The sequence below is a fragment of the Moschus berezovskii genome, chromosome 27 (genome assembly GCF_049115385.1).
Source record: "Moschus berezovskii isolate FMDL1 chromosome 27, NW_MosBer_1.0, whole genome shotgun sequence".
Taxonomy (NCBI): Eukaryota; Metazoa; Chordata; class Mammalia; order Artiodactyla; family Moschidae; genus Moschus; species Moschus berezovskii.
Window position 1 is genome coordinate 26,039,650 of NC_142486.1, and position 144,179 is coordinate 26,183,828.

The window sequence follows — 144,179 nt, forward strand, 5'->3', positions numbered from 1 at the left end:
TCATGGATCATCTGCCAGAGACACGGACCAAGAATTCTTACTCTTAACAGATTTTCTTTCCTTAATGGTCCTGTTCTGTGCTGTCACCCAGACACCCTCCCTCCCCTTCAGCCCTCAGCAGCTGGCAGGAAACGTTTATAGAAGAAGCTTTTCTTTCTCTTTTTAATAGCCTCCTAGGCTGCAACCTCCCAAATGAGAACCTTGTTAACCAGAAGGACTCTAGGCTCCTGATTTATATTCCAGTCATATTGAGAGGAAAAAAAAATTACAAAGGGAGAAAGAAAATGCCAGCGGATCCATGGACTAGCTCCAACACCCTCTCTGATGAGGAGTGTATATTTCTATTTATGCCCTGGGTGCTCAGGAATTCCTTCCAGATTTTAGTGTTTGACCTGTTATCCTTGAATCATGTAGATTCTTTGTACTTCTTGTGGGTTTGCTGGAAACTAGAGTAAAAGTTCCATTCTCCTGCTGTTTAAACCTGAGATTTGTTACTTTCAAATTGCAAAGTCACTCGTTTCAATAGAAATGTCAGTATCTTAGTAAAGATGGACCCAAGGCTCATGGAGGCTTCAGAGGATGGCTAAGGGCTTCATCCTGTACAGAGAAGGATGGACCAGCATCCCTCTAGGTAATTAGTTATGCAGGGGCCATAAAACATACAAGTAAAAGTCTTTTGTGGTCAGAATGACAGTTTGATGATTCCAGGAAGGGCTTCTAGGAGGAGAAAGTACGTTTGGAACTGAGCTCAAAAAATTGGTGTCATAGAAAATGCAGGCTGTCTCCCAATTTTATTCCCATCTACCTCTATAGTAATAGAATCCCTAATTTTTAGCTTCACCCCCTGCCACACACATAGAATAAAGACTACAGTTCTTTGGAAAATTGCTTGCAGCGATGGTCACAACTATCCCTCTTCTATATGTAGGTCCTTTTGCATATAACTAAGTTTCATTGAATGACACATAAATGAAATGGTGTGTGTGTGTGATTTTCGGAGAGTTTCCATGCAAGTAGGAGACATGCTCTTCTTCCAGGTTCCTTCTTTCCTAATGACTAGAATGAGAATGTAATAGCTGGAGCTTCAGCAGCCATCCTGGACGATGAAGTAAAGTTAGTAATGGAAGAAACCCATGTCAGAACAATAAACTAGGAAGGTCTCATTTCTACGAAGCCATAGATTACCTTTGCAATCTTATTCTGACTACTTCTAAATGTATTAAACGAAAAAGTTAAATAAACTTATCTTGTTTAGGCCCCTGTTGTTTTGAGTTTTACACAGCTGAACCTGATTCAAAACAATACAGATGGTCAGAATTTAGCTGAGCAGAGATGGCCGAGAAGAACATTTGTGTCAGAGGGAACATCATGGATAATGTCACAGAATAGCAAAAAGAGTGGGTAGTGGGTGGGAAGCAGTAATGAATTCCATGGTATTGCCGAAGCAGAGCAATGACTGACGGACTAAGAATGGTTTGGGGCCAGCTTTTGAAAGGCCTTGAAGGGCAAGCTAATAGCATTTGGTAAAACAGATGTCTGAATTTGTGCAAATCAGAGTAAGAAAGTCATATATTCTTTCTCTTTTTTTTTTTAATCCCTTGAGTACTTTCTTTTGGGAAGTTTATATTCTGGTGAGGAAGACAAGATTACAATCTCGTAGAACAACTACAGGTTGTGTTTAATGGTCTGAAGTAAACAAACTGTATGATGTGGTAGAGATTAACTTTTGGGTAAAGGTGGCTACTTTAGATAGGGTGGTCAGAAAAGGAGTTTTTGAGTTTTTAAATTCTGTTCCAGGCATGGTGCCGAAGTCTAAGGACACAGGGATAGATAACAAGAGATCACAGTCTATAGTGGTGTGAAGTTAATCAGGAATGATTTCCTAGAAGGGGTGAGAAAGAGCCAAAGGAAGTAATTTAGTTTTCCCATATGTATCAGGCAGATACAGCTGCAGTAAAACTGTGTAACATGCATCCCTCCAAATCTTTTTCAGGCAAGAATGATTTTTATTACCTCTCACTCACCGATTTGCTTGTGGGATCTGGTTCAGCTGGGCTCTGTTGGATTAGCTGGGCTGGATTCAAGGCTATGGGTTGGTCCAGGTCTGCTTTATATATCTCCTTGTTTTAGGGCCAGTGGCTAGTCAGGATTTAATCTTTTCATGGTGGATGGCAGATGTGCAAGAGATCAAGCTAAATCCTAGAGGCAGTTAAAGCCTTTGCTTATGTCATATCCACTAATGCTACTCAGAGCAAGTCACATGGCCAAGACTAACATCAGTGCTTCAGGAAGAACACTCCACCCACAGTGGGAAGATTGCAAAGACACAAGGATGTTTCATTCCATTAACAGAGGGAGCAAAGAGTTGGGGACGATAATTCAACCTATCATACTGCCCAAAGAAGCAATGTATGTCTTCATAAATGTCGGATAGTTTTACTATTTTTTCCAAGAAATCTTTTATATTTCTTATTAGAATTCTTGCAAGTCACCATACTTCTTTTTGTTTAAAATTTTACTTAAAAAATCACAAGACTTTCGTGGTGGCTCAGTGTTAAAGAATCCACCTGCCAATGCAGGAGACATGCGTTTGATCCTTGATGTGGGAAGCTCCCCCATGCTGCAGAGAAACTAAGCCCCATGCACCACAGCTATTGAGCCTGGGCTTAAGAGCCCAGGAACTGCAATTATTAAGCCCACATGCTGCAGCTACTGAAGCCCACATGCCCTAGAGACTGTGCTCCACAAGAGAAGCCAATGCAATGAGAAACATGCTCACTGCAATGAAGAGCAGCCCTTGCTCCATGCAAACAGAGAAAAAAGAACTCAATATGTAAAAGAAAAAGTAGTGCTAAAGAGCAGTAGCAGAAGATATAATAGTGAAAATAGGGCTGGTTTACTATTTCCTTCTACAGAGGCAAATACTACCCACCCCCCTATGCTGGAGGTATTCTCTGTGTGTGTATAACCAAATATTTGCATACATTAAAAAAATACAAAATGACATTCCACTATACATGTTCCTCTGCGCTTTCTTTTTTTCTTCCTGTTTAACAGCATATCTTAGAGGTAGTTCCATTTCAGTTTAACTAAACCCATTTCATTCTGTTAAATGGTTGCAATGTTTTCTACTGTGAGGCTGTGACATAATTTATTTAATCAGAGTCATATTGAAAGACATTTGGATTGTTTCCAACCTTTTGCTACTATAACCAAGGCTGCATTAAAAATCTTGGAACATCTAGCTTTATGCACATGTGTGAATGTATCAGTAGGTTAAATCTCTAAACAGAGTATTTGCTAGATCAAGGGATATTCATCTAAAAGTTTGGTGGATATCGACCCTCTGTTTCTAAAAAGAAGGATTCCTTCCAGCATGGCTACATATCTTTGTTTCCCCTTTCTTCTTCTGGTTCTTGTCCCATGGTATCATTTGGGGCTGGAGCAATGGAATGAAGTAACTCAAAACATTCCTACAGGCTCTCTGGGAAAACTTTGAGGAGTATGCTTTGAATTTTGGCATGTGGTCCCTAATTTGAAGATGAGAAGAACTCAGCATTACTCTTGTAACCCAAAGCATCCCATTAATAAGGGCATTGGAGGAACTCAGATGATGGTTTCACAAATATGTTTACTGAAGAGCTCTGTGGTGCAAGTGGAGTGATTAACACCCCTGGGAGATCTTGGTAAAAAATGTGCACAATACTCTTTAATTTGATCTGCTTTCCTTGTAGCACCTAAATATTTAGGGCAGATAGAAAATAGTTCTGATTTATAATCTCTATAAAAAATTTAAACAACATAATAGGACATTTGATCATGAAATTGCCTGAAATAATGTTGGCACTAGTCAGCTATATTTCTTCGAAATGGCCTGTAACTTCAGAGCAAACCCCCAAACATGGATTTTTTTCCCTGCTAATAACAGTCTTATTAATAAAAGAATGATTTTCTTTACTTATCCTTGGCAGCTGTGTTCCAGTGCCTTTGTTTATTAAAGGTAGAGATAATAACTGTCAGTGGAAGGAAAATGTGCAGAGGTTCCCATGAGAAGTGGTAGGAACAAATCTTTTATTAAATCATATCAAATTGTGTTTCTTGTTTCCTTTTTTTATTTTGTAAGTCACAGTCATATCTGCTAGTCTTTATAAACCTTGCCTCCCATTTGTCAAAAAAGACTTGGAGTCTTGGTGTTCTTGAGGTTGAATGCTGCATGATCAATCAGGGCGATACATTTCATATAATTAACTCCATAATGGCATTCCTGAGTCTGTTTTGCTTTTTACCCCTGCTGCCACCATCTGAGATTGGTTAACTTCTGAATGCATTCTCAGATGTTTTATGGATGCCGAGAGAAAGAGCAGTGGAAAGGTGTAGTGGATATCTGGGGTTTTTAACCTGTCTACAGATTAATACCCCTCTTTGAGCTGGGGAAACAGTGGAAACAGTGTCAGACTTTATATTTTTGGGCTCCAAAATCACTGCAGATGCTGATTGCAGCCATGAAATTAAAAGACGCTTACTCCTTGGAAGGAAAGTTATGATCAACCTTGATAATATATTAAAAAGCAGAGACATTACTTTGCCAACCAAGGTCCATCTAGTCAAGGCTATGGTTTTTCCAGTGGTCATGTAGGGATGTGAGAGTTGGACTGTGAAGAAAGCTGATTGCCGAAGAATCGATGCTTTTGAACTATGGTGCTGGAGAAGACTCTTGAGAGTCCCTTGGACTGCAAGGAGATCCAACCAGTCCATTCTAAAGGAGATCAATCCTGGGTGTTCATTGGAAGGACTGATGCTAAAGCTGAAACTCCAATACTTGGCCACCTCATGCAAAGAGTTGACTCACTGGAAAAGACTCTGATGCTGGGAGGGATTGGGGGTGGGAGGAGACGGGGACGACAGAGAATGAGATGGCTGGATGGCATCACCGACTCTATGGACATGAGTTTGAGTGAACTCTGGGAGTTGGTGATGGACAGGGAGGCCTGGCGTGCTGTGATTCATGGGGTCGCAAAGAGTCGGACACGACTGAGTGACTGAACTGAACTTGAGCAATACCACCTCTGTTTCCCTTTGAGGGTAGGTGGCTCAGATGGGCCTATCTATTTCTAGTGCTATAGGTGGGCATATGACCCAGCCCTGGCGAATCAAAACATCATCACTCAAGTTGGCCCAATAAAAGCCAGAGCAAATCCTGGGACTTCTACTACAACTATTGGGAAAGAAAACTTTTTTCATTGGAATTCTTTAAAGAACAAGACACAGACCAAGTCTATTTTCAGTTATCTTTCCTTTCTGTGGGAAGAACATTCTTGGAAAAAGGACAAAACAGAGAAAAACAGCCAAGAAATGAAGGAAGACAGATTCTTGATGCAGAAAATAGTTGATGCTGTCACTCTAATGCTTGAATCTAACTATACCTAAAGTCTCATCCATCAATTAGGCAAGCTAATACTTTTTTTTTTTATTAAATCAATTTGAGTTGGGTTTCTGCCTCTTGCCTCCAACAGAGTTCTAAACACTTGTGTCTCCCAACTTTCAGTAGAGTCTCATGCCCAGGAGAGTGTGTTTAGCACCAGCATTGCTCATGTCCATAATAGAAATATGAAATCAGCTCTCATTTCTTCTGTTGTCTGTGGTTACCACTGGATGATGGACTGTCTTCAGACTGGAGCAACTCTTCCACTTCATCAGAGTGTCTTGGCTTAGCCTATATCCTGTCTTCCCAAGAATTCTCATTCCTTGAATGAGTGATGGCTGTCCTACATCCATGCTCAGAGATATGGTATCAGCCTGTGCTATGCCCTGTCTTTCCCTACCTTGGCCCAGCAGCTCAGTGGCTCCTTCTGAATACAACTGTACTGCTTTCTGCCCCAGGGAGCATTCAACCTGAGAACCCCAGGCAGCCAGCTATTGGGATCTTCTCCAAGCTTGGCACCTCTAAGATCTTCAGTCCATGTCTAGTTCTTCTCTTGCCTTGCTCAAATCAGTCAATGACCTTATTTGTGGGAGAAGAGGTGAGATAGACAGGAGTATGGATGGACATTTACAGTGAGCCTTCTGCATATCAAACGCTGTGCTTCACTTATGTGTATGCATATCAACTTGTGTTTCCAGTTGTACTTAATGAATGTCATTGTATACTTAATACTTTTTATAGTCTGGACACTGTTCCAAGTGTCATCAAGTAGTAGAAAATCAGGAGAGAGGCATTGTTCTCTCCGTGGATAAGCTGGGGCTCAGGAAGGTTAAGTAGTTTTCCCCGTGTTCTACAATGAGGACCTGGTGGAAACAAGATTTCAGCTCGGCCTGAATGACTCTGAATTTAGTTTTCTTCCTTCCTACACTGACACTTGTATTATTAATGTGAGTCTGTGCATCTCGCTCACCTGTGAACTTTCTGACCTCATCACTCTGTATTTTCTTTCATCTCCAGTACCCATTCCAGAGCCTTTCACAGAGTAGGCTCTCAAAAACTGTTTCCTGAATAAAGGAATCTTTACAACTTGTAAGACAACTATTTTCTTTCCATTTACAAAGGAGCAAATTTAAGCTGAGTGTGGTTAAGGAAATTTCCTGAAGCCAGGAACAGGCATTCATAAAATATAATCCTATAATTCTGAAATTTCCTCCATCCATTGAGAATTGAGAAAGATATATATGTTAAAGAGAGGAGTCTACAGTCTTTTTGTCCTTGTCAATATAGGTAAATGAGGGCTCTATTCAGCTGAGTTAACATGAAAAAAACAGCACAGCCATTTTTGCAGAAGAAAGCTGCTTCTGTGTTACTGAATCCGTACTTGAACCTCTTATAACTTGTGAGCAGGCAAAACATTGTTTGATGGTGCTGGATAAAGCTCAAGTGAAAAATGAATCCGGTGGGTAAATATTTTATAGAAAGGGAAGTGATTTTTCAGGAATCTGAATTGTAATTTTTTACTTCTAAGTCTATTGTCTCTTAAACCCTGATCTACAACCTGGACACATCTGACCTGGAATTCTGGTGACTTTAGCTGTGTAAGGAGCTCTGTAAAGAACAGCACTCAAGCTCAGAGTGTGGATGGAAGCACGAGTTTGGTATATTGCAGCAGAAGCTGGGACTCTTTTTAGATGGAACAAACAGCTCTGAAGGACAGCTCAAGGAAAATATATCTCCCAGGGCGTTTAAGAACACAAGACCTGAGCCCAGGGTCTGATGTGGCTCTCTCTGAAAGCTCTGCTGTTCTGTTAAGCTAATGATGAGTTTCCTCTTCATCTTTCCCCCCTACACCAAGACTAGGCAGAAACGCAAGGGGAGAAAAAACAAGAAGCAATTTCCAAAGTCTTCAGGGCCCCTAGGATGGTTTTTGAACTAAGTCACACTGCTGTCATCCTCCAGGCTGCTTGTACTTTTGGAGTAGTCATTGGCAGATTAATGAGTTTTCTGAAAGTTAAGAGAAAATATCAGCTTAAAATAGCACTAAGATTTTCAAGGACATTTTTTTTTGTTTGTTTCAGAAGAGAGTGAAATATTATAATCACTGTGATGTACTCATGAATGCATCTAGGTTCTGTCATTAGTTAAAATTTCCAGCCATGGAGTCAAGATGCATATAACTTACTCACTCACTCACCCTCCATCCATTCATCATCCACCCAGCCATCCAGCCATCCATCCAGCCATCTTCCACCCATCTAGCCACTCGTTTTACCCACTACTCAACATTCATCAAGCATAGACAATGTGACACATATCATCTAAGGCTATTAATACTTGGTTCTCAGGGAGTTCCAAGATTTCATTTTCTGCTCTACTATAATTTTGCAAGGTAAATTTGCTCTTGGGGTTTCTGTTAAAGTGAAGTAAAATGTTGTATTGAGTTCATATAGGTTTAGACTCTTCTATAACTGTACACGTGGTATTGAAAATCATATGCAACTTATTTGCGAAATGATGGTCTATGGTACAAGTTGCTGCATCATGGAAAAAGATGGGCCACAAAAACCAGTTTTTGCTTCAGTTCAGTTCAGTTCAGTTCATTCGCTCAGTCATGTCGGACTCTTTGCGACCCCATGAATCACAGCACGCCAGGCCTCCCTGTCTATCACCAACTCTCGGAGTTCAGTCAGACTCATGTCCATCGAGTTGGTGATGCCATCCAGCCATCTCATTCTCTGTCGTTCCCTTCTCCTCCTGCCCCCAATCCTTCCCAGCATCAGAGTCTTTTCCAGTGAGTCAACTCGTCGCATGAGGTGGCCAAAGTTTTGGAGTTTCAGCTTTAGCACCAGTCCTTCCAATGAACACCCAGGATTGATCTCCTTTAGAATGGACTGGTTGGATCTCCTTGCAGTCCAAGGGACTCTCAAGAGTCTTCTCCAGCACCACAGTTCAAAAGATCAATTCTTTGGTGATCAGCTTTCTTCACAGTCCAACTCTCACATCCATACATGACCACGGGAAAAACCATAGCCTTGACTAGACGGACCTTTGTTGGCAAAGTAATATCTCTGCTTTTTAATATACTATCTATGTTGGTCATAACTTCCCTTCCAAGGAGTAAGCGTCTTTTAATTTCATGGCTGCAATCAGCATCCGCAGTGATTTTGGAGCCCCAAAAAATAAAGTCTGACACTATTTCCACTGTTTCCCCATCTATTTCCCATGAAGTGATGGGACCAGATGACATGATCTTTGTTTTCTGAATGTTGAGCTTCAAGCCAACCTTTTCACTCTCCTCTTTCACTTTCATCAAGAGGCTTTTGAGTTCCTCTTCACGTTCTGCCATAAGGGTGGTGTCATCTGCATATCTGCTGCTGCTGCTGCTGCTGCTAAATCACTTCAGTCGTGTCCGACTCTGTGTGACCCCACAGATGGAAGCCCACCAGGCTCCCCCGTCCCTGGGATTCTCCAGGCAAGAACACTGGAGTGGGTTGTCATTTCCTTCTCCAATCTGCATATCTGAGGTTATTGATATTTCTCTCGGCAATCTTGACTCCAGCTTGTTTTTCTTCCAGCCCAGCGTTCCTCATGATGTACTCTGCATATAAGTTAAATAAGCAGGGTGACAATATACAACCTTGACGTACACCTTTTTCTATTTGCTTAGGCTTTTTTATTAGAAACTGTGAAGTTGTTGAGCTCAAGTTGTTGTTTGGCTTGGTCAGGTGTTGCTACTCCACCAAAAATAAGCCTGTATCAGGGAATGTCTTAGATTCAGATGTGAGTGAAATAATTTAGTACACTTGCATTTTATTGTTATGCTGTGTTGAAACTCTAGCAGAGGGCGTTTCTGAACACAGGTAGTAGAATGTGATGCTAAGAGTGTGGGATCTGGAGGCTCGCAGCCCTATTTCAGACCCATTTCCTACCATTGACCTGCTCCCTGGCTTTGGGAAACTCCATAACCTCACTGAGACTCATTATTCTTCCTTCCTTCCTTTTTTTTTTTTTTGAGGCTTATTTTTCAAAACAAAAATGGGACAAACAGTGATACTTACCTCCTAGCATTTTTGGTGAGGGTTAAATGAAATAATGCACACAAAGCAGTTTCCCCACCACCTTGGTGAGCAGTGCTGGTACTGCAGGGGCATGGAGTAGATTTATTTACATTTACTGGTTCAGAGTAAATCCCTCAAGTTTTTATTTCCTTCTATTACTAAGTCTCCTTAAACTCCCCTCCCAAGCCACAGGCACTCATTCTGGTATCCAGAATACCTACTTTCCCAGTTCCCCATTTATATGTTACTGTATAATAAATATATGTACATAACTGATAAAATATATAGAGTTGCCTTTGTATGTTTTGGTTAGTTTACATAAATGGTTTGGGGTTCTAAACTTCACTCTCCTCCACCCAACTCTATATTTTTGACGTCTCTTCATTTGTTCTATGTAAAGCTAATTCATTAAATTCTGCCTGGGAGTCAACTCTTGCACAGACCACAGTGCATACACCTAGAGAAGAAGATAAGAGACATCCAAGTCTTTGCTGTCACAAAGAAATCTACACTGAACAGCCTTATGCCTGCATCTTTATGGCTTTGTGGGTGTTTCTCTAGGGCACTTGCCCAGGCAGGGGATGGTTGGGCAGATGAATAGTTAATTGCACTGAGTACTGAGAGATTGCTATTTGCAATAGTTGCTTAGTTTATACTTCTCCCTGGCACTTGATGTTTTCCAACTTTGTAATTTTTGCTGATCTGATTGGGTGTAAAATGATATATCATTGTTGGTTTACTATGCTTCTCTCTGATTACTAACAAGGTTGAGTATTTCTTCATATACTTATTATCCATTAGTGTTTCCTCTTCTTTTCATAGACATTGCCCATTTTTCTATTGAGTTTCCTAAAATTTTCTTGCCTTTTTTTTTTTTTTGGAATAAGAGTTTCTCTAGATATCAATGTCAGCCCAGTTTTAAATATCCTTTCACAGTCTACAAGCTGTGAAATCTGTGGGTGATGTCCTTTTCTGAGCAGAAATCTTAATTTTCACATAGACAAACACTTTATGTTTTCCCCTTATGGATGACCCTTTTTAGAAATTGCTTAGCAACCTCCCACTTCTAAAGTTGCAAAGACACTTCCTCCATTTTCTTTGAAAACTTTAATAATTTGTCTTTCACTTTCAGATGTGAAGTTCCAATTTTATTTTTTCCATACAGAGAACCAATTTTCCTATGAAAATCTACCGAATCATTCATTCTTTCCTAATCGAGCTATGAGACCAAATCTCTTACATATGTAAGAATGTTTCTGGAATCTCTACCACACTTAAACAATTACTGTGATTTAGTAATATGTCTTATATTTAGTAAAATAAATCTTTACTCTCATTTTCTAAAATTAGCTTTGCTATTCACGCCTTTTAAATTTCCATATGCACTTTAGAATCAGCTTTTCAGGTTCCTCAAAAAATTCTGCTGGAATTTTTGTTAGAATGGCATTAAATCCATGGATTAATGTTGGGGAAAAATTCATATCTTTACAATATTAAATCATTATTTGATATCATATTCACAAACATGGTATTCATCTAGAATCATTCAGGTTTCTTTTGGTCTTTATAAGCATTTTACTTTTTTCTATGAAGCTCTAGAATGAAAAATGAAGTGCGTTCATTTTGGGGGGGCTGGAGGGATTAAATACATGTGTTGACCTAAAATAATAAAATAGCCAGCTGTTTTATCAGAAAAACTGGTTTCTTCAAGAATAGCAAAGAACTGTAATTTAATGCATGCAAAGTATGGCTACCACAGGCAAGTCCAGAGACCAAAGGAGAGACCATTCTTTTATACAGTAGAAGGGATAGCTGGGAGGGGCTGTCAGGAACAAAGTCCATTGAAAGAAAGTGGGAGTTTGAGTTATGGGGGCTTTCCTTTCTTTTTAAATATAATTGTATTTATTTTTGGCTGTGCTGGATCTTCGTGGCTATACAGGATTTTTCTCCAGTTGCCGTGCACGGGCTTCTCCTTGTGGTGGCTTCTCTTGTTGTGGAGCATGGGCTCTAGGGCTCGTGGGCTTCAGAAGTTGTAGTGCACAGGCTTCGTTTCCCCGATGGCATGTGGGATCTTCCCGCATCAGGGACTGAATCCTTGTCTCCTGTATTGGCAGGAAGAGTCTTTATCGCCGAGCCACCAGCAAAGCCCTCTAAAGGGACTTTTCATTAGCTGCATTGTGACAGTCTCTCATTGGCTGGGCTGTTACTAGGCAAGGAGAAATTCTTCCTTCCCTCTGCCGGGTAGTAAAGTGGAAACCTTTTCATATTGCAGATGCCAGATTTGTCTCTTCCTATTGGGTGCTTACTCCTTAGAAGGAAAGTTATGACCAACCTAGACAGCATATTAAAAAGCAGAGACATTACTTTGTCAACAAAGGTCCGTCTAGTCAAGGCTATGGTTTTTCCCGTGGTCATGTATGGATGTGAGAGTGGGACTGTGAAGAAAGCTGATCACCGAAGAATTGATGCTTTTGAACTGTGGTGCTGGAGAAGACTCTTGAGAGTCCCTTGGACTGCAAGGAGATCCAACCAGTCCATTCTAAAGGAGATCAATCCTGGGTGTTCATTGGAAGGACTGATGCTGAAGCTGAAACTCCAGTACTTTGGCCACCTCATGTGTCGAGTTGACTCACTGGAAAAGAGTCTGATGCTAGGAAGAATTGGGGTTGGGAGGAGATGGGGATGACAGAGAATGAGATGGCTGGATGGCATCACCGACTTGATGGACATGAGTTTGAGTGAACTCCAGGAGTTGGTGATGGACAGGGAGGCCTGGCGTGCTGTGATTCATGGGGTCGCAAAGAGTCGGACACAACTGAGCGACTGAACTGACTGAACTGACTGAACTGATTGGGTCACCTATTGAGGTTGAGTTGCAGGGTATGAGAGCTCCCCCCCTAGTCCCCTGACACCATTTTAAAATGAGGTTTCTGTTTACTAATATTCACAAATTATAGTTTTGGTTGCTATCATGTTTTAAATATTCTGTACAGTACCTGGAACATGGTGAGTGCTCAACAAATTGTATTTATTGCTGTAGGTATTATAAAATGGGGGGGGGAGTTGAGGAGGGAAGGTCTCCAACTGTCTTCAGGAATCATCATGATGTGATGGAAATAACATGGATGTGGAGTCAGACATACTGGGGCTGTGTGACCTTGAACACACTTGACCCTCTGGGCCTCTGTTTCTTCTACAGTGGGAATAATGTGCACCTTACCAATATCCTCGGTAGAGTGTGAGGATAAAACGAGATTGCAAACTAGAGACACAGCCACTGGAACATGAAAACCCAGAAAGGGTTCTTTCTCTTCTGTGCTGCTGCTAAGTCGCTTATGTCATGTCTGACTCTGTGCGACCCCATAGACGGAAGCCCACCAGGCTCCCCTGTCCCTGGGATTCTCCAGGCAATAACACTGGGGTGGATTGCCATTTCCTTCTCCAATGCATGAAAGTGAAAAGTGAAAGTGAAGTCATTCAGTCATGTCTGACTCTTAGCAACCCCATGGACTGCAGCCTACCAGGCTCCTCCATCCATGGGATTTTCAGGCAAGAGTACTGGAGTGGGGTGCCATTGCCTTCTCCCCTTTTCTTCTCTAGGGAAGTGATAAAACTTTGTCACAGCTGCACCATTTTCCCATCAAACAAATGTCTTTTCTTCATCTGAAGTCAGCTTCCAGACTTTGTCTTTTCTAACCTACAAAATGAAGCAGAGCAAAGGCTAACAGAGTTCTGCCAAGAGAACACATTAGTCACAGAAAACACCCTCTTCCAACAACACAAGAGAAGATTATACACATGGACACAACCAGACGGTCAATACCGAAATCAGATTGATTATATTCTTTGCAGCCAAAGATGGAGAAGCTCTATACAGTTAGCATAAACAAGACCAGGAGCTGACTGTGGCTCAGATCATGAACTCCTTATTGCCAAATTCAGACTTAAATTGAAGAAGGTAGAGAAAACCACTAGACCATTGAGGTATAACCTAAATCAAATCCCTGGTGATGGTACAGTGGAAGTGACAAATAGATTCAAGGGATTAGATCTGATAGACAGAGTTCCTGAAGAACTGTGGACAGAGGTTCATGACATTGTACAGGAGGCAGTGATCAAGACCATCCCCAAGAAAAAGAAATCAAAAAGGCAAAATGGTTGTCTGAAGAGACCTTACAAATAGCTGAGAAAAAAAGAGAAGCTAAAGGCAAAGCAGAAAAGGATACCCATTTGAATGCAGAGTTCCAAAGAATAGCAAGGAGAGATAAGAAAGCCTTTCTCAATGATCAATGCAAAGAAATAGAGGGAAACAATAGAATGGGAAAGGCTAGAGATCTCTTCAAGAAAATTAGAGATACCAAGGGAATATTTCATGCAAAGATGGGCACAATAAAGGACAGAAATGATATTGACTTAACAGAAGCAGAAGATATTAAGATCAGGTGGCAAGAATACACACAAGAACTACACAAAAAAGATCTTCATGACCCAGATAACCATGATGGTGTGATCACTCACCTAGAGCCAGACATCCTGGAATAAGAAGTCAAGTGGGCCTTAGGAAGCATCACTATGAACAAAGCTAGTGGAGGTGATGGAATTCCAGTTGAGCTATTTCAAATCCTAAAAGATGATGCTGTGAAAGTGCTACACTCAATATGCCAGCAAATTTGGAAAACCCAGGAGTGGCCTCAGGACTGGAAAATGTCAGTCTTCATTCCAATCCCAAAGAAAGGCAATGCCAAAGAATGCTCAAACTACTGCACAATTGCACTCATCTCACACGCTGTCAAAGTATTTCTCAAAATTTTCCAAGCCAGGTTTCAACACTATGTGGACTGTAAACTTCCAGATGTTCAAGCTGGATTTAGAAAAGCCAGAGGAACCAGAAATCAAATTGCCAACATCCATTGGATCATCAAAAAGGCAAAAAATTCCAGAAAAACATCTACTTTTGCTTTATTGACTATGCCAAAGCATTTGACTGTGTGGATCACAATAAACTGTGGAAAATTCTTCAAGAGATGGGAATACCAGACCACCTGACCTGTCTCCTGGGAAACCTGTGTGTAGGTCAAGAAACAAGAGTTAGAACTGGACATGGAACAACAGACTGGTTCCAAATCAGGAAAGGAGTATGTCAAGGCTGTATACTGTCACCCTGCTTATTTAACTTATATGCAGAGTACATCATGCAAAATGCCTTGATGAAGCACAAGCTGGAATCAAAATTGCTGGGAGAAATATCAATAATCTCAGATACGCAGATGACACCACCCTTATGACAGAAAGTGAAGAAGAACTAAAGAGGCTCTTGATGAAAGTAAAAAAGCAGAGTGAAAAAGTTGGCTTAAAAGTCAACATTCAGAAAATGAAGATCATGGTATCTGGTCCCATCACTTCTTGGCAAATAAATGGGGAAACAATGGAAAGAGTGACAGACTTTAGTTGGTGATGGACAGGGAGGCCTGGCATGCTGTGATTCATGGGGTCGCAGAGAGTCGGACACGACTGAGTGACTGAAATGAACTGAACTGAACTGAAAAGCACTACAGATGGTGACTGCAGCCATGAAATTAAAAGACGCTTGCTCCTTGGAAGAAAAGCTATGACCAATTTAGACAGCATATTAAAAAGCAAGATATTACTTTGCCGACAAAGGTCTGTCTAGTCAAAGGTATGGTTTTTCCAGTAAAGTCATGTATGGATGTGAGAATTGGACTATAAAGAAGGCTGAGCTCCAAAGAATTGATGCTTTTGAACTGTGGTGTTGGAGAAGACTCCTGAGAGTCCCCTTGGACTGCAAGGAAATCAAACCACTCAATCCTAAAGGAAATAAGTCCTGAATTTTCACCAGAACGACTGATGCTGAAGTTGAAACTCCAATCCTTTGGCCACCTGATGTGAAGAATGGACTCATTGGAAAAGACTCTGATGCTGGCCAAGACTGAAGGCAGGAGGAGTAGGCGACGACAGAGGACAAGATGGCTGGATGGCATCACTGACTCGATGGACATGAATTTGAGCAAGCTCTGGGAGTTGTTGATGGACAGGGAAGCCTGCAGTGCTGCAGTCCATGGGGTTGCAAAGAGTCAGATACGACTGAGCGACTAAACTGAAATGAACGGATCCAGATGGTTACCAAGAGTATATATACATGAAAGAAAAGGGAAAAATTAAAAGGAAAAACCTACCCTCCCAGCCTCTCCTTTTCCAAGGTATCTTTGTCTTTTCATCTTTACAATACACACTCCTTAACGACAGGAAACACAGTGAGCACTATGGTGGACCCCACACTCAGTGGTTTATCCAACCACAGTGAGTCTATTTCCCTTCCCAGGGTCTGACTTGGGGATGGGCAGGTCCATGCCAATCTGGGCCAATGAGATGCTAGGTGGGGCTTTCTGAGGGCTTCTGGGAAAGGAAAGCCCATTTTCCTCCTTCAGTTTACTTGAATTAAAGAAGCCCAGTGCCCAGTTTCTGCAGGCAACCCTGTCAGTGAGGGAAGCCACGCTGCGGATGAGCTCAGGCTGTGGAGTGGGACGGGGCACAATGTGCAGAGAAGGTGTGGGTTCCTAATGTCAGAGTTGACCTCCTGCATCAGCGAACTTTGACAGTCCCTTCTCTTGTCCATTTCCTCTTATGTCATGAAAAGTAACACCCCAATTGATTTAGTCAGTTTGAAGAGTGCTATGCACTGAATTGTCTTCCCTTTCTGTTTTTGGAAATGGGGCCTTTGAAGAGGCAATTAAAGTTGAAAGATCATGAGGTGGTGGTGGTGAGGGGGCTCGTCTAATAGACTGTTGTCCTTGTAACCAGGAAGAGGCACCAAGCATGCTTGTACACAGAGAAAAGGCCACGGGAGGACACAGCAAGATGTCATCTACAACCCAAGCAGAGCGGTCTCACTGGAAACCAACCTGGATCTTGAACTTCCAGGCTCCAGAGTGGTGAGAAAATAAATTTCTTTTGTTCAAGCCACCCAGCCTGTGGTATTTTGTTATATGGCCTTAGCGGAGCAAAACAAATGGGAATCTCTTTGTTTGAGGTCTAAAACACTATAGTGGAGTCAAATCTTACGTCTTCAGCATGAGCCTGTGAGTAATCAATGCTTGAGAAATGTATGGTAATCATCATGAATGTGAGAATCATACTGAATTTATGGATTACACAATTCTATGTGCTTTAGGTAGTTTGAACTTCCTAATGGCCATTGGTGTAAGTGTAAATTTACTATTATCTGCATCTTTTAGATGAGAAAACTGGGAATCAGAGAGTAAGTGGTATGCTTGTGTTTGAATAGATAAGCTGTCCAGATAGGTAAGAACCTTTCACATAGGTAAGGTCTTTTCACTCCTATTTTAGTACATTTTCTAACATGCTCAATTTCCACTAGTCTGTGAGAAACACTGAAGGTAGAAGTTACAGCTTTTATGTTTTTGTTACCAAACACAGAAATAAATGGCTTTGTTATAACTTGAAACCAACTCTTAGGGAAACAAGGGGGAAGTGATATCTCTTTCCGAAGTATTTTTTTACGAAGTATGTCCAGCACTGGCTGTGTCCACTTCATGGGTGTGCTTCCGCCTCTGATATAACTTTACGTCCAGCTGTCAGCACAGATGTAACAAGCAATGATGACATTGCAAAGGTCATACTGCCTAGAGAATTGTTTCAAACACCAACGAAGGATTCAAGAAGCAAAGACACAAGAGGTAGTTTAGACCTGTCATTGTGGGTGCCCCTGGGAGCAATTTAGACTCAACATATAAATCAGGTTCAGGGTCGCTCTAGTTAAGACAAAGCCTTTAGTGCCATTAGATTTTTCAGAGTATTAAATTATGACACATGGACATTGGGTTTATCAATAACGTGCCCCATAAATCCAGTTAGCATTTTCTTCTGGGTATTGCACATTGGGAAGCTGCTTAAGTACCCTGAAGGTCCTACCCAGCTCTGGCCTTAAAACTCAAGGAGGGTCTGAGACATGTCAGCCTCTTAACTGGTGTAACATTATCGGTGTTTTTTTTTTTTTTTTTTTTATTATAGCCCTTTGTGCCTGTCTGGAAGCTCTTCTAATGAGACATCTTAAAGATTAGATGAGGACCTCCCCTCTGACGAGGTTCTGTCACTTTTAGAAGGAGCCCTGTTGCTACGGGAGTGGCTCTGTATGTCACTGTCTTAGTTTCTGTTTGCTCCATGTCACTTTCCTTGGGGAACTCCCCTGTGTGTGTTGCAGGGCTCTGATGTGACTGTCAATCATGGAACTCCCCCATCCTTCCTCTGCTTGCCTAGAGGGCTGGGTCTGTGACCCTCACTGGTCCATCCAAGCTCTCTTTTCTGGGAACTTGAGTCTTGAGTCAAGACACACAGGGGTGGGAGATGATAGAAACAAAATTATTTAATTTTGAGGTTGTTGATGAGTTTCTGCTCCCTCTCACTTCTTTTAAAAAAATTTCAGATTTATTGAGATATAATTAACAAGTAAAATTGTAAGATATTTAAAGTGTACAATGTGGTGATTTGATTCACATATACAATGTAAAAGGAGTCCTTTATCTGGTTAACACATCCATCAACATCTCTATCTCTATACCTGTACCTGTCTTAGCTACGTGCTCAGTTGCTTAGTCGTGTCCGAGTCTTTGCAACCCCACAGACTGTAGCTGATCAGGCTCCTCTGTCCATGGGATTTTCCAGGCAAGAATACTGGAGTGGTTGCCACTTCCTCCTCCAGGGGATCTTCTGGACCCAGGGATTGAACCTGAGTCTCCTGAATTGGCAGGCAGATTCTTTATCATCAAACCACCTGGGAAGCCCAAGTATCTGTCTTACTGACTAAATTATTATTGTTTCGTCCTGTTGTTCTTTGTGTCTGCATTTTCCTCACTTATTCTTTGGCTAAATTTTTTCCATAGACAAAAGACAGACTGAGGATATGGTTGGTGGGGGGAAGACCATGGGGTCATGCTCCATTTCAAATCTGTATATTTCTATCATCCCTTCATTTCTGTGGTCTTCCAAATATCTTTTCAATGAATATTAATTCTTCTCTGAGTGTGTTTGGGTAAGTGTCTATTAACTTGCTTTTAAATACCTGTAGGTGATACAGATGTAAATAACACAAGATCGTTCATTTTGTTATTTTTATTTTCCAAAATGAAAATGTCTTTGTTGAATCTTCTAATAATGATAATGATGATAAAAATATGCTGGTGGTGCTAGTGGTAAAAAAACCCACCTGCCAATGCAGGAGATACAGGAGATGCAGATTTGATCCCTGAGTTGGGAAGACCCACTGGAGGAGGAAATGGCCACAAACTCCAGTATTCTTGCCTGGAGAATCCCATGGACAGAGGAGCCTAGTGGGCTACGGTCTGTGAGGTTGCAAAGAGTCAGACACGACTGTGTGACTTAGCATGGGTACACTATTAATATCATGAGGAACGCTGGGCTGGAAGAAGCACAAGCTGGAATCAAGATTGCTGGGAGAAATATCAATAACCTCAGATATGCAGATGACACCACCCTTATGGCATAAAGTGAAGAGGAACTCAAAAGCCTCTTGATGAAAGTGAAAGAGGAGAGTGAAAAGGTTGGCTTGAAGCTCAACATTCAGAAAACAAAGGTCATGGCATCTGGTCCCATCACTTCATGGGAAATAGATGGGGAAACAGTGTCAGACTTTATTTCTTTGGGCTCCAAAATCATTGCGGATGCTGACTGCAGCCATGAAATTAAAAGACGCTTACTCCTTGGAAGGAAAGTTATGACCAACCTAGACAGCATATTAAAAAGCAGAGACATTACTTTGCCAACAAAGGTCTGTCTAGTCAAGGCTATGGTTTTTCCCATGGTCATGTATGGATGTGAGAGTTGGACTCTGAAGAAAGCTGATCGCCGAAGAATTGATGCTTTTGAACTGTGGTGTTGGAGAAGACTCTTGAGAGTCCCTTGGACTGCAAGGAGATCCAACCAGTCCATTCTAAAGGAGATCAATCCTGGGTGTTCATTGGAAGGACTGATGCTAAAGCTGAAACTGCAATACTTTGGCCACCTCATGTGATGAGTTGACTCGCTGTAAAAGACTCTGATGCTGGGAGGGATTGGGGGCAGGAGGAGAAGGGGACGACAGAGAATGAGATGGCTGGATGGCATCACTGACTCGATGGATATGAGTCTGAGTGAACTCCGGGAGTTGGTGATGGACAGGGAGGCCTGGCGTGCTGTGATTCATGGGGTCTCAAAGAGTCGGACACGACTGAGTGACTGAACTGAACTGAACTATTAATATCTTCCTCTTAACACAGAGAAATAGCAATGACAGCTGATGTGTTTGAAAGTTTCCTGCTTGCTGAACTCAGAGTTAGGAGGCAATATAGGGGCCAAGAGCATGGACTTTGCTTGGGTTCAAATTTAGGCTCTGTCAGTTCCTGTCTGTGTGGCCTTGGTGTTCTTGTTCATTCACTAAGTCGTGTCTGACTTTCTGTGACCCCATGGACTGCAGCATGACAAGCTTTCCTGTCCTTCACCATATCCCAGAGTTTGTTCAAACTCATGTCCATTACACTGGTGATGCCATCAAACCACCTCATTCTCTGTCACCCCCTTCTCCTCATGCCCTCAATCTTTCCCAGCATCAGGGTCTTTTCCAGTGAGTCAGCTCTTCTCATCAGGTGACCAAGGTATTGGAGCTTCAGCTTCAGCGTCAGTCCTTCCAATGAATATTCAGGGTTGATTTCCTTTAGGATTGACTGGTTTGATCTCCCTGCAGTCCACTTCATGGCAAATAGGGAAAAAGTGGAGACAGTGTGACCTTGGGCAAGTTAGTTAACCTTTCTGAATCTTAGTAATTTCATTCATAAAATAGAAATAATGATTGTACTTCATATAGATATTATGAAGCTTAAATGAGTTAATACATGTTTAAAATGCTTGGTATATGGTAAACAATTCACATTACCCCCTTATTATTGTTAGATGTTTTGGCTGAGAACAAGGGGGTCTCATCGAGCTGCTGTAAGATGCCCAAGGCCACACAGGAAGGCACAGTGTGATCTGGGGTTAAATAAAGTCTTGCTCCTGAGTGCCTAGCATGGAGAGAGGGAATGCTTTCTAAACTGTAGCTGCTATTATTCTTTTAAATGGTTCATCAACCTAGATTTGAAAGAGAAGTGTGTGAAAACTGTGCCCCAGGAAAAACTGAAAGCAGAAATTAGGCACCTTCTCCTCTCTCTGCTGTTACGTGATATGCCTTTCTTTCCTTTCTCCCTCCAGAGTCCCTATCAAGCCCCATTTCAGATAATCCCTGCTGCTGTGCTAAGTGACAGCTCAGTACCTATTAGCTGGTGTTTAAGATAAAGCCCTTCCTATTCCATCTGCATTTCAGAGGGGAATTCCTGAGACCTTGGTGGCTTCCACATCCAAAGCATTTAGGGCGCATTGGTCTCTTCCTCTGGGACGAATTTGGAGATGTCTATTTGGAAGAGTTACTCATCTCTGCTAGGGTCTCATTAATTAACATCTTGCTTCAGGAGGGCTGGTATGCCTGAACAATGCTTTCTACTGATCATTTGTAGTGTGGTTTACATAGGAGATGTATGATTGCCACAGAAGGGGAAAGCAAGGGCAGGGCCTTATGAAATTAGAATATTGGAATTCAGGTGTGTGTGTATGTGTACATGCATACTGTAAATATTTAGTAGCACTTGTGCTGTTAGTGTTATGCAATATTATAGTAACACAAATTTAATTCTGTTCTCAGAAATCCTGAGAGTTTGGTATATTTTTCCCATGGATGGAAGAGCCTGGTAGGCTGCAGTCCATGGGGTCGCTAAGGGTCGGACATGACTGAGCGACTTCTCTTTCACTTTTCACTTTCACACATTGGAGAAGGAAATGGCAACCCACTCCAGTGTTCTTGCCTGGAGAATCCCAGGGATGGGGAAGCCTGGTGGGCTTCCGTCTGTGGGGTCACACAGAGTCGGACACGACTGAAGTGACTTGGCAGCAGCAGTAGACTAGGAGATTGGGGCTGTGCAGTGGTCCTCTGCTGTCTCTTCTTATCCAGCATTTACCCCCTCATTTGCTCTTAGTCCTCAGCTCAAGTAGAACTGACCCTCTCTTGGCTCCTTGTGCCTGAGAACTGGCCAGTCTGAATGTCCTACCCCTTTGGCCCCTGTGATTGGTTCAGGAGTGGATGTGTGAGACCAGTGAGAGCTGATGTGGGATTTTAGTTGGAGGCTTAGAGAACTTGCTGTTATGTTTCTTGGCTTGAGTGGCTCGGGTTGCAGAATGTGAGCACAGAGGAGATGGGGCATCTTGGTCTACTGGAGGATAAAGCCAACATAAAGAATTGGGAGAATGGTCCTGGTTGTTATCATCTGAGTCCTGACATGCCTCAAGCCAGAATGTCTCAGGACTTATCTATTTGTGAATCAACAAAATCACTTCTGTACCTAATCTAGTTTTGCTCTCGGTTTTCTTGTTACTTGCAATGGAAGAAATTTTGATGAAGACAGGCTCGGAGTTATGCACTGAATGTTCATGTCCCTGTGTCATATGTTGAAGCCTCAACCCCCATGGTGTTTGGAGGTAGAGCCATTGGGAGATGATCTGGTTTAAGTGAGGTCATGAGGGTGGGGCCCCCCTGATGGGATTAGTGTCCTTATAAGAAGATGAAGAGGCCAGAGCTCTCTCTCTCTCTGTTTACCATCTGAGGACATAGAGAGAAGCTGCTGCTGCTGCTGCTAAGTCGCTTCAGTCATGTCTGACTCTGTGTGACCCCATGGACAGCAGCCCACCAGGCTCCTCTGTCCATGGAATTCTCTAGGCAAGGGTACTGGAGTGGGTTGCCATTTCCTTTCCAAGAGAGAAGGCAGCTGTCTGAAAACTAGGAGGGAGTCTCCCCAGGAACTAAGTGGGCTGATCTTGATCTTGGACTTCCCAGTCTCCAGAACCATGAGAAACAGATGTCTCCCAGTCTGTGGTGTTTTGTTATGGCAACCTGAGCCTTGCGTCATGCCACAAAGCTAACGAGTGGCAGAGTTTGCATGTGAACTCACGTTTCACTGACTCCAAAGGCCATGATACCCGGTGAAAATACGAGCTCTGACCATGGAGAACAGATGGAGCAGATCCTGACTTTAGTTTCAGCCTGGAGAAGAAAGGTTGAATCCTTGGGAGTTCTGTGATGGGACCAGGGGCTGTGAGGAAACACGGGGCCCTCAAAATATATCCAAATTCATGTCATTGCTTCACTAAGTTGATTGTTGCTTGAAGTTCAGTTGCCAAGCTAAATAAAAATGCTAATTAAAAAAAATGCTTACTATGTGAGAAGTGCTGTGCTAATCCCTTTACAAGCATCACCTCATTCAATCATGAAAGCCACATTACAAATTAGTACTCTTATCTCCACTTGACAGGATGAGGAACATGATGCCCAGAGAGGTTGATTCACTCTCCCAGAGTCACAGAGTCAGTTGGAGCTGGGATGGAACTTGTTATAAACAGAACTGTGTCCTCCCACTCTTCCCCAATTCATGTGTTAATACCCTAATGCTCAGTGTGACTCAGCTGTGTTTGGAGCCAGAGAGGTAATTAAGGTAGTTGTTGTTCAGTCACTCAGTCCTGTCCGAATCTTTGCGACCCCATGGACTGCAGGATGCCAGGCTTCCCTGGCCTTCACCATCTCCTGGACTTTGCTCAAACTCATGTCCACTGAGTCAGTGATGCCATTCAACCATCTCATCCTCTGTCCTCCCCTTCTCCTCCTGCCCTCAATCTTTCCCAGCATCAGGATCTTTTCCAATGAGTTGGCACTTCACATCAGGTGGCCCAAATATTGGAGCTTCAGCTTCAGCATCAGTCCTTCAATGAATATTCAAGACTCATTTCCTTTAGGATTGACTGTTTTGATCTTCTTGCTGTCCAAGGGACTCTCAAGAGTCTTCTCCAGCACCAGTTTGAAGACATCAATTCTTTGGTGCTCAGCTTTTTTTATTTCCAGCTGTACATGACTGTACATGACTACTGGAAAAACCATAGCTCTGACTAGGTGGTTAAATGAGGTCTGAAGGGTGGGTACCTAGTCTGATAGGACTGGTGTCCTTACAGGAAAAGAGACATTGGAGATCTCTCTCTTTCCTTACCATGTGAGGATACAGAGAGAAGGTATCGCTCTGTAAGCAAGGAGAAGAAGTCTCACCAGAAACTGAATTTTTCCAGCACCTTGATCTTGGACTCCTTGCCTTCCAGAACTATGAGGAAAAAAATGAATTTCTCTTGTTTAAGCCATGAGGGTTGTGGTATTTTATTATGGCAGCCAGAGAAAACTAGTACAGAACCCAAGCTTGCCTGGGTCCAGGTCTCATCTTTTTAACTCCCATGCCATCTGGCTTCTAACTATACATCCCATCCACCAGAGAGTACAGATTTAACATTATGAAAAAAATTATCTTTATGGGTGTGGGGCTATCTCCTCTACAGGGGCTGGAGTCCTAAAGCTGGAAGGATAGTGTAAGGTCATGACTACTTGGCAGGATGAATCCAAATCCTTCCAGCAGATACAGACTAATGCTTTCTGTCCCAGGGGCCAGAATCCCACATAGCTCAGCTTCATCAAGAGAATATAATAAAACTCATTACTGAGAAAGGGACAGCTTTATTTCTGTCTACAAGGCCAAATTGAGAACAGCAGTAGCAACTCTCCTTGCAGGAGAAGGGAAGAATAAGGGAGTGATGAATTAGTTCCTTACGGCCCGCTGATAGACTGATGGATAAACACAGTGACAGATCCCAAGTTTTATCTGTCTGCAAGTCTACCCCAAAGAAAAAGGCTTTGTCCTTTTAGACAGTCCCTGAAAATGGGATGAAAATATGGCAGAAAGCCCCTCTGTCGGGGTGACACATGTTATTATTATTGCTATTATGTAAGAAGCAGGATTCAGGAGTTAAAACCCAAATGTGGAATAATTATGGTGTCACTGAGGCTCAGATAATATTATTCCTTCATCTTTCCTGTTTTGATGGCTGTATTGGCAAAAGCCCTGCATCACTGGAAACTTAGTAATGTTTAGGGTTTTACTGTTCTAATGACCTCCCTTTGAGGCCCAAGTAAACAATACGATAAAAATCAGCTATATGTTGATACTCTATATGTTTTTTCCTAAAAGTCCCTGCATAGAAGTCTTATTTTTCTCCCTTGAAAATATTTTTAACTGAGATCCTAATCTAATTATAGAATTTCTGGAAATCTGAATTTATAGATTCTGACTCATTCTGTGGAAGAGCAAGCATATTTCTCTTTTTATTGCAGTGCAGGGCAGGGGATGAAGGGGCGCCTTTGGTGAGAAAGACAAATCTAAACCTTGAGACAGGGGTCTCAACCTGGGCCATGTGTTGCAATCACTGAGGAGCTCTGAAAATTTATTGACATTTGGGTTCTAACAGAGAGATTTTGATTTAGCTGGTCTCGAGATGTGGCCTGGTCAATGGAATTGTTTTGTGTTCCAGGTGATTCTAATGTGCAGCTACACTGAAGACCACGGCTGTAAATCAGTTGTTGTTCAATTGCTAAGTTGTGTCCGACTCTTTGCAACCCCATGAACTGCAGCATGCCTGGCCTCCCTGTCCTTCACCATCTTCTGGAGTTTGCTCAAACTCATGTCCATTGACTGGGTGATGCTATCCAACTATCTCATTCTCTATCACCCCCTTCCCCTCCTGACTTCAATCTTTCCCAGCATCAGGGTCTTTTCCAATGAGTCTGCTCTCGCATCAGGTGACCAAAGTTTTGGAACTTCAGCTTCAGCATCAGTCTATCCAGTGAATATTCAGGGTTGATTGCCTTTAGGATTGACTGGTTTAGACTCCTTGTTTTAGACTTTAGAGTTTCCCTCTTAAATAGTTTAAAGGATAGAAAAATCAATGGTGCCGATGCCATATGGATACTCACTATACTCCTGCAATTACTGTGAGACCTTGGATGAATGACTTCATCTCTGAGCTTCCTCAGTTTGCTCCTCTATAAAATTTGGATAAAAAGAGTGCCTAACTCACAGATTTTGGGGGAGGGCTGAATGTGGTAGGTGGGTAAAATGTGGCTGTCAGAGGGCAGGCAGTTAATCAATGTTGGCTTCATTGTTACTGTTACTATGGGTTTTCAGAATCCTTGGTAGTAGGTGATAGAAACTCTTTTTATTTAAACAGGGGTAATATTGACTGATTCTTGTAACCAAACCTAGGAAAAGGCAGGAGTGGCTTTGGTCTCAGGACAACAGAGTCCAGGGACTCACATCCTTTCTCTCTTGTTTCTGCTTCTCCCCTTCATGTCTGTTTCAGGCTCTGGACCAGCTTCTCTGCTGGAAGAAGGTATTGCTTCAAGCTGATCTGGCACCTTGTTTATGGCCAGGCAGGAAAAGAGCTCCTTTTATCACTAGTTTCAGTTGGGGAAAAAAGTCCAAGAAAAGTCGCTAACTGGCCAAATCTTTGTCACACGCTCACGATGGGAGGCCAGATTGTTGAGGCCAGGGAGGTGGCACCATAACCGGGGTGGGGCTGGGGGGTGTTGTAAGTGCTGAGCTGACAAAAACAGCAGTCGCAGCAAAGACAGTCAGTTTAATGACAATGCCTGAATACATATTTATTAAGCTTCTATTATGGGCCAGACATGGTTCTAGATACTTCGTTGTTGTTTAGTCGCTAAGTTGTGCCCGACTCTTTGAGACCCCATGGATTTGCACCATTTCCCTGTCCTTCACTATCTCCGGAATTTGCTCAAACTCATGTCTACTGATGCCATCTCATTCTCTGTCACCCTCTTCTCCTCTTGCCCTCAATAAGATGAGAAATAGACATCACGTTTAAAAAATATTGAGACGTAGTTTGATGTTGTTTAGTTGATAAGTTATGTCTGACTCTTTGTGATCCCATGGACTGTAGTCTGCCAGGCTCCTCTGTCTATGGGATTTCCCAGGCAAGAATACTAGAGTGGGTTGTCATTTCCTACTCTAGGGGATCTTCCCAAACCAGGGATCGAACCCACATCTTCTGCATTGGCAGGTGTGTTCTTTACCGCTGAGCCACCAGGGAAGGCTGAGGTATAGTTTACAAACAGGAAAATTCACTCTTTTTTATTAAAATATAATTCACATAGAGTAAAACCCAACTTTTAAAAGATTTGTAACATTTCATGTCTTTTGGTCCTATTATAAATGGTAGTAAGTTTTGAAATCAAAAAGTGTTGGTCCTATGACTTTTTTCTTTTGTGAATTTTGACAAACATACGTATCGCCACCTCAATCAAGGTGATTTTAATCACCCCCCAAAATCATCTCCTGTGTCTCTGTAGTCAGCCGTCCTTCTACCCCCTGCCTCTAGCAACCACCGATCTGTTTTCTGTCTCTATAGTTTTGTCTTTTCAAGAACATCATTTTAATGGAATTGTGGCCTTCTTTCACTTAGCATGTTAGATGCATAAAGCTGGCATATGTGTCAATAGTTCATTCCTTTTCATTACTGAGTTCATTGTATACATAGCACAGTCTATCCATTCACCAGCTGCAGGATGTTTAGATTGTTTCCCACTTTGAATGACTATGAAAAAGTTGCCAGAATATTTACATACAGGATTTTGTGTAAACATACATTTTTATTTCATTTACTAAATCCTAGGAGTGGGGTTGCTGAATCATATGGTAAGTAAGTGCTCAAATCTACAAGAAACTTCCAGAATACTTTCCAAAGTGTCTGTACCATTTTGCATTCCGCTTGATGTACAAGTGCTCTATCTAATTGCTTCACATCCTTGCCAACATATGGTACTGTCAGTTAAAAAAAAAACAAAAACGGCCTTTCTAATAGAGTGGGTAGCAGTATATCACGGTGGTTTTAGTTAATGGCTAATGATGTTGATCTTCTTTGGGGGTTCTAATTTGTCATTCACATATTCTCATTGGTGGAAGGTCTGCTCCTATCTTTTGCCCATATTTTATTGAGTTGCTTGTTTATTACTGAGTTTTAAGTGTTTTTTATATATTCTGGATAAGTACAGATATCAGATATGTATTTTGCATGCCCCAGTTTGTGACTTGCAGTTTCATTCTCTTAGCATTGGCTATTGGAGAGACATTTTAATTTTTGGTCATGTCAAATGTGTCTTTTTTTCTTTCTTGGATTATACTTTTCAGTCAGTTCAGTCACTCAGTCGTGTCTGACTCTTTGCAACCCCATGGACTGCAGCACGCCAGGCCTCCCTGTCCATCACCAACTCCCGGAGCTTGCTCAAACTCATGTCCTTTGAGTCGGTGATGCCATCCAACCATCTCACCCTCTGTCGTCCCCTTCTCCTCCCGCCTTCGATCTTTCCCAGAATCAAAGTCTTTTCCAATGAGTCAGTTCTTTTATGCTTTCGGTATCATATTAAATATCTTTGCTTAACTCAACACTATTGAGATTTTCTGCCATGTTTTCCTTCAGATGTTTTAGGTTTTATATTTAAGTCTATGATCTTCTATTTAATTCCATGATCCATTTTGAGTGAATTATTGCAGATAATGCAGCATCGGGATCAAGGTTTCTTATTTTGCATATAAATGTGCAATTATTTCAGTACCACTGAATTGCTCTTGCACCTTTATGAAAAACAATTTAACCATATTTGCATAGATCTGTCTCTGGGTTCCCTATTCAGTTCTATTGAACTACGTGTTTATTTTATAAATAATACCACACCCTCTTGAATTATTGTAGCTTTATAGTAAGTCTTGAAATCAGATAATGTGAGATCTCCAATGTTGTTCATCTTTTTAAGAGTTGTTTTTGCTATTCTTATGCTTTTTTATATAAATTGTAGAATCAGGTGTTCATTTATACCAAAAAAATCCTACTGGGAGTTTGATTGAAATTGCACTGAATTTATACCTGGGAAGAATTGGCAACTTAACAGTGAGTCTCTCAGCCCATGAACCAAGTGTGTATTTCTATTTTTTCAGGTTATCATTGATTTCTTTCATTAGTGTTTGTAGTTTTAAGCATATAGATCTTGTGCATATTTTTTTCTGTTTCATGTCTTTTAATGTTCTTGTAAATATTCATATAAGTTTTGAAATTGAAACATGCAAGTCATCTAACATGGTTCTTTTTCAAAATTACTTGGAGACTCTAGGTCCTTTGCTTTTATATACATATTTTAGTAACATCTTTTGGGAAACAGCACCCAGGATTTTGATAGGAATGACGTTGAGTCTACAGACCAATTTGGAGAGAACTGCCATCTTAATCACATTGGGTTTTCCGATACTTGGACATGGAATTTCTTTATTTCTTTCATTTTTTAAAGAGAATCCAGTGTTTTTATTTTATTTTATGTATGTTCTGGGTCTTTGCTGTTGTGCACAGGCTTTCTCTAGTTGTTCTGAGAGAGGGCTACTCTTCCTTGCAGCACTCAGGTTTTTCATCACGGGGGCTTTTCTTGTTGTACAGCACGAGCTCTAGGCTCATGGGCTTCAGTAGTTGCGGCTCATAGGGTCTAGACTGTGGGCTCAATAGTTGTGGCACCTGGATTTAGTTTCTCCTTGGCTTGTGGAATCATCCTGACCAGGGGTTGAACCCATGTCCCCTGCACTGGCAGGAGGATTCTTATCCACTGGGCCACCAAGGGAGTCCTTTAATTCTTGATATTGATAAATTATGTCTACTCTCTTTTTTTCTTCTTGATCAGTATGGCTCAGTTCAGTTCAGCCGCTCAGTCGTGTCCGACTCTTTGCGACCCCATGAATCACAGCACGCCAGGCCTCCCTGTCCATCACCAACTCCCGGAGTTCACTCAGACTCATGTCCATCGAGTCGGTGATGCCATCCAGCCATCTCATTCTCTGTCGTCCCCTTCTCCTCCTGCCCCCAATCCCTCCCAGCATCAGAGTCTTTTCCAGTGAGTCAACTCGTCGCATGAGGTGGCCAAAGTATTGGAGTTTCAGCTTTAGCATCAGTCCTTCCAATGAACACCCAGGACTGATCTCCTTTAGAATGGACTGGTTGGATCTCCTTGCAGTCCAAGGGACTCTCAAGAGTCTTCTCCAGCACCACAGTTCAAAAGCATCAATTCTTCAGCAATCAACTTTCTTCACAGTCCAACTCTCACATCCATACATGACCACTGGAAAAACCATAACCTTGACTAGATGGACCTTTGTTGGCAAAGTAATGTCTCTGTTTTTTAATATACTATCTAGGTTGGTCATAACTTTCCTTCCAAGGAGTAAGCGTCTTTAAATTTCATGGCTGCAATCAGCATCCACAGTGATCAGTATGGCTGCTGCTGCTGCTAAGTCACTTCAGTCGTGTCCGACTCTGTGCGACCCCATGGACGGCAGCCCACTAGGCTCCCCCATCCCTGGGATTCTCCAGGCAAGAACACTGGAGTGGGTTGCCATTTCCTTTTCCAATGCATGAAAGTGAAAAGAGAAAGTGAAGTCTCTCAGTCATGCTCGACTCTTAGCGACCCCATGGACTGCAGCCTACCAGGCTCCTCCGTCTATGGGATTTTCCAGGCGAGAGCACTGGAGTGGGTTGCCATTGCCTTCTCCCATCAGTATGGCTAGGGTTTATTAAAATTGATTTTCTAGAAGAATCACTTTTGGTTCCATTGATTCTTCCCTACTGCTTTCCTGTTTTCAATTTTATTGTTCTGCATTCATCTTTGTTTTTTCCTTCTTTCTGCTTGTATTTGGTCTAATTTATTTCCTCCCCACCCCCCCTTTTTTTTTTCTAGCTTCTTAAGGTGCTAGCTTAAGCCATGATTTGAAACTTTTCTTATTTTCTGACAAGTATAGTGCATGCATGCTTAGTTGCTCAATAGTATCTGACTCTTTACAACCCCTTGGACTATTGCCCACCAAGCTCCTCTTTCCATGGAATTTCCCAGGTAAGGATACTGGAATGGGTTGTGATTTCCTACTCTAGGGGATCTTCCTGACCTAGGACTTGAACCTGCATCTCCTGCATTGGTAAGTGGATTCAATACCACTGTTCCACCTGGGAAGCCCATTTAATGGTATAGATTTCCCTCTAAACGTTATTATCTATGTTTCACACATTTTAATGTGATTGCACTCCTTCTACTGTCTCATTGCTGCTTCTCCTTTGTCTTTGGATGTGGGATATTTTTTTTGGTGTGTGTGGGTTCCAACATTATCCTGTTGATAGTTGTTCAGCAGCTACTTGCAATTTTGGTATTTTTGCAGGAGAAGATGAGCACACGTCCACCTAATCTCCCAAGTATAACTATACTTACCTGATCAGTCCCCATTTGTGTAGCTATTGCTGCTCAGCCTCTTTCCACTCGCGATGCCCTCCTCACCCTCCTCGGCTCTCCATACCTTATTTAGACTCTGGCTGCTCTGGCCAGGCCACCCTTCTGAGTGGACACTCTTTTTTCCTTGCCTAGGTTCCCACATCCAGGCCAGGCTGCCATTCCTGTGGCCACTTCCCCTCCCGACTCAGTCTCCAGCTTGGAGCCACTGAGCCCCGCTTCTCCGCCCACACCCTAGGCTTCAGATTGACTGTATTCTTTGCAGCCAAAGATGGACAAGCTCTTTACAGTCAGCAAAAACAAGACGTGGAGCTGACTGTGACTCAGATCGTGAGCTTCTTATTGCCAAATTCAGACTTAAACTGAAGAAAGTAGGGAAAACCACTGGGCAATTCAGGTATGACCTAAATCAAATCCCTTATGATTCTACCTTGGAAGTGACAAATAGATTCAATGGATTATATCTGATAGATTTAGCAACTGAACAACAGCAACAACATACATTTTGATGTGTCAGCTTTTTTAAAAAAATAAAATTTGATATATTTCCCAATTTCCATTACACATTTTCTTTGGATCCCTGGGTTATTTGGAATGGTGTTGTTTAATTTCCAAGTATTTGGAGAAATTTCAGATGGATTTATGTTATGGATTTCTAATTTAATTCCACCATACTGAAAGAATGTACTTAGTATCATTTCAACTTGATAAAGTTAGTTTTATGGTCCAGAATATATTGTTAAATGATTCATGTGAACTTGAAAAAAATGTGTATTCTGTTGTTGTTGAGTAGAAAATTCTGTGTCAATTAGGCCAACTTGGTTGATAGTTTCACATATCTTTACTGATTTTCTTCTTGTTCTATCAATTGTTTTGTTACTGTTGTTTAGTTGCTAAGTTATGTCCAACTCTTTGTGACCCCATAGACTATAGCCCTCCAGGCTCCTCTGTCCAGGGAATTTCCCAGGCAAGAGTACTGGAGTGGGTTGTCATTTCCTTCTCCAGGAGATATTCCTGACCCAGGGATCGAACCCCCATCTCCTGCACTGGCAGGTGGATTCTTTACCACTGGGCCACCAGGGAAACCTTTTGTTCTTCAGTTACTGGGAGAAAAACTAAAGTCTCCAGATGAACTTGTGGATTTGTCGATTTCTCCTTTCAGTTTGAGTGGTTTTGCCTCATGTGTTTTGAAGCTGTTCTGTTCATCATATATACATAAATAGATAGTCAATGGGAATTTGCTGTATGTCTCAGGAAACTCAAACAGGCTCTGCATGAACCTAGAGGGGTGAGATGGGAAGGGAGATGGGAGGGAGGTTCAAAAGGGAGGGGATATATGTACACCTATGGCTGATTCATGTTGAGGTTTGACAGAAAACAGCAAAATTCTGTAAAGCAGTTATCCGTCAATTAAAAAGTAAATACGTTTTTAAAAAGATGGAAAAATATATAGTTTGAATAGTGTTTGCATGGTATACATTTTTTCATTTTTAGCTTATCTAAGTGTTTATATTTAAAGTGAATTCCTTGTAAATAGCGTAGAGCAGGGTCTTGCTATTTTAAATCCAGCCTGTCAATTTCTTTCCCTTAAGGTGAATACTTAGACCATTTACATTTAATATAATTATTGATGTGGCTGGATTAAAATAGAACTTGCTGGTTTATTCTTTGTATTGTGCTTTCTTTCCATCACATTCAAATCTTCTGAAAATTCTCAGAATGGTCTCTGCTGAGCTGTAGCGAACAAAAGAAGGCCTGCTACATTCTGGACAGTGGGGTCTTCCGCAGAGGCCAGCAGTGTCCCACTCACTACACTGTTGTCTGGGCTCCAAAAGCAACAGAAGCGGCCATATGGCAGAATGGCAAGGTGACAGGTTCAACTGTCTTGGGGAGTATTATCTCAAAGTGGTAGATGTAATTGTTACAGCTCTAGAGTACAGATGAGAAAACTGAAGCTTAGAGAGACTGTCAAGTGACCTGACCAAGATTGTGCAGTGGCGAAGGGCCAAGATTCGAGCCCAGGTTTATCTGAATCCAGAGTTGAAAATCTTAATCACTATGTGGGAAGGTTGTACATAAATAATTTGAAGGCGTGCACTATTGATCTCAATTAATTGATGACAATGAATTGTTATCAATATATAGGTTGAAGGATGTACTTAAGATTTCATCCTTGTGAGTGTCTATCCCTTCAAGGTGAGACAGTAAAAATTTGATATTATTTTGTTTGCCTTCTTTAGAAATCCAGCAATTAATGGGAGACAAAAATGCAGGAGAGCTGAATGCTATCAACCTGTACTGATGAATCAGCCAAGGGACACACCTGCTAATTTGCCCATTTCTTAGGTTTGTACTGAAACAGGATACAGATGAGTGCTTCAGTGGAGAAAGAAATCTATAAATGAAGATAGCTAGTGGTAAAGCAGAGTGATTTTGACATTTGCTAACTGGATAAGTACACCAACTCCACCAGCTCATCACTGTGTTCTCGTTCTACCCTGTGAAATCCCCTTTTAGCCAATTCTTGATCAAATAATGAACCCATTGCAGAAATAATTTATGGGGAAGTACGTCCGTTGCTACCTCCTTAACTCAGAAAAATCAGGCTTTTCTTTTCTGTGCTGTTTCCTGTCATGCATAATATAGCAAATTAATTAGTGAATCTGGCGGCATTTTGCTAATACAATTTCTCTCTCTTGCTTGAGGTGAATTATGTTCATGCTTCAGTCACTTGAATATTACTCTTCCATGTTTGACGGAATTATGTTATCAGGTGATGATTATATTGCACACTATCTGATTCTAATTAAACCAGAAAATAGCGACATTGTAAAAGAGGAGAATGTTTCACAGCCTACAACTCTCCACCCCCTTCCTGCTACATCACATTTTAAAGCTCTCTGGTCTGTGCTTGGGCTGTTTCCTGCCGCTTTCACCGTCTTTCTCTTCTCCAGACACGACGCCTTTCTTCGGCCTGCTTCATCTCATATGTAATTTGTGTAAATTGAGTCTTGGAAAGACATAATGTTTACACTTGCCTTTTTTATTGGAAGCACGATGCACAGTAGCGACTGTGATTATTTCAGATGATATCAAAGAAACAAATGTGTTGTTTTGTCAAAACCATCCACATAACTTGAAAGAAAAGATTCCTTGTTTGAGAGAAGAGAAACTACAATTTTAGAGGGAGAGAACTGGATTATCAAGACGGATGAGGGAGGTGATCCAAGTTAGGAGTTAAGGTCACAGGCTTAGAGAACTGGGTTTGAATTCTGGCTCTGCCTTCAACTGACATTACTTCCTTCTTTTTAGCATAATAATAAGTGCTCAGTGAAACTGAGGTCCAGAGAGGTTAACTGGCTTGCCAAAGGTCTAATGATGAAGTGAAAAAGGCAGTGTTGGGACTCCCACCTCTCCTTCTTTCGCACCAGATGGGACTCTGCACCCTGATTCCGCCAGGATGGAGAGTGAAGGAGGGTACCTGGAGTAGGTCACTGGATGGCAGTCTCTTTTCTCATGAAGATAAAGATGTCCCTTGAGTTAGACTGTGTTCACCCTCCATGAACCTTGGAGACACTGATGGCGAGGAGAGGTTTCTAAAGCCTTAGACAACTCTGAGGTGAAATAGGCACCACGCTGCAAATGAAAGGCACTTTAATAGTTGACAGGAAAAGATATATAGCACACTGCTCTCAACTTAGAAAGCCTGAGTGCAAGGTACAGTGCGGTGTGGTCTGCAGGCTTTGGTCTTTTGTCCTGTTCAACAGGTGGTGAAGCAGGGAGAGTTCACTGCTGAATGGGACTTATTCCTGTTGGGATAATGCTCCTGGGACCACAGGGCTGCTCATTTTTCAGACTGTGTTTCCTTTGGAGAAACAGACTCATACTTTGCAGTAACAAATTGTGTAATTCAGGTTGAGCCTGGCTGGTTTTTCCACTGATTTTTATCCTCCTTGGTGAAGGCCACTTGGCCTCAACTGCCTTATTAGACTTTATCCTGGCCTATATGCACAGCTGAAAGCCTGAGTTTGCCCAGTGGGGAAGATGGACTTCTCAGTAACTTCTGGACTGGAGGGAAAAAACAGCTACTCCTTAGGCGGCTTGTAAGACCCAGCAAGTGGAAGTGAAGCTCTTTTTTTTTGCGGAGTTTCTACTGTGGGAGGAGGCAAGGCCAAGGAGGAAGTGGGGATAATTAAAAGATATTTTAAAACACCTATTATATTGCAAGTCATATTCTGAATGCTTCGGAGAGAGCAGCCAACAGAACTGGCAGAAGTCTCTGTTCTGAGGATATCAGAAATAGGAATTTAATACGATGTCATAGAAAGAGCACTAGGGTTTGGGTCCCAGTCTTTTTTTTTTTTTTTAACTAGTTTATATTCTAGTGGGGAGAAAGAGGTGTTCAACAAAACAAAAAAGGAAAATGTACAGTGTATTGGAAGGTCATCAGTTCCATGGAGAAAATTAAGCAAGGCAGTGAGATAGAGGAAGCAGAGATGGAGTGAAGGAGGTTACAATTTAATTTTTAAAAATTTAGAATATAATTGACAAATTGTAAAATATTTGAAATTTACAGCATGATTTGATGTATGTATACTTTGTGAAAAAGGATTCTGCCACTGAGTTAATTAACACCATCCATCACCTCACATATTTATCCCCTCTCTTTAAAAAAATAAAAGCCTTTAAGTCCTATTCTTAGCAAATTTCAGTTATGTAATACAGTGTTGTCAACTACAGTCACCCTGTTTCACTGGATTCTCAGACTTTATAACCAAAAGGTCGTACCATTTCACTAACCTTTCCTTATTTTCCCCACCTCTTGCTTTCTGTTTCTGTGAGTTTGACTTATTTGTTTAGATTCCACATGTAAGTGAAACCATGCAGTATTTTCTTTCTCTGTCTGGCTTTTTTCACTTAGCATAATGCCTTTCAGATTCATTCATATTGCTGCAAATGGCCAAATTTCCTTCTTTTTAGAAACTGAATAATACTTCACTGTAAGTATATGCCATTTTTTCTTTATCCACTCATCCATCAACAAATACCTGGGTTGTTGCTATACCTTGGCTGTTGTGAATAGTGCTGCAATGAACATGGAAATATAGATATGTCTTCAAGATAATGGTTTCATTAGGAGATTGGGATTGACATATACACACTACTATATATAAAATGCATAACTAATAAGGACCTACTGTATAGCACAGGTAATTCTACTCAATACTCTGTAATGGTCAAATGGGAAAAGAATCTAAAAAAGAGTGGGGAGTGGAGATATATAAATATATATATATATTACATATGTGTGTGTGTGTATCCCTGGAGGAGGAAATGGCAACCTGCTCCAGTATTCTTGCCAGGACAATCCCATGGACAGAGGAGCCTGGTGGGTTACAGTCCATGGGGTTGCAAAGAGTTGGACATGACTGAAATGATGGAGCATGCATTTAGTATATATATATATATATATAAAACTTATTCACTTTGCTGTCCACCTGAAACTAACACAGCACTGTGAATCAACTATACTCCAATAAGCATTTTAAAGAAGATAATAGTTTCATTTCCTTTGGATATATACCCAGAAGTGGGGATTCTGGATCATATGGTAATTCCATTTTAAATAACTTGAGGAAATGAGGAGGTTTTAATTTTAAACAAGGAGTCGAGGAAAGTCCTGGAGAAGGGAACTTTGAGCCAAGTCTAGAAGAGGCAAGAGAGTAAGCCCCATGGATATTTGTGGGAAGAACATTCCAGGAAACAAAACCAGCAAATGCAAATTTCTCAAAGTGGATGTGTGCCTGGTGTATTTAAGGAAGAACAAGGAGGGCAGTGAGCCTCAACCAGAGCGAGTGAGAGGGAGAGTGTTAGGAGAGGAGGTCATTTGAAACAATCGTAGTTGCTCTATATGATGACTGTTGGAATGAGGGAGATATTCAACTAGCAACGACTCACTAGGTATAGGCATCAGATTAGGTGTTCTGCTGGACCCAAGGATAGGAGGATGACCCTGATGTCAAGGACTGGGGAGTCTAATTCAAGATTTAATGTTAAGTCACATGGAAAGTTAGAGGACAGTGAAACCCAGGTGGGCTACCTAAGGATTTCTGAAAGGGGAGAGAACATTTCAGAGCACTGAATGAAACTCTGGATACAGACTAGCTGAATATGAATCATAGCCTCATCACTTATTATCTGGGTGATCTTGGGAATGCCCCTTCATTCTCCAAGGTTCAGTTTTCACTTTTAGAAAATGAATTTCACAATGAAATCTACATTGTGAGATTATATAAGTACTTAAGGTAGCACATATAACATGCTTGGCAGATGCTACATACAGAGTAGGCCCTTAGTAAATATTAGCTGACATTATTATTGTTATTTGGAGTGTTTAGAGAAAAGGTTTTTCAAGGCTTGTAACTGTGGAGTTAGTAAGTTTCTAGGGGGAGGATGGTCCTCACTGTAACACAGAAAATGTGATAAATGTGTCAGTGTGGAGATGTTCCAATGGCAGTGAGGACAGAAGGCCCTTTCTGGAGTAGTTAGCAATACAAATGACAACTTACTGGGAATACCCTGCTGGTCTAGTGGTTGGGGCTCCACGCTTCCACTGCAGGGGGCACAGGTTTGATTCCTGGCTGGGGAACAAAGATCATGCATGCTGCCTAGGGTGGCCAAAAACAAACCAACAAGCAACAACGACAAAAACAAATGAAAAGGTTATTGAGCATTTGCACACAGTATCTCATTTAAGACACATTGTGGTACTATGACATAGGTACTTGTATTATCCTCATTTTGCTGCTAGGTGAAAACAGAGAAGTGAAGTGATTTGCCAAAGATCACATAGCTAGGAAGAAGCAGATCTCGGACTCAGTCTTAGGGAACTGCCACCATACAGCCTACTGCCTAATTAACTTCTCTTAGATGGTGTTTGTAGGGTGGATGAGGCTGAGATAGATTTCTGCCCATAGGGGTATCATAATGAAGAGAGGTTCTGTGGGTAAGAAATAAAGAGTCGATGATTATGCCTTTATGAACAGCATGTTGAGCTGCGATCATTTATGCTCTTATGATCTTTTAGAAACAGAGACTGAGTTCTTTTCTGGCTTTAGAAGGGAGCCAGAGAATGGAATGTTTAAACAATACATCTAATTCCATTTTCTTCTCCTCATGCCTAGGTGACAACAAGGCCCTTCCCACACAAAGAGAATGGATTTTCTTTGATAAAAGCTATTTTTTTTTAAACCTGAGGACAAGAAATTTCTTAAGAGCTTCAGCTGTGACATGGGATTTATTGGGAAGGTGGGCTGAGCCTAAGAACACCCCCACAGGGAGGAAAAGCTGCTTGAGTTCTTGGAGTGAGTTTGTGAGTATGTGTTCTGAGCAGATGTCCTGAGCCAGGCTTAAATCTCCAGAGCCCAGGGTTTAGAGCAACCTGACATTAACTTTAAGGTGGATTTTAGTGTCTTACATTCCATTCTTTTCACTAATACTTTTCATATATGGAGTATCTTCTAAGAATTTTTTTCATGATACTTTGAATTCTTACCTCCTCAATGATTGAATTCATTGAGTAGTTCCTGGGTGGTAGGCGCTGTCCTTGGTATGAAGATGGAAATCAAGATAAGGTTTCTGTATTTCAGAAATTTCATATTTTAGGGAACATCATGGTAGCAGGTGTGTTTTAAAGTGTTTGCTCTGTATTTCAATGAATTTTTTTAAGTGATAAAGACAAGTAATAGGTTTTAAATAAGATAGGTTCAAATTTGGCATTATACTGTTATTCAAAACATTTCCTTCAATGGTTCTCGGATAATGAAGTAAGTTGGTTAACATGTTACATAAAACTTTAGGCATTAGAAAAACCTTGTTTTTTTCCTGAAGATAGGAGATTTTAAATTCACAGCTAGAAGATCCTGGACCAAATTCTAGAGGAAATCTTGGGAGAGATGAAAGGAATTTACTAGTGTCTGTGTGTATGGTCTCGGGTAGCTCTCTCTGCCTCAGTGTCATTTGGAAATGATGGCGTTGGTCTGGATATTTCTAATAAATTCCCTTTCAGCTCTAAAATTCTATGACTTTCTAAAATTCTAGAACTGAAATCACTCTGACAAGAAATGTTAATAGGAATTTTAAAATTTTAATTTTAATGCCTAATTGCTAACCAAGGAAATATTTTCTATAAATACACTCATACACCAACAGTATTTTGGTATTTCATCTTTGTTAAGTAAAAAATGGCTTGTGTTGTTCGTATTTTATTCCTTTAATTAACTGAAGTGGTTGGCAGCTTTTCATGTGTATTAAATTTGAATGGTTACTCTTCTTCTTTAGAAAGTCCTGTGATTTTGTGATCCAGATAAGAAACTGTAAAGTTACCCTGCCATCAACTAACTGGCTGATTTATTAAAGGCCTTATTTTTATTATTTTTCAGTGAGGTAGAGTCCACTGTTAAAAAAGAAGGAAGCTTCATGGAAGGGGAAAGACTTAACTTTTCAAAATAACTTGAACTTGTCAAAAAGAAATAAAAACATAACTCAAGTAAAACTGGTAAAATGAATGGAAATGGAAGCAATGTAGACATAAGACAAAGCTGAATCTATTTGTGATTCCCATACCAAGATGACTATTTGATCAAGAATCTGAATTTCACCAATGTCATTAACTGTATCATTTTCCTTTCAAAATTTTAATGCCAACTACTTTTTTAATGCTCTCAAGAATGAGTATGTCCACTTTATATATGTATTTGTAAATGAAAATATATTTTTTTGGATAAATTATTCCTTTATTGAAAAAATTAGTTTATTCTATTTCTGCTTCATTGACTATGCCAAAGCCTTTGACTTGTGTGGATCACAGTAAACTGTGGAGAATTCTTCAAGAGATGGGAATACCAGACCACCTGACCTGCCTCTTGAGAAACCTGTATGCAGGTCAGGAAGCAACAGTCAGAACTGTACATGGAACAACAGACTGGTTCCAAATAAGAAAAGGAGTGAGTCAAGGCTGTATATTGTCACCTTGCTTATTTAATTTATATGCAGAGTACATCATGAGGAACGCTGGGCTGGAAGAAGCACAAGCTGGAATCAAGATTGCTGGGAGAAATATCAATAACCTCAGATATGCTGATGACACTACCCTTATGGCAGAACGTGAAGAGGAACTCAAAAGCCTCTTGATGAAAGTGAAAGAGGAGAGTGAAAAGGTTGGCTTGAAGCTCAACATTCAGAAAACAAAGATCATGGCATCTGGTCCCATCACTTCATGGGAAATAGATGGAAAAACAGTGGAAACAGTGTCAGACTTTATTTTTTTGGGGCTCCAAAATCACTGCAGATGCTGATTGCAGCCATGAAATTAAAAGACGCTTACTCCTTGGAAGGAAAGTTATGACCAACCTTGATAATATATTAAAAAGCAGAGACATTATTTTGCCAACCAAGGTCCGTCTAGTCAAGGCTATGGTTTTTCCCGTGGTCATGTATGGATGTGAGAGTTGGACTGTGAAGAAGGCTGATCGCCGAAGAATTGATGCTTTTGAACGGTGGTGCTGGAGAAGACTCTTGAGAGTCCCTTGTACTACAGGGAGATCCAACCAGTCCATTCTAAAGGAGATCAGTCCTGGGTGTTCATTGGAAGGACTGCTGCTGAAGCTGAAACTCCAATACTTTGGCTACCTCATGCGACGAGTTGACTCACTGGAAAAGACTCTGATGCTGGGGGTGATTTGGGGCAGGAAGAGAAGGGGATGACAGAGAATGAGATGGCTGGATGGCATCACCAACTTGATGGAGGTGAGTTTGAGTGAACTCCGGGATTTGGTGATGGACAGGGAGGCCTGGTGTGCTGTGATTCATGGGGTCGCAAAGAGTCGGACACAACTGAGCGACTGAACCGAACTGAACTGAATGCATGTAAAGTACTTAGATTATTGCCTAGAAATATATTATTAATTAATAAATGTTATATATTATTGCCTCACCAGAAAAATAATAAAAAATTCTCCTGCTTTGGAGAGCTATTTCACAACAAACATAATGATGATAATGATAATTAAAATGATGTCATTCTGTTTACTGTAATCAGTAGTATTGTTCTAATGATACTAAAATTTTAGCATGCATCAAAATTAGTTCAAGGGCTTGTTAAAACACAAATTACTGGGCTCCATTCCCAGAGTAGTTGTCTAGGGAAGGACCTGAGGATAGCCTTTTTCACATTTTTGAGTGCTTTTGAGGCTCGCAGTCCAGGTACCACACATAAAGAACCACTATTCCAAGCATCTTACCAGCATCTAACATCATCTTCAGTTAAGTTCAGTTCAGTTCAGTCGCTCAGTCGTGTCCGACTCTCCACGACCCCATGAATCACAGCACGCCAGGCCTCCCTGTCCATCACCAACTCCTGGAGTTCACTCAAACTCATGTCCACAGAGTCGGTGATGCCGTCCAGCCATCTCATTCTCCGTCGTCCCCTTCTCCTCCCGCCCCCAACCTTCCCCAGCATGAGAGTCTTTTCCAGTGAGTCAACTCGTCGCATGAGGTGGCCAAAGTATTGCAGTTTCAGCTTCAGCATCAGTCCTCCCAATGAACACCCAGGACTGATCTCCTTTAGAATGGACTGGTTGGATCTCCCTGTAGCACAAGGGACTCTCAAGAGTCTTCTCCAACACCACAGTTCAAAAGCATCAATTCTTTGGTGATCAGCTTTCTTCTTATTTGGTCCTCATCACAATTCTTGTGACTGTGACTGATTTCTCCAAAAGGAAAAAGCTCTGCCCCTGCCCTGCAAATTCCCCACTTCCAGTCCCTAGCAACCATTTTAATTTCTGACTCCATGAGTTTGACTAGTTTACATGCCTCATGTGAGTTGAATTGTGCAGTATTTGTTCTTTTTAAATTAATTAATCTATTTTAATTGGAGAATAATTACTTTATAATATGTGATGGCTTTTGCCATATATCAGCATAAATCAGCCATGGGGTACACACATGTTCTTTTATGATTGACTTATTTCACTGGGTTTCCCTTGTGGCTCAGCTGGTAAATAATCTGCCTGCAATGTGGGAGACCTGGGTTCGATCCCTGGGTTGGGAAGATCCCCTGGAGAAGGGAAAGGCTACCCACTCCAGTATTCTGGCCTGGAGAATTCCATGGACTGTATAGTCCATGGCATTGCAAAGAGTCGGATATGACTGAGTGACTGTCACTTCCACTCAGCACGGTGTCCTCAAGGTTCATCGTTGTTATAGTTCATCACGGGTTTCCTTCTTTTTTGAAGGCTGAATAATATTTCATTGTATGTATACACCGTGTGCTCACTCTGTCATGTCTGACTCTTTGCAGCCCCATGGACTGTAGCCCACCAGGCTCCTCTGTCAGTGGAATTTTCCAGGCAAGAGTACTAGAGTGGGCTGCCACTTCATACTCCAGGGAACCTTCCCAACCCAGGGATTGAAACCATATCTGTTCCATCTCCTGCATTGGTAGACAGATGCTTTACCACTAGTGCCAGTTGGGAAGGTCAGATATATACTACATTTTCTTTATCCACTCATCCACTGACGACTGTTTAGGCTGTTTCCACATCTTGGTTCCTTGCTGCAAGGAATATAGGAATGCTAATATCTTTCAAGATACCAATTTCAATTTCTTTGGCCTAAACACCCAGCAGTGGGATTTTAGGGTCATATGGTAGTTCTATTTGTAACCATTTTGGGAAATATCCATGCTGTTTTCCATAATATCTATCACTTTTATAAACAATTTTTTAATACCTCTTCTTTCTTCTCAAACCCCATCTGCTCCCCATTCTCATCTGCTGATCATGTTTTTTATTTCATTGGTAAAAATGAATCAACCAGATGTGAGCTGATCACTGACCTACAACCTCGTCTCCCACGTCCTGGCATTGGCATTCACCAACCCTGACTTCCCACATGTGCCCATCCTCCTACATCATTATTTTTTTCTCTTTTCTGAATAATTTTCATCATTTGTAAACACACTATTCTTTCTTCCATCTTAAAAAACACTCCTTTGAACCAGGCCACTTAGAGATACTGATTGTAGGGCTTGGTCAGGAAATATACAAGATAAGCCTGGAGCATCTTGAAGTGGCAGTGAAAAATATCAAAGAAAGAAAGAAGGAAGAGTTCTTCATAATGATGGGGGTATAGGGGTAAGATGTAAATATGATGTGATGAGGATGGCACTTTACCTCTGTGTTCTTCCTCCTCCAAATACATTATCTCCATCTGACATGAGAAAAGTATCAGGCGAATCCAAATGGAGGGACAGTCTACAATATATCCAACTAATAATAATAATCCTCAAAACTGTCAAGGTCGTCAGAAACAGGGGAAGTCTGAGAAACTGTCCAACTGAGGAGCCTAAGGAACATTACTACTAAAGGTCATGCAGTGTCCTGGATGGGATACTGGATTAGAGAAAGGGTATTAGGGGAAAATTGAGGAAATCCGAATAAATGGATTTTGTTAATAATAATGTATCAATATTGGTCCACAAATTGTGACAAATACTAAAATACAAACAAAAATACTAAAATACAAGTAAGATACTAATAATAGGGAAACTGGGTATGGGGTAACTGTGAACTCACACTATTTTCATAATGATTCTGTAAATTTAAAGCTGTTCTAAAATCAAAAAAAATGTTCCTTTTTCTTGACCCCACTTTGCCAGATACCTCTTCATTTCTTTCCTTTCCTTTGCATTGAAACTCAAAAGATCTTTATATACTGCCTAGTTTCACTTCTTTCCCTTTCATTAAAAGAATCTTGCTCCAATTTGCTACAGCCTCCAGCACTACACTAAAAATGCTTTTGTGAAGGTCAGCAATGACCTCCATGTTGACCTTCACGCTGTGAAAACCAGTGGTTGTTTGACCCAGCAGCCTTACTTGACATAGTTGATCTCACCCTTCTCTCCTGACCTCCAGGTTATATACTCCCCTGGTTTCCTCTTACTCTATTTACTGCACTTTCTCAGAACCCTTGGCTGGTTCCCAAACTCTTACTGTTGGAGTGTAGTGAACTCATTTCTTAGTCCTTTTCCGTTCTTTGTATTCTTTGCCTTGATGATCTCATCAAGCCTCATGGCTTTGGGTATCATATTTATAGTGACAACTCTAACTTATTTCTCTAGTTTGGACTTCTCTCCAATAGATGACTCGAATTCAACATATTCAAAACCAAACTTCTGATCTTTCTCCCTCTCAAATCTGTTCTAGCCTTCCTCATGTTAGTCAGTGTCGGCTCCATCCTTGCAAACGATGAGGTCAAATGTCTTTTTCCTTTGCATCCCATGCCCAACCCTGCAGGAAACCCTGTTCGCTCTTCCTTCAGTGTATATCTGCAGTTAAGTACATATCTATAGTTCAGCACTTCTCCACCTCCATTGCCCCTGGCCACTATCACCTTTCACTTGGATTACTGCAAAAACCTCCTAACTGATTTTCTTGTTTCGAACTTGTTCCTATTCAGTCTACTCCCAGCACAGCGGGCAGTGACTGTTCAAATGTGAGATCATGCCATTTATTTGCTCCACAACCTCCTCATTTGACCTCTGTGGGAGCCCAGGTCCTTATAACCGCCGTGAGGCCTCCCAGGATCTGTCTCCCATCTTCCTGACAGCATCTCCTGTTGTTCTCTCCCCACTCTGCTCCACACACTCTCCCGCTCCCCTCCCACCTCAGGATCTTCGGGTTGATGGTTCCCTCTGACTGTCACACATCCCTTTGCCTTTTCTCTTCACTCACTCACCTCCTTCAATTCTCTGCTCAAACGTTGCTCTTTCCACATTGTGACCTGCCCCGAATTCTTCGCACTCTAGGTCCTTCTCTCCCGTTCTACCTTCCCTTTCTTTTGTCGTCTAACACGTCACAGATTTACTTACTTTCTATGGTGGGTTTATCCACTGCAAAAATGCAAACTCTGTGAAGGAAAAATTGTTTTTTTCTGTATTCTGCACTGTTGTATCCCAAGTGCCTTCAGCGAAGTTTGGCACATGGTAGGTAATCAATAAGTGGTTGGCAAATAGTGGGTCAACTAATTGTACCATTTGTGACAATATGCATGGACGTAGAGGGCATTATGCTCAGGGAGATAAATCAGACAGAGAAAAATAAATACCTTATGATCTCCCTTATATGCAGAATCCGAAAATAACAAATTCATAGACAGACAATAGAATTGTGGTTACCAGGGGTTGGGGTGTCGCTGTGGGAATTGAGGAGATGTTGTTTAAGGGTATGAACTTACAACTAAGTTTGGATGTTTAGTGGATACATAATGCCTGAAGATCTAATGTAAAGCACAGTGGTTATAATCAACAAAATTGCATTATAGACTTCAAAGTTGCTAAGAGAGTAGATCTTAGTTGTTCTCACCACAAAAGGAAATACCAACTATGTGACATGATATTGCAATATATAAAGGTATCAACATGTCTATACATGTTGCACAGCTTAAACCTACATAATGTACATGTCAGTTATAGCTCAATTTTAAAAATGCTGGAAGGAGGAAAAAGTCAATAAGAAAAATTATCTCCCCAAGTTTAGGATAAAGCAGGGACAAATAACTTCTTTGTCTTTAAGACACTGGTTCTTGACCAAGGGAGATCTGATCTTCCTTCCTCTCACCACTTCCCCATCCCCTGGAACATTCTGCAATGTCTGCAGACGTTTTTGGTTGTCACATCTTGGTGGATGCTACTGGCCTGTAGGGATACTGCTAAACATCCTACAATGCACAAATAGCCCCCACAATAAAGTTATCCAGCCCCAACTATCAACAGTTCTGAAGCCGAGAAACTTTGCTTTAAACAACCTATCTGAGAAATTCCAGGATCACTTGAACATTAATTTCATCCACCACAGCCTTTGCTGACACAAAGGACCTTATTTACTTGATTCGGACAGTGTTTCCTTTCCCAGGGGGCCAGGTCTGAGAGCAGAAGCGAATTTCATTTGCTCCCTCGTAAATCTCTGAAATGGAAAACGGGTCTCAATATTTCCCTCTCTCTCCCAGTCTTTGAAGCCCTCCGAAGTGGGCCATGGCAGTTAGCTCACAACAAATTCCCCAGACACAATTTAAATGTCATTTCAGGGCTGAGACTAGGGCATGAATATTTAAGATGTAAATTGTTTGGGTCGTGCCTCAATCTTTTATGGATTTTATTCGATGAGAAAAATGAGTCACTACTTTTTGATAAAGTTTGCTTCTCCTCCATATTATTAACAAACCCAGCCAAGTGAACCAGACTGCATCTGCCAGAGAGAATAGGGCTGCTTGTTTAGGGGACAATATTAGATTCTGTTCCACTCCCAGCATGCTGTATTTATGGTTCAAAACCCAAAGAACAGGTAGGATATTTATCCTAGGACAGAGCGTCCTGGCTAGCGAAAGCATTTGATGTGCCAAATGCATCTGGGTGGAGGGTGGGGGCTGGAAGTGAAATGAAATAATCTAAGCCTAGGTGGAAAATTAGGTACTTTGACAGTTGATCACATAGCAACATTGAAATTACCAGACTCTAACACAGGAGAGTAATCCTTTCCCATTCTGCAGTTTGAATCCCAAAGGTTGGGTGTATATATCTGTGTATCATAGGCAAAGAAAAAGGCCCAAAAGAGGGAGGGGGAGGGGAAGAGGGAGAGAGACACACACAGAGGGAGGGAAGGAGAGAGAAATATTTGACACTTTTAAACTCCATGCACTCCAAGTAAGAATATCTATTTTAATCTTTTTGGAAGAAATTATGCCTCCTACGTCTCACTCCCAGCCCCTACCCGGAAATTAATTTTGAATGTTAATATGAAAGCAACCTCTCTCTTCTTTGAATACTGCTTTTGATTTTGACAGGGTATCTAAAAGGCTGCTATTAGACAAATTTTCATTAAGTAATAAGCTAGTTCATGGGTAAAACATAAATTTTTTGTCATCTCACGTGAAAATTGAAAAAAGCCATAATTAGGAAGAAAATCACTAATTGTAAGGCACAAAATTTGTTTGCTAAGAATAGTCATTAAGAGGCAACAAAAACATCAGCAACTTCAATATTGGAAAACAACTATTAAAATGCAAGTGGAATTGAGGTATTTGCCTAGACATAATAATGGCTTTACATTTACAGGTCTATAATTGTAGCTTGATTTGAGGTATTGTTGGTACTTTTTAAGGAACAATGTGCAGTGGGCCTAAATACTTGAAGTACCATGGCTTTGGGGTTCCAAATTACAGACTCAAGTTTTAATTTCTAGAGAACATTACCATAGATAGAGTTACTTAACTATACTGTCAATGCGGTTATTGCTTTAGGATTGTGATGAATTGGGCAAAATCAGGACAAGGTGTAGTGTTTTCTGTCTCCCAGACAATTCATGATACCAGCTTTGCATGTAAAGTGCCCCACGTCTGACATCAGTGTGAAGTTTGCACATCACTACCTGATATATTTCCCTCCTTAAGAATAACTCCTGTTTTTGCTTTTTGACAAATACACTCTTCAGGGAAAATTGAAGAAATGCAGAAACTTACAATGAAGGGATTAAAAATTCTTCATAATTCCATCAAACAGAGATAGCCAGTGTTAACATTTTGGTGTACTCTCTCATCTTTTTATTGTATTTGAAACATTTTATTGAATCATAGCAATCGTATGATAAAGTATACAAATTTTAAGTGTCCAAATTATAATGAATTTTTTACTTATCCAATAAGGTATCCTCCACCTTGATCAAGAAAAGCAATGTTTCCCACAACACTCCACACACCCTCAATTCCCTTTTCAATCAATGTTCACCTCTCTGTCTCCCAGGGTACCCTTAGTTTTGTCCTTCTTGCAGTAGTCCCCATGATTTTGAACTTAATATATATGGACTCATATGGAATATCCCTTGTCGGTATCACTTCTTTTATTCAACGCGGTATTCATGAGATTCATCTGTCTTGTTATAGCATGTAGCTATACTCTGTTGGGCTTCCCGGTGGCTCAGTGGTAAAGAATCTGCCTGCAATGCAGGAGACATAAGACATGTGGGCTTCATCCCTGGGTCAGGAAGATTCCCTGGAGGAGGGCGTGGCAACTCATTCCAATATTCTTGCCTGGAGAATCCCGTGGACAGAGGATCCTGGCGGGCTACAGTCTATGGGGTCACAAAGAGTCAGACACGACTGAAGCACTGGGCACGCATGCATCCATTTCCTTTGTTATTGTTATCCTGCTCTTATGCTGTATCCCACACCACAGTCTATTCATCCACTGATAAACATTTGAGTTGTTTCCAGTTTTTATGTTTTATGAATAAAGCCCAAACATTCTTGAAAGTATCTTTTGGTGGATAGGCACTCATTTCTCTTGGATTCCTCTCCCTTTTTGTGTGTGCCTGTAAGTGTACGCTATAATTTATAAAAAATTGAACTCACATCTATTTCTCTTATTTTCACATCTATTTCTGTATTCTTATTGACCACAGGAGTCCAGGGCCGCCCAGGAAACAGGACTGTTTCAGCAACCCTAGCAGGCACAAACATTGTCTGGGGGCAACCTGGGGCAAGCAGCATGGAGGTACATGCTGGATAATTCTTTCAGTTCATTAGGAATGTATTCTCTCTCCTACTACCAAGCCCAGCACATCACCAGCCAGCTTATCCTAGGATTTAGGCCTACTTACTGGCCTGGCATCCATGAAAGGATCAGAGGGCTGCTCCCAAGGGGGAGCACCTGTTGCCTTCTCAGGTAGAACTTCTGCAGAATCTTCCAGCACAGTGGAGCTCTTACTGGGGAAGAGTGGGCCACCTGTGCAAACCCAGAGACTCCAGGGGGTGGTTTGCAGAATCCATGTCCTTCATATCCTGGTTGGTCTACAACGAGATATCTCTATCCCATGTTTCAGGATCCCACTTTTCCCAACCAGGGCCCTAACATTTGCATAACACACCTACCTTGGCTAAGCACACAAATGTCTCTGAGTTCTGTGAGTTCTAACAAGTAAGTTATCAGCCTGCTATTGAGCTGTGTCTGCTCTTCCTTTATAGAAAATAAAATCTCTCTGGGTCTCTCATACTTTGCCGTTAATTCTTTGTTAACAGCCTCCAATCTCTCCATAGTCTTCTGTAGGACATCAATACAATTTGGTAGTAACCAACCAGCTCTGCAATGCTGGCGCCCTGGTTTTAAACCACTTACATGACTTGGTTCAGTTCAGTCGCTCAGTCGTGTCTGATTCTTTGCAATCCCATGGACTGCAGCACTCCAGGCTTCCCTGTCCATCACCAACTTCCAGAGTCTGCTTAAACTCCCGTCCATTGAGGCGGTGATGCCATCCAACCAGCTTATCCTCAGTCATCCTCGCTATAGCATTTCCTTTCACGGGGACATTTTCCCAGGTCACTGTTAGTGAAATTTTTAGTAGTTTGGCCATCACCTTGTGACAGAGACTATCCATATTCACCTACCAACCGGGAGACCATCTTCTTCACCTTGCCCTGCAGTGGGTGAGTTAGTCTCAAATCCCCATCTTCCTGGCTGCTTTCTCAGTCCACATCTGCCGTCACCTGTGTTGGTTCCAGTGAGTTAGTTCCAGTTAATTCCTGCTTTCTGAGAAGTAGATACCAAGAAAGGATTAAGGATTTTATTAGGAGACATGCTTGTGAAAGGAAAATGTGAGGGAGCTAGAGAAGTCTTTGTCAGTTGCTCTGTCATATCCGACTATTTGTGACCCCCCTGGACTGCAGCACACCAAGCTTCTCTGTCCTTCACTATCTCCCAGAACTTGTTCAGACTCATGTCTATAGAGTCGGCGATGCCATCTAGCGATCTCATTCTCTGTCATCCCCTTCTCCTCCTGCCTTCAATCTTTCCCAGCATCAGGGTCTTTTCCAATGAGTCAGCTCTTCATATCAGGTGGCCAAAATATTGGAGCTTCAGCATCAGTCCTTCCAATGAATATTCAGGACTGATTTCCTTTAGGATGGACTGGTTTGATCTCTTTGCTGTCCAAGGGACTCTCAAGAGTCTTCTCCAGCGCCACAGTTCGAAAGCATCAATTCTTTGGCATTCAGTCATCTTTATGGTCCAACCCTCACATCTGTACTAGACTATTGAAAGAAACCATAGCTTTGACTATATGGACCTTTGTCGGCAAAGTGATGTCTCTGCTTTTTATACTTGATCTTAGCCAAAAGGCCGAGAAACGATGTCTCTGCTTTTTAATACACTGTCTAGGTTTGTCATAACTATTCTTCCAATGAGCGTCTTTTAATTTAATGGCTACAGTCACCATCTGCATTGATTTTGGAGTCCAAGAAAATGAAACCTGACACTGTTTCAACATTTTCCCCATCTATTTGCCTTGAAGTGATAGGACCGGATGCCATGATCTTCATTTTATGAATATTGAGTTTTAAGCCAGCTTTTTCACTCTCCTCTTTCACCTTCAACAAGAGGCTCTTTAATTACTCTTCACCTTCTGCCATTAAAGTGGTATCATCTGCATATCTGAGGCTGCTGATATTTCTCCCAGCAATCTTGATTCCAGCTTGTGATTTATCCAGCCTGGCATTTCTCATGATGTACTCTGTATATAAGTTAAGTAAGCAGGGTGAAAATATACAGCCTTGATGTACTCCTTTCCCAATTTTGAACCAGTCTATTGTTCTATGTTCAGTTCTAACTGTTGCTTCTTTTCCAGCATATAGGTTTCTCAGGAGGCAGATAAGGTGGTCTGGTATTTCCATCTCTTTAAGAATATTTCACAATTTGTTGTGATCCACACAGTCAAAGGCATTAACATAGTCAGCAAAACAGAAATCGATTTAAGTAGATTTTTAAAAAATTCCATTGCTTTTTCTATGATCCAGCAAGTGTTGGCAGTTTAATCTTTGGTTCCTCTGCCTTTTCTAAGTCCAGCTTGTACATCTGGAAGTTCTTGGTTCATGTACTACTTAAGTCTAACTTGAAGAATTTTGAACATAATGTTGCTGGTATGTGAAATGACTGCAACTGTACGGTAGTTTGAACATTCTTCTGCATTGTGTTTCTTTGGTGTTGGAATGAAAACTGATCAACTGATCTTTTTCAGTCCTGTGGCCACTGCTGAGTTTTTCAAATTTGCTGGCATAATGAGTGCAGCACTGCAACAGCATCATCTTTTAGGATTTTAAATAGCTCAGCTGGAATTCTATCACCTCCTCTACCTTTGTTTGCACAGTGGTTTCCAAGTGGTTTCCACTTGATTTCACACTCCAGCATGTCTGACTCTAGGTGAGTGACCACAGCATCATGGTTATCTGGGTCATTAAGAGTTTTTTTGTACAGTCATTTTGCAAATTCTGGCCACCTTTTCTTAATCTCTTCTGCTTCTGTTGGTCCTTGCCATTTTTGTCCTTTATTGTGCCTTTCATTTCATGAAAATTTCCCTTGTTATCCCCAATTTTCTTAACGAGACCTCTAGTCTTTCCCAGTCTACTGTTTTCCTCTATTTCTTTGTATTGTTCACTTAAGAAGGGTTTCTTAACTATCTTTGCTATTCTCTGGAACTCTGCATTCAACTGGGAATATCTTTCCTTTCTCCTTTGCCTTTTACTTCTTTTCTCAGCTATTTGTAAGGCCTCCTCAGACGACCACTTTGTCTTCTTGCATTTCTTTTTCTTGAGGATGGTTTTGGTCACCACCTCTTGTACAATGTTGTGAAACTCTCTCCATAGTTTTTCAAGATTCTAGCTTCAGCTTCATCCAGCCCAGCATTTCGCACAATGTATCCTGCATTTAAGTTAAATAAGCAGAGTGACAATATATAGCCTCGACGTACTGCTTTCCAATTTTGAACCAGTCCATTTATTCATGTCTGGTTCTAACTGTTGCTTCTTGACCTGCATACAGGTTTCTCAGGAGGCAGATAAGGTGATCTGGTATTCCTACCTGTTTAAGAATTTTCAACAGTTTGTTATGATCCACACAGTCAAAGGCTTTAGTGTCGTCAGTGAAGCAGAAGTACATGTTTTTCTGGAATTCTGTTGCTTTTTCTATGATTCAGTGTATGTTGGCAGTTTGATCTCTGGTTCTTCTGCCTTTTCTAACTCCCACTTGTACATCTGGAAGTGTTGGTTCACATAATATTGAGGCCTAGCTTGAAGGATTTTGAGCCTTACCTTGCTAGCATGTGAAATGAGAAGGCTGGAGGAGCCACCAGGTCACAGTGCAAGTCTGACCCTGCTTGAAGGAGAGGATCGGGAGGTTCGGTGGAAGTATTCTAGACCATCATGCAGCTTAGGAAAATTCACAAGCCATCAGGGAGATCTTGAGACAATGTTGGCTGTCAGAGGAGTCTCAAGTCTACCAGGATAACTTGTCTTGATATCCTGCTGCTCTCAGACATTAATTGGAAGCACCCTGTGGGATCATGGCCACCATTCAAATATAGTGATAGCTTTCCAGTGGTAGCACTTGCGTTCCTGGTCAGCTACTCTCCCTTTAGCCAGAGATCTATGAGATACATTCTCTTGGTCACCAAAAATGGGATTAGCACAATATACAGAATAAAGTGTCCTTAAGAGTTTGCATAATTACTAACCATTTTCTTATATCCCTAACACTTAGAGTGGCTTTCATGTCCAGTTTCTTAAGCAATGCTGCTTTGAACATTGATGTTTTCCATTGTTTCTTAGAATAGATTCTTGGAAGTGGAATGGTCAGGTGAAAGAGTGAACATTTCACTCTCTTTTAAAAATTTTTAAAATTTTTAATTGAAGTATAGTTGATTTACAATATTTCAGGTGTGCAGCAGAATGGCTTATGAATACAGATGTGCACACACATATATGCAAATATATTATTTTTCAGAATATTTTCTATTATAGGTCATTACAAGATATTGAATATAGTTCCCTGTGCTACACAGTAGATCCTTGTTGGTTATCTATTTTATATAGCAGAGTGTATCTGTTAATCCCAAATTCCATATTTATCCCTCCCCACCTTTTTCCCTTTGGCAATCATACATTTATTTTCTATGTCTGCGAGTCTATTTCTGTTTTGTGAATAAGTTCATAAACATCATTTTTTTGAGATTCCACATATAAGTGATACCCTATTTGTTTCTGTCTGATTTATTTCACTTAATCTCTAGTACTACCCATGTTGCTACAAATGGCATTATTTCATTCTTTTTTATGGCTGGGTAGTATTCCACTGTGTGTGTGTGTGTGTTTGTACACCACATCCTGTTTATCCATTCATCTGCTGGACATTTAGTTTGTACACCACATCCTGTTTATCAATTCATCTGCTGGACATGTGTTTGTACACCACATCCTGTTTATCCATTCATCTGCTGGACATTTAGTTTGCTTCTGTGTCTTGGCTATTGTAAATAGTGCTTGTGTGAACATTGTGGTGCACGTATCTTTTTTAATTAGAGTTTTCTCTGAATATAGCCTAGGAGTGGGATTGCTGGATCATACAGTAACTCTATTTTCAGTTTTTTAAAGAACCTCCATACTGTTCTCCATAGTGGTTGTACCAATTTACATTCCCACCATTGCATAAGAGAGTTCCTTTTTCTCCTCACTCTCTCTAGCATTTATTATCTGTAGACTTTTTGATCATGGCCATTCTGACCATTATGAGGTGATACCTCATTGCAGTTTTGATTTATGTTTCTCTAACAATTCATAATACTGAGCATCTTTTCATGTGCCTATTGGCCATCTCTATGTCTTCTTTGAAGAAATATCTATTTAGGTCTGTCCATTTTTGATTGGGTATTTAAAAAAATATTTTGCTGTATGAACTGTTTGTGTATTTTGAAGATTAATTCCTTATTGGTTGCATTGTTGGCAAATACTTTTTCTCATTCTGTAGGTTGTCTTTTCATTTTATTTATGGTTTCCTTTGATATACAACATTTTTAAAGTTTAATTAGGTCCCACTTGTTTATTTTTGCTTTTGTCTTCATTAATCTAGGAGATGGATCCAAAAGGCATTGCATGATCCAAAAGGCCTTATGTTTTCCACTAGAAGTTTTACAGTATCCAGTCTTACATTTAGGTCTTTAAGCCAATTTGAGCTTATTTTTGTGTATGGTGTTAGAGAATTTCTAATTTTATTCATATTATTCAAATTTCTAATTTTATTCATGTATTATTCATATTATTATTGTAGCTGTCCAATTTTCTCAGAACAACTTATTAAAGAGTTTGCATAATTACTAACCATTTTTTTACATCCCTAACACTTAGAGTGGTTTTCACTTTCAGTTTCATAAGCAGTGCTGCTTTGAACATTGATGTTATTCATTGTTTCTTAGAATAGATTCTTGGAAGTGGAATGATCAGGTGATAGAATGAACATTTCGCTCTCTTTTAAAATTTTTAATTGAAGTATAGTTGATTTACAATATTTCAGATATGCAGCAAAATGACTTATGAATACAGATGTACATACACATATATGCAAATATATTCTTTTTCATATTTTCTATTATAGGTTATTTCAAGATGTTAAAGAGACTGTCTTTTATGTTCTACATATTCTTGCCTTCTTTGTTATAGATTAACTGACATAAGAATGTAGGTTGTAGACTTTTGATCATGTTCCATTGATTTATGTGCCTGTTTTTGTGCCAATAACATATTGCTTTGATTATTGTAACTTTGTAGTATAATCTGAAATCAAAGACGGTGCTTTCCCCAGATCCATTCTTCTTTCTCAAGATTGTTTTAGCTATGTGGGGTCTTTAGTGTTCCTGTAAAATTTTTTTAAAAATTTAAATTCAGTTCTGTGAAAATTGCCATTGATAATTTGATAAGTTTTGTGGATTGCCTTGAGTAGTATGGCCATTTTAACAATACTGATTCTTTCAATTCAAGAACATGGTATAGCTTTCCATCTGTTTGTGACATCTTCAGTTTCTTTCATCAGTGTCTTATAGTTTTTGACATACAGATCTTTTGCCTCTTTAGGAAGCTTTAGTCTTAGATATTTTATTCTTTTTTATGTGATTGGCAAATGAGATTGTGATAGAAATGCAACAGATTTCTGTGTATTCTTTTTGTATCCTGCATCTTTATCGAGTTCATTGATGAGCTCTATTAGTTTCCTGGTGGTGCATTTGGGATTTTCTACTTTTGCCACCTGACGCAAAGAGCTGATTATCAATTGAGGAATCTTTGGTTGCAAGCAACAGAAGGAACTTTACTAAAAGGTTTATCAATGGGAAGACTGAAGAACTAGTATTTAAAGAGAGACAATCCTGGTAGAAGAAATTGGTGATCATTCTCAACTTAGTGTCTTCTACAAACTGGACTGAATTGGCATCCATGGAATCTTGTCACTGCATCCCTCTGCTCAGAATGCCACATCCTAGGTCACAGATCTCTTCCTCGTATACTCCAGATTGTTGAAAGATAGCGTCCCCAGAAGGGCTTTCCAAAGGGGAAAGGTCTTGCTTATAACAGTCCCTCAATGACCATATTATAATAGACAGATGATAATTCCCCAAAAGGAAGACTGAGTTTTGTGTGTGTGTGTTTTCAGATGAGAATTAAATGAGAGTGCATATTAGCTCAATCAGAGTCTAGAAAGATTGAAGTTAGAGTGGGGGAAATCTTGATACCTGGTTTTCTTCCATCCTTCAACTTCTGCCTCTTTATCTTTGCTAACAACTGTCCTGTTCCTTCAACAGCAATTTTTACTTACAAAATGCTTTATAAGCATGATATAATTAACCATACTGATATGCTGTGCTGTAGAATTCCTTTGGAGAACAGACAATATGAATTGCAAAGAGCCAGGAATTAACTTATCATCTGTTTTGAAGAGATGTGGCAGGGAATGGGGTGGGGCTTTTTGATTGTGACTCAAAAATTGATTTCTAATTGCTCTTTTTATTGCTGGTTTAGCTGATGCTGCCTTTAGCTTTTTAACTTCAATTCTATTTATTTTCTAAGTGAGTTAGGAAATGGCATACTTGACTCCACCCCAAGTATATTTACTTAAACATTTAAAATACGTCTCTGTACTCATGCAGCTGGATGATTTGGGAAACATCATAATCTGATCCAAATTCTAGTTTTACTTAGAATATTGAGACCGAAGTTGAAAATCTGAATAATTCTCTTAAATACTGACTACTCATTTTATTCTGAATGCAAAGATATGTCTATAGTACAGTTAGTGGTTACAGTGGTTAAGGTTAACTTTGGAGTTAGAGCTCGGTTTAAATCTTAGTTCTGACATTTACAAGCCATCCTGTGAAAGCACTAGTTTTCTCAACAGTAAAATGGAATAATAATGTTGTTGTTTTCCTAGGCTCATCTTACTTCATCTTGAGAAAATCCTGGGAAGCTTTCCCCAACACGGCACTCCTACCCTCGGTCTAGAGTAGACTCCCTCGTGATCCGCATTCGCAGTACGAATTCTCTCAGAGACACAATTGCTGTTTGAGTTTCTACTCTTCTGTTAGATTACTTAATTACATCTGCCTCAGCACCCTACCCTACACAGACTAAAGTCCATGAGGTTAGGGTCAACTGTGTTTATCTTCTTCATCTTGCTCCTGGTTGGCACTCCATAAATATTTATTGAATGACTGAATAAAAGGAGGAATGATTTCCCATAGAGGGTTACTGAGATCGTGTATAAAAACCTCAGTGTCTGGCATGTAGTAAGAACTGAGTAAATGTAACCTCCCACAAAGAAAAACACCAAAAAATAACCTTCAAAACAAAACAAATCCCCCAACAACGAAATCATATATCATGCAAGAAATAAAATATTAATATGTTGTTTTCATCACTAAATGCTGAGATTTCAAGTTGAGTTAAGCTCCTGGAACAAACAACCCTTGATTTCAGTTATTTAAAACAACAAAAGTTTATTTTGTGCTCCTGTGACATTTTCTTCTTTAAATATTTACATTTATTTATTTGGGTATGCCAGGCCTTAGTTGTGGCACTAAGTTAGGAACTTAGTTATGGCACTATGAAAAAGCAGACATTACTTTGCCAACAAAGGTCCATCTAGTCAAAGCTATAGTTTTTCCAGTAGGCATGTATGGATGGCTGAGCTCTGAAGAACTGATGCTTTAGAACTGTGGTGGTGGAGAATACTCTTGAGAGTTCCTTGGACAGCAAGAATATCAAACCAGTCAACCCTAAAGGAAATCAGTCCTGAATGTTCATTGGAAGGACAGATGCTGAAGTTGAAGCTCCAATACTTTGGCCACCTGATGTGAAGAACTGACTCATTTGAAAAGACCCTGATGCTAGGAAAGATTGAAGGCAGGAGGAGAAGGGGATAACAGAGGATGAGATGGTTGGATGGCATCACTGACTTGATGGACATGAGTTTGAGCAAGCCCTAGGAGTTTGTAATGGACAGGGAAGCCTGGCATGCTGCAGTCCATGGGGGTTGCAAAGAGTCAGATATGACTTAGCGACTGAACTGAGCTGCGGCACACAGGATCTTGGATCTTTGTTGTAGCATGCAGAATCTTCAGTTGTAGTGTATGAGATCTTTAACTGTGGCATCTGAACTCTTAGCTGAAGCATGCAGGATCTAGTGCCCTGACCAGGAATCAAACCTGTGCCTCCTGCCTTGGGAGCTCGGAGCCTGGCTAAGGTGGGACCACCAGGGAAGTCCCTCATGTCACATTTTCAATGACAGTCAGTCTCATGGTGGCTGCCTGACTCCCACAACAGAGTTAAGGGGCCTCACACCAGCAGTTATACACACAAATGGGGAAATGATAAGTAACATTTTTACTCAAAGCCTATTGGTGGGACTCTTAGCCAGCTCAGGCTGCTAAAACAAAATACCAAAGACTGGATGGCTTAAACAACAGGATTATCGTTTAAGAACAAACAGAGGAAAGCATCCAATCAGAATGAGAAGTGGTGGACACTCCTGGCTGTGCCAGGTTTGGGTACTTTCCCTTGTAATTCGTAGAATTAGAAGCAGATGTGGGCTTCCCAGGTGGGACTCATAGTAAAGAATCTGCCTGTCAATGCAGGAGATGCTGAGACGCAGGTTCAATTCCTGGGTTGGGAAGATCCCCTGGAGTAGGAAATGACAACCTACTCCAGTATTCTTGCCTGGAGAATTCCATGGGCAGAGGAGCCCGGTGGGTTACAGTCTGTGGGGCTGCAAAGAGTGGGACATAACTGAGCACACATCACAGCCTACAGAAGCAGGAGGAGCCAGAATGATAGGGGGTGATCTTAGAAGCTCAGGCAAGTAACTCTCACCAGTAGGATAATTATTTAAATATTTTAACAGCTCGTGTGATTGTATAGAGAGGTGCTGGCTGACCTTCAGTCCAAGGTGAAGCTAGGTCTTGACTGGGCGTGGCTGTCCCAGAGCCTTGTTAAAAACATTTGCTAAAGAGCCTCACTTTACAGAGAGGCCAGGAGGCAGTGGATACAGGACAGGCTCTGTCAGGCGCCATCCAACTCACGATGTCGGGGTGATGGGGTGATGGGCCAGTGACATGTTTATGGATTGAGCTGCAAAGGGTCAGTGGCCTCGAAAGAACAATTAGGGGAAAGGCTGCTGGGACGGAGTAGGGTGGGCCGGGCTGGTGGGGGAGGCAGAAGGACTAAGCACGGCAGAGTCTTTTCATGGCCCGTGTGTATCTGTTTGTTCCTGCAGGAGCAGACATGCAGACTGGGACCCCCCCACTGCAACCCATTCGTTCCCACCGGCCTGCTGCTCTGCCAGACGGCTGCCCTGCCAGGTCATTGCCTCTGAGCCTTATTTATTGCTCCAAAATCTGGGGCCAGGAGGAGTCCCTGCTGACAAGCTCAGGCGGAAGCTTCCATCTAAATCCCGGACTTGGCCTCAGCCACTGCTGTTGAACGGGAGGAACAGTGGGAGGACCGACCTTGATTTGTACCAGGACGGCTTTTAAACACGTGGAAGACGGTGTTTTCTGTGGCAGGGAGAGTTCTTCCTGCTGCCTAGAGATTTAAGTCGTTGCCTTATTCTTTCCCACTAGAGAAACACTTTTTAAAACCCACACACATTTCCTATTTCAGCTCTGGCTGTTTTAACCAGAGTTAGAGTTGACTCACTGGAAAAGACTGATGCTGGGAGGGATTGAGGGTGGGAGGAGAAGGGGACAACAGAGAATGAGATGGCTGGATGGCATCACCCACTCGATGGACATGAGTTTGAGTGAACTCCAGGAGTTGGTGATGGACAGGGAGGCCTGGCGTGCTGTGATTCATGGAGTCGCAAAGAGTCGGACACGACTGAGCGACTGAACTGAACTGACTGAACTGAGAGAGTTCAGTGAAGAAGTAGCTCCCAATGATCAATAATTTACAGTGTCAGTCTACATCAGCTATACTTCAATAATAATAAAAATAAATTAAAAAAACTGATCAATCTATTAAAAGAATTTACAGTATGAGGAATACTGCAAGGGTTATGTCATTGGATCCTTATATAAAGTTATGAGGGAGGCACTCCAAATTCCCACTTTACAGGTGAGATCACTGAGGCTCAGGGAGAGAAGAAAGTTGCCCAGCATCCCATTTCTGTCTGTGCCAGAGCCGATCTGTCTACCTGCCTTTCCCCGTCACTGTGCTGTCCTGTCTGCTCTGTGCCCATGATACAGATGAAGATGTCGAGGCTTATCGGGTCTAACAACTTGCCCAAAGGCCCATTCATAGAAAGTTACAGAATTAGAATCTGCACTCGGGTCTGTCTTTGAGCCTCTGCTCTCACCCCCTGTGCATTGGGTTGGGGTCTTTCAGAAACAGAGACTCCCTCCTTCCAGAAGGTTTTGGGTTTCATGAAGAAATTAAGGAAACTGAAAGCTCTGATACAACTGTGGGTACACTAAAAATGGGCATTATGGTAAGCTTCATATTATGTGCATCTTACTACAATTAAAAGTTTTTAAAGGGAAATAAAAACCTCCAATAGCCACCCTCTTGGCTGTGGATAACGTGTTATTGGTTTAAATTAGAGGATAATTGCGTTACAATGCTGTATTGGCTTCTGCTGTACAGCAACACGGATCGGCCCTAAGCATATATACATCCCCTCCCTCTTGGGCTTCCTTTCCACCCCTCTAGATTGTCCACTAATCTTGCTTTTCCTCTAACTCATGGAGGCTGCATATTCTTGGCTTCTATTGCCTTGTATCTTCTGCTGCCTCACTCTTGTGCTTCCTGAGTTCTCTGTGTGCCTCTAGTCTTCTACCCCATCTCTATCTATCTGTCTTGTTCTTGCATAGTTGCCAAGTCATCTCTGACTTTTTGCGACCCCGTGGACTGTAGCTAACCAACTCCTTCTGTCCATGGGATTTCCCAGACAAGAATACTGAAGTGAATTGCCATTTCCTTCTCCAGGGGAATCTTCCTGACCCAGATTGCATCCCCTGCCTGCATCTCCTGCTTGACAGGCAGATTCTTTACCACTGAGCCACCTGGGAAGCCCCAGCTAACTATCATTTATCCATCTTTCAAGTCAACCTTCCCAAAACAGAAGATCAGATTGGATGGCATCTTAGATCTGGTTCCCTGGAAAAGGGGCTCTCTGATGGAGGTTTGCCTGATGGAATTTTCAGGGAGAACATTTAAGATTAGCATCATGGCGGATCTAGGGAAAGAGGACAGGACAGAGGAGAAGTTGCACTCTAATGCAGTCTTAATGTAATGGAGCAGGAGCCTATGGGACCTTCTGGGGACAGACCCCTCCCCCATATCATCTGCTTTAGCTTCTCTCTAATGTCCCTAGACAACAGTATCTGCTACACATCCTGAGTTGTTTTACAGATATGAAACAAACGGACAATGTTAACTACTTAATGAACATGGGTGCATAGCCCCCAGGTCTACTGGAGCCTAAGGATTGGTAGTGCTAACCCCTGTGACACTCCCTGTGCCTTCACCATCAACCAGTCAGAGACTTGTGCTTGAGCTGATCACACACCTGTGATCCTATCTCCCTCACTTGGTCTTTAAAAATGCTTTATAATAGACAACTAGAATAGACTAGCAAGGAGAGATAAGAAAGCCATCCTCAGCAATCAATACAAAGAAATAGGGGAAAACAGTAGAATGGGAAAGACTAGAGATCTCGTCAAGAAAATTAGAGATACCAAGGGAATATTTCATGCAAATTTGGTCACAATAAAGGACAGAAATGGTATGGACCTAACAGAAGCAGAAGATATTAAGAAGAGGTGGCAAGAATACACAGAAGAACTATACAAAAAGGATCTTCATGATCCAGATAACCACGATGCTGTGATCACTCACCTAGAGCCAGACATCCTGGAGTGCAAAGTCAAGTGAGCCTTAGGAAGCATCATGACGAACAAAGCTTGCAGAGGTGATGGAATTCCAATTAAACTATTTCAAATCCTGAAAGATGCTGTGCAAGTGCTGCACTGAATATGCCAGCAAATTTGGAAAACCCAGCAGTGGACAGAGGACTGGAAAAGGTCAGTTTTCATTCCAATTGGAAAGAAACGCATTGTCAAAGAATGTTCAAATTACTGCACAACCGCACTCATCTCACACACCAGCAAAGTAATTCTCAAAATTCTCCAAGCCAGGCTTCAACAGTATGTGAACTGTGAAATTCCAGATGTTCAAGCTGGTTTTAGAAAAGCCAGAGGAACCAAAAATCAAATTGCCAACATTCACTGGATCATCAAAAAAGCAAGAGTTCCGGAAAAACATCTACTTCTGCTTTATTGACTATGCCAAAGCCTTTGACTGTGTGGATCACAACAAACTGTGGAAAATTCTTCAAGAGATGGGAATACCAGACCACCTGACATGCCTCCTGAGAAATATGTATACAGGTCAAGAAGCAACAGTTAGATCTGGACATGGAACAACAGACCGGTTCCAAATAGAGAAAGGAGTATGCCAAGGCTGTATGTTGTTACCCAGCTTATTTAACTTATATGCAGGATACATCATGTGAAATGCTGGGCTGGATGAAGCACAAGCTGGAATCAAGATTTCTGGGAGAAATATCAATAACCTCAGATACGCAGATGACACCACCCTTATGGCAGAAAGCAAAGAAGAACTAAAGAGCCTCTTGATGAAAATGAAAGGGAGTGAAAAAGTTGGCTTAATACTCAACATTCAGAAAACGAAAACGAAGATCATGGTATCCAGTCCCATCACTTCATGGCAAATAGATGGGGAAACTGTGGAAACAGTGTCAGACTTTATTTTCTTGGGCTCCAAAATCACTGCAGATGGTGACTGCAGCCATGGAATTAAAAGACACTTTCTCCTTGGAAGAAAAGCTATGGCCAATCTAGATAACATATTAAAAAGCAGAGACATAAGTTTGCTGACAAAGGTTCATCTAATCAAAGCTACAGTTTTTCCAGTGGTCATGTATCGATGTGCAAGTTGGTCTCTAAGGAAAGCTGAGCTCCGAAGAATTGATGCTTTTGAACTGTGGTGTTGGGGAATATTCTTTAGAGTCCCTTGGACTGCAAGGAGATCAAACCAGTCAGTCCTAAAGGAAATCAATCCCAAATATTCATTGGAAGGACTGATGCTGAAGCTTAAATGCCAATACTTGGGCCACCTGACACAAAGATCTGACTCATTGGAAAAGAGCCTGAAGCTGGGAAAGATTGAAGGCAGATTGAAGGGGATGACAGAGGATGAGATGGTTGGATGGCATCACTGACTCGATGGACTTGAGTTTGAGCAAGCTTTGGGAGTTGGTGATGGACAGGGAAGCCTGGCGTGCTGCAGTCCGTGAGGTTACAAACAGCTGGACGTGGCTGAGCAAATGAACTGAACTGAAGGGATAACTAATAAGGACCTACAATTAGGCTTTCCAGGTGGCACTAGTGGTAAAGAACCTGCCTGACAATGCGGGAGAGGTAAGAGATGTGGGTTCGATTCCGAGGTCAGGAAGGTCCTCTAGAGGAGGGTATGGCAATCCACTCCAGTTTTCTTTCCTGGAGAATCCCCACGGACAGAGGATCCTAGTGGGCTTCAGCCCATGGGATTGCAAAGTGTCGGACACAACTGAAGTGATTTAACATGCAGGGATGTACTATATATTAATAGTACAATTCAGTTTAGTTCAATCGCTCAGTCATGTCTGACTCTTTGTGGACCGCACCAATCCAGGCCTTCCTGTCCATCACCAACTTCTGGAGTTTACCCAAACTCATGTCCATTGAGTCGGTGATGCCGTCCAACCATCTCATCATCTGTTGTCCCCTTCTTCTCCTGCCTTCAATCATTCCCAGCATTAGGGTCTTTTCAAATGAGTCAGCTCTTTGCATCAGGTGGCCAATGTTTTGGAGTTTCAGCTTCAATATCAGTCCTTCCAATGAACACTCAGGTCTTATCTCCTTTAGGATGGACTGGTTGGATCTCTTTGTAGTTCAAAGGATTCTCAAGAGTCCTCTCCAACATAACAGTTCAAAAGCATCCCTTGTGTGGTGCTCAGCTTTCTTTATAGTCCAATTCTCACATCCATACATGACCACTGGAAAAACCATAGCCTTGACCAGATGGACCTTTGTCGGCAAAGTAGTATCTCTGTTTTTTAATATGCTGTCTAGGTTAATAGCACAGGTAACTCAATACTCTGTAGTGACCTATATGGGAAAAGAATCTTAAAAAAAGAGTTGATATGTGTATGTGTATAACTGATTCACTCTGCTCTACAGCAGAAACTAACACAACAGTGTAAATCAAATATACTGTGATAAAAAAAAAATGCTTTATTGAAACCCATCTAGAAGTTTGGGCTTTTTCAGCACTAGTGTCCCAGAATCTTTGTTTGGTATCTGAGACTAAATGCTGCACTTTTTTTCACTGCAACCCAGCATCAATAGATTGGCTTTCATGTTCATGGGCAACTGGACCCAAGTTTGGTTTAGTAACATTAACAAAGACTTCAGCAGATCCCATAGGTTCTTTGCGTTGGGTTGTGTATTCAGAGTTGTTCCCTCCAGGAAAGCAGGTTAAGTCTCTGTTCCTTGACACTGACCCATGGTTGGATGTGGGTTGCCCTTGGGGTAAGGGGGAACATGACCTTGGGTGAGATGGCTCTCTTCCATGGAGGGTGATCCCCAGGTTGCAACTGAGATCCATTAAGTCCCAGCACCCAGAGTGGTGGGGAAGATGAGGGCCTGAGAGGGGGCTCTAGGTGTGCCCCACAGCAGCCTCCCCCGATTAACCGCTTTCCGGGATATAGCAGCCCCAGCTGGCCGCCTCCACTGCCTTGTCATCCCTCTTCCATCCTACATATATGTGCTGTGCACTCAGTCTTGTCTGACTCTTTGCAACCCCATGGACTGTAGCCCACCAGACTTCTTTGCCCATGGAATTTTCCCGGTAAGAATACTGGAGTGGATAGCCATTTCCTACTTCAGGGGCTCTTCCCAACCCAGGGATCAAACTGGCATCTCTTGCATCTCCTCATTGGCAGGTGGATTCTTTACAGTTCACACCACCTTGCCTCCCATGCTAGTCTTGGTCCAATTAGCTGTGACTAAGGCCAAGTCATGTGTCCTGGAGCACGGCAACCAAGTCCAGAACCAGCCTGAGGCTTTGCCCCATAGGGGCCTGGAGCATAGTGGGTCATCGAGTGCCCTGCACTGTTCAGCACAGCTACAATGCCTTTCCAGCTTCCCAGAGTCCAGGAGAATTCCCATTTCAAGTTATTTGTACAGTTTAAGGTAGGTTGATTGTGCTAAGAGCACAGAGTGAAAGAGACACTGGGGCTGATCTCCAAATAGCACGATTTCCTCTTTGCCCCATAAGCAATTCCCCTTGACATCACTGAAGCCCAAAGCCGAGGCAACTGGGCACCAAGGAGGTGTTCTGAGATGGCAGGTCTGTTGCTACAGAGCCACAGCCTCCCCTGAAAGGGAGCTTTCCTTTTGCCATCATCCAGACTGCCCTTTGCAATTCCCTGATACCTCTGAAGTTTGCTGGTGGACAATAATTTTTCTCCTGCTTAGCCTAGGTCTCTCTTTCCTCTCTATTGATTTCTCCCCGTGAAGTTAAAGCAGAGGTGGAGACACATATGCTGCAGGATACCAATATAGGCCTGCCAGTCAAGCAGCACTGCCCCCCTGCTGCAGCTGAGACGTGCCAGGGCCCCCATCCTCTCCTTCTCCCTAATTGATTTCCAAACCCAGCCTCCTGGGATGGTGCCTTGGCTGGCTTTCCAGCTTCAGCCTCTCAACCTTCATTTAATGCTTCTCGGGTGGTGAGAACTTATGTTTCCCACCTACTAGTTGGCATCTGGCTGATTTTCTCATCCTGAGGAATTTAGTTTGATTAATGTCGAGCCTTTGTACATTGCACTGCAGTTGTCAAAAGTGATGCGGACTCCTCCTGTTCCCAGTCCTCCTGAAGAGGAAACCTTCACCTACTCCAGACAGTGTTGGCATTTGGCAGGGTCCAGTAGTGGCCCACACCAAGATTAACAGCTGCAGATTTGGTCCAATAAGCCCAGGAATCAGAGGACTCTGACTGGGAATAGCGGATGGATGCTACAAGCAATTTTTGTGATTCAGAATCTGCTTAGCTTTGCCCAGTCAGCCTGGTGTGAGGTCTTGGAATGAAACTTTCCCACCTTCTCCTTCCAAGATTGAGCCAAAGAATCTATTCTTGGAGCAGATAACTTTCCAGCACTGAGTTGGCAAGTGTTTATGATTGGTTTTTCACACATCCTTCTGGACAGGAGACAATTTTTGTTATAATTAAAATTTAAATATAGGGTTATCATAACCGAAGGCGCCTTAGAAGGGCAGGCTCTTGGCAGGATAGTGAGTGACATGTGAGGCCTGTTTCTTTGCTGTATCTTGTTTCCACGACTCTATTCTTATTGATTATTCACTATGAGTAATCCAAATTACTTCAGATAAGACAGATATCCCAGGCCTCACTAGCTTGTTGGTACAAATAAAGTCACTTTGAGATATACATCCAAATGACAGAGGCTCACAGCTTTTTCTTCCTCCTGTTGGAACCCCACTGGCTTCCAGGAGCCCTCCAGGGATGTGTCACAGGTTTGAGAAACAATCCCACTTGGGTTCTTTCATCCAAGTCTTTCCTTGAACTGTATCCCGCAGTACCAACTCTCTGCTGTACTGCTGCTGGGGTCCTCCAGGACAGGCAGATTCCCTGCCACTCTGCTGGGTGCAACAGGCACCTTTGGTTCCTCATGAATGTGCCACAGTCTCTGCAGGGCACTGGTGTCCTGTCCCTCTGCTGCAGTGGATGGGATCTGGCCATCAGGCTCCCAAAGCAGTTCTGCTGGTGCTCAGAGTCTCTCAGCTCAGACAAGTGTCAGTTTCTCTTCTCCCAACAGGGCTCAGGCCATTGAGACATAGAGCAGTATTGCTACTTAGGTCTCAAAGCTCATGAGAACTTTACTAAAAGGACAGTCGACCTCTGGATTTTTCTCCCTTGTGTTCAAGGCTTAGAAGACCCTTTGATACTATTAGAAATGGTGGAGGGGACATAAAAGGGAAGATGTGCCATGAAACAGCTGCTAAGAAGCTGATTTAGTGATTCATACTCAGTAACACCCATCAATCAAGCTCTCCAAGTTGTTTTTCTGGTGATGTGTAAGCCACACGTGGTAGAGGGAAAGGACTGAGTTCATGCCAAATGAGCCACAGCAAAAATAATGACATCATGGACAAAATAAAATAATCAAGCAGCAACAGATGGAAAGGGAAAATTCCAGTTATGCTGGAAAACAACACAAATTGTTTTGGGTCCTAGCTGATCAAACCAAACTCAATCCCACTAGCCAAAGAGTAGCAAGAGACTATCCTTTAGCCAGAAACTTTAGCCAGTCAATCCCACCATCCAGCAAAATAGTCCTTCTTGGTGCATAGGAGGCAGAGCTGCAATTTCAAAGCCTTGCCCTCCACTTGGCCTCAAAGAGCCCTGTTTGCTCACTGACACCTGATAAATCAGAACCAGGGAATCAGACAAATCTTTCTTTTGCCTTTTAGTTTCCTTTATTAATGAAACCTTTTAGAAATCTGTTTATACTTTTCACTTGTACAAAATCACAAGCCTTCACACAAAGGGAGCAGATGGTACTGAAAGCTGGATATTGGGCCGGAATGCATCTCCTGTAACAGGCGCTAACGGAGCCTTGTCTTGGATATAAAAGAAGTGGAGTCTAATTGCGGGGTTGGTTTTTCCAATTCTGTATAACTATGTGTTTCTTTGTCTGTGTTTCTTCCCCTCAAATTTAATGCTTCTCCTTGAGCTCCTGTCAAACAGAAATCTGAGTAGAGTAACTGAGACTGAGTTTTAAGACTATGATTTTCCTGGAAGAGTATCTCTAAGACTCCAAGGACCTCTGCATCCCCAGCTCTCTTTGGAGCCCTCTGTTGAGGTGCCATATTTAGTATCACGTGAACCCTCCTCTTGACCGTAGGTAGCTGGGTAGGGATTGGCACTCAAACCAAAAGCAGCCAATGGAGGTGGCCTTTGTGAGAATCCTGCCTCCATATAACATTATGATTAATTAGCCCAGTAGATTCTCTTTCTGGAAGATTTGATATGAGACATTTCTCAAAGGGGGTAGAGTGTAAGTTCATGTGGATAGGAATCTTGTCTCTCTATTGATTTATCACCATTGTTTCTCATAGTATATAGTATGGCTACTCAATGAATAAATAAATGATAAACAAATCAAATGTATAGGCCCATATATATATATTTCTGAGAAGTGAATCTGCATCCATTTCCCTATACTTCACTTTTTTCTTCTGCCTCCAGGGAGCTAGGGTCCCCCAGTCCCCACCACACACATTTTTAATTATTATTTTATTTTTTAAATTATTATTTAAAGTAGACTTTATTTTTTTAGAGCAACTTAGCTTTAAAGCAAAATTAAGCAGAAGATGCAGAAGTTTCCCATATACCCCCTGCCTTCCCCCTCCAGCCTCTCCTTTATCAGCATTCTGCACCAGAATAGAACATTTATTACAACTGATGAACCTACACTGACAACGTTGTTATCACCCGAAGTCCATGGTCTGCATCAGGGTTCACTCTTCATGCTGTATATTCTCTGGCTTTCGACAAATGTATAATGACATGTATGGCATTATAGTGTCATACAAGATGGTTTCAATGCATTAAAAGTCCTCTGGGCTCCACCAATGCATCCTTCCCTCCCTCCTAACTTCTGGAAATCATTTTTACTGTCTTTTACTGCCTCCCTAGTTTTCTCTTTTCCAGAATATCATGTAACTGGAATCATACAGAATATAGCCTTTTCAGAACTGGCTTTTTTCACTTGGTAATAGGTACTTAAGATTCCTCCATGTGCTTTCATTGCTTAATAGCTCATTTCTTTTTAGTATTGAATAATATTCCACTGGGCTTCCCTGGTGGCTCAGTGGTAAAGAATCTGCCTGCTAATGCAGGAGATGCAGGTTCAAACCCTGGCTCAGGAGGATCTGCCGGAGAAGGAAGTGGCAACCCACTCCAGTGTTCTTGTTTGGGAAATCTCATGGACAGAGGAGCCTGGCACGCTATAGTCCATAGGGTCGCAAAAGAGTCAGACATGACCTGTGACTAAACAACAACAATATTCCAGTATCTGGATGGACCACAGTCTCTTTGTCCATTCATATACTGAAGGACATTTTGGTTGCTTTCAGGTTTTGGCAATTACAAATAAAGCTTCTATAAATATCTGTGTGTAGGTTTTTGTGTGGACATAATTTTTTAACTCCTTTGAGTAAACACCAAGTATGTGATCGTACAGTAAGAGTATGTTTAGTTTTGTAAGAAAATGGCAAGCTGTCCTAGGAAAGCAACATAAATGTCCACTGACAGATGAATAGATAAAAAGAAGTGGTACGTATATACAAAGGAATATTCAGTTCAGTTCAGTTGCTCAGTCGTGTCCGACTCTCCGCGACCCCATGAATCAAAGCACGCCAGGCCTCCTTGTCCATCACCAACTCCCGGAGTTCACTCAAACTCATGTCCACAGAGTCGGTGATGCCATCCAGCCATCTCATTCTCTGTCGTCCCCTTCTCCTCCCGCCCCCAACCTTTCCCAGCATCAAGTCTTTTCCAGTGAGTCAACTCATCGCATGAGGTGGCAAAAGTACTGCAGTTTCAGCTTTAGCATCAGTCCTGCCAATGAACACCCAGGATTGATCTCCTTTAGAATGGACTGGTAGGATCTCCTTGCAGTGCAAGGGACTCTCACGAGTCTTCTCCAGCACCACAGTTCAAAAGCATCAATTCTTCGGCGATCAGCTTTCTTCACAGTCCAACTCTCACATCCATACATGACCACGGGAAAAACCATAGCCTTGACTAGACGGACCTTGGTTGGCAAAGTAATGTCTCTGCTTTTTAATATACTATCAAGGTTGGTCATAACTTTCCTTCCAAGGAGTAAGCGTCTTTTAATATCATGGCTGCAATCAGCATCTGCAGTGATTTTGGAGCCCCCCAAAATAAAGTCTGACACTGTTTCCACTGTTTTTCCATCTATTTCCCATGAAGTGATGGGACCAGATGCCATGATCTTAGTTTTCTGAATGTTGAGCTTCAAGCCAACCTTTTCACTCTCCTGTTTCACTTTCATCAAGAGGCTTTTGAGTTCCTCTTCAGTTTCTGCCATAAGGGTAGTGTCATCTGCATATCTGAGGTTATTGATATTTCTCCCAGCAATCTTGATTCCGGCTTGTACTTCTTCCAGCCCAGCGTTCCTCATGATGTACTCTGCATATAAGTTAAATAAGCAAGGTGACAATATACAACCTTGACGCACTCCTTTTCCTATTTACTCAGTCCAAAAAAGAATGAAATAGTGCCATTTATAGTGACATGGATGGACATAGATATTATACTAAGTGAAGTAAGTCAGAGAGAAAATGACAACTATCAGATGATATCTCATACATGGAATCAAAAATGATGCAAATGAACTTATTTACAAAACAGAAATAGAGTCACAGGTATAGCAAATTTATGATTACTGGCAAGGGGGGAGGGGGAAGAGGGATAAATTGGGAGATTGGCATTGACACATGCACATTACCATATATAAAATAAATAACCAATAAGGGCCTACTGTATAGCCTCTATTCAATACTCTGTAATGACCTACGTGGGAAAAGAATCTAAAAGAGAGATGGATATATGCATATGTATAACTAATTCACTGTGCTGTGCAGCAGAAACTAACACAGCATTGTAAATCAATTATACTCCAGTAAACATTTAAAAAAAGAAAAGAAAATGTCAAGCTGTCTTTCAAAATGACCAACCAAACCATTTTGCATTTCCACTAGCGGTGAATGACAGTTTCTGCTACTCCATTCTTGCCAGCATTTGATGTCATCATTGTTCTGGACTTTGACCATTCTAATAGGTGTGAAGTAATATATCATTGTTGTTTTAATTTTCAATTCCCTGATGACATATGATTTTGAACAATTCTCATATGCCCATTTACCATCTGTATGTTTTCTTTGGTAAGGTATTTGTTCAGATCGTTAGCCCACTTAAAAAATTATTATTTTTTAAATGCTGCTGAGTTTTAAGGGTTTTTTATATGCTTTGAATAACAGTCCTTTATCAGATGTGTCTTTTGCAAATATTTTCTCCAGCCTGTGGTTTGTCTTCTCATTCTACTGCCTCTTCTTTTTCATGACTCCTTGCTTTGATGGGCAGTACGATGTGGTGTTTAAACATTATGATTCTGGAGGATCTGACAAGTTTGAGTCCTGGTTTCTTTGCACTTGCTCAGGCAATTGACCATTCCATCCTGACTGTCAGTTTCTTCATCTGTGAAATGGAAATAATAACAGTGCCATCTTGTAGGGTTGTTAGGAGTTAGGACTGTCCTGGCTTGCGGTGAGTAAGCACTGTGTCATTATGAATGTATCCTGCAGTGATTGTTACTGAAAATTTACTTTTTTTGGGTAGTTTGGACTCATCACTAATTTGGTCTCATCCTTCACTTACTTGCTCCCTCCTTCACTCCCTTGGAGCCATGCCTTTTCTTTCTGTTTCCTCATTTTGAGGCACTTTCCTCTCATCTTTGCTCTTTGATCTCATGATTCAGGAGTTTTGTCAGTCGTAAACAGAAGCAGTCTAAAGGCGATGGCGTTTCCTACTGCTTTAGAAGCTGAGCCCATTGATGCCAGGTGTCCCTGAGGGAGGGGATATTGAAGGAGTGGTGAGCTGCGGAGGAGAGTTCCTGAGACTGAGAGGAAGAGGGGGTGTCTGGCTCAGAGAGCAGTGGGGACTGCACCCTGCTCTCTCAGAATGTTCCTCGGAGGTATCAAGACCTCCAGGGAAGGCTGGTGGTGCTCCCGGGGGTGCCCTTAGCCTTCCCTGGATCCTCAGTCCCCAGTGGTGTGTAAATGACAGAACCCTTAGAGCTGAAGCCACCACGGAGACCGGAGCAGATGGCACCCTGGTGGTACCCATGTGGGCTGAAGTTTGGGCTGCTGCTGCTGCTGCTAAGTCGCTTCAGTTGTGTCCGACTCTGTGCGACCCCATAGATGGAAGCCCACCAGGCTCCCCCGTCCCTGGGATTCTTCAGGCAAGAATGCTGGAGTGGGTTGCCATTTCCTTCTCCAGTGTGTGAAAGTGAAAAGTGAAAGTGAAGTCGCTCAGTTGTGTCCGACCCTTAGCGGCCCCACGGACTGCAGCCTACCAGACTCCTCCATCCATGGGATTTTCTAGGCAAGAGTACTGAAGTTTGGGCAGACACTCCCAAATGCCCACGGAGACATGAAACTCGGTCCTCTGTGTCAGCCTTGAGTAAGAGGCTAAACTTCCTGCCAGTTGACAGGGATCGGGGTTCAAAGCCTAAGGACACGGACCACATAATGTCAACTTATAACTGTAAAATACAGAAATTCATGTTTCTTTCATCTCTATGTTTGGGCTTAAAACTTATATACATATTAAGTCTATTCCCAGTTCATCCCTGCCCTTTGTTAGCCTGAGAGATGGGTTACTGGCAGAGCTGTATTTTAGACACCCGTTACATCTGCACTTCAGTGTATCTTTCCTTCTTTCCTTTTCCTCTCCTCTAATCCTTCTGGAACTGGAAGTAAGTTCTTTTCGCAGGCCACACTTTTTTTTCCCTTCCCTAAATGCAAGCTCTTAACAAGCAAACCAGCAGAAACAACTGATCCTAAGGCAGGAAGGACAGGGCGGGGCCCGAGAACAGCCTCAGTCCCCTCAGGTAGAGGCATTAGGCAGAAGGACACACCTCCTCCTTGCTTTTCACTTAACGAGGTATGACGAGTGGAGGAATGGCATCTAACACAGAAACTATAACATCCAAACAAGAAAGCCACCAGGAAAACTGTGGAGCATGAGCAGCAAAAATGCACGGGTTGCTGGTGACCCTATATGACCTTTCACGTGTGGCACTCTACTAGTGAAGTTTACGGTGGCTTCAGGAGACAAATGCTCAAGACCAGGGACTGGTGCAAGTGGGTGCAATCCAGGCCACACTTCAACCTTCCTCTCAATGAATATTCCTCCCCTAACCAAAAAGACCCATGGTATTCAAAGGGCTAAAAATAAGATAAAAGAGGGATCAACTTGCAAGGACAGTGCACTCTTCTTTGAGTGTGTAACTTTTGCTTCTGCCCTAAATAAACTGCTTCTTTGCTCCCTTCACTCCTCAGCCTCAGTGTTTCTTTTTTTTTTCCTTTTCCTTTTGTGTTCATCACCCAAATTCTTCTTTGGGCGAGTTGAACAAGAGCCTGAACGTTTAAAGGTTTTTTGGTATCAAGATCAAGAAACAAATAAAAATAAAATCAGTATTTTCTATTTTTGCCTAAAATTATTTTGCAAAAACAAGTTACATTTTTTTTTTCCTTTTTGCTGCGAAAAAGTGAAGAACAAAGGCATGCAATTTATTTTGGAATACTATCCTTATCCTAGCTGTGGTGAATTAAAAATTATATCTCAAAGTACAGTGAAGTTAGAAAAAGTACTTTGGAAACACTGTAGCTTGGTTTTTGTTTCTGTTTTTTGTTTTGTTGTTCATTTTTTTTAAAAATCACATTCTTGAATTGCTGATTGGCCTGGAACAGAGCTTACTTAATATGGCATCAGGCACATTGTTTCAGAGGGAGGTAGTCCTTAACTCTGATCAATGTGGATTTCTGTTTCTCCTCTTTATTGGATACATGATTGGAACACTTTTTCTGGCCTCTTGTGGTTGGGGGAGACCTGCTAAGGCGTTCTGACCGATGACCAGTGACGAGATGGAATTTTCACTGATTCTACCACGGAGCCTGTAGTCCACAACTCTCTGGTCTCCTTCCTTCCTCACTACCATGGCAACTGGTAATGTCTGAGATGGCAGCTGCTCTGTAAGCTTGTGCTTAATGAGCACAGCCTCCTCCAGCAAACTATGGCTCAAACTTCAAGCAAGAAATCTTTTGCTGTTTTAAGTGAGTGAGAGCTGGGCATATTTGTTATCTCAGCCTCAACTAGCTTATCCTACCTGAGACCCATATCAAGCTCTCCAAAGACACTGTCGGCAAACTGTTGAAACCAAAAATAAAAAAAAATCAAAACATTGGAACTGGCAGTATATCTTTATACACAATATATTTTGGCTTGGCAAACAAGTCCAGAAGGAAGTGGATGTTGCTCTATTTAGAGCATGAAGCAAATGCACCGTTTTGAACTATTCAGACAAACATGCTCAAAATCGTGTCCAAAATGGTGATTAGAAACACTGAAAATTATAAAAGTTGACAGTGTTTTTTCCTTTGAGTATCACACACCCCATACCCACATGCACGGGTGTTTGGTTGTAAGAAACAGATGTTTGATCAAACTCAGAGAAGTTGAATTAATTGTTTAAGATCGAACTATGACATGATGGAGGCTTTACAAAGACTCAGAACTTTGGACTTTTTATCACCTGTTATTTTGAGCCTTACAAATTTTTGTAAAACGGTAATGAGTGTGAAATAGTCTCTCCTATCATCACAACTGATAGAATATTCACAGAATTTGCATATCAATTCCTTGCTGAATTTTCATTATTTTATCACCATCTATCTTATCTCCTCGTTCGTTTTGATTGTATATTTTACCCTCCTGGTACATTTTTCTCCTAGTTTTATAGCCTGCTTTTTAGTGTTTGTATTTCTCTTATCTAATTTCAGAATTTCTATAAAGGTTAGATTTAGGAGTTGAGTTGGAATGGAAGTTTTGACTAGAAGTACATTTCTCTAGCACTTAAGAATGAGAATATTTCAGTTGTGTATATCAAGGGATGAGGGAGCAGCTGATGGATGTTGTGCTATGCTACGCTTAGTTGCTCAGTTGTGTCTGACTCTTTGTGAGGCCACAGACTGTAGCCCACCAGGCTCCTCTGTCCATGGGGATTCTCCAGGCAAGAATACTGGAGTGGGTTGCCATGCCCTCCTCCAGGGGATCTTCCCAACCCATGGATTGAACCCAGGTCCCCCGTACTGCAGGCAGGTTCTTTACTGTCTTACCCACCAGGAAAGCCCAAGAATACTGCAGTGGGTAGCCTATCCCTTCTCCAGGGGAACTTCCTGATCCAGGAATCGAATTGTGGTCTTCAGCATTGCAGGAGGCATCTTTACCAGCTGAGCTACCAGGGAAGCCCTGCTTATGGATGTTATGGGGGAACAAAGCCTCCTTACTCCTTAGTCCCTGCCATCACTACTACTAACATCCTGGGGGATCTCTATTCTAGAGCAGGGCTTCCCCACCTTTCTTCTGCCTGTTCTTCTGAACAAGACTCTCAAGGCTTGTTTTCAGTATTGCAACAATCAGTGGAGAGAATAATGGATTTGGTATCTGATCAGTTAACTGTGGCACTTTGAGTAAGTTGTTTGCGGAATGATGATATGGCTTTATTGAGTTATTATAAGACTTATGCAAGAGCATGTTTGGGAATGGCTTTTATAGTGAGGGTCCAAGAAGTACTTAATTCCATTCTTTTCCTGGTTAAGGAGAGAAGCAGCACAGCCTTGTGGTTAAGTGTGCAAGCTTGGAAGTGGCACAGCTGGGTTCCAGTCCTAAATTCTATCTTTTGCCAGCTCTGCAGAGACTGGTGGCAAATCACTTCTATAAGCCTCCCTTGCCATGCCTACAAGGACCTGATATATTGTGGTGATTAAATTAGATAGTAAATAGACAGTGTTTAGGATGTTGTAAACACTCAAGAAATGGCAGTTTTCAACAGCTTCATTGTTAGAAACAAATTTCTCATATCCTGTCTCTGTCTTACAATACAAACCCACAAACCCTGACCTGGAACCCTTGAGTTCAAAGTTCAGAGTTCAGAATGTTTCAGAGTTTCAGAATGCTGTGGTAACTAGAAAGGTAACCTGGTGCATATACCACGTATTCCAAACATCGTGCATCCAAGAGGCCTGTGGCAACCCTTTATGATCAGCTCACAACTGCAACAAATACGTTCAAGCTAAGTGGGTGTGGGATAAAAAATATAAATAACCTCACGTCAGCTCAAGTTCAGTTTGCTGCCAAATGACCTTGTGCCAAATGTTAATGAAAATATATTTGGCTTCCTGAGCTTTTTTGGAATTCAGGGACCTTTGCAATCGTTGTAATTTCTCCTATTCTGGGTTTATAAGCTATTTCTATCACCTATTTCTACTTTAAACTCTGCTCCTCCTACATTTCTGTGTTTTTATTTAATCTTTTATGGTTTCCTCTGAACGCTTAGCTCTCCTCCCTTGAAACCCTGTATTTTACTTCTCCTTCTCATCTGTGTCCCTACTCTTTATCTCTTCTTGGATTTCTCTTCTCTTTCTGGGGATCATTGACATGGAGTCCAATTTCATTTTCTTTGTGTTTTGTTTTTTTTCCTTCCTTTGTTCCAGTCTCTCTAGGTTCTCATTTTCATTTCCTCTCCTCTTCTGTGGATTTCAGAGAGAATACCGTCTCTGAATTGAAGACTTCTTGCTTATTCTTGTGTAAGGGTCATCGTCTATCTGCCATTTCCTTCCTGCAGCTTCTTTTTATTGCTAGTAGCCCTTGGTTCCCTCCCCAACTACCATTATCATCATCTTTCTCCTTTAATTCCTTCATCTCCTCCAGATATCCCTCTTTGTCCACTATTTCACAATGCCAATAATATCATTATGATAATTTATTGAGCTCTTACTGTGTACTAAGCACTTTACATGGATCATTTAATTTCATCCTTACAACACACCATGGGGTAGGGACTCTCTTAATCTTCATATTTCAGATGAGAAAATTCAGGCTGAGAGATAAAACGACTTGTTCAACTAGTCAAGAGCCAGAAATGGAATTCAAACACTGTTCCATTAACTCTTGGCATTTAATCCTTGTTGCATTAAACTAATTCCAAAGCTCATGATTTCAATCACTGTGCTCCACTGCAGAGGATATTACCAATTAAGATATTAAGAATCTTGTAGATTCACGATTGGCCTTACCTCTGCCTGCCTCCTTTTCAGTAAGTCAGTTACATACTGGCTTGTCCAGATTTGTCTCTTATCGTGGTTGGATTCTTGGTCCTTATCTTTTCTTGGTGATGCATTGAGATAATTTCATGATCCCCACATGCTTAGAGTGAGTCACAGGAACAGTCCCAATTTCAAATATCCTCATTCTCACAAACCATTGAGATGGCCTGGAAATAGATGCTGAGCAGAAGAAATGGCATTTCTTTCCTTTGTTACCATATGCCTGCCTCAGAACACATCGTTCAAAGTAACAGCTTGGCAAAACGGCTTCATATCATGGACTTGCCAGGTATCTGTGCATATCTGAGTGCATGATTACTATATTAATCAAGCTAGGCTCTTCTATGCTGCAGTGAAATAAACCCCACATTTCTGGTCTAATAAAGCAGAGATATTTAACTTTTCCCCATAACAGTTGGAGGTATTTCTGGTGACTCTCCTTGGCTTTTTTCTTGAACAATGTCTCAGAGATCTGGGATGCTTTCATTTTGCAATACCACCATCTCAGAGTTCTTTACTTCAGCCACTTGGATGGGAGAAGGGGTGTGGCATATTCATAGGCTATCAGGCAGGAGAATAGTTATTTCATTTCCACTTTTCAGATAGGAGGCATTTATGGAGGTGACTTGCCCAAGGTTTTCCAAGCTAGTAAGTGGTAGATTGGAGAAGGAAATGGCAACCCACTCCAGTGTTCTTGCCTGGAGAATCCCAGGGACAGGGTAGCCTGGTGGGCTTCCGTCTATGGGGTCACACAGAGTTGGACAAGACTGAAGTGACTTAGCAGCAGCAGCAAGTGGTAGATTCTAGATTGCAGCTCTGACTCTTCTTTCCACTTTATTTTTTTGTAATTAGAGATATTTTATCTATGTTAATGCTTCCTGTCTTCATTCATTTAGTCACAGTAAGATATTAGAATTTCTCCTCCTTTCTCTCGATAATTTCAGTGAAAGTTTCAGGGAGGACACTCATTGGTTAAACCTGGGCCATATGTTTATCCTCAAACCAATTGCCATGGGCCAGATATTGCAGTGTTCTGACTGGTCATATCTGTGTCATGCGTGTAACTCTTTGTTGTTCTGTTACTCAGCTGGACATGACTCTGTGATCCTGTGGACTGCAGCAGGCCAGGATCCCTGTCCTTCACCATCTCGCAGAGCTTGCTCAAGCTCATGTCCATTGAGTAGGTGATGCCATCCAACCATCTCATCCTCTGTTGTCCCCTTCTCCTCCTGCCTTCACTCTTTCCTGGCATCAGGGTCTTTTCCAATGAGTCATCTCTTTGCATCAGGTGGTTGAAGTATTGGAGCTTCAGCTTCAGCATCAGTCCTTCCAGTGAATAGTCAGAATTGATTTCCTTTAGGATGGAATGGTTTGATCTTCTTGCTGTTCAAGGGACTCTCAAGAGTCTTCTCTAGCACCACAGTTCAAAAGCATCAGTTCTTCGGCGCTCAGTCTTCTTTATGGTCCAACTCTCACATCTGCTCATGACTACCAGAAAAACCATAGCTTTGACTATAGGGACCTTTGTCGGCAAAGTAATGTCTCTGGTTTTTAGTACGCTGTAGAGGAAATGGCGTATAGGGTGTGAGTAGCTCATTCATGTCTACCCTGCGTGGATGGGAACAGTGGGGAACTATCCCCCTAAAGAAATCCAGAGTGCTGTTACTAAAAGAAAAGGCAAGCAAAGCAAGATAAGATCCACCGAGTTGAACAACTGAATGAAGAATGAAGATGAAAATATAAGCTAGGATGAGTGACTAGGGGAATAAACTAATGGAAGCATGACCTGACCAATCAGAGACTTGAGGATAATCACGTAGCCTAAGCCTGACCAATGAGAGCCCTTGGTGGAATAAGTGAATGAACAAATGGTGCTTCTTTGGTGGAGGACGAGAGAATCCTTCCAAAGGATGAAAAGTGAATTAAAGATAAAATGACGGCATCATGAAGGTAAATTTTGCCCACTGTACAGTTTTTGGTTAGGCCTCATCTTGTTTCAGGTGACTGTTCAAGGACTTAGAAGCTTTCAGTTGCAGAAATGATCACGGTCTCTCTGTCCCACTTTGCCTTCTTTCAATCCCATGAAGGGGGAACAGCTTTAGTCGTGAGCCTGTCTAACCCCAGCAAAAGGAATTTTGTGCAAAGAAGGAGGTCCCTTACTCCCCAGCCTGCCAGGCTTGCCCCTCTTTTTCAATTTCCATGGGCCTCCCCCTCCTCCTTAGAGAATTATTTTTTCTCATTGGCGAGGCAGAAAAGCAGCCAGGAGGCCCATCAGTATTCCCTTCCCTGGGCAACGTGACTTCCGCAGTGCCAGGCCTGGAGTTCCTTTATCTCTCCCTTAGTCAACCAGATTTTGTCTATAGGCCTTTCTGCTATGTTCCTCCAGAGAGAGGTAAACTGCCTTTAAGTAATTGCTGAAGAAGGCATAAACCAGGGAAATTTGATTTGAGCATGCAATTTGAATCAGGAAATGCTCATATAAATAACCAGGGCAGCTGAATGCGGCAGGTTTGTGCTCTATAGATTTTTTTTTTTTTTTAATCTCAGGGTCTTCAAAATAGAAGTTCTGCTTCAGCAGCTTAAACCATCCCAGGCCTTTGCACTCTGGTCTTGTGCTAGCTAGTTCAGCATCAGTAACTGACTATCTGGAGTTTCGTAAGCTGACGTTGTGTAGTTGGAAACTTGTGTAGTTGTGTAGTTGGAAAGAGAAAAAAAGATTGAAGTACCAGACAATACTGTAATCTACAGAATTGATACGATCTTAACCAAAACCCCACAGTTTTTGAGTGGGAAGGAGTTTGGAATCATCTAGTGCTTTCACCAATGAGAACATTAGGAATCAGAGAGAGTAAGTCACTTATAGGAGGTCACCGAGAGTTTGGAAATGTCACAGTCAGCTTTTCTTGCAGCAACAAACAACCCGCAACCCCAGAGGTGTAAGTTTCTAATTTATATTCCATCAGAGCTGCAGGTGGCCCATGGCTCTCCTGGGCTGGGCTGGGCTGGCCCTGTTCCATATGTCTTCTCAAGGAGCTACCATTCTTGGGGGCGTGCTGCTCTCATGCTGAGTGATGAAAGCTCAATAGGGGCAGAACCAAACCATAAGAGTGTGCTTACAGCCTGCCTGGATACGGTGTGTGTTATATCTGATCAGGGTTTCCCTGATTGCTCAGTGGTAATGAATCCACCTGCAATGCAAGAGATGCAGGAGACCCTGGGTTGATCCCTGGGTTAGGAAGATGCCCTGGAGGAGGAAAGAGCAACCCACTCTTGTATCTGGAAAACTCCCACGAACAGAGGAGCCTGGCAGGCTACAGTCCAAAGGGTTGCAAAGGGCCAGACATGACTGAGCTACTGAGAACATAAACACATATTTGCTCACTGTCCATTGGTCTAAACGGTCTATCTGTGAATAAGATAGACAAGGCCCCTTCCATCAGAGTACTGACCAGTGGGAAAATGATATCCAGTGAACCAACAAACACAGCAGATGATTATCGGTGGAGTGAATGCTGTGCAAGAAACAAGACGATGAGCTAGGGAGTATCTGGGAGAAGTCACTTGGATGATGAAGTCAAGAGAAACCTCTTTGAGAAAGTACTATTTCAACTGAAAGGTGGAAAGGGACTAAACTTGTGAACAGATGGAAAGAGCAATGCAAAGGGAATATCAGGGCAAGGACTTGGAGGCAAGACAGGGCTTGATGGGCCCAGAGCTTAGTCAGCAATCAGGGGTGAAGTCTGGATTGAGGTCACAGGAGTGGGTGGGGATGGAGCATGTGAAAACCTGTAGGCTATCTCAAGAGATTCTAAGAGCAGTGGGCAGACTGTGAAGGGTTGTAAGCAGAGCAATGGCATGGCATGATCCATCATTTTAAAAGATCACCCCAGATGTTATATGGATTGCAATGGGAAGCAGGTATAGACACAGAAAACAAATCACTTTTTTTTCCTAAGAGAGGGTTTTGCTGAGCTGGTGTCTTGAACCAGGAGGGCTGGCCATGTGCCTACAGAGGAGGAGATGGAAGCAGAACTATTTTGGCAAGAGAACCAATAGGACCTGTTGATATCTTGGAGGTAAGGTCTCGTAGAAAGAGTTCAAGGATGGCTCTATGGTTGTTGACATGAACAATTGGGCAGAGTCAGAGGCCTTTTACTGAAAGGTGGATGATGGGGGAGAGGAATGGGGTTGGATGAAACTGGAGCTTTGTTGGAATCAGTTTGAGATGCCCATTAGCGGGCTAAGCCATCTGTCTTCCATTAGACTGTGCTATATCCCCAGTGCTGAGCCCAGGGCCTTGGCGTGCATCGAGTGCTCAGAAAGTATTTGTTGAATGAGAGAATCTAAATGATATGCTTAAAAGCTACAGATGACTAATGGCTTCTAGAACGACAGATGATCCAAAGTCTGTAGCAATGGCTAATTAAACCATTGCAATCCAACGTCCAAAATATTGTATGCTGGAGACCCCCACCTTCCACTCCCCATTAATTGAACAGGCCCTGTCTTTTTTGCCCTTGTAGTCCATTGTTCTTCAAATGTAATTAGCCTTTGTGTTTTGACAGTAAAGGAGACACTGGTACTTTGATAAATAGCTTGTTTCTGGGAAAGGAGTGTTTGTGAATACAAAACCCTGTCTTCCCCCATTTTCTCATACTTTTCCCTCCTACACTGGGAGGACCTTAGGCTTCCCAGGTGGCACAGTGGTAAAGAATCCCCCTGCCAATGCAGGAGACACAGGAGACGTGGGCCTGATCCCTGGAGAAGGAAATGGCAACCCACTCTCGTGTTCTTGCCTGGAGAATTCCATGGACAGAGGAGCCTGGGGGCTATATTCTGTGGGGTCACAAAGAGTCGGACATGACTGACTGACTGAGCATGCACGTGCTGTGTACCATGGGCTACACTAGACCTTCAGGAGGGCCAGGTTTGTTAGGAAGGGACAGCAACACAGAAATAATAGTTATCACTTATTGAACATCTATCATGTGGCAGGCAGATATATTACATGTGATAGAGCAATCTTGAAAAGTAATTTTCAAAAAATCCTTGTGTTCCAGCTGAGTAAACCAAACAAAGCTCAGAGAGAGTCAAAAATCTCACAGTAACTAGGAGGCTAAGCTGAGATTCAGATGTATCCAGGTTTGTCTGACCCCGAAGCTTGTGTCTTCTCTGGGGTTCTGTGTCTCCCTTAACACTAAGTAGCAGTGCCTTATTGAAGGGCCTCTATGTGCCCCATTAAAAAAAAATAGTTTACGGAGATTTAAGTCATAGGCTATATAATCAAACCATTTAAAAGGGTAAGACTCTATGCGCCTTATTTGTTAATGAAACAAATAGTTTCAGTTCTCACTCTTAGCCAGGTATAGTATCCTTCTGATCACTCAAGCCTGTTATTTCATGTGATCTGTGCTGGTCTTTTCATCCACTCTCTGACGCACAGTGTGGAGCTGGGGGTTATCCCCTGCATCTTACTGGTAAAGAAACTGACATTGTCATACACGGCTTGTGGTCAGCATATCTGAGTATTGACCTGGGGTAGTCTGACCATCAAGTCCACTCTTTCCTAGACTTTACATGATCTGACCTTTGACAGCTATATAGCCCTTCTCAATGGACAGAGATTATTTTTTCATGTCCATGAGCTCATCTGACCCCCAACCCCGAGACTTATCTGCTAACTGAGATTTCAGAGCCGAGATCAATATGAAAGATCTAAACCAATTCAGCTGGTTTCCCTTGTCCTGACCTAGAGTGGGGCACTGAATTTCTTACAACCCTAAGTAGTGACCCCCACACACATATGATGATGGCCACTTTCAAAAGAAAAAAAAGCAAATGTGGTCAAGGATGCAGAGAAACTGGAGACTTTGTGCACTGTTGGTATGAATGCAAAGTGGTGCAGCCACTGTGGAAGACAGGATAGAGTTGCCTCAAAAAATTAAAAATAGAATCACCCACTTCTGAATTCATACCATCCCACGTTCAAAGCAGGATCTTGGTTTTTCTAGCTTCTGTGTGATAAATGAGATCATACAGTATTTGTTTTTCAGTGTCTGGATTATTTCACTTAACATAATGTCCTCCAGCATCATCTGTGTTGTCACAAACGCAGGATTTCCTTCTTTTCTAATCAAGACTCATAGAACCAGACAGTATATATGGTTAAAGTGTACATATAGTGTACTTTATTTTTTTTTTCACAGTGTTGACATAAATTATTTTTATTACAAGAATCTTAAATACAACAAATTATTTTTACTATAAGAAGCTTAAATACATATAAACTATGTACCTTTTGTGCCCATATTTCTTTTTTTTTTTTGATTTGATTTTTTTTTTTAGGTAATTAATTTATTTTTTATTGGAGGCAAATTATTTTACAATATTATATTGGTTGGTTTTGCCATACATTGATATGAATTTGCCCCGGGTTTACATAAGTTCCCCCTCCTGAACTCCCCTCCCACCTCCCTCCTCCCTTTATCCTCCCTCTGGGTCATCCCCGCATGCCAGCCCCGAGCATCCTATAACATGCATTGACCCTGAACTAGTGATTCGTTTCACATATGACAACATACGTGTTTCAATGCCATTCTCCCAAATCATCCCACCCTCACCCTCTCCCATAGAGTCCCAAACACTGTTCTATACATCTGTGTCTCTTTTGCTGTATAGTGTACTTTAAATTTGCTAAGACAGTAGATCTTAAGTGCGCATCAAAAGTGGTAGCTATGTGAGGTGATGGATATGTTAATTAATGACTGTGGTTATCATTTTACAATGTATATATATATATAAAATCGTCATGTACACCCTAAATATATACAATTTTTATTTGTTAATTATACCTCAATAAAGCTGGAAAAATAAATAAATAGAATAGCATAACATGAAAAGCAAACTTATGATAAAGAAAACACCAAAATGAAAAAAAAGCACAGGATCTTGAGATATTTGTACACCCATATTCTTTGCAGCATTAGTGGCAATAGCAAAGAATTGGATCCAGCTCAAATGTCCATCAGTAAATGAATGGATAAAGAAATATGGTACATAGCATGCAAAAAAAGATATTCAGCCTTAAAAAAGAAGGAAATTCTGATACTTGCTGTAACATAGATAAAGCTGGAGGACATTACGCTCAATGAAATAAGCCAGCCACAAAAGGACAAAGACTGTATGATTCCACTCATGACGTATCTAAAGTAGTCAAACTCATAGAACAGGAAACAGATAGGGGCCAAGAACTGTGGGGAAGAGGAACTAGTGTTTAGTGGGCACAGAGTTTCAATTTTGTAAGATGTAAGAGTTCTAGTGATGTATTGCATAACAATATACTATACTCACCAGTCAAGGCTATGGTTTTCCTGTGGTCATGTATGGATGTGAGAGTTGGACTGTGAAGAAAGCTGATGGCCGAAGAAATGATGCTTTTGAACTGTGGTGTTGGAAAAGACTCTTGAGAGTCCCTTGGACTGCAAGGAGATCCAACCAGTCCATTCTAAAGGAGATCGATGCTGGGTGTTCATTGGAAGGACTGATGCTAAAGCTGAAACTCCAATACTTTGGCCACCTCATGCAAAGAGTTGACTCACTGGAAAACACTCTGATGCTGGGAGGGATTGGGCAGGAGGAGAAGGGGACGACAGAGAATGAGATGACTGGATGGCATCACCGACTCTGTGGACATGAGTTTGAGTGAACTCTAGAAGTTGGTGATGGACAGGGAGGCCTGGCGTGCTGTGATTCATGGGGTCGCAAAGAGCTGGACATGACTGAGCGACTGAACTGACTGACTGACTGACCACTATTGAACTGGACATGTTAAAATGGTAAATCTAATGATGTTTTTTTGCCAGAATAATTTTAAAAACTGTCTATGGTGGACTTAAGACTTGAACCCATGTCACTATGGAATCTCAGTGGAGTTAATCCTGAGGGAGAATTGTCTGCATTATTTGGGGGCAAGGGCTGTGAATTTGTCTCAGGTTGGGCTTTTTATTTTTTGCCCTCGCCCCCCTTGAGAAATAAAAGGGTGCTCTTGCCAGCCCTCAGGGAGAACCAGGTGAGCGGGGAGGACCTGCCAGAGAGTGTGTGCTGTGCTTAGTTGCTCAGTCACGTCTGACTCTTTGTGACCACATAGACAGTAGCCAGCCAGGCTCCTCTGTCCATGGGATTCTCCAGGCAAGAATACTGGAGTGGTTTGCCATGCCCTCCTCCAGGGGACTTTCCCAACCCAGGGATTGAACCCAGGTCTCCTGCATTGCAGATGAATTCTTTCCCATCTCAGCCACCAGGGAAGCCAAAGAGTACCTACTGCAAAATGCTTTCACCTCCCCTGGGATAGAGGCTGCAAATGGCCCTGTGAGGTAACCAGGGGTGGCAGTGTTAATCCCACATGGAGAAACCAAACTCAGCCAGGATTAATAGAACATCCAGATCACTTGGGGCATCAGTGGTGGAGAGGAGACTAGAGTTCAGAAATTCCAGTGCTGTGTGCAGTGTTAGTGAAGTGAGCAGTGTAGCTCTTTTTTTTGACCACACTGGGTCTTCATTGTGGTCCATGGGTTTTCTCTTCTTGTGATGCAGGGGTTTCTAGTGGTAGCTCACTGGCTTAGTTGCCCCACAGCATGTTGAGACACTGGTTCCATGACCAGGGATTGAACCCACATCCCCTGCATTGGAAGAATTCTTAACCATTGGATCAACTGGGAAGTCCCGGTATAGCTCATTTTTAAGATTAGAACTCAAGAAAGAAGTGGAAAACTTGGATGCTTTTCTTATTTTTACTATTTTATCTAAAGAAATTTCCAGCACCAAAGTGCACAGTTCCATTAAGTGTCCAGCTCTGACCCAGTGTGGATTAGTGACCTCAGCCCTGGGCTACCTTGCAGGCTGCTGGACCACAGGACCAGGGTAGGAAGGCACTATCTCCAGGCCAGGAGCCTCTGAGCCCTCTCCTTTCAGCGGTAGATTTTCCTTTTTCATGCTTGAACTCCAGAGGCCCCCAAGGGTTTCTGCCTTAATTAAAATTTAAATTCACAAATCATTTCTTAAACTGTCTCATAGGCAGCCACATAATCACAATCATTAGCGGGTGGTCGGAGTCACTTTTGCTTTAATGATTTTGGAGACATCGGCTTAGTCCCAGCAGTCACACCATCTTCTACCACCTCTCTCACCACAGGCCTTGCCCAGGGAACTCTGCCTAGATGTTGTAATAGACGTCCATGTTCAAGTTCAGATGCAATGATGTGTCCTGGCCTGTCCCCATCACTGTCCCCACTCCTGAAGCTAATTGGATCCTCACGTGTTGTTGTTGTTCAGTTGCTAAGTCGTGTCCAACTCTTTGCGACCCCATGGATTGCAGCACACCAGGTTCCCTGTCCTCCACCATCTCCTGGAGTTTGCTTAAACTCATCAGCCTCTCTGGGGACCAGCCAGTTTAGAGGAGAAAAATCTCAAAGTGCAGGCAAAGTGAAGACCCATATGAACTTGAGCAGCCGTCCCTGGGCCCTGGCCTCTGCTCCTGGGAACTCACGGCAGTCCTTTCCCCAGTCCAGAGCTTCCCAGTCTTGGCATTATTGATGCTTTGGACAGGATAGTTCTTCTATTTTTTCAAAAGTAATTATTTATTTTTGATTGCACGGGATCTTCCTTGTTGCACACCAGCTTCCTGCAGTTGCAGTAAGCGGGGGCTACTCTCTAGTTGCAATTCACGGGCTTCCATTGCAGTTGTTTTTGTTGTTGTGGAACACAGCTCTTGAACTTGCAGGCTTCTGTTGTGGCTCTCAGGCTCTAGAGCGCAGGCCCAGTAACTGTGGTGCACAGGCTTAGCTGCTCCGCGGCATGTGGAATTTTCCTGAACGAGGGATGAAACCATGTTGCCTAGGTTGGGAGGTGGATATGGCATGATCTCTGGCCTCTACCTACTAGATGCCACTTGCAACAACCACTTGTGGCAGCCGAAAAGTGTTTTGAGACGTGGTTAGATGTCCCCTGGGGGCATAGGCCCTGTGCTGAGAACAATTGACCTGCCTATTGACCTCTCTAAGGTCAATCCCCTGGATTCAGTTTCCTTTTCTCCTTTCCCAACAGCTCTCTCCTTATATCCAAACCCTGGTGTTGTTTAAAGCCATTCAATGCAAAAGAGCTTATTGTACTGCTTTTCTCCCACAACAGGGGTTTAGATCCTAAAAGGAAGGATTCAGACCTTGGAAACCCAAAAGAGCCTGTTTTTTCTTTTTTTTTTTTTTTTAAATATTTATTTATTTTAAAAATTTATTTATTTTAATTGGATTTATTTTTTTTATTGAAGGATAATAGCTTTACAGAATTTTGCTGTTTTCTGTCAGACCTCAACATGAGTCAGCCATAGGTATACATATATATATATATATATCCCCTCTTGAAGCTCCCTCCCATCTCCCTCCCCATCCCACCCCTCTAGGTTGATATTTATTTATTTTTGTCTGCGCTGGGTCTTCGCTGCTGTGTGTGGGCTTGTCTCTAGTTGTGGTGACGTCTCTTGTCACGGAGCAGGCGCTCTAGAGCGCACGGGCTTCAGTAGTTGTGGCGAACAGCTTTAGTTTCCCTGCAAAACGTAGGATCTTCCCCAGCCAGGGATCGAACTCTTGTCCCCTGCATTGGCAGGCGAGTTCTTATCCGCTGAAGCACCAGGGAAGCCGGAGCGTGTTTATTCTTCATGGAGGGTGGGGGCTAATGGGATGTGAAAAATCAAACCCTTCTCTCCTTCTGGAGAAGCTACCACTACACACCAACAGAGGGTGGCCAGTCAGGATCTTGGATAAGGGCTGTCTGCATCTGGAGCTCATGCTTCTAACCACCCTGGACCCCTGCCTCCTCTGAGGACTCACCTCAGTGGTGGTGTGGGAAAGGATGGCAGAGGGCACAGGGCCCAGTTAACTAACCAGTTGTGTTCTCCTGGGATGGTCATGCCTTCTCTCAGGGTGCAATAAAGTGGCGGGGCAAGTCTGACAAACTCTGACATTATTTTCAGCTCTGGTGATTAGTGAGTCCTGTCTTCCAGGTCCCACAATAGACAGTCCTTGCTGTGCAAGGGCAGAAGTCCTTCCAATGAACAGGTCATGAGCTCCTCATAGGGTCCAGGCGCTGCACTGGGTTACCGAGTTCTGAAGATGAAGAAGAGAGAGCTCTGTGTCTGAGAATATCCTAGTCTCAAGGTGGAAGCAGATAGGCCAGTAGAAAAGCAATGGGTTATTGTTCCTAAAGTAAAGGTACTAGCAGAGTAAGGTGTGGCTCAGTTGAGGAGGTAAGAAATCATCTCAGCCTGGGAGTCAAAACTAGTGTCTGGAGCAGTTCTTTTCTTAGGGCCACAGGAATTAAGCAGTTTATTGTCACAGCATCTATCTACTCTGGTTACCTATTGCTGTATCTACATTGATAACAGACCACCACAAGTTTAGTGACTTAAAGCAATTGTTTTATGACATTCACAGTCTCTGAGGGTCAGGACTTTGGGCAGGAAATATTGGGGCTACCTTGCCTGGGCCATCAATTGGGAAGGTTTGAAGAGCTGGTGATGACTCTAATGGGGGGGCCCTGGAATCATCTGGAGGCTCCTTCACTCACAGGTCTACCACTTGGGCCTGGCTGAAACTGTCCCCTGGGTGCCTATATGTGGTCTCTCCCAGTGGCTTGGGTTTCCTTTCAACATGGCGGCCTCAGGGTGGTCATTGTTCTTTCACTGTGACTCATAGCTCTGAGAGCAAGTAGAAGCTGCCAGTTGGAAGCTGCATGGCTGTGGATGACCTGGTCTTGGAAGTCACATGGCATCCCTTCTGCCGTACTTTATAAGCTGAGGCAGTCATGAACTCATTCAGATTCAAAGGGAGGGGACACAGACCTCACCTCTTATAGCCGGAACATAAAAATATTTGCAGCCATGTTTTAAAACCACCACACAATTCTTATTTCCGCGTTCAGAGGTCTGAATTTCTCCAAATCTTTAGCAGAGAATCCCACCTCACAAAATCTCTCCAGGTGTATTTACACCAAAAGCCTACTTCAATTAATCAATTCTAATGCTCCAATTACTCAGCTTATATTTTCAGACACTCTAATAAGCACCGCAAATGAATAGGAATTAAACTGATGGTGCATCACCCTGTACAATTAGAAAGACCACACTTGATTTCCCAAGCAGTCTTCTCCTTTGTGAGATGAAGTTGCTTCACTCACGTTGGTTTAGCATGGGGAAACATTTTCTTGGGGCTGGGGTGGGGCTGGAGCAGGTGGGAAGACTTCCAAGAAAATGTAGCAGTTGGGATAAAGAATGAAATGAAGACTGGAGCCTTTTTGGTGGATGCCTTTGTCATGTTGGGGAGGACCTGGGTTTCTGGCCAGACTTCGGTATTCAACAACCAGGGCCTCAGTTCACTTATCTGTAAAGTAAGAGGGTTGGACTTGATAATTTCTAAGAACTCTTTCAGCCTCAAAATGTCTGTGATTATATGAATATTTACCAAGGGCAGTTTTCTGACATTAATACCCAGAGGGAGCACCTGTGTCGTCATCATATTCATTTGAATAACTTGCCTTCAAGAAATACCATCACCCTGCTGGTAACCAGACCTTTTCCTCTGTATTTGCATAAATACACACATACATTTTTACATAAGTGGCATCATACTGTAGATTTTCTTCTGCAATTTCCTTCCCCCCACCACCACTGTAATATATATTGAAAAGCTTCCATATCAGTACATAAAATTAAACTTCACTCTTTTCTACTGTTACATAATAGTCCATCATATAGATACACCATAAATTATTTAAATAGATCCCCTTTGATGTAAATGCAGATCCCTTCCATTCTTTTGTCTTTATTAACAATGCTTCATTGAATAACCATGTATAAACACCATTTTCTTTCTATGCAGCTATATCTATAAAGCAAATTTCCAGAAACAAATTTGCTGGGCCAAGGCTATGGGCTTTTGTAATTTTGGTAGATACTGACACATTTCTCTTCACACAGATGATGCCAAATTATCCTCCCATCAATAATATATGAAAGAGCTTTTTTCCCTCACACAATATATGATCAAACTTTATAATTCCTGCCACTCTGATAAGGTAAAAATGGCATTTCATTGTAGTTTTAAGTGGCATTTCTCCTTGGTGAGAAAGTCAGCACCTTTTCTCACATGTAGGAGTCCTTTGTATTTCTTTTGTTCAGAAATGTCTCCTTGTAGACTTTTGGAAGGAGATGCGCTTAAATCATTTTTAACAGATGTTGTTGGATTTGTCTGATGGACCCACTAAATGCATCGCTCTGGTTCTCTTTATATCAGTTTCTGATGTCACCAATAATCCCTTGAGCAGGTGGGGACATCCCCAGCCCAGCAGTCCACCTCTTTATAAGAAGCTTTGCCTTTGGGTGGGCTGCAGCAGGGTAGCTGCCAGAGTGACCTCCTCCAGCTGTGAACTGGTTTGTATTTGCTAGGACAACACTGGGGAGATGACTGTGCTCATGCTCAGTTGCGTCCAACTCTTGGTGTTCCCAGGGACTGTAGCCCTCCAGCCTCCTCTCTCCATGGGATTTTCCAGTCAAGAACTCTGGAGTGGGTTGCCATTTCTTTCTCCAGGGGATCTTCCCCACCCAGGGATTGAACCTGCGTCTCCTGCTTGGCAGGCGGATTCTTTACCACTGAGCCAGGTGGGGGGATGATAGAAAGCACCAAAGGTTCACTCTGACTTCCCCACGCAATCTTGTCTACCAAACTCTGGAAAAGACCACTTTCGTCTTCTGATGAAGCCTGTTTCTTCATAGTACATTTTGTTATCATTTGGGTTTTGTAATTTTTTTCAGTTACCCATGTGTATATATTATTTTCTTGGTATTTTCTTCCGCTATGATTTATCATAGGATGTTGCGAATAGTTGCCTGTGTAATACAGTACGACCTTGTTACTTATCCATTCTCGGTATGAAAACTCGTATCTGCTCACCTAAACCTCTTAGTCCTTCCCTCCTCCAGCCCCCTGCCCCCGTGGCAACCAGCAGTGTGTCGTCTGTGTCTGTGAGTCTGTCTCACACGTGGGTTCATTTGTATCATATTTCAGATTCCACATGTAAGTGGTATCATGTGATATTTGTCTTTATCTTTCTGACTTACTTCAACTAGTATAATATCTAGTTGCATCCAACATGGTTTCATTCTTTTTTATGGCTGTGTAGTATTCCATTATGTCACATGTTTATCCATTGATCCACTGATGGACATTTAGGTCGTTGTGAATGTGGCTAATTGGCTGTTGTGAATAGTGCTGCCATGAGCACGTCTTTTTCAATTACAGTTTTGTCTGGACGTATGCCCAGGAGTAGCACCACTGGATCATATGATAATCCCATTTTTAGTTTTCTGAGGAACCTCCATACTGTTTTCCATAGTGACTGCACCAACTTACATTCCTATCAACAATGTAGGAGGGTTCTGTGCGTTTTGTCATTTAAAGAAATAAACTTGCTGTCTTTCTAGAAAAAGTCAAACACTGACCACTTTTATCATTTACTGACATCGGTTTTTCTGTTGGTGGTGATGGTGACGAATCTCTTTTCCTTATCACCTCCTTCGTCCTTGCTTTTCAAGATTTACACATAGAGATAGAAGGAAAGCCGGGTTTGGCTGTGAGCCTAAGGTCACACTCAACAGCACAGTTAATCAGAACCCCTGCTCAGCTGGGGTAAGAAAATACTCTACTCAGATTGCCGTGTGGCCTTAGTATCTGGTGCAGATAAGGTAGGGGGTCCCTGGAGAAAGAGGATCAGACATGGCTTTCTCGACATAAAGGAAGCCATTTTAGGCTGAAGCCATTTTATATCTGTGCCTCGGCATGGGGCTCGCCCTTGCAGAAGGACAAACCTCAATATGATTTTAAGGGAAGAAAATGAGTGGAAGAACAAATAGCTATTACCAGGCCAGGGAGATAATGTAATTGTTGGGGGGAGCAATATTTCAGTTGTAAAGGCTCCTGGTTCTGTTTCAATGGTAAAGATGACCCTGAAGCATATTCTTGAACTGTTTTGCAAGACCCTGATTCCCTTGACTCAATCACCAGACTAACTGGAACCTAAGGAGGGATAATGCTATCCTTGGCTGATGCTTGTGACTTCTGTCAACTAGAGATTGGACCCTGTGGAAGTTTGCCCCAGTTCTATGCTGAATTGTCCTCTGCTCAAGACCCTCATAACTATGCCTGCACTCTTAGATGAAAACTTCCCCAGTTTTGTTGTTGGGGAGACACTGCTTTGGGAAATACTCCCAGTGTTCTCCTTACTTGCTGCAAGTAATAATCTTTCCTTCTCCTGCTCTTTGGCTTGCTTGTGTATTTTGGCTCCGCACCCATCAAGAGGTGAATCCAGTTTTGGGGTGATGGAACCAACTAGCTAAAATCCTAGAGGGCAGAAAATTTGGACTTAGCCAAATCCAGCCTTTTTCATGCTCCAGGTTCTGTGTGAGGGATGCAAAAATGAATTGCCCTAGGTCTCAAGTAGCTCAAATGTCAGAGCAGGTCAATCCATTAGCAGATATTAATATATGCTAACATAGTATGGTGAGTTCCATGGTAGGAAGAAACTCTTCCCAATCTAAGCCAAAGAAGGATTCTTTGGGGAAGCCCCCCTTGGTTATAATGTTAGTGTGAATCTCTGTTAGGAAGACAAGGCCATGGGATGAAATAAGTAGAGAAATAAAAAGATTTGTGTATGTGTGTAATAGAAACTGATTTGGTGTTTCTGGAGGAGAAATTATGTCATGGGTAGTGGTTGAAGTAGACAGAGCATGGTGAGGCCTGTTTGCTCTCCAGAAGACTTATAATTTACCCACAGGTTAATGGCAGTTCACACTAGGCTTATCCAGAATTACTAACTCAATGGCTATATGTGTACCCCTTTCTCTAGCCAACAAGTGTGTGAAAAGATCAGGTTTCCTTAAAAAACCTGGACTCATCAGGCTTGGAGCTTGAAGAGGAGTTGAGGACAAAGAAAGATAGTACGGCAGCAGATATAATATCCAAATAGCTCAAACTCCTTACTGTGGAGTTGAATCATCTGCGTATTTTTTACTTAATCTAATTCAACTCTTCATGCTCAGCGAAGAACGTGAGAAAGTGAGATCTCCATCTCACAAGGGAGTTTGTAGGCACAGTGCACATGGCCCAGCAACTTCATTTTCCACTCTCAGGCACAAAAGAGCATGAGACGAGAGGACTGACCTTCATTTCCCACCACCAGGCTCGAGTTCCCTCATAAGTTCCATGAATTTTGGCACTAAACACAAGATAAAGGGCTCACCAATGAACTAGTGAATGACACAGCCATCACTGGAAGGAAGGCTGGCTAGGTTGGGCATGCACAAAACCCAGCATATATGCGACTTTTAAGAGGTGCTTACTATTGTTCAGTTGCTAAGTCGTGTCTGACCCTTTTCGATCCCATGGATTACAGCACACCAGGCTTCACTGTCCTTTACTACCTCCCAGAGTTTGCTCAAACTCACGTCCGTTGATACAGTGATGCCATCCAATCATTAAAATAAGGTCATTTCAGTCCTAATCTAAGAAAACTGATGATTTTATAAGAAGAGAGCATTTGGAAACAGACACACACTGTGGGAAGCTGATATGAAAGCTGCAGACAGGACAACTGTCTATAAGCCAGAGAGACCACAGAAGAAACCAACCCTACCAAAAATTTGACCTCAGACTTCTAGCCTCTAAAACCATGAGAAAACAAATTTCTGCTGTTTAAGCAAACCAGTCTGTGATACTTTTTTATAGCAGAGCTAAGAAACTAATACATTTTAGAAGGGGGCTTGTCACATTAATTATGCCTGTACCATCTCTCTCCAAACTGTTCAAATCCTTGTACAGAAAGGGAAGCCACCCACAAACATTGGTGCATTAGTTGCTTTGGTCAAAAACTACTTCTGATGCCACTCACTGTTCATCAAAGGAGTGTGGAAAAACAAGGGAGAATTGAAAGCAGAGATGAACGAGATGGATTTGAATTTGGGATAGATCACAGCAGCATCGATATTGAAGCTGGATTGAACGAGGGCAAGACTGGGAGTGGAGAGCTGTTAACAACCTTTTTTGTGCAGTAGCTGCAGGGTGGAGAGTTTGGGGCCGGTTTGGTAAATATTTGGGAAGGAGAATAGTGTTGTAGTATTGACGAACAGATGCGGAATAAAAAGAGGGAAGCGAGGTGGATGACTCCTGTATTTCTAGCTTGGGCATCAAGTATATGGCAGCCCCATCAATGGAAAAGGACTCTAGGAGAGTTTATTTGCACACAACGTCATTTCAGAGAGAACTAAAGTTTGCTTGCCCAGATTCTAACCATGGCAGCATGAAGATAGGCAAATAAGGTGAGTGAATCAAGGACCAGGGGAAAGTAGGAAAGAGAAGATGAAGACCGGAGTGAGGCTAATATGCAAACACTCACCCAATGTTTTAAACACTTGCCAGAGAGGGACTGTGTTTTGTGTTAACCCAGTGAATGACATTATTTACAGTTGTAGGTTTGGTCAGTGCTGTCCACCTCTTCTAAGAATCTGGAGTCTGAAAATTCTGCCTTGGTGTGAAAATCTGGCTTTTGGTTTCTGGGTGTTTAGAGGCATCAGGAATATGCAGAGAAGCACAGCTTGAATCTTTGGAGTCCATAGAGAGCCTTCAAAACCCACGAGGCATCCTCAGACTCACCCTGGGGCAGGGTGGCATCGGGGTACTGAGTCCAGAGACTGTGCAGACAGGGTATCTGCACTTTGATGTAAGCGTGGAAAATCGGCTTATATGGGAAATATGACGTGGATATGTCCCATGCCTTCCATGATGCCACTTGACTGATTTGTATAGCATCACTGTTTCTGCTATGTGGATATGCAGGTTATATAAGCAATCTGGCGGCTTAAGCCTTGCTACTGTCATTTCCAAGGTGGCAGATGGTTCAGAACTAGGGGGATCTTTCCTGCAACACAATCAGGCGTGAATGCGTTGCCATCCAGGCACATTTCTATTATCCCTTCACAGTCGCACCTTTGAAATACACCCAAACCACCAGTCTGAAAGCTCTTGGGTTGGAAAAGGGAATGGCTGTCCCTGTGCTCTCTTTCCTAGAGAGTCTGTCTTCTGTCAAATGTTAAGGGGGTGTCCAACAGGTTCATGTTCCTGCTGCCTCTGGGTCCCTTTCTCTACTGCGGACAGGAGGGGCTTTTGAGAGTGGGCTGTACAGAGTGGCTAATGTTACTCTGATTGGGTCCAGAACTGGTTGGAGCCTGATTTGTTGATCTTTGCAGCTCAAGAGTGCATGTGTATGTGTGTGTGTTCGTGCATATGTGCACATGTGTGTGTACATTTGGGGTTGACTTGCTTTGTTCCCTGCCGTGAATATCTGTTGCTGCTGCCCGCCCACATTTACGCCCCCGTCTCCAGTGAAATCACCTTCTCCTACTTTCAGTCCAGAGGTGACTCAGATTATGGTCTTCCACCTTCCTGCCTTCTGTGATCTGGTTCAGGGGTGGACATAGGGCTTCATCCAGACCATAGAGCATATTGGCACTTTTGATGGAACTCTTGAATAAGAGCTGTGTTCATTGCTTCTGGGGCTGCTGATCTAGTATGATATAAGCCTGGAGTTGCTGGCCACCATCTTTTCAGCACACGGAGACGGCCCATCTAAGGATCAAACCAACGCAGGGGAAACGAGACCTGAGGTTTGGGGAAAGAAAGCCTGTATTGAGCCAAAAATGAAGCCCGATGACATGTGGACGCCCCAGAGTTCTAAACCAACAAATTTATCATATAATTGTTATTTTGCTTATTTCAGTTTTATTTCTGTCACTTGCAATTATACATCTTGCCTAAGATGATCTCTCTACCGTTTATGCCTAACAGTTTCTAGATAGGATCCTAACTAGAATGTTGACACATTTAATTATGGGCATGTTTCGGGTATTCCCTGCCAATCCCCACAGATATACAAAGTTTAGGAAACTTATGTTGGGACTTAAAATTAAGGGAGGGGCTTGGGCCTCAGAATTATTGACACTCTTTCTGCTCTACGATATCACGGTACTTATCCTGCTTGGTCCCTCAACCTTTGCCCCCTCAAAGGAGGATGCTCTGTTACTACTGAATCTTTTTCTAGCCTGAGGTTTGACCAGACTTTTTTTTTTTTTTGCTAGTGTTGTCAAAGTCTCAGCATCTTGTTCAGCCTCCCTGGTCTCCCACAGGGATCTGTGTTCAAATAGGATACCAGTTCTATCACTTGTGAAACCTCAAACCTTTGTACCCTTCCTGTTATGGAGAAGGCAGTGCTTAATCTGCCTCCTCACCACCAATGCCACCCCATTAGCCTATTTTCCCCCCTATCAATGAGCTTTCACCTCCTAAAACAAAAGTAGGGTGATAGTTGCCTTCTGGGTGTCTCATAATTTGTGCTTTCGGACCTTTGGCCAAGACGCTAGTTGTCTCCACTGTCCAGTTTCTCCTTCTCTCATGCCAGTGGAATTTTTAGCTGTACAAGTAGATGCTCAGAATAAGGCTGACATTTACCAGCCTGCCTAACATCTGGGGGTAGCTGTACAGCTTAGTTCTGGCTAATGGGATCTAAGGAGAAAGGGAAGGTAGAAACTTCTGGGAATCTTCTTCAGGAGATAGTGCATACTGGTCATTTGTCTGATCTTTATTTCCCTTTTCCTGTCCTGCTGGAATGTAGGTGGTGCCGTCTTGAACCAAGAGCATGATGTTCATATTTTAAAAGATATTAGAGCATTGAGTGGGGAGGGGACTTCAGTAATAAAAGATTCACAGAGGAGGAGAGCACCTCTTCTTCAGCTTCATGACATGATGATGGATAGCAGCTTTTATCTTGTTACCATCAAGTGGTGAGTTCAAGGATCAAGGTAACGACTGAACATGACAGAGCTGAAGAAAGGAGAGAGTGGGGCCAGCCTCCCACCTCCAGACTTCTTGTCACATGAAATGAGATCTTTTGCCCTTTGTTTAAGCCAATTTTGGGGGGGGGGATTTTATTATATGAAGTCACCCTAATTGATGACTGTGGGAGTGGATATGAGGGAGCACCATCCTAGAACATCAAGTCTTGGTGACTTGTTCTTAAGATGAAGCAAGGAAACCCCCTCTTGATCTTCTGAGCATCCTTCAGCAACCAGAACAGAACACAAACAGATATCACAGTAAATTATCCCCCATATGTAAAAAGCACAGCATGGAACCTGACACATTTAAGCAGCCAGTAAAAGGTAGCTATTTTTCTTTTTCTTATTAGCATAATGCCTCAATAAATGTTAGTTTCCGATCCTATCTTCTTGAATGTCTCTCCCTCTGCTGCTAAATTCCCCAGTACCTTTACATTTATCTCCCTTCTCCCCATTAAACCTGACTCTTGCAAAGACTGTCAACTCACTCTCATTGAGGTGTCAGTGATAGATAAGGCTTAATGTATGACCTCATTCCCCAAATGCTACTGGCTTGCCAGTGAGATTTACATTTAATAGAGGATTAAAGCCTTAAGCCAAAGGAATGAATCTTTAATGGTAAAATGTGAGGCATCGGACAGCTTATGAAAAACTAATACTGCAGGGGAGGGCTCTCCCACTCTGCGATCCTAATTTTCTCAGGGGTTCCTATAATGTTCTTCCAAGTCCCAGGTTCAAAAACATCATGCCACAGAACGGTTTACAATTAGTGGTTGTCAGGCAGCAGATTCCTGATGAAGATCTGTGGAACTAGTGTGGGCAGGGGACTTGTGAAATCAAACACACGAGAAGAGGGGGTGTCAGGTCCAGAGGGAGCTGGCTGTCGAGTGAGTCAGACTGCCTGGCCGTGTGGATGGAGCTTCCCTTGGGGCTGGTGCCGTGCTGAACCATGTTTGCTTTCTGATGCAGCAGTTTCTTGCTTCCTCTTGGCATCAGTGCCCAGGGGCTGTATCATGCTCTCTTCCTCCTTAGCCCCATCCCTACCCTGCTCTAATTTTGCACTTGAGTTTCTCTCATCCTCATCTCGAGTCCTCTCTCTGCTTGTCCTGACCTCTTGGGCCAGGCTTCTTGAGCTCTGTGAGCCTGACTTGAGGTCTCTCCTCTCCTTGGGCCCCCTCTGAGTCTCTGGGTGGCTCGGTTGGAGCTCCAGCAGTGCAGACGCGACAGGCTGCCTTCCTGGTCTCCAGGATTCCTCTCTAAGCTCCAACCTGCACTTTGTTTCCTGCTCAAATCTCCTCTTGGATATCTCTCTGATACTTTAAACTCAACATGTGCCTCCAAATATCTTCCATCTGTCCCCCCAGATCTGCTGTCTCTGGGAGAAGGAGCTATTTCAACCTCATCAACTCTGGCTGGGTTAGATCTCTTTGGAGGAGGGAAGAAGGAGGCTGCAGGGTTTCTTCCCAGCCCCCTTCCTGAAAGGAGCCTCAGCCCCTTTCAAGGCAGCCTTCTCTCTAAGACACCCTCTTTCCAAGCACTGGCATCTTTCCTTCTGCTTGTCCCTGCAGGTTGGGGGCTCCTCCACACTGCCCTCCCCAGATAGATGTCCCCCCTCACAGTGATTCCCCTGTACCGGCTGTGTCAGCGTTGCCTGGGAAATTACTCAAAATGCAAATCTGGGGGCCATGTCCCCAATCCTTATGAAGTAGAAACAAGGTGTGAGGCCCAGCTAACTGCATTTTAAACTAGTACTCTGAAAAAGCATGATTCTGATGCATGCTGAAGTTTGAGAGTCACTTCATTTAATCTTTTCACTGTTTTGTGATTCATAGCAAACTCTTCATTGCTGTTGTTGTTGTTTAGGTGCTAAGTCATGTCTAACTCTTTTGTGACCCCATGGACTGTAACTTGCCAGGCTCCTCTGTCCATGAGCTTTCCGAGGCAAGAATACTGGAGTGGCTTGTCATTTCCTTCTCCAGGGGATCTTCCCGATCCAAGAATCGAACCTGTGTCTTCTGCATTGCAGGCAAATTCTTTACCACTGAGTCACCAGGGAAAGCCAACAAACTCTTCAAAGTACGCCAAAGTGAGTGTTATCCCTGTTCCCGATTGAGATTCTAACTGAATAATCATAATGATGGTGATAATGATAAAAATAGAATTCCAATCCTCTGCACCAAAGCAGCCCTTTTCTAGGGACTCTATTTCACTGAATGGAGCACCAGGGGATTGGGTTTTACCCATTTTTTTTACTCTCAGCACTTACTAGCCTGTCTAATGCACTGTAGGTGCCCAAAAAAGTCCATTTCAATGGGAGTTTCTTTCTTCCTAGATTTGTACTTTTCCCAATACACCAGCCATTGATTCAGCCATCAACTCACCCAGGCACCACCACATAGGTACTGGGTATGCAAAAAAGGAAAAAGGGAAAGTGTTGCTCAGTCATGTCCACCTCTTTGTGACCCAATAGGCTGTAGCCCGCCAGGCTCCTCTGTCCATGGGATTCTCCAGGCAAGAATACTGGAGTGGGTAGTCATTCCCTTCTCCAGGGGATCTTCCCCACTCAGGGATCGAACCCAGGTCTTCCGCATTGCAGACAGACTCTTTACCATCTGAACCACCAAGGAAGCCCCACTGGGGCTGTAAAACCAAGTTCAATATACCGTTTGGTGTCATGGGTCTCATGAGTGAGTGGGCGACAGGTCAGTTCCCTGAGCTTCAGTTACAGCATCTCTTCACTAAGGATCATGATGTTGTGCACTTCATGGGGTTGTCGTGAGAATGAAATGTAGTAACGTATGTAGGATGCTTGGCACGATGCCTGACAACATAATGTTCAATCAGTTTTAGTGTTATTTGTTATGATCACCATAGATAAATTATAACGTAGCTTAGGCAGAGACCAAGCAGAGATAAAAACAGAGCTTTTGGAGCCTCTTCAGGCCATGAAGCTAGGTGAGCACTTTGCATGTAAGAGAATCATTGCTTTGTAGATTACTTGGAGTTACATAAATATGAAGGATTTACTTACTGGTCTGGTCTTATTCCTGTCCTTGTGTGACAGCTCTTCTCTGCTTTCCCACCTCAAGGCTACTTGTTCGTTTCCATTTGACCTGGTTTTATGCCTATTGAAAGGTTAACCAGCACACAGGACTAACCCAGTGATTTATTCTGGGTCGAGACACTTTAAATCACTGAACCTATTTCTTCCCCCTCCAAAATGAATACAATTTTATCATTTTCATTGTCTAAAAAAATCTGTTCGTTGTTTTTAAAAATCGTGATAAGAAGTATATAGAACACAATGCAAATCACTCAGATACTACTTTTAGCGTGTCACTCTTTTTAATGAGCTTCACTCTGGGTGTATCATTATATATTTATCTGCACCTCTATCATACTTTAAATTTTTACTTAAATGGGGTCATTTCATACTGGCAAGCCGCTTTTTAGACTGAAGCCATCCACAGAGACTCTTGGAAAATTTCATGGGGAGATGCTCGCTGCCTCTCTTTAATGTGACCGCCAGATGGTGCTGGTTCTGAATTTATTAGAATTTCCTGTGCTGGCTGCTGGCTGTCCAAAACGAATGATCAAAGTCACAGGTCCCCAGCCCTGGTCCTTCTCATCACTCTGGCCCTGGGTTGAAGATGGATTGATTTTGTCTTCAGCGATACCCACGGAGGGCAAAAGCCATACCCGCATTCTGACATGGGATGAATCTCTCACCTGTGTCCCTGACCACACCTCCACGGCTCTCTTGGACTGAACCAGTCCTGACTGTGTGTTAGTTTGCTGGTACTGCCCTCTCTGTCCCTCCTAACCTCTTACCCCTAATCAGATTGTGTCATCCCTGCAGGAAGAGACTGGGTCCTCTAACCCAGACCTTTGTGCATAGAAGACATTCGATACCTGTTGGGTTTAAGTTTCAGGGAAGAATAAGGTGGTTTGGAAAACAGAGAGAGGTCAGAGAGGAAAAAAGAAAGCATGTGTTTCAAGGTAAAGGAAAAAAAAAAGCATGAAAAGAATATTGGACTGAGCATCAGAAAAATTGACTTTTTGGCTTGGATTTGGTATTAAGGGGATGGCTGACCTTGGACAAGCCACCTGACCTCTGTGGGGTCAAGCTGGCTTACGTATATGAGGAGGAGGTTGGAAGAATGACCCCTAGATCCCCTTCAGCCCTGACATGTTTAGAGACAAAGGTCTCTAGTTGTTTTTTTTTTGTTGTTTTTTACCTTGGGTCAAACTGTAGACAGACATGAATCTCTGGGTGTTGTCAGGAGCCCTGAGAATCAGGTCCAGTGGCGTCCAGAGCTGGGCCAGCCTGAGCTTCACTCTGCACCCACCCTCCTTGCAGATCTATCAGCGCCAGCCACCCCAGCACAGCCCATACATCATTATTAGATTCCCTTCATCATGCTAATTGACACAGGATGAAAAATACCCAGCGAAGGAAACAGCCAACGCTTTCGCATTCAGCTGGAGTGGCCGGCAAGTGGGAGAAATGGCTGTAAAAGCTAACTGAGATTGAAAACGGGCCTGCTCTCATCTTGTAGGGCCAATGTCTCCTGTTATAGGGAACCGGGTCCGGCTGGCGGTGTGAGTGGTGCAGGGGAGCGCGGCCCCACGGTCCCACATCTGAAGCCTCTTCGGCTGGGATCCAGATCCACGGAGAGCCAGGACAGAACAGGTACAGAGGGAGCAAGAAGAGACGGGAGGGGCTGCTTTGATCGCTCCCAAACTGTCCTGGTTATCACGGTGCCTGCTTGGCTTGAAGTCTGTTGAGAATTACTTTGGCGTCAGAGTCTGGTGACTGGCAGAAGGGAGTGAGGGCATCCTAGTCTTGGCTTTAGAGCTGTGCTTCTCAACTGGGGGGTGGCGATGTGCCCTCCAGGGGACACCAGATTCTAGTGAGTACAGGCCAGGGGTGAGACAAACATCAATATACACAGGGCAGCCCCCTCAACAGAGAATGATCCAGTCTCAAGCGACAGGGGTGCCGACAATGAGAAACCCTGTTCTAAAACAGTTTGTGACTCCGGGTCACTGTTTGCTAAGTTATGTTCCTAATTTTAGATGATGTGAAAGACGGCTGGCAAAAATGCTCTGGTTCTCTAGCCTCCTCTTCCTACCCATTGCTGCACGGGTTCCCTGCTCCTGCTATCAAGACCTGGAGCCTGTGTCTGCAGCCCTTGGATTGGAGCAGGTCTTGGGACTTGCCTTGTGATAGCTCCAAGTCTGGGCCTCACGGACTTTGCACAGTTCTGCGGGTTCCTATGTGCCTGGCTCTATCGTGTGGGCAAGTCTGGACTAGCTTGCTGGAGGACAAGGGGCCTCCTGGAGAATAGCCAAGGTGCCTGAGCTTGGGACCAGCTAATCCCATGAATGTGAGACAGAACCCAGCCTACAGCAGAACCACCTACCTGACTCACAGCTGCCCAGACTATGGACCACAGCTGAGAAAAGAAGAACCAGGCAACTGACCTGATGTGTCATGGTCAAAAGAGATTTTTACTGTTTTAACCCATTGAATTGTAGGTTGGTTTGTTATGCAGCAAGAGATAACTGATACACATGGGCTTGAACATCAGATGCAATTAATAGTGAACTCTGAGGACCATGGAGGAACCTCTCAAGATTTGATTTCTTTCCTAATACTTGATATTTTCTCAAGTCCGATGGCTTTCTTTGGCCCAGGATGCACACAACTGCATCTTCTACATTCAGTTTATGGAGCTGAGCAAGCTCTATCTAGAGACAGGTTTGCTTAAAGCCGGTTTTATCCACTTGTATCATGAAATCAACTCCAACATGAATAGTAGGTAAAGGTCACTTATGAGAAGGACTCAGGGAAGCAGATAAATCAACAATTCTTAGAGACATCAGGAGTCAGGGGCCCTCTGGGAACCTTGACAACAGAGATTTGTGATTTGTCTTTGGATTGCATCAAGGATGACCACAGTGTCCTGACCACCTCCGTCAAGACTGAGGACTAAGATGGGAGACTGATGGACTTTCTTGCACACCTGCCCAGTTGACAGGGGTGGTATCATTTGATTGGCAGCTCTGCCAACCCCACACTGAGAGGGTAAGGAGTATCAGACAGAAGCAAAAGATGCCTTCCACTTTGGTCCTCCCCTTCTCCTGCCCCTCCATCCACAATGGAACAGATTGGGACATGTGAAGAGAGTATGAGTAGGATTTTTGGTGTAATGTCTGGACATTCAGGACATCTCATCATGGCCCAGTTGGAAAAGGAAAAAGCCTAGTGAGAAAATTGAAAATCAGACTTAGCAATGCTGTCGTAACCTTCCCCGGTCACTCTCACCTTGTCATATGGATGTCAGAATTCAGGGTGATGTGTTGCAAGTAGGTAGGGAATGAGAAAGGAGCTGGTCTCACTCTGTTAAGATCTCATTTGTTGAGTCAGACTTGGACTGGAACATTCTCTGCCACTTATGCCACAACAGACGCCATGTATTAGCAGGATCTCCCAAGAGTCTCTTGATCAGACATCAAGTTCTGCAGTCTATAAGTCAGCCCAAGATCCTCAGGGGGTCCTGGCTATAGAGATGGATGAGAATTTCCTATTTCCTATCTGGAGATTAGGAAGGCAGTAGTTTCCAACTTTGCCTTTAATCTTCTTGAATCCCAACAGGTAAATGTGGAGCCCTCCTCATGGGGGCAGGTGTGTGTTTTGGGAGCAGGAGGAGAAGAGGGGAAGACTTAGATATGCACTTGGCTTCCCCTCTATTCCACTGTGGCTCCAGAGACATCTCTATGCACACCTCCCAGGGTCTGGGGACCACTCTGGGAAGATAACCAAGCTCCGAGTACAGTTCTCTTTGAACAGGTGTGGGGACTGACCTTCTTGGATGCCGAGGATAGAAAATGAGTGTGATGTGGGCACTGTGGAGATGGCAGGCACTGACCAAGTTCCGGAGATGAACCCAAGGCAAGCCAATGTTTTCCCCAGCGATGAGTGTGGGCTCTCTGGAGAGCTTGAGAGTCTGGGATGTGAAATAGGAACAGTCTTGGGTTCTAGTCCCCCCAGTACCCAGTAGATTTGAATGTAATAATGAGCTGCTTGGCAGAGTGTTAAATAAGCATTAGTGCTTAGTGCTATAAACGTTACTGTGTCAGCTCACAAGTTGATAGATGGTGGGATCGGCTGTGAAGCCTTTGCTCTTTTCCTCTCACCACACTGCTTCCTGCAAAAAAGATGGAAAAGGAGGGAAGCCTCTGCCCACGCAAGGGATTTGCTCTGAGCGCGCTCTCCACCAGGCTGAGATTCAGTCTTCTTTCTCGCTCTTCCAGGGACCATTTTTCTTCCCTTTTGTCCCCCGGTAAGAACACCAAGAGAGAAATTAAAGCAAAAAAGGGCTAAACTGTCTGCGCTAGAAGGACAGAGCCTGTGATAATGATATATAAAGCTAAAAGCACTAAGTGGGCAAAGCTGGTGCTCCCAAAGTGAGTAAAGCCAAGATAAATCTTTCCCTGGACAGCTGTAACACAGAACTCAAATAACGGGAGCAGCAGGGGTCTGCAATACCCTGGAAGAACAGTCCACACTCGTGTGAAAGAGCCTCTGCCCAACATCTGTAATGCCCCGTGTGCTTGGGGCTGAACTCTGCTCCCAGAAACTGGGGTTCCAGCCGCCTGGAGCAGGACTTCTGCTGGGACCTGCATGCCTGCAGACCATCCTATATGGCAGCAAATATTCGAGGTCTCATGCCAGCCCCACTATGGAAGGATGGAGAACTGGATGGACCCCCGCAAGACCTGGATTTCAGGTCTGCCTCCACCTCTGTTGTGCTGTGTGACCTTGATCAACTTACTTCACCTCTCTGAACTCCAGTTTTTCTCTCATGGAAGCCGGAGGTAGAAAGGTCTGCTCTTGTGGAGAAGAGCAGAAGCCCAGTTAATGGGGTGGCTTCACAGATGAGTTTTGTTTTTGTTTTTAAAACGGTCTATTTAAAGGAGTGGATCTCTAAGTGGAGTCCTTGGGAGGAACAGCATCAGCAGCCCTGGGAACTTGCTAGAAATGCAATGCTTGGGCCACACTCCAGACATACTGAGTCAGAAATTCTGGAAGTAGCTCCCAGCAATCTGTGTGTGAACAGGTCTTCTGATGCATGGTAAATTTTGAGAACAATCCCTTTGCAGGAAAGCATCCCTAACTTGTTTTCTGGTTCCCAAGCATCCTCGGTGCTAACTTAACTCACTGAAAAGGACAACAGACTTGATGCTCAGGGGTGACCCAGCGGGGCTCCCAGGCAGTTCCAAGGAGAGTCCTTGTTCCAGGAGACATTTGAGGGGGTGGAGGGATCTCCACATCTCTTGGTGGGCAGTTCTCTGCAGGTGTGTGTGGTTTTTTCATCCCAGATCCAACTGACTTTCCTCTCTTTCCATGCCCTTGGCTTTTTAACCTTTTCCTTTCCTCAGCCTCAATAAATGCTTCCACTAGGGGGATGGGAACTTTTCTCTGTCCCAGCCTAATTTTTATACGCCCTGATTTTCTTTTGAGGTACACTTCTAAAGCTCAGAAGTCCAAGTTTTGAGCTTCAAAATATGAGCCATTTAAAGTTTAGTCTTCTCTCTGCTTTTCTGCAACCCCTTCCTGAAATAAATGTTATAAAGTCTAGTTGCCATTAGAGTGTGGGGAGAGTTAGGAGTGACAGGAACACGTGGAGGGGAGAGCCAAGTGGTGATTTCAGTGATGGCATCTCACCCACATGCTTGTGAGACGGGGGGGTGGGGGGCACTCCACTGAGCATCACTGGACAACCCTACCCTTTATGGAGGAAACTCCGCACACATCCCTTTGCTGAGAGGACAGGGATCCATGTTGAGAACACCACTCATGTGCAACTTCTTATCCCACGTCCCATGACCATTGTAGTACTTTCCATCCTGTACATAACCCAAGCCTCTCTTCCTCTGACCCAACAGAACTTAGCTGACTGGAGTGATCCATTCCCATTTTTCATGACCTCCATCTGAGCCTTCCTTTGATAAGGGCTAGAAGGAGAAACTGCTTTGTGTCTATTTTAAAAACCTTATGATGCTGGTTTCAATGTAGTGTTCAGTAGTAACATTCTGAGAGTGGATTTTGTGATGCCACACTTTTAAGTGTGATCTCATGGTTGTGTATCCAGTTGGCTGAGGATTTAAAGGCATTACAAGGAGCCTAGTTTCCATGTGATTAGAGATGCAAATATTTGAGGAGGCTGCTCCTGGAAAATCCCACCTGCAGCAGGACTGAGGGATGGGTCAGGTGGATATTTTAATCTTACATCTGTATAAGGTGTTAGCACTTATCAAATGTGTTGCTATATTAAACATTAAGATGTATTTTTGACAAGTGACTAGTATGAGCTGCCTGAGAACAAAAGGGGTTGATAAGATTTAAGGACCAGTCAGAAAATTACCAAATAGAATGTGTTTCTTTGCATCTTGCCTTCAATTGCATATGATCTGTAGTTAAGAAAATATGTGGAGGATTATATTTAACTTTAAAATAAAATGTTCTGCTTTATGTTATATGGAAAAGACATATTAGTGCAGAAAACTCTTAAAAATGGTAAGCTGTGGTCAGCCCTGACTAATACCATCTTCTAACTACTCTACAGGAAAAGCTTTCTAGATGGTTTCCTTATAAAGATTCAGCAATGCTATAAGGCTGAAGCCAGAACAGTTGCATGAAGTACAATGAGGTCACCGAGATGATACTTAAGATGACCTTGGTTCTGGTTTTCCCATGGCCCTCTGTCCATCTTGACCAACGGTCAGAAAGCACAGTTCTGGTTCTAGGTGTAATTAAAGGTCTAGGTTAAGGTCTAGGTCAAGGGCAAGGACTAGGTTACAAAGTCTAGATGTAGGTTCAGTTCTACTCTCTGCACTGACTTACTCTTCTTGCTCAGCTGAGAAACAGAAGTTACTCCTTCACCTGGGCCGTCGTGAAGGAGTAGTTACTCCTTTACCTCCTATTTACCAGAAAGAGATGAAGATGTACAGCAGGCGAAAGCCTGGAGCCGTTGCACTTTCTCTGGACGTCAGAAATGCCAAGTCAGGTCCCAGACTGGCTTTAGTTCCTCAGACCTGTGTCCCTGGAGGCGTATGGTCCCGTGTCCTATGGATGCACTCGACTGCCTTGTTTCGTGGAGGGAAATTAGAGCTTGGCTTGGCTGTCATTTCTGAAGGTGATGAAAGGTTTCCCCTCGTCCTCCATGCTCTGCTATAACACACAAGCCAAAACGACCTGCAGTTTGCAGCCAAAATCAGACACCAAATAGTCAGTTACTTCCCTCTTGTCAGATAATGAACAGCCTAGATGCCACTGTGGAGGGTGATTAGAATTCAGCTATCATGGGAAATTCTACCTTAATTGCTGCGTGTGATGACAGCAAGGAAGCCAGATAGCAGGGTGCATGGCAGATTTCATTCTTTCCTGGCTCCGCATGTGTGTGGGTGGAGCCTGGTTCATAGGAAATCCAGTTAAACAGAGGCTGAAGAAGGTGAGAAAGGATTGTTGATCCGGAGAGGTGCCTTCGTCATGGTGAAGAAGGAGAGAGGGAACGTTACTGCTTTGGAATCTTTCTTGTGAGGAATGCATTTCCACCTTGGACCTACAAAGATGACTTTGAAGTGGGGCATGGGAGAACAAGTAAGGGGCTGGGAGTCGGGCGGTCTCTGCTCTGCCATTTATATCCATCTGATTCCAGGACCCCAGAGCCAACCCCTGAAATGACTGTGTCCTGGAATAACACCAATCATTGGTGTGGGATGTGTGTTGCCAGTGAGTGTTTAGACTGCCCCCTCTGATTACTGGTTAACAGCTTCTTCGCCTTCCTGATTTATGGGTATCAGAACTTGATACCCAAGAAATAGAAAACTCAGCTCAAACTGGCTCAAGCAAAACAGGATAGTTGTTGGCTTATGTAACTGAACTAGTTTTAGACGCTGCTGGATCTAGGGACTCCAGTGGTTTCATCAGGACTCAGCATCTTCCTAGTTCTGCTTTCCTCTGTATTAACTCCATTTCCACAGCCTTGCTCCTCCTAATGGTGAAATGGCTGCAGAAATGCTCAGCTTATATCCTCAGAGTTTCAACTTTAGTGTGGTAGAGAGCCTAACTCTGTCCCAGAATTCTCAGCAAAAGTCTTCCTGAGTTTCACTGACTTTAGAGGAGTTACGTGATGCTCATGATTTGGAACTAGGTCAAATGTTTCTCTACCACCACAAGAGGTGAAGCTCTGCTTGGATCACTGGGGCTAAAAGTTAAGGGAAGGTTGATCTTAAATGGAAAGTAGGAGATGTTGCAAGAAGCGGGACTGGACCACCTGAAACTTATCACAACATTGTTAATCAGCCTTACTCTAGTACAACATAACAAGTTTAACAAGGAAAAAATAAAAAAAGAGGAACCAGATAGATGCAGTGGTACTGTTACTACTTCACCTTCCAAAATGTGGCCTGAAGTTGACAAAGATGCTCTGTTTGACCAAACTTCAGTCAGGCTCCTCTGCCTTCAGCATTCACCTTTTCATTGCCCTATTTTATCAAGAATCCTACCTACTTAGATTGGTTTAGATTGAAACCTCCCACCCCCGTTACCTAATCACCCTCGACATATGATCAAATTCCTCATTCTTCACCCCAATCTCCGGGTGATGTCTGATCACCCAGACCTGTCTTTGGCAAGGATTCTGTCAAATTGGTTTAGCCAGAAAGTCTTCCTTACCCCTAATGTTTTCTCTTTGTAACTTTCCATCCACTGACGCCCACCCTACTCCTTGGCTGCAAATCCCCACCTGTTCATGCTGGATTCAAAATTGAGCTCAGATCTATACTGAGATCGCTTTCTCTCTAGTCTTCAATGAAATCTATTTTTCGTGCTGTAATTCTTCCCCAGCTCTGATTTTTCTTTGACAAGGTTTTCCAGTGGCAGGGATTTTATAAGACATGGATGTGGATTCTGGTAAGTGGTATGTTGTGAATTTCTAAAATTAGCTAGAATTTGTAAGAGGTTTTTATTTTTTAAAAATAAGTTAGCGTTATCACTCTAACTTATTTTTAAAATAAGTTATCCTTGGAGTATTTAGTTAGTTTTCACTCTTAAAAGTTATCCTTTGAGTGTTCAGTTATCTTTGGAGTGTTTCTCAGTGATGGGTTATATGGACATTCATTATACTGTTGTTTCTCTTTTTGTAAAATTGGAAACTTTTTGAAACAAAAAAGATATATCCCCCAAATCATGTCAATTTCACACACGTGTTTCTCAAGACACTTCCTTGGATGGAGGTGGGAGAAGCCAGGGTGCCTGAGCCTGTCCTACAGACCTGCAAAGGCTTTCTAGCGAAGTGACACCTAGATTGGGTCCTGAGTGATGAAGTGAGAGGGAACATCCAGGTGAGTACACATTTCAAACACAAGACAGAAAGGGTTTTGCAAACTGCAAAGGGGCACACAAGTATTGTAATTGTGGGGGGAAGAATGTTTTTGAAACAGAAATATGTTTTTCTCTCACTTGCTTCCCTACTCTTTTTGATTTTTACCCCATTCAGCCAAGTCCTTCTTTTTCTAAAAAAACATTAATTAATTTGGCTGTGCTGGGTCTTGGTTGTGGTACACAGGATGTTTTAGATGGACTCTTAGCTGGAGAGCGTGGGATCTAGTTCCCAAACCAGGGATGGAACCCGGCTGCATGCACGTGAGCAGGGAACCTTGGCCACTGGACCACCAAGGAAGTCCTAGCCAAGCCCTTCTATGTTCACTCTGTCGGGAGAAAGACTTGGACTGCAAAAAGAACAAGGAGAGTCTTTTGAATGTCAGAAGCACAGACTTGAGGGGCACAGAAAAGAGTCAGAGTTCCCTGGTCTTGGCCTTCTCCATCTCTAGATTAGCCTGGGGAAGGGGGACACCCACAAATTCTGAGCCTGATGCTTTCTAATGGTAAAACGTCGGGCTGGGGAAAAGACAATATGTGAAAATGTCCCAAACCATGGGCCATTATGCAACCATTAAAATGAATGTGGCAGTAAATCTATTAATTTATTAGAGTGCAAGCACTGAATTGTGTTTTCTAGTTCATGATGCAAGCAAAATATGGAAAATATGTCACAAAATCTCTTTTGATGATTGTTTGCATATATTTAGATGAACATGGACAAAGATAGGAAAAGCTATACCTTGCTTCCTGACATTGTTTACCTGGGGAGGAGATAAAAGATGGAAGGGGAAGAAAGGAAAAAGAAAAGAAGTGTTCATTATAACTGCTGAAAATATTCCTCTCTGGTTGGCTAATTTGTCCTAATGATGATGGAAAAGCCTGCCTGAAGTCAGGAGCTCTTACCGAACTAGTGCTGGTTGCTTGGAAGGGTGGGAAGGATTTCAAGAGAAACTTCATGTCCTACTTACACATTTTTATATTGCTTCATAGGCTTCCCTGGTGGCTCAGATGGTAAAGAATCCACCTTCAACCCTGCAGGAGACGAGGGTTCAATTCCTGGGTGGGGAAGGACCCCCCCACCCCGCCGCCCGGAAAAGGGAATAGCTACTCACTCCATTACTCTTGCCTGGAGAATCCCACGAACAAAGGAGTCCAGTGGGCTAAGGAGTCATGGGGTTGCAAAGAGCTGGACATGACTCAGTGACTAAGTGGGCTCACACACACAAACACACATTCCTTAATGCTCTACAAACATTAAGGCATACATTATATCTCTAACTATAAGAAGTAATACATATTATACACAGAGAACTGTTAAAAATTGTGCACAATAAAAAGCATTAGTGATAATTCCACTTATGTTAATTATATATATAAGTTATATTAGAGAGCGAGCTGTGAAAACATTATCACCAACTCAAATAGAACAGACACATATAAGAAAACTCAGGATAAATAAAAGTAACATTTTCAGTTATTGAGTTTCTTTATACTTATCTAAATTGTTTAAATTGTTTTTTACAAGGCTCATGGGTTTCCCCACTTTTAAGCAGGCAATAACAGCACCCATCTTAAAGATAACACATGTAGATTTATCGACACGCAGTAGGCACATGATAAACGACTGAAAGGAAAGTAATATAGCTCTCAGAATCCAGTCAAGCCGTTGTCATTGTGGAGACAAAAAGAACTTTGCTCGGAGAAGCCAAGGCTAGCCAGAAAGATCACACACCATCCTCTTGTTAGAAAGAAAAGCAAATGCAGATTTGATTCATGAGGTCCAAAAATGATGGAGAGGAGAAGACGGATTTTCAGCCTGCTATCTTACAACCAGAACTTTGCATCAGCTGCTGGGGACGTCATGCATCAGGTGTGCTTATCATTGACCTTCCAACCAGGAGCAAAGTCAAAGACACGTGATGGGCCTTCCATTTCTTGCAGCTGCTTTGAGTTGGTAGGGCTTGGAGGCTGCAGAAATTGATAGCTAATAGGGCTGTTTTCCTTATGCCCTGGCTAAGCTGGGAGCCACTCTTTCATCAGTCCTCTGTCCATCTGGGTGAAGAGAGATGGGATTGTGTGCATCATTTTATTCCCAAGGGCCAAGCAGACCATCTGGCCCAATGCAGCTCCTCAGTAACTGCTGGGAGAATGCACAGATAAGTGAGAAAACGAGGGAAGAGAGGGTTGAATGAGTGAGTGAGGGAATAGGTGAGACAATGGATGAAGAATAAATTTGCACCTAAGAAGAAATCCAGACACAGCTTTGAGTTATTCCTCCAGTTGCAGGGGGATCTGTGGAAAGCCGTCCATCATCCTTGCCCAGTCTCTCCCGGCACAAAGATCCAATGGAGGATAATAATCTCTTGGCTCTCAGCATGCAGATGGCAGCTATAGAAGGAGAAAAATTAACTAGCCTCCATCAGCCTCCTTGTCAAATACTCCTGAACCCTTATCATGGGCAAAGCATTAACCAGAAACATGGTGAGAGATGGGAGGGGTCCTAGAAGCTCTTGACTCTCAAGGAGTTATCAGACTTCAGTTCAGTTCAGTTCAGTCGCTCAGTCGTGTCTGACTCTCCGCAACCCCATGAATCACAGCACGCCAGGCCTCCCTATCCATCACCAACTCCCTGAGTTCACTCAAACTCATGTCCACAGAGTCGGTGATGCCATCCAGCCATCTCATTCTCCGTCGTCCCCTTCTCCTCCCGCCCCCAACCTTTCCAAGCATCAGAGTCTTTTCCAGTGAGTCAACTCGTCTCATGAGGTGGCCAAAGTATTGCAGCTTCAGCTTTAGCATCAGTCCCTCCAATGAACATCCAGGATTGATCTCCTCTAGAATGGACTGGTTGGATCTCCTTGCAGTATAAGGGACTTTCAAGAGTCTTCTCCAACACCACATTTCAAAAGCATCGATTCTTCGGCGATCAGCTTTCTTCACAATCCAACTCTCACATCCATACATGACCACGGGAAAAACCATTGCCTTGACTAGACGGACCTTGGTTGGCAAAGTAATGTCTCTGCTTTTTAATATACTATCAAGGTTGGTCATAACTTTCCTTCCAAGGAGCAAGCGTCTTTTAATTTCATGGCTGCAATCAGCATCTGCAGTAATTTTGGAGCCCCAAAAAATAAAGTCTGACACTGTTTCCACTGTTTTTCCATCTATTTCCCATGAAGTGATGGGACCAGATGCCATGATCTTTGTTTTCTGAATGTTGAGCTTCAAGCCAACCTTTTCACTCTCCTCTTTCACTTTCATCAAGAGGCTTTTGAGTTCCTCTTCACTTTCTGCCATAAGGGTGGTGTCATCTGCATATCTGAGGTTATTGATATTTCTCCTGGCAATCTTGATTCCAGCTTGTTCTTCTTCCAACCCAGCGTTCCTCATGATGTACTCTGCATAGAAGTTAAATAAGCAAGGTGACAATATACAACCTTGACGTACACCTTTTCCTATTTGGAACCAGTCTGTTGTTCCATGTCCAGTTCTAACTGTTGCTTCCTGACCTGCATACAGGTTTCTCCAGAGGCAGGTCAGGTGGTCTGGGATTCCCATCTCTTTCAGAATGTTCCACAGTTTATTGTGATCGACACAGTCAAAGGCTTTGGCATAGTCAATGAAGCAGAAATAGATGTTTTTCTGAAACTCTCTTGCTTTCTCCATGATCCAGCAGATGTTGGCAATTTGATCTCTGGTGCCTCTGCCTTTTCTAAAACCTGCTTGAACATCTGGGAGTTCACGGTTATCAGACTTACAAAGTAGCTATTAGACAAAGACATAAAATTATCCCCTCCTGAAATGCAAGGCTATTCCTAAACAGATGTGTAGATAGACATCTTTACGGAAACTCTGGGGAAAATGACACCATGGATCACAAATGGCTCCCCAAAGAAAAGGAAGAACCACACAACACAGCAGTAAAGAGCATGAACCCTGAGGCCAGGTCACTTGCCTTGAATTCCCGCTCCCACCACTGTCTGACATGGGCGAGTTATTTTATTTTCCCCAGATGGTTGGATGGTGTCACTGACTCAATGGACATGAGTTTGAGCAAACTCTGGGAGATGGTGAAGGACAGGGAAACCTGGCATGCTGCAGTCCGTGGGGTCACAAACAGGCAGACACGAATGAGTGACTGAACAACAGCAGTCTGTAAAAGTGTGAAAGCATTAGAAAGCATCACTACAAACAAAGCTAGTGGAGGTGATGGAAGTCCAGTTGAACTATTTAAAATCCTAAAAAATGATGCTGTGAAAGTGCTGAACTCAGTATGCCAGCAAATTTGGAAAACTCATCAGTGGCCACAGGACTGGAAAAGGTCGGTTTTCATTCCAATCCCAAAGAAGAGCAATGCCAAAGACTGTTCAAACTATAGTACAATTGTGCTTATTTCATATGGTGGCAAGGTTACGCTCAAAATCCTTCAAGCTAGGCTTCAGTAGTATGTGAACCAAGAACTTCCAGAGTACAAGCTGGATTTAGAACCAGAGATCAAATTGCCAACATTTGCTGGATCATAGAGAAAGCAAGGGAATTCCAGAAAAACATATACTTCTGCTCCATTGGCTACGCTAAAGCATTTGACTGTGTGGATCACAACAAACTGTGGGAAATTGTTAAAGAGAAGGGAATACCAGATCACCTTACCTGTCTCCTGAGAAACCTGTTCGTAGATCAAGAAGCAACAGTTAGAACCTCACTCGGAAAAACTGGTTCCAAACTGGGAAAGGATTCCGTCAAGGCTGTGTATTGTTACCCTGCTTATTTAACTTATACTTAGAGACCATCAAGAAAAATGCTGGGCTGAATGAATCACAAGCCAGAATCAACGTTGCTGGGAGAAATATCAACAACCTCAGATATGCTGATGATACTGAAGGAGGAAACAGACAGAACAGGCTGTGTTTTGAAAGCAGGTCTCCTTCTTGGGCTGGACTGTGGACTTTGATCTATATGCCCAGTATCTATGGAAACGACATACCAACTGGAAAACCAGACCCCCCGATGGAAGAGCCCAAGGGCTCGTACCTAGACTCTCCGTAGCCTAAAAGAATACCCTAATTATCTGTGTAACCGATTAGAATTGTAAATTCTATTATGCTTATTAGGGGATGACCACAGGCCTATTGATAATTGTCCACTCTTAGAATGAGATGGCTGGATGGCATCGCCGACTCTGTGGACATGAGTTTGAGTGAACTCCGGGAGCTGGTGATGGACAGGGAGGCCTGGCGTGCTGTGATTCATGGGGTCGCGGAGAGTCGGACACGACTGAGCGACTGAACTGAACTGAACTGAACTACCTAGGCTTAAGGCATATGAATCAGGGGTTAACTTTGATTGTATCTTTCTTTCCTTTGTTCAGACTAGTTTCAAGGAATTTGGGGAGGTGGGTTTGGGCACGTACACTTAGGGTATATAAGGTTTTCACAAAAACTGGTCGGGGTCCTTGGCTAAGAGGAGACTCTGCCTTGGGTCTGCTGGTGTAGTAAACTGCACTCCACTATGTGGATTGTCCTTCTGAGTGAATTTGTTTCCTGGAATGCAAGGCTACAACAGTACCACTCTAACAGCAGAAAGTGAAAAGGAACTAAAGAGCTTTTTGATGAAGATGAAAGAGGAGAGTGAAAAAGTTGACTTAAAACAACATTCAGAAAACAAAGATCATGACATCTGGTCCCCTCACTTCATGCAAATCAGGTTATTTTCTTGGGCTCCAAAATCACTGTGGGTGGTGACTGTAGCCGTGAAATTAAAAGACACTTGCTCCTTGGAAGAAAAGCTACCACAAACCTAGGAAGTGTATTCAAAAGCAGAGACATCATTTTGCTGACAAAGGTCTGTCTAGTCCAAGCTATGGTTTCTTCAGAAGTCAGGTATGGGTATGAGATCTGGACCATAAAGAAGGCTGAGTGGCAAAGAGTTGCTGCTTTCGAATTGTGGTTCTGGAGAAGACTCTTGAGAGTTCCTTGGGCACTAAGGAGATCAAACCAGTCAATTGTAAAGGAAATCAATTCAGAATATTCATTGGAAGGATTGAAGCTGAAGCTCCAATACTATGGCCACCTGATGCCAAAAGCCAACTTATTGGAAAAGATCTCGATGCTGGGAAAGACTGAGGGCAGGAGGAGATGGAGGTGACAGAGGGTGAGATGGTTAGAAAGCATCATTGACTCAATGAACATGAATGTGAGCAAATTCTTGGAGATAATGAAGGACAGGGAAGCTTGGTGTGGTGCAGTCCATGGGATCGCAAAGAATTGGACATGGCGTAAACAATATCAATCTGTAAATGGGGTTAATGAAAGTAATGATCTCTCAATATTGTTACAATTGTGACTATTAAATAAGCCAGTACATATGAAAAGCTTAGAATAGTGCCTGTGCTTAGTCGCTCAATTGTGTCTGACTCTTTGTGACCCCATGGAGAGTACCTGCCAGGCTCCCCTGTCCATGCAATTCTCCAGGCAAGAATTCTGGAGAGGGTTTCAATTCCTTTCTTGGGGGATCTTCCCATCCCAGGGATTGAACCCAGGTCTCCTGCATTGCAGGCGGATTCTTTAGTGTCTGAGCCACCGGGGAAGACCTGGCACATCATAAATGTGACTTGTGTGAACTATTAGCTTTATTTTTCCTCTGATTCATGGGGTTGTGGAGAGTCGGACACGACTGAGCAACTGAACTGAACTGAACTCTGAAGGGATAAGCTAGTTAGGTGATCTGGGGGACTCTCAGAGAGGAGAGCATGGGTACAGTCAGGTAGCATAGTGTTGGGAAGTGTTCGGGAAGTTAGGTTAACCTGGTTCAAAGCCTGGTTCTGCCATTTTATACCTGTGTGACCTTGACTTAAACTCTCTGAAGCTCAGATTCCCCGCTTAGAAACTGGTAATAACAGCACCACTTTCATGGAAAACATATGTTAACCATACCATGATAAATGGTGATTATTATTAAAGAGAAGCACGGGAAAGAGAATCCCAGAGGGCGGTGAATAAATTAAGCCTGATGACACGCCTTGCTTCTTCCCCATCTTTCTCTTCCTCCCCCAGATCTCTTGCAGGCCTCATCATTACCAGTTTGCATTTCTATTTTAATCATGTTATAGGTTTACAGTATTTTTCCCCCTGCATCTTTATATGCTATAATTTGGGTACTATTTTTACCCAACGAGGACATTTTTAACCAAGAACAGATTCAATTGTCTTTCGGCATATATCATTGTTTATCTTAATTAATGCTAAAATATTCTTAGGGGGAAAAACACATCCCACAGAGTATTATGCAAGGAAACTTAGCATTCATTTTTGCCTCCCTCTTGTCTGGCATATCAATTTATAAAGGTTTTAGCATCCTGTTATTTCAGCGACAATAAGGCGTGCTCTTAAACACAGACACCCATCTGTGGAAATTAAGTCACAAGGTATCAACGGTAGGTTGGAGGATTAGCATCAGCAAGGTGTGTGTTGCGGGGGTGAAAGAATGACAGCTGAAGGAAGAAGGGAACTGTGCTGGTGAGGAGAGTGTTGCCAAGTGAAGTCTGAAGTCATAAGTTTCATCTCTGATTGACCCACAGGACCATCCCGAGTGGAGCTGAGCCAAATCTGACTCTGGGCTTGGAGTGTCTTATCAGGTTGTTACAACTCCCAGCCAGTTTGTGCATCTTTGTTTTTGCTCAACAGTCTCCTTTCTTCTAATCAGAGCCTCAGCTTGACCCTTGGGGAATTGCCCATTCCTCCCTCATTCCAGCTGTTTTGAGGGGGCCCGATTCTCCCCCCAGTGCCAGGGGTGGGCATACAGTGCAAATCTGATCAATCAAAACGTACTGTCTCCCTGCTCACAGTGATTGGCTAAGGGCTGACATGTTGTAACTGAGCAGGACACTAGGGGGCCTTCCCTCGACAGAGCCTCTCCCCCACCACGTTCTCAACCTGTCTCTTGTTTGTAGAAGAACTTCAGCTTCCTAGACCTTCTTCAAATGGAAAATTTAATCAAAGAAGTGAGAAAATGCAGCAACAAAGGAAAACAGCCAAGCAAGACAAAATAATAATAGGTTAGCCATTAAACAAAGTCAAAGACCTTTAGCTTCTCCTCAAGGGCGATAGATAATATGCTGAGCCATATCCTTGAGCTGTTTTGCAAATACTGAAACCCCCACCAGGTGGAAGAAGTTAACTGCTTGCTGCCCACAAGTCTGTAGACCCCAGACTGGTTGGAATTTGAGGCTGATGATGTTGACTCCCTATTACCTTATCATCAACAAATCAGAAGACTCTCTGTAAGCTGATCATGCACCCTTGTCTTCAAAAACCTTTCCCTGAAATCTATTGGAAAGTTTGGGTCTTTTGAGCATTAGCTGTATTCTTTGCTTGGCCTTGTGATAAATGCTACGCTTCCCTTCACCACAACCCGTTGTCAGTAGATTGACTTTACTGTGTGCAGACACTGGATGCTAAGCTGGTAGGGGTGTCGTCTGGAGCTGCCATCTTTACTGTGAAAAGGGAAGAGCTTGTCTCAAAATAAAGCCAATAAGAAAGAAAGAGTTGAGAGATAGAGGCAGATTTTTGATGCTCTCTCCTGGACTCTGGATCAAGTCTTGCTCAAAGCCAGACTGCCCTCTGGTCCTTTGTGTGTGTGCTGTCACTTCAGTTGTGGCCAACTCTTTGTGATCCTATGGACTGTAGTCCACCAGGCTCCTCTGTCCATGGGGATTCTCCAGGCAAGAATACTGGGGTGGGTTGCCATTTCCTTCTCCAGGGGATCTTCCTGACCCAGGGATTGAACCCTTGTCTCCTGCATTGTAGGCAGATTCTTCATCACTAGTGCCACCTGGGAAGCCCCCTGCACCTTTAGTGTAAGCCAGTTGATTTACTTTTTAACTTAAGCTATATTGAGTCGAGTTTCTGTCACTTGCAACCCAAAGAGTTGTGAGGAGTCAGGGTCTCGCTAGAGAACCATTGATTTGAGGGGAATGATATGGTGTTGACTTGGTCTGAGGGCATCTTTCACCCTAGACCTGCCTGCCTTCCTAATAATATTGGGCGATGATTTGTTACCTGGAAAGTATCAAGCAGTCTTTAAAGTACACCGTCTAGAGGAAACCTCAAGAGGCAGAGTGACATTGTGATGTAAAATGTGGAAGCTTTATTAGGTTATGCAAGAACCTCTGAGGGGGATTGAAAGAAAGGAAGGATGTCAGGAGTATAAAGGACCCAGGCTGGGGGAGGTAACCTGGCATGAAAGGGATGTGGTCAACTTGGGCTGTATCTGCTGCAGATGACATTGAAGGGGCTTGATCTGAGTGGGGATGTGAGGGTTGAGATCATTAAAAGTGTCCCAGGAAGTGATTAATTTTATTGACAGTTTACCATGAACCAGATACTATCCTAAATGCTCTATATACAGTGTTATGTTTAATCCTCTCAACATCCCTATACGTAACAGGGCTTCTTATTTCCATTTCACAAGTAAGAAAACTGAGTCTTGGAGAGGTGGAGTGACTTGATCAGTCATAGCCAGAATTTAAACTCATGTCTATTTGACTCTGACGCATCTGGTGGGTGGTGACTTGCATTCTGGACTCTATGTAGGACTTTGGCTAACAGCTCAGGGACCTGCACGAGTGGGCAGGGTCCAGCCTCCCATGATCAGAGGGCTGCTAAGACCAAGTTTGGTCATAGACTTGACAATACAGGGAGACCCTGATTCCCCTGGGGGAATGGAGTATGACAGGAAAGCAGGACTGCTCTGGGAGGTCAACAGGCATCTGGGGGATTGTGGCAAAGGATAGACCCAGGACTCCAAGCTGAATTCCAGGGTCCTGCCAAAGCTTGTTCAGGATTGGTTCAGGGCTGAGAGAGACTCAGGGATGACAGACACTGACAGGGAAAGGAAGGAGAGTCTTGCAGTTTTGAAATAAAAAGAAAAATGTTGCAATAAACTGTAATGGAAAAGAATATGAATAAGAATATACATGTCTATATATATGTTATCACTGCATCACTTTGATGTATACTAGAAACTAACACAACAGTGTAAATTATACTTCAGCTTAAAAAAGAAAGATGCTTTTTATTCACGAAACAATGACTATAAATTACACATGGCCACCACTGGACTAGACTCTATTTCACACACCAATATCCGAGGTTCAGAGAGAGCTACTTAGTTGCCCTGGGTCACCCAGGAGCTGAGTAGGCATTAGAAGTTCAGTTCAGTTCAGTCGCTCAGTCGTGTCCGACTCTTTGCGACCCCATGAATCGCAGCATGCCAGGTCTCCCTGTCCATCACCAATTCCCAGAGTTCACCCAAACTCATATGCATCGAGTCATTAGAAGTTAGATCTGCTTAAATGTAAAGATCTTTCCTTGGGGCCAGACTGAGTCTACGTCTGCTTGGGAATTAAAATAGTGAATTCACCATCAGTTCTGAAATATGCATCATGAAGAGTTCATATTTATTGACAGGTACTTTTTGTGAGGCAGGATACTAAGTACTTTACCTGGATTATCTCATTTTATCCTTAAAACTATCCCATTGACAACGAGCTAGGTACCATCATCATCATCACTGACTCAATGGACATGAGTCTGAGCAAGCTCCGGGAGTTGATGATGGATAGGGAAGCCTGGCGTGCTGCAGTCCGTGGGTTCACAAAGGGTTGGACACGACTGAGTGACTGAACTGGATTGATCATCGTCGCCACCATCGTCATCTCATCACCACCATCATCATCACCACTACTATCACCACCATCACCATCTCTGTTTTACTGACAAGGAAACTAGACTCAGCAAGGTAGCTTGACTCGCGGTTTGGTCAAGATCACAAAGCTACCAAATGCAGATCAGAATCTGAACTGAGCCAGCCTGCACTTGTAAAAGCCTGCCGCTTTTAACCACGACACTTCAACCTACAGTTATGCCTCAATTTCTCCAACTGTAAAATGAAAATAGTGGTAATGCCCACTTCCTAAAAGCTATTAGGATGAACTGATACAAAGAACTTGGAACAGCTGGCACACATAGCTTCATCAACCTTGACTCTCACTACAGTTACTTTCATTTTTTGCATCACCCTCTCTAAAAGGGCACTTCTCCCTTTCCCATGGTTAATCCACAGTGCTCATGTATACTAGGGGAAAGGCGGGGTGTATGCACGTGCACAGACCTCTTTGGGTAATCCCGAGGCAGATGCTCATTTGACGTAACTCATAAACCCGTTTTAATCCAAATATTGCTTTTCCTTTGGAATAATCCCTATCTAGTTCACATATATAGTCTCTCTATGCCTGCAATACAGACAAAGATATCAATGATGTTATTGAGATAAAACAGTCACCTGTTCCTTATTCCCTTTATTCATCAGTCACCCTGGGCCTATCTTTGTCTTTTTGCATCCTCTGCTACCCAGCATCATTCACAGGAGTGCCTTCCTGTCCCTCACGGGCTGTAACTCATGGTGAAGATTTCAAATAATGACAAGGAGTAAAATATGACAGATTTAAGCAAATTCAACTGGAAATAATGTGAAAAAATATTATTTGCTTCAGACACGTGCCTCTCTTTTGATCTTCCTTGTCCAGGATACATTAAAAAAAAAATTTCCTTTGATAGCAAAAGCAAGCAGATGCAAAAAGAAATCTCATGTCTTTGTTGGGAAATAATTAGTCTGATCTAGTGGCTTGCTTTCTGATGGACGAAAGAGTCTTTAAAGAAAATCATTTGTGTTTTCTGAGCCCTTTTTGGCAGCACAGCTTTTTCAGATTTGGGCTTTTTGATGAGAGTTGGGGAGTGGAAAATTTCCCTGAATAAGAAATCAGAAAGTTTGACCTACACAGTTACCTCTCTCTTAACATGACAACAATTGGCAATTACTTTTTGATCCGAAGCGTGAGGGTGAATATGGAGAGTTAGGGCAAATCATTCTCATTCTTTTAAAACCCCTCTTTTTTTAGCTCAGCACCTGAAGCTCATTTCCCTTTTTTTTTCAGTCCCAAAGATTCAATATAATCTATAGCTGGAAATACCTATATTAGCTGCAGCTGGGGAAAAAAACAGTTGGGAAATACATGAATCAGTTTCTTTTGTGAAGAATATCTGTTCTGAAAGTTCAAAGATGACTTGGGATCAAATGTGAACTGGTTCCTAGTGTTAGTACGCTGCAGAGTTGTTTCAGTCAGCTTGTCTACCGCAATGGGTGGTGTCCACCCGTGGTCCCACAGTCTCAGAAACACCAATGGCTTGAATGAAGACAGAATGTTATGTTGAAGCATTTGTTGTTGTTATTGTTCAGTCACTGAGTCGTGTCTGACTCTTTGCGACCACATGGACTGCAGCACGCCAGGCTTCCCTGTCTTTTACTAGCTCCTGATGTTTGCTCAAATTCATGTCCATTGAGTCGGTGATGCTATCCAACCATCTCATCCTCTGCCACCGTATTCTCCTCTTGCCTTCAATCTTACCCAGTATCAAGGTCTTTTCCAATGAGTCAGTTCTTCGAATCAGGTGGCCAAGTATTGCAGCTTTAGCTTCAGTCCTTCCAATGAATATTCAGAGTTGATTTCCTTTACGATTGACTGGTTGATCTTCTTGCTGTCCAAGGAACTCTCAAGAGTCTTCTCCAGCACAATTCAAAAGCCTCAATTCTTCAGTGCTCACCCTTCTTTATGATCCAACTCTCACATCTGCTCATGACTACTGGAAAAACCGTAGTTTTGACTATGTGGACTTTGATTGGCAAGGAGATGTCTTTGCTTTTTAATACACTATCTAGGTTTGTCATAGCTTTTATTTCAAGGAGCAAGGTGTTTGTTTATAGGACTTGGTGGAGAGAGAGGCTCTGAAATCTACATCTTGGGTTCAAACCCTGCCTCCTCCGTGATTTGAGCTGATTGTTTCATTCCTCTGATAATCAGTGTCCTTGCTTGTAAAGAAGAAACAATGAGTAGCTATGTTAGGGCTTCCCTGGGAGCTTAGTGGCTTAGTGGTGAAGAATCCGCCTGCTAATGCAGAAGACATGGGTTCGATCCCTGATCTGGGAAGAAGATCCCACATGCCACGGAGGAACTAAGCCCTGCTCCACAACTACTGAACCTGTGCTCTAGAGTCCAGGAACCACAACTACAGAGCCCATGTGCTGCCGCTATAGACGCCCGTGCACGTCAGAGCCCCTACTCAGTGACAAGAGGGGTCACTGCAGTGAGAAGCCCAAGCACTGCAGCTCGAGAGTAGCCCTCGCTCCCCGCAACTGGAGAAAAGCCCACACAGCAACGAAGACCCAGCATAGCCATAAATAAATGAATAAAATTATTTTAAAAAGAGTAGCTATCTTACTGGAGAAGGCAATGGCACCCCACTCCAGTACTCTTGCCTGGAGAATCCCATGGACAGAGGAGCCTGGTAGGCTGCAGTCCATGGGGTCGCTAAGTCGGACATGACTGAGCGACTTCACTTTCACTTTTCACTTTCATGCATTGGAGAAGGAAATGGCAGCCCACTCCAGTGTTCTTGCCTGGAGAATCCCAGGGACTGCGGAGTCTGGTGGGCTGCCATCTATAGGGTCTCACAGAGGTGGACACGACTGAAGTGACTCAGCAGCAGCAGCAGCAGCTATCTTACAGAGCAGAGTTCTCAGCCTTGGCACTATTGACATTTGGGGTCAGATATTTGGGCTGTCCTGTATGTTGTAGGATGTTGAACAGCATTCCTGGCCTCTACCTGCTAGATCCCAGTAATGCATTCTCCCCAACCCCCAACCCCAGTTTTGAAAATTAAAAATGACCCCAGACATTGACAAAAGTCTCCTGGGGGCACGGTGCATCCCCCTCCCCCAAGAGAGTCACTGCCATGGGCCTATTAAGAAGGTTGAATGAAGTAACCCCTGTAAAGCTCTCAGATACTGCTGAGCAGATACTACATGGTAGATACTCAACAAATAGCTGTTACTATACTCTACTATACTATACTAGTAAAACCGTAAAACAGAAAACTAAGACGATCCTTTTTTGTTTTTTTTCTCTCTTGAAGATTCTCATGGAATTCCTGGATCTCTGAGGTACCCAAATTCCTTGGTATTAGATGGAAATCCCCAGTTGCCCCATCTGCTGCTGGTTAAATATTTTGCCCTGTACCAAAGCCACCAGCTGCTAAGTGTACCAAAACTGATTTTTAGATAGTTCTGTGGATGAGTGGTGTTACCTCTCATTGGTGCCAGGGAGGAAGAAAAGAAGGTTAGAAAACATTCAAGTAAGGAGAAAGCAGATTCCACATCAACAGTGACTGAAGCCTCCATAGCTGGGGGAGGACACGGCTTGTCCGGAAGCAGCGACCACAGCTGTTTTTTGGTTGCTGGAGGGGAAATGTAGAGGGCAGGAGAAACATGGAATCAGCTTCCTACTTTTACATTAATATTTTAGTTCCAGCTACTTCCCTGAGTGGACTGCTCAAAATAGTTAATGTTTGAAAAGGTTTATGGGCTGAACTATGTCCCACTAAAATTCATATGTGAAAGTTCTAGCTCCTGTGCAACTACTTGGAGAGAAGTTCTTCAGGGAGATAAATAAGGTTAAATGAGGTCATAAGGACGGGGCCCTAAGCCCACAGGCCTTGTGCCCTATAAGAAGAGGAAGAGACACCTGAGTGCTCCCTCCCTCCCTCCCTCTCTCTTCTCCCCTCCCCCCAACCAAGTGCATAGAGAAAAGGCCACATCAGCACAGGAGAGAAGGCAAGACAGGGAGGGAGCTCTAACCAGGAACTGAACTCAGCAGCATTTTGATCATGGGCTTCTAGCTTCCAAAACTCTGAGGAAAAGAATGTCTGCTTTTTATACTGCCCAACCTGTGGTATTTTGTTATAGCTACCCTAGTGGACGACTGTACACACCACATGCCTAGCTTAGTCAGTCACTTCATCCTCACAACAGCCCTTTAGGTAGGCACTGTCGTCTCCCCTTCCTCCAGTCTTCCCACATTTTACAGGAGAGGAAACAGCCTCCCACGTTACAAAATTGCCCAGTGTCATGCAACTTGAAAATGGATCACTGGGATTTGAACCCAGGCCCATCCACCCGTAGCCCAGGTCCTTAACCCTAAGCCATCTGAATGAGGGTGTGTCAGCCCCTCACTGCCACTTAAAGAATATTTACAACATGTTGTTGCCGTTGTTCAGTTGCTCAGTTGTATCTGACTCTGCGACCCCAAGGACTGCAGCACACCAGACTCACCAACTGCCAGAGTTTGCTCAAACTCATGTCCATCAAGACAGTGATGCCATCCAACCATCTCATCCTCTGTCATCCCCTTCTCCTCCTGCCTTCAATCTTTCCCATCATCAGGGTCTTTTCCAATGAGTCAGTTCTTCGCATAAGGTGGCCAAAGTATTGGAGCTTCAGCTTCAGCATCAGTCCTCCCAATGAATATTAGACTATTGTGATTTTTAAAATGAATCTGCTCTTTGAATGCCCACCACAATCTCATGAGGAGGCCTCCATTCCTGTCTCCCTTTTACAGATGATGAAACTGAGGGAGGCTTACAGCAGTTAACTTTAAGGGCCATGGTTTAACTGGCTCCCAAGCCTGGTTTGTAGCTCCTAAGGAAGTGCTAACCAGCTCAATCTCTTGCTTTAGAATCTCTGGGCAGGACACTGCTGCTAGGAGAAAAAAGCTGATATTTAATCTTTAGATGTCACAGGAACAGTTGCTGAATTTTACCATCTTTATAATTTTAATTCTACCAAGGACTCTGAGAGTGAGCAGTGGGGGAGAAGCTTGGGGATGAAGGATGCAGGGAGACTTGAGTGGTAGTGAGCTCACTCCAGGGTAAGAGGCAGCAAATGCTGTTAGTGGCTGTAGGTTTACTTCTCAGGAATCTGCATTTATGCAAATGAAAGGAAGGATAGTGACCCCATTGCCCAACCAATTTTATCCTAAGTCATGTCTTTCTCCAGCTGCAGGCTTAGCAATAAATTGCTTCTCCTACCTTCATTTCTCTCCAAGGACAATGAATAATAATAATTCAAAGCAGAGCAAGAGAGTCTAAATTTGCATGGTGCAGAACTCCAGTGTGTTTTGAGATTGCTGTATTTACCCTCATATCCCCACTGGGGGCAGGTTCTTTCTGACAGATGAAATCAAAACACAGAAGTCAGGACACTGGAGCTCAGACCAGGTGCAACCTTTGTGTTGGTGGTCGAGCTGTGGCAACTTGGCATCCCATGGTGGTGAAGGGCAGATCTAGGCCTGAATCCTACCCCTAACCACCACCCTGGCTTTGTTTCCATTACCTGACTTCTTTGAAGGTACTTTAGATAAGACAGAGATGGAAATTATAATGATCTCTCAACGTCAGCCTCACACAGATTGAAGTTATCCATGGGAATCCCATAGTAGATGCTTAGTAGTTATTTTCACTGTTCTCAATGGATTGAGGACTTTCTAGAATGCCTAAGGTCAGTACTTTTTCTAGTTCTCATGATCTTTAGGCGTTTCCAGGGCTAAGCCCCATTAGGGCTTCCCTGAGGGACCTTGGCCATCATTCTTATTTTGTCTGGGCCTCCCCTAGGATAGGGAAGATAACACAGTTCTAAACCAGGCAGCATTTAATCAGTGGTCATCCAGTCACCATCAGCCAACAGTTCTGTTGTCTGAGAGTCAATGTCGCACATTGTGTGTGAAACCCAGGCTTAACGTCAGATTCAAGACCCAGCTCAGTACCTACTAGTTGTACAATTATGGGCATATGTCCCATTGGGTTGCTAGAATTGAATTGGACAAGGCATGTGGTGTTCTTAGCATGCCTGGAACACAGTAAATTAACAGACTTATTCAGTCTGCCCACAAGTCCCTACCTCTCCATTTCCTCCCAGTGGAGATGAGCATTAAGTAGCCCCACAAATAGGTCAGATTTCCTTTCTGTTTCTCCCTGTCTTCCTTGCTGGTGGATGACTAAGAGAAAAGTCACTTGGTCTGGGAATTCCTCGGTGGTCCAGTGTTTAAAACTCTGCACTTCCACTGCAGAGGGCACAGGTTCCATGGCTGGTCAGGGAATTAAGATCCCACATACTGTGTGGTGCAGCCAAAAAACAAACAAATGAAAAGAACAATGAAGAAAAAAAAAAAGAAAGAATGACTAAGGTAGGCACTATGTAAAAAAAAAACAACAAAAAAACCACTTGGTTTTCTTGAAATGGCCCACAGTGGTTCCTGTACTAAACCCAGTGGTGTCAGTATTCACCTTTCCTTCTTACAAAGGAATTTTCCACCAAGAAGTAAAGATCCTCCCCTCCACAGTCACAGCTCTGAGCATAGGAGCAAATTCAGAATTTTTTGGATTTTTGACCTGCTTCATAATGACTCAGCACTTAGACTTTAGTTATACTCATGATACAAGCATGGTGTCTGGTGTCAGGAAACCTGGAATTCCAGGCCAAAACATGCCTCTTACTTTGTACAAGTCAAAGGAGCGCATCCTCCCCACTCTGGACCTCAATTCTTATGGGCCTGAAAGACAAGGCAATGTCTCAAGTTCATCCTCTTTTGGATATTCCGTATTTCTGCCATTCCCTTGATAACCAGGAGGAAGCTTAGTCATTCTACAGACCTAAGATCATGAAATGGACTTCCCTGGTGGCTTGGATGGTAAAGAATCTGCCTGCACTGGGGGAGACCTGGGTTCAATCCCTGGGTTGAGAAGATCCCCTGGAGAAGGGAATGGCAACCCACTCTAATATGCTTGCCTGGAGAATTCCATGGACAGAAGAGCCAGGCAAGCTACAGTCTGTGGGGTCACAAACAGTCGGGCACGGCTGAGAAACTAACACTGTTACTCCGACTAAGACGATGAAACACTGACGCTGTGTCCTGTGTGTCATCCTCTTCCCTGTCTTCTTAGCCTGTGTGCCTGCTAAGTCATGTCAGTCGTGTCCAACTCTTTGCGACCCTGTGGACTGTAGCCCGCCAGGCTCCCCTGTCCATGGGATTCTCAGAAGTGGATTGCCATTCCCTCCTCCAGGGGATCTTCCCGACCCAGGGACTGAACTCGAATCTCATGTCTCCTGCATTGGCAGACATGTTCTTTACCACTAGCGCCACCTGGGAAACCCCTCCTTAGCCTGAGTCTCTGCTTTTGATTGGAAAGATTTATGACAGTGATGGTGTGTTCTGATCACATCCTTCACCATGGGTTACAGTGGTTGAGAGAAGGGGTTTGAAGTTCAAATCCCATTCCTGCCACTTACTGTCTAGGAAACAGAGACCTGGCACTTCTTTAATATGCTTTCATTCCACAGACAAATACTGAGGACTGCCTTTGGTGTGTGGATTCAATGATGAGCAGGGCAGATGTTATCCCTGTCTTCAAAAGTGCAATCTAGTGACAAAGTCAGCCCTAATAAAGCATGACTGTGCTATCATGTGGGAAGACCGCTCCTATGAAATCACAGAGCAGAAGCTGCAGTGTAACCCAGGCAGGGTGGAAGGTCAAGGAAGGCAACCGTGGAAGTGGTGTCCAGGCTGAAATTGAAGAATGAATGGGACGTAAAGGAGGTAAACCTTGCGTCAGGCACAGAAAGCTATGCGAGTGGAAGCCAGGGGACTGGGAAGAGTACGGGACCCTAGATTCTGAAGTACACTCAGAAAAGTTCATATGAAGGGAAGTAGAACATGGAATGTGAGGTGGAGAGTTGGGAAGGGGAGATGGTGAGGGCCAGGTCATAAGAAGGATTTGTAAATCACACTGAGGAGGATAGACCTCAATCTTTACATTATTTTACAAGGGAATGACCTGATCATGTTTTGATTTGGGGAAATTGAGCTGCACTGTAGATAATGGTTTGTGTGGGAGGAGAGGAGATCCAGGCAAGAGATCTAGGTAACAAAGCCTTCTCGAGGGCTGGGATCTTTGCCCAGTTTTGTTTCTTCATGTATCCCCAGTGTTTGGAACAGGGCTGGGTAAATACTGGGCAACCGATGATTGCTTGTTGGGTGATAATGACCTAGACGAGGATGAAGGCAGTGGGGATGGAGGGAAGCATGTGGATTTGAAACCTAATTTGGAGACAAAAAGAAAAGAGTTAGTAATTGATCATTTTGGAATTAAGAAGAATGCCCAGGCTTGGGCAACTGGGGTGGGGGAGGGAAGAATGACATTCTCTGAGACAGAAAATCCTTAACCTCTTTGAGCCCCAGTTTCCTCATCTGTAAGATGGGATTAATAGCCCACATGTGACAAGTCTATAAAGGGAGTATTCTGGTGTCCGGTACAACACTCGAAAGGAAATCAACGTGTCAATCACATGTCCTCCGTGCTCAGACCTCACCTTGGCAGAATTCAAGTTCCCTCGACAGGTTAGGAACCAAGACCCATGTTTCCCCAGGGCCTCCAGGTCTGAAGTCCCCACAGAGATGTTGGCAGCAGCAGCAGCAGCACAAGTGAAAAATGAACAGCCAGGAAATGAAACAAGCAGCTGAGATTGCTAATTGGAGTTTATTTTCTAAAAATGAACTGCGATTCTCAGTACAGCTCAGTCACCTGCAAACCTGGTCCCTGATGAGCTATTTTGCTCTGTGTCGACGTGAAGAATTTTATTGGATAGAAGAGTGGGTTGGTGGTGAGGCTTTCTGTAGCTAAGGAGTTTGGGGGTTGAGGGGAGAGGGGAAGTAGCTAAAAGGAAGTGTGTTTGTTTTTCAAATTCACAGTCTTCCCTGGGACGCAATTACTTAGGGTCCCTTCTCCAGTTCACTTTCTGCAGAGGAGGAATCTGCCTGGTTACAGTCCCAGGCAGGGGTGGTGCTGTTGGGCTGGTTTCCCAGGAGAACCGGTGACATGAGAGAGCCTGAGAGGGTCCTGTGGAGCCGCCACCAGCCCGCTCCTCCTGTCCACTCAGCGAGTAGAGTCCAAACAAGAGCTCCGTCAGGCACCACTCTGTCCTCATTCTGGGGTTGCTGAGACGCACGAGTCATGCCTTCTTCGCCTTTTGCAGGGAAAATAGACCAGCAAACAGGCAAGTGTGAACCTTGTGATTGGGGTATGCATCAGCTTCCTGGGGCTGCCATAACACGTAATCACAAACTGGGTGCCTTAAAATAACAGAAATTTATCTTTGCACAGTTCTGGGAGCTAGAAGCTCCACACCTAGGTGTCAGTAGGTGTCAGTAGGCTGCTCTCTCCAAGGCTCCGGAGCGTCCCTCCTGACCTCTTCCCAGCTTCCAGTGTTGCTGGCATCCCTGGAGTTGCTTGGTTTGTAGATGCCCCCCTCCAATCTCTGCCTCTGTCACGACACGGCCTCTCCCTGAGTGTGTCTGTGTCTCCTCTGTTCTTATCAGGACATCAGTCATATAGAATTCAGACTCCAACCGACCCCCGGATGACCACATCTTTACTTGCAAAGACCCTATTTCCCAATAAGGTCATGTTCACAAGTACCAGGGTTTAGGGCTGAACATGTCTTTTTGCAGGGAGAGAGAGCCACGGTGCAAAATACAAGTGCATAAGTAAAGGAGTGTTTGATGTTCTAGTTCATCAGATTTCTGCTTCTTACAAGTGTTACGGGAGGAAGCCCAACAATGTGCTCTGGTCTCTCTTCCTCCCATACTCCCTCCCTCGCTTCTTTCCTCCCTCCCCTTACTTGGTTACTTCTTTCTTCCCCTTCAGTGGCTTGGTCAACACATACTTGTGATGTACCTTTTGTGTACTAGGCAGTATACAAAGCATGGAGGTTGGGGTGGGGAGCCAGAACAGACCAGTTCCCACCCTCTGAAGCCTGCTGTGCTGTGGGGGAAAGAGACAGTAACTGACCAGCCACACCAATACATGTAAAATGACAATGGAGAAGATTGGAAAAAGACCCCTTCTGAATATTCAAGCCAACATCTTGAACTGACTTCCTTGGTTCACAGGACTTCTAAAGTCATAAAAGACAGTCTCCAGCCATGGACTGTCCATGCGTTTCTGCTCCATAAGCTTCAGCATCTCCTTATTGATAAGCCACAGGACAAGAGGAGATAGAAGTTCGTTTATTTGGGAGTGACCATCTGCTTCCCTGGTAGCTCAGATGATAAAGAATCTGTCAGAAATGTGGGAGACCTGGCTTCAGTCCCTGGGTGAGGAAGATCCCCTGGGGGAGGGCATGGCAACCCACTCCAGTATTCTTGTCTTGAGAATTGCCGTGGACAGAGGAGCCTGGCGGGCTTACATTCCACGGTGTTGCAAAGAGTCAGACACAACTGAGCAACTAAGCACAGCACAGCACATCGGCATGGGACCTTCAGACTGGAGAATGAGTGTGAGAAAGGGGTCTTCCATTTAGCAGACTAAGTGCAGACTTGGAAAGTGGTAACCACAGGAGGCCCTCTGCAAGGAGCCACCAGGACATTATGATAAACTGACCATCAGATTAAAACCAGGGGCCAGGACCTTAGAAATGATGCAGCGGCATCCTGGGTAGTGGGAACACCCACAGATCTGGGATTTCCTCTGGGCACCCTTGGGAAGCCTTTGGGAAAACCACTGTTAGTGGTGAGGGCTATAGTGGTGGGATGTATGGTGTGTGGGAGCAAATCCTAGGGTTGGCCTGGTCAGGGGAGGCCCTTCCTAGGTAGAGATGCTTGCTTTCTTCTTGTCAGGCCCATGATAACAAGGCTGGCAAGAAAAGAAAGGCATTACACCTGCATGGCACCACATGGATGGATCTCTAAGTATTACACACAAAGGAGCTCATGTTGGATGATTCTAGCACATGAAATTCTAGAAAAGACAAAAGTAATCTATAGTGATAGAAAACACCAAGGGGGGATCGTCAGGGAGGGAGACAGGGAACTCTGTGGAGGGCTAGAAATACTCCAGATTTTGATCATTGTGGTGAGGACAAAAGTTGTGTTTGTCAAAACTCACCAAAATGTACACTTAAAATGGGAGCATTTGATCATATGTAAATTCAGTTCAGTTCAGTCACTCAGTTGTGTCCCACTATTTGTGACCCCATGGACTGCTGCACACCAGTCTTCCCTGTCCATCACCAACTCCCGGAGCTTGCTCAAACTCATGCCCATTGAGTCGGTGTTGCCATCCAACCATCTCATTCTCTGTCGTCCCCTTTTCCTCCTGCCTTCAATCTTTCCCATCATTAGGGTCTTTTCTAATGAGTCAGTTCTTTGCATCAGGTGTTGGGGCTTCAGCTTCAGCATCAGTCCTTTCAATGAATATTCAAAATTGATTTCCTTTAGGATGGACTCGTTGGATCCCCTTGCAGTCCAAGGGACTCTCAAGAGTCTTCTCCAACACCACAGTTCAAAAGCATCAATTCTTTGGTGCTCAGCTTCCTTTTTGCTCCAACTCTCACATCCATACATATGTAAATTAGACATCATTAAAATGGATCTTGAAAAATACTGGCCATATCCTTTCTTGTCTTAATTCTGAGTCAAAATCATGATAGACGTCTTCCTAATCTTCCTCTTAAGTTATCTGATCTTGTGATGACCTAGTCAGTAGAGAACCTGTTAGGATTCTAACCCATGGTTAGGATCAAACCCATCATTTCACACATGAAGGACTGAGTCTTAAGGAGTAGAATTGATGAGGCCAAACCATAGAGGTCAGAAGAATGCACTGCAGATTGGAAAAGTCCAGATGGTGGGAAAATGGTAGTCTGTCATGTTCTGGGTGATGCAGCCCACCACTGAGATTATAGGAATTAAATTTGAGGTCATCCAGTCAATCATATTTGGGACTGGAATCCTAAATCTGGGCAATCCCAAATCTGAAATCCTGTATTTTCTGGTCATGCACTTCTTCCAGTCCTGATCATGCTCTGTGAGGCTTTCCATTGGCCCATTCAGACACAGTCAACCTCTCACACCTTATCTATTACAGAAGCACACATGATTTACATGAACTTTCATATGTCTTTGCAAAGGTTCTTCCACACTAAGCATTTTTCTTGATGCAGTTCCATTGCCTCAGTGATCTGGGTTACTATTTACAATTAGCCCAGCCACAGAAATCAGTTGGGGGCCATCATCATACAGTGGAGGAAATTAGAAGTTGAGAATCATAGTAGAGAGTGGAGGTCTTCAAATTTTGGTGCATCTCCAAATTAAAGTCCAGATACCAGGGATTTATATCCCAAGATTTTGATTCGCAGGGTCTGGGTCGTGCACAGGAATCTGCATTTATAGCCCCTCCTCCAGGCAATTCTGATGGACGCAGTTGGTAGACCAGGCTTTGAGATGCACTGTCCTCTAGGTAACCTCTGAACAGAGGAGATAAAAAATTTGACCGGGTTGTTGACTGACCAACCGGCTCTCAATGTAACTCAAGTTCAAAAGTAGATTTTCCCTTTGTCCAAAGTGAAATCATGGGGAAACAGCAGTGACAACAAAAGCTGATCCTGAACACATATTTACTTTTGGCAGTTTCCCAGGAGTGTATTATTTTCTAATGATCGAGTTATTTGTTTTTCTTCTTCTCTGTTAAGCTTTTTTTTTTCAAAACAAGTTTTATTGAGCCATAATTCACATACCATACAATTCATCCATTTAAAGTGTACAATTCAATGTTTTTTACTATTTTCACAGAGTTGTGCAACCATCACCACAATCGATTTTCAAACATTTTCTTAACCTCCTCCCCGCAAAGCCCATACCCATTAGCAGTTCTACCGATTTCCTCCCAAAACCCCGCTACCTCTAGGCAACCACTGATCTACTTTCTGTCCCTATACATTTGCCTGTTCTGGGTATTTCATATACATGCAGTCAAACACTATATGGTCTTTCCTGACTGGCTGCACTCACCTGGCATCATGTTTTCAAGGTTTATTTATGTTGGTGCCTGTATTGGTAGTTTATTTCCCTTTGTTTCCAGGTTATATTCTGAAGGATGGATTTTAAAATGTTGGCAACTCTCTTTTGTATTAACATTTCTAAAAATTAAGCAATGTTATTCAAGGCCAGTGTTTCTTTTCCATCCCTTTCCTGGTTGTTCTTTTTGTTTACTTTTGGCTGCATGGGTCTTGGTCGCTTTGCACAGGCCTTCTCCAGCTGCAGTGAGCGGGGGCTACTCCTCATTGTGTTGCATGGGTTTCTCATCGTGGTGGCTTCCCTTGTTGCAGAGCACAGTCTCTAGAGTGTGTGGACTTCATAATTGTGACTCGCAGGCCCTAGAGTGTGGGTTCAGTAGCTGTGGCGCAGGGGCTTAGTTTCCCTGAGGCACGTGGAGTCTCCCTGGGTAAGGGATTGAACCCATGACCCCTGCATTGACAGGTGGATTCTTAACCACTGAGCCACCAGGGAAGCCCCCTTCCTTGCTGTTCTAACCAGATGGAAGGCCTCCAGGTTCCCTCCTGTGGGCCCCTGCTTGGGATGACTTGCCCCCTGTTCTCCATAGTCAGTGCATCGTCTAATCCTGAACGCAGGCATCTCTTAGCATGGGTCTTCTCGTTTGCGGTCCTCATCTTGATATACATTTGCCTCTTTTCATTTTGTGTTATAATGGGTGATGATCATTCTCTGTGCCGCTGACTCCTCCAAGACAGAGCCCGAGTCTCATTTTTGTCTTCTAAGTACCGAACTCGTTCTCTGCAACTCTGAGGTTCTTAGGGCTTCCCTGGCAGCTCAGCTGGGAAAGAATCCACCTGCAATGCAGGAAACCTGGCTTGGATTCCTCCAGAGGGAAGATCCTCTGGAGGAGGGCATGGCAACCCACTCCAGTATTCTTGCCTGGAGAATCCCATGGACAGAGGAGCCTGGCGGGCTACAGTCCCTGGGGTCGCAAAGAGTCAGACACAACTTAGCGACTAAGCTCAGCACACACATGAAGGTCCTTGGTTCATATTTGTTGAATGAATGAACAGATGAACAAATGAACCGAAGATACCCACAGAAGCCGGCATATACAGTGTGGAAGCCATGTCTCCCAGCAGGTTTTAACACAGTGGTTTTAGCTCCTCCTGTTTGAAATGATTTGTTTCAAAGAGAGTGAGAATGACAATTTACAGAATATTAAGCTGCATAAGCATGAAGTGGTTATTTCGGGGGTGGGATGGCTTTTAGTTTTTCTTTCATTAGAGACTTCAAAAGAAGAAAGAGGTATGATAATGGGTGATTTTTACTCTTATGGTTTTTTGGGGGGGAATTTTCACATAAAGAAATATAAAGGGAGCAAATGAATAAATAAAAAGTACTGTTTTATATTGGATCTGAATACTAGGCTGGCTCTGGGTGATTTGGGGTAAATCACCTTTTCCCTCTGAACACAGGCTCCTCGCCTGTGGAAAAAGAATGAGAAAATTTCCCTTGTGGGAATATTGTGCGGCTTGAAAAGCATGGTGCCTGGCACGGAGGAGGCATCAGACCCGTGACAGCTGTTGCTACTGTTATTAGCAACTGTGGCAACAGCAACACAAGAGAAAATGATAAGCCAGGGTGCACCGAGGTCTGTTCCGTCTGGGACAGCTCTGGAATCCTATTTTATTTATAGCAGCTCTCTGTATATTGGCTGACTTATATTGATTCTCTGAAAACCCCGTGTCACCCCTGGAATGGAGGCTCTGTTAATACACTCCACTTGTTGGGTGATTATGTAGAAGGCAGCGGCAATGATCTTAGTGATCATTGTGAAAGGAGCATTGTGATGACAGTCGCTGCCATTTACTGAGCCCTGACTGTGAGCCACTCAGTCTTCAGTTCTTATAATCCCCATTTTGCAGATGAGAAAATGAGACAGAGATGGGTTAAATGCTGTAAGGCCATACATCCTGTAAGGGGCTTAAAATGAAGTGAAGTGAAGTGAAATCGCTTAGTCGTGTCCGACTCTTTGCGACCCCATGGACTGTAGCCTACCAGGCTCCTGTGTCCGTGGAATTCTCTAGGCAAGAGTACTGGAATGGGTTGCCATTTCCTTCTCCAGGGGCTTAGCAAGATTCAAATCCAGGTTTTCTGGACCAGAGTTAGTGATCTTTCCTTTAGACCTGATATCTCTCAAGTTGCAAAAATAATAAATATAGTGTAAGAAAATGGAGGGGGAGATGATGTAAAGGGGCAATAGGGCTTTGAGGAAAGGCTTACAATTTTCCCATCTGATGGCTCATGTCATGCCCCAGTGGATCCTAGAAGTCTTGGGATGAAGCGTGGGTACTTTCTACTGCTGTCAATCATGTCAGGGAGTTCTGTGAACCCTGAGAGAGTGCAGATTGCCTAGGTAGGAGGGATTGCAGTGGATATCTGAGGACACAGAGCAAAGGACTACCAGTTGTCCCTCCATATGGAGGCTCCCTTTCTTCCAGAGTAAAGTGACTATTCTAGGTTGCCTGAAGACTACATTTCCCAGTCTTCTTTGCAGCAATGTGTGGCCACCTGTCTGAGTTTTGGACAAGGGGATATGAGTGGCAACACTCAGTTTTTACTTTTGAACAGAGCCTTTTGGTTTGCAAAAGCAATTTCCCAGGAGTACCTTGGTTAAACCTGAGCTTTCCCCCACATCCAAAAGACTATCCTTCACTGAATTTTGTTGATAGATTTTGGAAACTCAGAGTGGAAAAGGATATCTGGAAAGTCTTATCTCCTACCTAGAGGCCAGGGTAGGGTAACAGTGAACTCCTCTGGAGTCAGGGTTCTAGTTCCTCTGTCTGATGGTTGGTTTAAGGCCAACTTCTACTTGACTTAAAGTCAAGATATATATATATTTTAAACATTTCTCTTTCTGGATCCTACCCATGGAAATGTCTGCATGTGAGCTCCCCCACATCCATATATCTGACTTCTATTTAACATTCATTTAAACCAATATTTTTTAGGCATCTACTATGTGCCATGCACTGTACTCAGCCTAGTGGTGGAGTATATTTTTATTTATTTTTATCTATTTATTCGGCTCTGCTGGGTTCCAGCTATGGCAGCAGGATCTTCCATCTTCGTTTCAGCATGTGGGATCTTTAGTTGTGACAAGTGGGATCTATTAATAGTTCCCTGATAAGGGAATGGAACCCAGGCCCCCTGCACTGGGATACCAGAAGGCAGCAAGTGGACCACCAGGGAAGTCCCATCCCAGGATTTCTGAGAGACTGGAAATGTCCTGGGGTCAAAGTCTTTCCAGGTCAGCATGGATCAAACCCATAAGGCTGCTTCTGCCCCATCTTTTCTCATTTCCTCCAGACCTTCAGTCCCTAGTACACGAGGCATCCCTGAGGGCTGCACATGCACGAGGCACTTGGCAAGGGCATGCAGATGTCAAGAGACACAAGCGTTATGTAACACACAATACCGAAATTGAGACATTACAGAATTGGCTGGAGACTACCAGGCATTAAGTAGGCATCCATCTGGCCTGAGACACCTTGGAATGGTCATTTCCACTGACTGGTGACTGTGTTTGCGCTCTCTGTCTTGAGGAGCCTGTGAATATTCCAGGGCTTCCATAACAAGGCAGCACAGCCTGAGTGGCTTAACCAATGGAAATGTATTGCTTATAGTTCCAGATGAGGGAAGTCCAAGATCAGGGTTGGTTGCTCCTGAGACTTCTGCCCTTGGCTTGTAGATACTCCCTCTCCCCGTGTGGTCTTCCTTCTATGTCCCAATTTCCTCTTCTTCTAAGGACACCAGTCATATTGGATAAGGGCCCATCCTAGTGATTTCATTTCACCTTTGTTATTGTTCAGTCACCAACTCAGGTCCGACTCTTTGCAATCCCATGTTTTGCAGCACACAGGCACCCTGTCCTTCACTATCTCCCAGAGTTTGCTCAAACTCATGTCCATTGGGTTCGTGATGTTATCCAACCATCTCATCCTCTGCCACTCCCTTCTCCTCCTGCCTTCAATCTTTCCCAGCATCAAGGTCTTTTCCAATGAGTCAGCTCTTTGCATCAGGTGGCCAAAGTGCTGGAGCTTCAGCTTCAGCATCAGTCCTTTCAATGAACATTCAGGGTTGATTTCACTTTAATCATCTCTTTAAAGAGCCTATTTCCAAAGACAGTCACATTCTGAGGTCCTGGGGATCAGAACCTCAACATATGAACTGGGGAGGGGATACAATTCAGGGCATTTTGTTGTTCAGTCACTCAGCGGCGTAGTGCTCAAATGGCTTTTTTATATAGTGAGTACAGACGAACTGCCAGGGAACCCAAAAGCTCTGAAAATTCTTGCTGAAGTTTATCCCCAGACTAAGAGTCCCCGATTGAAATAGATTTGCTGCCACAGGTTGTGGCACCGTGCACATTTTCCTGTTCTTTGTGTCAGTTGCAATGCGCTGCGATGGAATAGAGGTGGCCAACGGCCAGGTTTCTCTTTCTTCACTACTTGGCCCAGCAAGTTTCGCTATGGCAACCGCTGTATGGGAGGAGCTAACCCAGGGCTGGTCGGTCAGCCCATACTGTTCTACTCTTCTCAATTTTGAATGGCAGACAGCCCCAGCTCTACTCTACCTGTTGCATAAACCTCCAGAGTGCAGTTCATTGCTAACAATTTCAGTGTGCATGTGAGCACAGTGAGACCTTTAAGAAAGCCGTCTCACAGACAATTAAGTGAAAAGGTGAAAGTGAAAGTCACTCAGTCGTGTCTGACTCTGTGACACCCCCACACCTGTCCTCTGTCCATGGAATTCTCCAGACAAGAATACCGGAGTGGGTAGCCATTCTCTTCTCCAGGTGATCTTCCAGACCCAGAGATCGAACCTGGGTCTCCTGCACTGCAGGCAGATTCTTTACCATCTGAGCCACCAGGGAAGCCAAATAGGGTTCCCCAAAGAGGGAATGCAGTCTTTCATTGACTGATGGGCACCCTGGCTTTCCTACCTTGCACCGACCTGCACTCTGGGTATCTTGCAGCCATTGCTTCAGTGACTACCTGGGAGTTTTTGATGGGACTTCTCCTGCCTCCCCTGCAGCTAAAGATAATGATCTTCAGACTCCCCAGCCTCACTCTCCTCTAGTCCTTTGAAGGTGGGTTTCATCCACGGTGCCCCTCGAGGTTTGGAGTCTGGGTCATTCACAGCAACTCTTGTGATGTGTCAGGAGTAGCAGTTCAGCTGTGGGAGGCCTTAATTCAAAAGGATTTGACATTCAAAGGGGCAGGTCATTAAATGGCTCAGTTTCCTAAGAGCTGTTGTCAGTGTCCCAGGGGCCCTTGGAGACTTTACAAGGCAGGTCTGTGTGTATGGGGGTGGATGTGCAAAGTTGGTGGGGTTTGCTCAAGACTGCCAGCATAACCCAGATCCCTGCTGTGGAATCCCAGGAGTCCTGAAGCCTCTGGAATCAGCTCTGAGTGCCAGGATTTCTTTTGAGAGTCTTCCATTTCACTGGCGATGTTAGCTGCCAGCTTTGTGCAAAGTTTTCCTGCCCAGCTCAGCTCCTCTGCTGCAGTTTAGGAAAATTGTTAGTTGACAGGTGTAGCCTTAAGCAGTCCCTGCGGCTCCCTCTGCTGCTGCTGCTGCTAAGTCGCTTCAGTCGTGTCCAACTCTGTGCAACCCCATAGACGGCAGCCCACCAGGCTCCACCGTCCCTGGGATTCTCCAGGCAAGAACACTGGAGTGGGTTGCCATTTCCTTCTCCAATGCATGAAAGTGGAAAGTGAAAGTGAAGTCGCTCAATCAGTGACCCCATGGACTGCAGCCTACCAAGCTCCTCCATCCATGGGATTTTCTAGGCAGGAGTACTGGAGTGGGTTGCCATTGCCTTCTAGCATCTGTCAAAAGCAAACTGTGTGCATGGAAGCCAATGGAGGTCTTAAATCTTCTCCCTCTTATCCTCAGGGAACCATGATGGACACTTAATATCTTTAGCCTGTTTCTCCCCCTTCCTCCTGGCCCCATTTGGATATTTCCAGCATTTGTTACTCTTTCAGTTCAGTTCAGTTCAGTTCAGTCGCTCAGTCGTGTCCGACTCTCCGCGACCCCATGAATCACAGCACGCCAGGCCTCCCTGTCCATCACCAACTCCCGGAGTACACTCAAACTCATGTCCACAGAGTCGGTGATGCCATCCAGCCATCTCATTCTCCGTCGTCCCCTTCTCCTCCCGCCCCCAACCTTTCCAAGCATCAGAGTCTTTTCCAGTGAGTCAACTCGTCTCATGAGGTGGCCAAAGTATTGGAGTTTCAGCTTTAGCATCAGTCCCTCCAATGAACATCCAGGATTGATCTCCTTTAGAATGGACTGGTTGGATCTCCTTGCAGTATAAGGGACTCTCAAGAGTCTTCTCCAACACCACAGTTCAAAAGCATCGATTCTTCGGCGATCAGCTTTCTTCACAGTCCAACTCTCACATCCATACATGACCACGGGAAAAACCATTGCCTTGACTAGACGGACCTTGGTCGGCAAAGTAATGTCTCTGCTTTTTAATATACTATCAAGGTTGGTCATAACTTTCCTTCCAAGGAGCAAGCGTCTTTTAATTTCATGGCTGCAATCAGCATCTGCAGTGATTTTGGAGCCCAAAAAAACAAAGTCTGACACTGTTTCCACTGTTTTTCCATCTATTTCCCATGAAGTGATGGGACCAGATGCCATGATCTTTGTTTTCTGAATGTTGAGCTTCAAGCCAAACTTTTCACTCTCCTCTTTCACTTTCATCAAGAGGCTTTTGAGTTCCTCTTCACTTTCTGCCATCAAGTATTGATTGAGTACCAGTGGCATGCTAAATACAGCTTAGACTTACTGTGGTTCATTTTACATGTCAACTTGACGGGGACACAGGGTGCCCATACGCTGGGCAAAACCTTATTTTGGGGTACCTGTGAAGGTGTTTCTAGATGAGATTAGCAGTTGAATCTGTAGACTGAATAAAGCAGGTTGCCTTACCTGACGTGGGTGGGCCTCATCTAATCAGTTGAAGGCCTGGATGGAACAAAAAGGCTAACCTTCCAGTAAAAGGTTACTCCTCCTGCCTCTCTGCCTTTTAGCTGTGGTATTAGTCTTCTGCTTTTAGCTTCTGACTCAGACTAGAACTTATGCCAGGCTCTCCTGGGTGTCCAGCTTGCCAGCTGAAGATCTTGGGACTTCTTAGTGTCCATAACCTTATGGGCCAATTCCTTATAATAAATCAGTCTCTCTCCTTGACATACTCTCTCTCTCCCTTCATATATATATAACCTGCTGGTTCTGTTTTTCTGGAGAACTCAGACTAAAACATCCGGGAACACAGAATTAAACCAAGCTTCTGCCATTGGGTGCTTACATTTTATTATGTGGGAATGGGGTGGGGGAAGGCCTTACACTTGATTTGTCATGAATAATGACAAATTTGCATATCATACTTTCTAACTAGAAAAGCAATTCCCTTCCCTGAACATACACCTGCTCACATATCCATCACACTGATCCCAGAACTCTGTCTGATGGGGAAGGGATTATAAGGTGAAATTAAAAGACACTTACTCCTTGGAAGGAAAGTTATGACCAACCTTGATAGTATATTAAAAAGCAGAGACATTACTTTGCCAACAAAGGTCCGTCTAGTCAAGGCTATGGTTTTTCCAGTGGTCATGTATGGATGTGAGAGTTGGACTGTGAAGAAAGCTGATCGCCGAAGAATTGATGCTTTTGAACTGTGGTGCTGGAGAAGACTCTTGAGAGTCTCTTGTACTGCAAGGAGATCAACCCTGGGTGTTCATTGGAAGGACTGATGCTAAAGCTGAAACTGCAATACTTCGGCCATCTCATGCGATGAGTTGACTCACTAGAAAAGACTCTGATGCTGGGAAAGGTTGGGGGTGGGAGGAGAAGGGGACGACAGAGAATGAGATGGCTGGATGGCATCAGCGACTCTGTGGACATGAGTTTAAGTGTACTCCGGGAGTTGGTGATGGACAGGGAGGCCTGGCGTGCTGTGATTCATGGGGTCGCAGAGAGTCGGACACGACTGAGCGACTGAACTGAACTGAACTGACTGATATATCTTTATACTGTTTCTCTTCTGCTTAAAGCAAGGTTCTTAATATGCTTTGTACTAGGAACCCCTTTGGCAATTCTATGAACCCTTTCTCAGAATAATGTTTTAAGACATGTAACATAAAATATCTCTGATGGTAAAGAATCTGCCTGCAATGCAGGAGACCTGGATTTGATCCCTGGGTTGGGAAGATCCTCTGGAGGAGGGCATGGCAACCCACTCCAGTATTCTTGCCTGGGAGAATCCCCAAGAACAGAGGAGTCTGGCAGGCTACAGTCCATAGGATCACAAAGAGATGGACACAACGGAGCAACTAAACACAGCACAGCCAACATAAAATGCAGATGGTTATGAAGAAAGGATTTCAAAGTTTTGAAATGCAGTTCTCAAAGTATTTAAAAAATTGTGATACAATAGCTTGTTTTTTTTTTTTTTTTAAAGTGTTAGTCACTTCAGTCGTGTCCAACTCTTTGTGACCCCATGGACTGGCTCAGACCCTTCTGTCCGTGGAATTCTCTAGGCAGGAATACTGGAGTGGGTAGCCCTTCCCTTCTCTAGGGGATCTTTCCAACTCAGGGATGGAACCCAGGTCTCCTGCATCCGCAGGCGGATTCTTTACCGCCTGTTGCACCAGGGAAACCCCTTATGTGCTCCTGTATTAACATGTTTGGCAGTAGGTTTAATAACAATTGTGTTTCAAAATACTGATGAGCATAGTGATATTCTGGAATATCTGTAATATTCAAAACATGATATGAAGATATATGTGATTCGTTCTGGTGACAATGTCTCTGATACAACAAATAGTATGGTGATTTGTTGCTCACTCTATTGGTTTGCTAAAGCTGCTGTAACAAAGTATGATTATTAGGTGGCTTGAATAACAGAAATTTACTCTCTCTCAGTTTTAGAGGCTGGAAACCTGAGACCAAGGTGTTGGTAGTTTCACGCTTTCACTGAAAGCCCTAGAAAGTGACCAAGTTGGTACAATGATCTACACATATGCCCCACATACAGGAAAAGGAGGTGGGAATTGTGTTTATAAGAAAAAAAGTATAGACAGAATCATCTTCAACTAGCCCACAGTCTGTTCCTAGGGTCATGCTTTTTCCTTGATAGCCTATTAAGGATCGGCTTCACTCCCAGTTCTCCAAAAAGCAGTAAGCAACTCAAGTGATCCAATTTTCTAGCACTGAAACCACCATTCTCAGGAATACCTGATGAAGAGGAACTACTTTTGTTTTTAATCTACAAGTCAAATATTATCATATCGGCCCCAACACTACTTATTTTATGATCTCTCTGTTTTCAAAATCTCTAAAGTGGCATTCAAGACCTCCCCATAAAGTGGCCCCTGCCCACCTCCCTGACCTCATGTCGCTTCCCATTAACCCTGTGGCACTGTGGCCACCAACCTTCTCTTAGGTCATTCAACACAACATATCTGTTCTGCCTCCAGCCTTAGCTCGTGACCTTTGTCCCACTGTGGCTCCAAGGATCTCAGATGTTGGGGGAATATGTCTTTCTTGCTTCTGTGGATACACAAGGGGAAATGTGTGAAATTCCAGGAATTTAGAGACCTGAGGAAGACATTTTGTGTATGAGTGAGAATGCTGTTAAACTAAGGCACTGCATTAAAAAAAAAAATGAAACTACCAGTTTCCTTTCTTTCAGCCTTCAATTGGGCTTAAAAGCTACGTTATGGTGTATGTATTTGTGTGTGTGTGTGTGTAGTGCCTGTACTCCTTGGTAAAAATAATTTCCAACAGACTCAAAATAATGAACTCCCAGATGTGCAAGCTGCTGGAATAATAACCCACCTGTGCTATGTAAACTGGAGTCTGAAATGTTACCTGCTGAGACAAGAACATTCTGAGAGGTAGAATTTGACTCATTGTGTGTGTGTGTGTGTGTGTGTGAAAGAGGGAGGGAGAAACACTTTAGCCTAAAGAAGTGTTTCCTGAATTTCTTCATTTGTGTATTGCCTTTGAAATTTATTTTCTGCTATCACCTGTAGTTTCTTATAAGGATTACCTATATTTTCATAACACTTAAAAAAATTGATCTATTGTTTGTAAACTTAGATTTGAACTAAAATGAATATCCAAAAAACCATAGACTGGGAGAAAATAGTTGCAAAATGCAATGATAAAGGTCTGCATCCAAAATATGCAAAGAAACTTTAATACTCAGAAGCAAGAAAACAATTAAAAACTGGACAAAAGACATCTTAACTAAGAAGGTTTTCAGATTAAAAACACACATAGGAAAAGATGCTCAACATCATCCATCATTAGAGAAATGAAAATTAACAAGGAGACACCACTACATACTTTGCTAAAGACAATATTCACGTTCCCCCAAATTCATATATTGAAATCTTAACCCCCAATATGATGGGATTTGTAGATGGAGGCTTTGGGAGGTGATTGATTAGGTCACAAAGGTAGAACTCTCATAAATAGGACAAGTGCCCTCATAAAAGAGATGCCAGTGATTTCCCTCTCTGCCTCTGCCATGTGGGGACATAGTGAGAAGACGGCTGTCTGTGAATCAGGAGGTTGGTCCTCACCAGACACTGAATATTCTGGTGCCTTGATCTTGGATGTCCCTGTCTCCAGAACTGTGGCGAATTTCTGTTGTTTATAAACCACCTAGTCTGCGGTATTCTGTATGGTAGCCTGAATGGACCAAGACTACCTATTAGAATGGCTAAAATCCAGAACGCCAAATGAGGTGTTGCCACCTCCCCTCCACCGGGTGAGAATGTGCAGCAATAGGAACTCTCATTCTTTGCCGAGGGGAATGCAAAAAGATACAGTTCTTTGGAAAATAGCTCAGCATTTTCTTACAAAACTAAACACACTCTTAACACACAAATCAGCAATCATGCTCCTTGGTACCTACCCAAATGATCTGAAAAGTTATGTCCACAGGAAAACCTGCACACAGGTGTTTATAGCAGCTTTATTCATAACTGCCAAAACTTGACAGCATGCAAGATATCCTTCAGTAGATGAGCGGATAAGCAAACTGTGGTGCATCCAGACGACGGAGTATTATTCAGCTAAGAAAGAAATGATCTATCAAGCCATGAAATGACACGGAGGAAACTTAAATGCATATGACTAAATGAAAAAACCCAATTTTAAAAAGCCATATACTGTATGATTCCAATTATTTGACACTCTGGGAAAGGCAAAACTATGGAGACAGTAAAAAGACCAATGGTTGCCAGGGGGTTGAGAGAAGGGACAAATAAGTGAAGCTCAGGAGATTTTTAGGGCAATGAAAGCTATTCTGTGTGATACTGTAATGATGGATACATGTCATTATACATTTGCCAAAACTCATAGAATGGACCACACAAGGAGTGAGCACTAATGTAAATTATTAACTTCAATTAATAATAATTTGTCAATATTGACTTATCAGATGCAAAATATGTACTGCCTCAAAACAAAATATTAATAATAGAGGAAACAGGACTTTCAGTTTCTAGCTCCATAAGTAAGGAGGTTGAGAATTACCT